Genomic DNA, 113,935 nt, shown 5'->3' on the forward strand with positions numbered 1-113,935 from the left:
GAGAGGAGAGGAGAGGAGAGGAGAGGAGAGGAGAGGAGAGGAGAGGAGAGGAGAGGAGAGGAGAGGAGAGGAGAGGAGAGGAGAGGAGAGGAGAGGAGAGGAGAGGAGAGGAGAGGAGAGGAGAGGAGAGGAGAGGAGAGGAGAGGAGAGGAGAGGAGAGGAGAGGAGAGGAGAGGAGAGGAGAGGAGAGGAGAGGAGAGGAGAGGAGAGGAGAGGAGAGGAGAGGAGAGGAGAGGAGAGGAGAGGAGAGGAGAGGAGAGGAGAGGAGAGGAGAGGAGAGGAGAGGAGAGGAGAGGAGAGGAGAGGAGAGGAGAGGAGAGAGGCTGCATCAGAGGGCTGCAGGACAGGGGCTGCCACAGATGTGCCATCACTGGGAGCTGAACTCTTCTCCCTGACTTTTTCCAAAAGCAAATCCTGCCCATGATGGATGTCCAGCAGACATGCTTCTCCACAGAGAAGAAATTCCCAGTCCTGACAGGGGGAATGTTCACAGGAACCTGGGGACAGTCCGGTTAGATATGTCAGATTTTGCTTTCCAAACACTTGGGTTTACTTCCTTCTTTTTCCCTCCTATCAAACATCTCCAGACATTAGCATGAATCTCATATTTTTGACATGGCACTAAATTGGCAAAGACCCTTGAACTCCCATTGCTGAGCTGTACTGTGTTGTTCAAAACCACAGAGAGATAGGGTCATGCTAAGACCTCCAAGCCCATCCCCTTTGGTCTCACAGTGAGTACTAAAAACAAAACTGACCCTATATCCCAAAACCTCTCCCATGCATTTTTTGTGTGTGTATGTGATTAAGTTTATTTTGCTCAATTCCTGAAGAGATGCCGAGGCCTTCTCAGTTATCTGTTTGGCTGTTCTCCCATGGAAAAGCCCCCCTGACCCTCCACATCAGCTTTGCATGACAGCAAAGATGGAGGCTTTGGGCACAACCGCTTATTTCCCATGACCACGGACTATGTGAGCTGGAACATAAACTGAAGACATCTCTGGGATGAATTTTCTCTGTATGTTTTCTCCCTTTACTTTAGGCATGAAGAGAGTAGCGCTCCTCAAGCAACTTCAAAACCAAGGGAGGCTCTACTCTCATCTCTGTATCCGGCCCTCCACCCTGGTGCAAGGGCTGTGCTTGCACTTTTCTTCCTGTTATTGTGCACACACTGACAAGTGTCTTGGCTACCTCCTCCTCCTCACTGAACTGAGATCGTGTTTTCTGGGGGCTTTTCCCTGTCCTCTGCTTTAGCCCAATGTGAAAAGTGGCAGAGAGTAAAAAAATCCCCGAATCCCGGCATTCTCCAGGTGCAGGGTTAAGGGTGTGAATGAGCTTCTTGGGGATGGTGAGGCTAAAGGGAGGGTTCAAGGTGCTGGACATGACCAGCAGGAATAAAAGTGGTTGATGTTGGGCAGGCAGACAAGCCCTGTCCCCGTCCCGGTGAGTCCCTCTCTCCCAGCCATCACAGAGATCATTCTCCCCCTCCAAAAGCTTCCCCTGTGACAGGGAAGATCTTGGTGTCATTCAGCTCATCACTGGCGTCCCTGCAAACCCTCCAAACTAAGGATGAAACAATACACGTCAGGCCTAAGAAATTAAAATATGTCTTTCAAACCACAGCACGTCAGTCTGTTTGGATATCACTGTGCCAATTAATTATCCTTATTAATCAAAGATGATGGCAAACTTCATTTGGTCTACTCTGCTGTTTAGAGGTATATATATTAACATTTTCTCACACTTATGGTTTCTTTGGGTTTCCTCTGATCATCTTCTGGTTTCCAAGCCTTTAAGGTACATCCACATGACTCTGTTTTTCTCTGCAAGCACCAGGACACAAAGATGATGCAGAATAAAAATTGAATCTTTGTGGTGCATGTCAGCTCTGATGCTTTAGCAAACTGTTCTGGTTCACAAAACAGCTGCACTTCTGATGAACTGAAAATTTCACTGCTTGAGAATTTTGTGCAAAAACATTCACCAAGCTCTACTGGAATATTTTTTTCCAACTGTATATGAATTCTTGGTACAAATGCAGCTTCAGGAGCTGCAGCTATAAGAAAAACACTGGATACTATGAAGACTTGCTGGACAATCCTGAGCATTCAAGAATTCAAAGGACCAAATATATAGACAGGTAGGAAAAATGGGACTGTCTGACTAGGTCTCCACACTCAAAACTAGTCACATCACTGTGATCCAAGGGCAAGCTGTAAGACATCAGATGGTGATCTGCAAAACTGCTGCAAAACCCCTATACGCCACAAGAGACAGCAGATAAAAATCTGTGGGTCTCTATAATCTAGTGACTATTAAATATTGATCAAAATATTTGTAATTCTAACAGTGAAAATATGCTCTGGCAAAACTCAGACGTTGCTCACCTCAACACAGAGGTCTCTCCTTTGTGAGGAGGGTGCCGTGCAAGGAGGGGTGTGGGTTTTGCTGGAAGGGTTGGGAGGGGTGTGGGTTTTGCTGGAAGGGTTGGGTTGTCACACCAAAAGAAAGCTGTGCACCCACCCGGCCCCGGGGCTGGGGGTTTGGCCGGGGACACCCTGCAGCTGGCTGATCTCCACCCTTCCACCACGGGATGAAACAGCAGAACATTATTATGGACAGAAACGCAGCCCCGACCGCTCTGGTGTGAAGAGAGCACAAGCCCAGCAGCCTGGCTTGCTTACTTAGGGCTCTTCTCTGCAACTTCTTTGCACTGAGCCTGGACAGTTTGTTTAACCAAAAATGTTTGTCTTTGAATAGCTTTGTTTCATCTGTACATTTCATCTGACAGCTCATGGTGAGCAGGACCAGAAGAGCCACCTAAGCCTTGGAGGTGCTACCAGGAGGCAAAACGCCATGAGATTGCCCACTCCTGCTTGGTCCCCCCCAGCCTCACTCCCAGTTGTCACTGCGCTGGTAGGAACTTCCCACTTTCAATTCTTTGGGCAAGTTTACTTGAAATTAGTCATCAGCGCAAAAAGCTCTGCGGGGGACCGACAGACAGATGGCGGAAAGACAAATAGGCGGCTGGCACAACTGCAGCACATTGTTGCCTTAGGAAGCCAGGCAAAAATAATGGGATGTGAGTTATCCGAAGGCTTTCCAGAAGGGGCTCAATGCAGCCAGCACTGAGCGGGGAGAGATAAACCACGGCCCCGAGCATCTCTCCCACCAGTGGTGTTCAAGGAGAGCCGATGAAGACAAGAGGACAGGAGGACAAGGGCCAGACAGCCAGATACATTAGGAAAGAAGAAAGGCTCTGAAAAACAAAAAGAAATTGCAGCCCCACTTGAGAAAAGCTACGGATTTCCAGAGCAGAGCATGGGCCGGGGCAAACTCAGACACAGAGAAAAGAGATTTTCTCTGGCCTCTTCGTCCTGCAAGCTGTGAAGGCAGAGTGGCAGAGAGAGAGAGGATCACTGCAGAGGACCCGACCCCAGCATTAAATCCCTCTCTAACGTGAGAAGTAGACTGGAGCTCCCTAGCAAGCCACATGTGTTGTCATAAATATTTCCACTTAGCGGCCAACATAAAAATGAACAGGAGTCCTTGATCCAGGCCCAGCAAGGACAGATTTCTATTTCCCTCAGAGTGAAACAGAGCAAAAATTAAAATCAGAAAATGTTTTGACTCCCTTTGAAACATTTTGACTTCCCCTGAAGAAACTCCCATGGATGCCTGGACATTATTTAGTATTGAAACAGCTTTTATGCCTTTGTAGTTTGAATTCTCACATACAGGTGCTGTCTCAAAACAAAAGGGGGAAGGTTTTGCTTTGGAGGTTTTGAACTAAACTTTTTCCTTTTTTCTTTTTCTCTTTTGTCAACTACCAAGTGAAACATTTTGTTTAAAAAATGCCTAAACAAAATATTTTGACATTTTCAGAATGTTCTCCTGTTCCCTTTAGCCAAAACATGTTGCTATATTCAAAGCAAATTCACAGATCCCATCAGCCCTTCCAAAACACCCTGGTTTTGCTGAATTTCATGCTAATGGAGCGATGCTCATGCAGCCACACAGGTTGAGCGAGGAGCAGGGAGGATGGGGGAAATCGAGATGGGGTTTGAGGAACTGAGGAGGGAAAAGTGAGGGGGGCAGTGGCTTGTGGGGTGCCAGGAGGATGGTGAGGAGAAGGTGGGGAGAACCTGGGAGAGGGCGAGGGGCCCCTGGCAGGGATGGAGAGGGGCCGGAGAACCGAGCAGCTTCACGAGTACAGATGGTGGGGCTCACGAGGTAGCACAGAGGGAGCATCACAGATGCTGACGGGCAGAGAAGCCTGCCCAAAACGGGGCCAGACACAGCGTTTGTGCCCACCACCTGCAGCACAGCTGCTGGGTGAAAGAGGAGGACCCTTCCCTACTGCCTACCGTGTCAGGCAGACACTTGGATGTGCGTCCTGGGCTGTGAGCCCCTTTCTCCTGACACATCAAAACTACTAGTGGCAAGCTCTGCTCGCAGCTTTCCCCTGTGGAGAAGATGGGACAAAAACAAAATAACCACATCTGAGAGGCTCTAGTTATGCTGCTTACCGGCAGCCGTGCCCTGCTGCCGCACGCTACGCCGGCACAGAAACTGTGTCAGCAGCAGCGAGCCGCGCTGGGAAGGGAACGTGGCCGCCAGCATTGCGGGAAGCTGCACCCCACCTCTCCATCCTGGAGCTTGTCCAGGGTCCCTGCCCACCCCACGCGGCGAGCCGGAGGGATGGGGCTCCGTGCATTCGCCCGGCTGCATGCCTCCGCCTCTCCGGGCTGACCAGGACTATGGGGGGTGTAACTGGGGCTGGATGGAAGTTTTCTGCAGATGTCCTCTCCGCTGCTCAGGGCTAGCGGTGGTCCCGCGGGCTGTGAGCTGTGGGGCTGCTGGTGTGGGGCTCTGGCCAACCCTGCAAGCCAGGCGAGGAGGAAAACCTGCAGCCTGAATTCAAGAGAGAGGCAGCTGCAGAGCATTTACCCTTTTGGGTCCCATCCAAACCTGTTTCCATGGCAAAGGAGCAAGCACGGTACATACTATCGGCATAATCAGCGATGGCGTGACGTCTCATTTTGCCTATATTTCCTGTTATTTTACCGGAGTTACATGTGGATTCACAGGTGATTCATGGGGTTCGTGACCTTCTCAGACACATTATTGGGGACACTGTGGGCGGCTGCTATAATTAGTGACTAATTTCTTGAATTCAATAGCACAAGCAACATACCACCCTGCAAAACCAGGTCCTGCCCAGCCATGCGCACACCACAATGGCAGGTTGGCCAGAGGAAATGCTGCACCTCTGACATTCCCCCAAGTGTCTCTGCTTTGCAGCATGGCTGTGAAGACATGATCAGGGAGTGCTGTGGGGCTGTAGAACCCCTTAAGGGCCCATGTCCAGACTCATGACAGCCTTTCCAACCTCTACTCCCATCATAGCTGGAGCTGTCCTGTCCCAACACACATCATGCAAAAATGACGCCTTACACATGGCCAGCATACCCCACAAAAAAACATCCCCTGGAGCCCTGTGACAGAGAAACCCCCCTGTCTGTAACAGCAGAAAAAAAGAGGATGATGAGGGGAAGGCAAAAAAAGGAGTTTGGGGGAGGTTGCTGAGGGTTGGGGTTTGTTTGATGTTTCCAGCATCACCAGTGGAAGATGATTTGGAAGCCCAGGATTTGGGCCTGACCTCATCCAGGATGGCTAACGAAAATGACCCAGGCTGAGAATAGCAACGAAAAGATTTGGAGAAATCTGGTGAAATGTCTCAGGATGAAGAAAATTATTATCTCTTGAAGCATGGGAAAAAAATCCCTTTGACCAAGCCAGGTGAAGGCTCTGCAGAAAGCTCTTAGCCTTCCTCTGGTACTGATCATGAGCCAAGACTCAACCAGGTGGGTCATCCTCAGAAGCTTTAAAGGGACCCAGATTTCCAAAAAATGCAGAGCAGGTCTCTGTCTCTATTCTCCACTGCCTCTCTGGGGCTATCTGGCATCATTGGTGCCTTCCACATAACCTAACAGAGTGTGGAGTCTTCTGGGTAGGAGTCAACAGCTCTCCATCTTGACTGTGCCATTACAAGACCATTTTCCCCAGCAGAAGTTCTGGCCCAATGTTTTTTTCTCGCATCAACATCACAAAGCTGCACAGATGGAGGATTTCAAGGAGAAACTATTTAGATAAGAGATTATCAGGTATACTTCGATGTCAGCTGAGTTTATGGGCTTAATGTAAAATGATGAATCACCCATCCAAATACATATTATTTTCCTGGAGGAAGTCCTGTGAAATGTATTTCCCAATGAAGGGCCTTGTAAATAATTTGTAACAAATAATCCACAGTATTGCCAACCCGACATGTTCTAAAATCTGGAGTCATGTGTCAGGAGATTGGCCTTAAACTCATGAGATCTTTCCTTTCTAGCAGTTTTAGGAGCTGGACCTTTCTCTACTTTTTGACCCTTTCTTGTTCAGTCACCCATTTTTCAAGCTTTCCTCTCCAATCCCCACTCTTGGCTGTGTGTTTTAAAAGGAAGCTGGTGTTCCCCCAAGATCTCGTGACTCCCGTACCTAAACCTCTCAAACACGAGCAGCACATTGCTTATTCCCTTCTCCTGTTCTCACGGTGCTGGAGAACATGCTTTGCCAAAACCATCTGCAATCCAAACCCAGACACCAAATCCCCGCCGCCACCAGTGCCCAGTGGGGAGATGCTTGTTGGGTTTGATATCTCCCTCCTTAATGGGGAACTGAGCATGGATGCCCATGCACTCTGGCATCCCTCTGTCGCTGGCTTTCTCCAGTCAGCAGTGGATCTGTTGGGGGTTATCCAAGACAGCCTGTGTTGCCCCTTTGACTTATCTCAACTTTCGAGGCTCTATGAGGTGATTTTGGCAACGACTTTCATTCTCCACTCCAAGGAACAGACACAGAGAGGCTCACATCCCAAGTGTGGCTGGCGCCAGGACAGCAGTTTCCTTGCTGGGGGTCTTGTACATCCCCTGCCTGGGGATAGTCCTGACTCTCTGCTGCTCTCCCCCAAGCTTGGTGATCCCCTCTCTTTGTGCTTCCCCCACTTTCATTTCTGGGCAGCCCTTCTCGGTGTTCTTTTTCTCTGTCCTTCACAGCAGAGGCATCTTCACTCCCACCTGGGAGATGACCATGAACAAATCCTGCTGTCCAGAAAATTAGAGACCAGACTGACAGCTGCCAAAAGTGCCTTCCACTGGAGCAGATCCTTTGGCCACCTCCACGGCCAGACCATGCTTTTGGGGCATCAACATCTATCTCTCCTTGAAACAACATTGGTGGAGGAGACGCTTGTCAGCAGCTCTCTCTGGAGCAAGATGAGCTGAAGCAACAGTTGTGACAGGAGGTGTCGTGGGAAGTGGCTCACAGCAGGACCAGGGCTCCTCCTGACCCACCTCAGGGCCTGAGGGCTCCGGAGCTTTCTGAAATGCCAGAGATCACGGGTGCTGCGATGGCAAATTTTCACCCTTTCAGTGGATGTTACCAGGGAATAATTCGTGCCGAGCAAAGGCTGCAGCAGTTTTCTACCCCTATCTGATCATCTCCTGCGATAGGCGCTCAGCCCTATCTGATCCAGCAGTTATTGAAAACTCAGCTGAGTGTGACTGGGATCATTTTTCAGGGTTTTCATGTTTCTCTTTAACCACGGTGAAAATTAAATAGCCAACTGTATAACAGGAGAAAGCTCTGCACTTTCACTATGACACTTTCTGGTAATGAGATATTTATTAATGTTCATTTCTCCTTAAAGGAAACAAACCAAACCCAATCCCTTATCTCTCTCTCGGTTTTTAAGTTATGAGTAACACAGGAAGCTATTAGGCCATGAGACAGCAAATACACCCTGCTTGGAAGCCTGTGGGTGTAGGAGATACAGTGATAAAACCAAGATAGATCAAATCACTCCCATTTACCTAGAGCCTTCTGCAACTCTTGAAATGATGTAGGGATCTAAAGATGCTTTGTCTTTTTTATGAGAAAAGCAGCTGTGATTTAGCAGTTTAATCACTTTTGTCACAAAGAAATGCAAAACAAAGCCCATCACCAGGATATTTTTTTTGTCAAAGTTGTGTTTTGTTTCCCATCAGTAAGGAATGATTTTAACTTCTAACAGCAGGCTGAGAGAGGCACGTACTAAATAAAGCCATTGCTCATACAGTGGCCAGGCTTAAATCAGCTCTCTGAAATTGCTGTCCCACTAAGGGCTTAGTAATGGTGTTCATGGCCAAAACCCACTGACTTTGGGTGCTCAGCAGGTCTTCATAGACTGCTGGCTGACTTGAGGGTGATTTGGGATTAGCCACCAAATGAAGAGAGGCTGTAGCACCTGGCAGGATTTGGCTCACAGGTTTTTTTCCCTATGATAACTTCTGAATGACCTTGTTCAACCTGCAGGACTCGAGCCCTGGCTGCTGTAACACTCACACTCGCAACCGGCGCAGACGCCCTGTGCTCTGGCAAGTCTGAATTCACTCCCACGCTACGGACTTGCAAACTCCTCACTGCTCTGCTCACAGGCACCGGGTGTGATGAGATGAGTTTCTTAAGAAGAAAATGCAGTGAAGTAATTATTTCCTTTGTCATTATAATCAAGCCCATGTGATTTATTAGCAGGGCTGGAAACTTTACAAACCTCTTCCTTGGCAGAGGGTCTCACCAAATCATGCTGGCACTGCTCCCACCCCAGCCACAGTTTTCCAGCTGCCCAGCTCCAGCCCCAGCATCTCGGAAGCTTTGGGATCTCTGTGTCAGACTCCTTCCCCTGCCCTCTTCCTTGCTGCAGCCCAGCCCTCCTGCTCAGTACTTGGGAAAGGGCCATGGAGCACCCAGGGGAACCCACCTCCCAGCCTTGGCAAGTGTAGCTGGGAGATGAAAAACTATTACTGGCCCTGTTACTGAGTGTAAGCTAAAGGAGATTTCTCCAAAGGTGTAATACAGACAAATTGGAGCACATGTGCATAGGAAAAGCAAAACATCCCCATAGCAAAATGTCTGTCTCTCCCCAGGCTCCAAAGCCTTGCTAAGACTTCTCAAAGAAAGGGCCACTAGTTCATTACGATTTTGTAATGCATCTTTTTCTCCTATGCCTTAAAAATGGTGGTTAATGGATCTAAAGCTCAAACATTGCTGCCAGCTGAGACAAGAGGTGTTATACAAGATCTGGAAGCTTTGTTTCCTCATTAGCCCTTTTTAAAACCCTTTACTTACTTCATGTTTGCTGGCTTTGATGTAGGACTGCGTTTCCCAGTGACAGGCTGTGGCAGTGCAGTAATAGGTCTTGCTGTGCTGGTTGCTGGACACATGTCCAGCAAGATTCAAAACAAAGACTGGAAGGAGAAAAGTCTCCCTGGGACTTTTGAGAAAAAGTCACCCTCTGCCACTTCTCCTTAGTGAGAGATGGGGGTTTCTCACCTGGCTACTGGCTGGGTTCATCAGCAGTTCCAAAATCACTCATGCAGAGGCACTGCATGATCCTTCTTATGGCTTATACACCATCATCCCAGTCAGCCTTTGCCAGGAGACATGCAGGTACAGCGTCCCCATGTCCCACACTGGTTGCACATCTCTCCCTGCCCCTGAGGTGGGAAGGGGAGGCTGCTAAACAACACAGGCAAGAGCCAGGGAGCTCTCCCTGTAATCGGGCTGTGGCTATCAGTGGAAACCCATGGAAACCCATAGAAATTCCCACCCTTTGGTACCAATGTGGCAGAACGAACATCTCAGCCCCTCGGCAGTCACACCCTGTGCCTACTGAGGGGTACAGTACCAGTATAAGGCTCGTTCATGGGCTGGCAGTGTCCATGGCCAAGGGGACCCCTGCCCTGCCCTCTGCCTACCACAAGCCATAGAGCCTCCTGTCCCAGCCCCTGTGTCTCATGGTGGGCAGAGCCGGGCAGATGCTTGGGCATGCCCAACCACCCCAACTTGCCTTTTGCTCTAGAAAGCAGTGAGGGGCTCCTGCCAGCCCTTCCAGGTGTGCCTCCAGGTGTTAACCCAAAACACCCCTGTGCTCGCAGGAGCAGAGCCCTCACAGGCCATAGCAGAGACTGGAAATGAGCTCCAAGGGCGGGTTTCTGCAGCTATGAAGAACTTATGGACACCTGTCAGCTCAAGTCCATGTGGACAAAGAGGCTTTCTATTTTAGTAAGACCAGGCCAGGTGGAGCCAAGTAAAAGTTTCCTAATTACTCTATTTTGGAAAGTGCAGATTTGTCAAAACTGGAATTTTTCCCCGCAATATCCTAGGTTTTCTGAAATTTGGGTTGAAAAAGGTTTCTCTGGTCTGTGAAGAACAACTGGACAAAATCAGAAATGAAACAAAATCACCAGTGCTTAGGGGCTCTCAGTAAGGAGGCTGATGACCCAGTTTGAGCTGGCTGTTCCAGTAAATGGGCGTTTACCCCCTCTAGTTATTCAAATGGAGAGCAGTGAGCGGAGAGACTGGGAGATCCTCACCGCAGTGTGCGTTGGTCAGAACCGAGTCTCCCAGGGGATGTGGAAAAAGACCATACAAGGAGCATCTGCTCCCAGGTGGGTCTGGAAGGAGGCAGGAGGCAGCATGGGTGCGAAGGCAAGAGCTGGCCTGGCTACTGGCCGTGCCAAGGGCTGGAAGGGGCAAGTCTCGCTTCTTGTGAGAAATGTCAGAAAGTCATGTTTCCACCGCAGCCGATAGTGGGAACGTGTTTGCAATCACACCCGGTACTGCAGAGAGTAACCGCTCCTCACCTGCCTCTTGCGGCGTGCGGCACGGAGCACAAGCACCTCTGATCTCTATCGCCGCGACGCTTCGTTTCCCAAGGCCGCGCTGCGATGACAGCAGTTATGAGATGAGCTGGCCGGTTCACCTCCACGGCACCCGCGGCGGCTCAGGTGGCAGCACGGCAAGAGAGCCACGGGGCACTCCTGGGGCAAGCCAGGTGGTGCAGGTGACACCAGCCGCCCCCCCAAAGTCATGGTTCCAACCCCCGCGGGGTGGCCAGCCCCAGAGGACACGGCAAGCCCCCGGGCTGGGCTGCTGTGCCGCTCGGCCGGTGCTCCCAGCCCGCAGTGCTGCTCCACAGCCGGCCCGGAGAGCCCCAACTGGGGTGCAGGCAGTGCAGGCAGCACGGGCACCCACGTCAGCGATGCTCGGCTGTCGGCCCAACCACAGCTAAACTTTCCCAAAATCTCGAGAAGAGCCAAGTGCCGCACATGGCACTGCCTGGAGAAGGATGTGACGTACCCTGAATTTCCACTGCTTTGGCCGAGGGCCAGCGGCTCCCAGGAGATTTGCTTTGTTTCCTAAAATCTCAGCCTGAAGCCACGCAGTTCAGCTAAAAACCTCAGCTGTCAGTAAGACAAATGTTATGCTTCTAACACTGAGGGTAGCAAGAGGAAGTTTTAAAAGGTCTTTGACCCTTTAAGTCTCTGAAACAAGGAGGCAAACAGGTGGAGCTCGTAAGTTTTAAGACCTCATAATTTTGCAGCCCATATCCTGATTGCAGAGTCCTGCTCAGTCCTCAAACCTAACACAGGGATCATTTATCATCTGCTGTAGGAAACCGTGAGGACTCTTGCAGAAGACAGTTTGAGCTTCCCTTGACTGTAGGTTAAAAGACCCATCCCTAATCTGCAAAAGAAATCTCTCAGAATGTTTTCCATTGGATTTTTTTTCTATTTTCAGAGAGCAAGGGGAAGTTTCAGAATTTCAGAAAGGTCATATTTTCCCCTTCCAGCTCTGAAAACAGCTCTTTCACCTGTATACATATATACAAATTCAGAAAGTATGTGTTGGTATAATGTATTACCCACAAAGATTTGTTAGATTAAAATCTAGATAAGCTTAGTCATCTGAATTTTAACTACATTTTACTTGATTCACTATATTTTTTGAGTGAATGATACAAGAAGATGTTCTCCAAAACACCTTTAAAACATCCAACCATGGTTCAGTAAAGTCCTAAGTCATTTCTAATGTTAAGCTTCACAGAGTTTTGTTACAGCACAAAAAAAACAAGGGGAAAAGACAGGAAATAAGCCTCAACAACTAGGTCTCACAATGAGCAAAATTCAACTCAGATCCATTGGCAGAATCCTTTCAAACCTGGTCCCAAAATTGCAGTGTATTTTTGTGGTAGGGTGGTACCTCATTGTCAGTATTTTCTTGTTGGTGCTCATCCAATTTTTAAGAAATCACAGCTGATTTGGCACAAGCCACGGCACTAATATGTTTGACACTGAAAAGCAGATGTGACACAGGCTGAAATGGGGACTCACGAAGGCAACAACGCATCAGTTATAAATGCACTGCACCCTCAAAATGCTGAAGGAAGGGTCCAAGGGAAGGTCCTGTGCACTCACTAACCGTGGCATCCGCCACCCACTCTGAGCTGCAGATAACCATGCCATGACGGACAAGTGGCTGGGGTGTCCCTTTGTACCGCTGCTGGTTTCTTCTTTGTACACGAGTAAACAAAACGGTTGGGCTCACCAAGGACAAGAAGCTCAGAGGCCCGTGGTGGTTTTGCCCCCTGCTCAGTCGCTCCCAGCGTGGACGTCCACCTCTGGAGCTCAGATCTACTGCCATGCTGACATCAAGGGGAACCTGCTTCTCTCTTGGCTGAGCGGGAAGGTCACTGCAGGGAGTTTTGCACTGCTGGCCTGTCATCTTCCCACCTGGAACCCTGTCCTTTCACAGTCCATTGCCACCATGTCACCTCACTGCCTCAAATGAGCTTCACAGCTGGAGTGGTGAAGAATGCCTCAATACATGCATTTTGTCTGACATGAAAGCAGATCCAGAACTTGTCTTTGAGACTATCAGGTTCTAAAAAACATTAACAGAGGAGAAATAAGTATCATCTTCAAATTAGAGAGGAACGAGCCCTCCAGCCCACTGACATCTGAGGATTCAGACAGCAGCAGTAGAACTGCCATGAAAACACTCCTCTTGGGACACAGGTGCTATGTGACCACTCATAATAATTGTTAACAAAAAAGGTACACAGCTTTCTTTAAAAATAATTTCCATGTTGGCAGCTTTGTCAGCTGCCTGACTTCTCAGAAGCACTGTGGTCATTCATCTGCCTACAGCTGACAGCAGAACAGGCCCTTCCCTGGGAGGAGACCAGAGCATCACAAAGGCCCAGCCAAAGCAGTGTCCCTCCCAGGGGCTCCCATTGTCCCAGGGCCCCAGAAGCTACCTTGGGGGGCTGACAGCAGAGGGACACGGGGAGCAATGGGGCTGTTGTCTAAGAACAGTTTGGAAGCAAGGTGTTTTCGCCGGTGCTGCTAGAGGGACTCCAGAGAGAAGCTCCATGGCCTTTCCTGATGGAAAGGTGCAGCAGAACAGATGAGAAGCCGAGGAATGAAAGAAGACGTGAAGCTTTGGGAACCCAGAGGGATGGGTTACTGGGGACCCAGCTGGACAGCCCCATCACTGAAGAAATCCTTCGAAACAGTTCTGGTTGACCGCGGAGGGAGCAGGTGGTTAGCCACCAAACCCTGCTCTGAAAAGTCACTGCCAGTGAAAACATGCTTGATTTTTATCAATAATCCCAAACTAACAACTGAAAACCGAAAGTTCTGTTTTTAAAGCAAAGTTTTCATTCTTTCAGTTCTCTGCAAACCACCAAATGTTTGCCAGAGATGTTTCAACACAAATCTCTTCACCAGCACCTGACTTTCTGGCTGGGACCTCTGTTCAGGCTGTCGCAGAAGTGGCCAGCTCTGGACTGGTTCTCCCCATAGAAAGCTGTCCTTGTCCATGGCTTTGCCAGGCAGTGAAAGGGGACATCAGAATGTCCCTATGGTGCTGCTGGGAGATGCAGAGCCGAGGTCTTAGGGGAGTCCTTCAGGTGACAGCTTGTGGATGTGGAAGCAGTGCCAAGATGCTGCAGGATGCTGGGATGGGGGATGCTACCCCCTTTCAGCTTGCTCCCCCTCCACAGTTCACCACCACCCCCCTGGGGCTCTCCCTTAGTCACTGGGGGTGTATGGGAGCACCCCCCAGCTGGCACAGCACAGTGCTGCCCCACACCAAGCCCAGGGGAACAGGCAGCTGCAGCCCTCCCTTACTGAAGACTTTCGAGCAAGTTTTGGGCACTGGGTGTCTTCCCTCCTTAAGGACCCATTACATGAATCTGCCAGTCTCCAAGAATCTCAGCTTGCTTGTAAACACATTGTAATTCCTAAGCCTTCAGGGTTGCACAGAAAAGCCAAGAGCTGCAATGTGAACAGGACCAGAAGCACTAAGGAAACCCACCCTGTACATGTCCCTCTCCCTTTCCTGTCTGGGGCAGGAACAATGGAATAGGCATGGCTTGATGGGGGGAATCCCTGGATGGAGAATGGAGTCTGAAGTCTGACAGGAAGGTGATCTGCCACCATAATGTCCTGCTGCAGCCATGAGTGCACCAAGGGAGACCCCAGGCTGCTGCATACAGCAGCTGGGAGGCAAAGAGGGTGTCCTGCTGCAAGACCCATAGCCATCTGGCCTTTGTAGTCCCCTGGTGAGTGGGATGGGGAGAAGAGAGGAAGGAGATCCCCTCCATCTCCTTCCACACTGCAGGAAGGGAAAATGTCTCTGTGGGAATGAGCATCAGGAAGGACAGGGTTAGGAGCCCACATCTTACCTGCCGAGTGAGGCTGCAAGCGTGGTGACAAGGCCACCAGATCAGCCTACAAAAGATCTGGCCAAATCCCACCATGAATGACAGCTATATATTCACACAGATGACAGCCCTCATCAAGAGCAGTTTTCCATACCATGGCCAGCAAACCCTCCACATCTCCTACAGACTGCCACTGGAATAATGAAGTTGAGAATAACTCAGGGAGCTTTGTGTTTTGTTTTCACATCCCACATGCTCAGCTTCCAAGGCATGGGCCATCCCTGCAAACGGGCCAGCGTGTTGATGGGTACAGTCCCCACGCCTCACCACTCTGCGGGCTCTGCTCTGACCCTCACCCGTGCTGGAGGGGGTTCCTCCAATGCACTTCTCACCCGCTCTCCAGGAGGGTCCAGTCCAGCCTGTCAGCATGAAGAGGTTTCCTTCCAGATGTGCTAATGAACTCACCTCTTCTTCAGAGGCCTCCATCTAGCAGGAAGGAGAGAGCTTTTAATGAAATCAACTTGCTGCTTGAATCCTTCTCATCAAACATGGATGAGACACTGAAAAGGCCATTATGATAGTAGATCCCCAGGAAAAGAGGCCAGAACCTCACAAGGAGGAGTTACTCAATTCAGTGTGGGGTTAAAGAAAGAGGGACATAAGTTTTGAAGGCACTGAGTACCAACAGCATGGACAAAAAAAGCAGGTATTTATTCCAGAAAACCCAGTTGGGACTTTCCTTCCAGGCAGCTGATGGGATCCCTGAAAGATGGAGAGGTAACAACCTGAGCTGTGTTTGGGCTGCCTTTAGTTGCCCAGATCATCACTCCTCTTGCAGGGAGGAGCGAGGTGTGGCCAGCACATGGGTCTCACACAAATCGTGCCAGGACCAGGGACCAGTGCTCTTTGGGTAGCTCTGGCTCCTGTGCAGAGCTCCTGTGAGCCAGCCCTGCAGAGCAGGCATCCCCATGGGAGATGTCACCGAAACCAGTGACCAAACCCTACAGATCCCAGCAGGGTCAGAGCTTCCCTCTGCTCCGACTTCCCACTGCAAACCATCCCCTTCCCAAGCACCACAGGGTGGTCGCTTCTGTTAATGACCATTTACAGCAATTGATTGTGTTGTTTTCATGGTAATTTCAGTGTCACAAATTTGGCAATTATCAAATATCAAAGTAATTTTCATAGAGAACAATGTCTTTCAGGGCTCACCTAATTATTACCCCAAGTAGATTGAAACAACAGTACCTGGGAAGGTCTTACTATTTACTCCTGTCGAAAAATAAGTCTAGGGACAGAAGGTAGCCATCAGGGTCATCACCTGACTGCCTTAATATATGTCATATATATGACACACACTATGTAATGACAATAAAGTAGTTTTAGGTTGAAAGCAAAAATAAAAAAGCAAAAAGGAGATGAATGCTGGAGAGGATTAACTCCTCAAGATCTGTTCCAGCATATCTCTGTGCAGCTCAGGCTGCACTGCAGGAAGGTGTCAGCCAGGAGCAGGCTGTCTTCTCTGCTCCTTGGGCTCCTGTGCAAGCTCGAGCCTGAGCCTGAACCGTCCCAACGTGGCTGCTGGTGGTGTGCCTCCTTCCCCCCCATCCCCCCTCAAAAGCTCTGGATGAAATTCCCTTTTCCCAAAGGGAAAGCAGCTCCAAACCCACCTCCCCCTGATCCCACACCCCCTTTGGCAGTGGTTACCAGCGCAGTTACATGCTCCTACACAGTCCTTGTCTCCTGCTATGAGAAGCAAACTCACCTCTGTTCCGACCTTTGCCTAACAGCAGGAAATCCTTGCTCAGTGACAAGTTTCAGTGAATTTGTTTTACACAGTGATAAACTAGGGAATAAAATGTCTCTGCCATCTCTCTGTGTTTCCAAACAACCACAGGAGGGTTTTCTCATTGCTTCTCTCCAGCTGTAAACTCAGCCCTTCTTACCACATGAGACATCCAAATGTGAAAGGTGGGGAGTTCTCCCTGACATACAAGTTTTCTGAACTTTGAGGTCAAAATCTTGGCTGCTCTGGAGCTGATAACCAAACTTCCCACCCCATTCCCACCATGCGTAAGGCTGAATAACCCTTCTTATCCCTTCAGGGTTTTTTTCTGTCTTTGCAAGCCCACCATGAATAATAAAAGATGCAAAAGGCAGTCCCTCTGCAGACACTCCTGACTCTCCTGGCGTAAGCGGCTGACAGCAGACAGACCCACACCTCTGCCCTGCCTGCACCCAAAGGCTACGTACCTGCTCCTTGGCCCTTGGGGACATGATGAATTTATGTAAAACGGAAATGAAACGCTGCCTGTCCCCTGTTCCCCATCTGTATTCTACAGATACCAATCATCTGAACACCTCTAAACTTTCCTGGTAAAAAAATATCAAAGTCACAGTCCCTACGGGAAAGTCCTAGCTCAGATAAAGAAAATGAAACTTCATTCACCCAAGTGTGGCAGCTTTGGATTTTACTGATGTCATGTAATGTGGGTGCCATAAATCCCCATACTAAAAACCAAGACACATTGATGCTAACTAAAATAAAAATTTTTGCTTTCTCACTTGCCAAAATCCCAACAGCAAGCCAGTCTTGTATAAAATATTCAAACACTATATAAAGCCACAATTCTCTGTGAACAACATGCAAACAGTTTCTGCATGACCCTGTTTGGAAGAGACCTGTTGGGGACAAGAGCCCTCACTGCATTAATTCTCTGGTTGCTGCTTACTTACAGTTTCTGAAACTATGTTAGTTAAGTTAGCAAGAGAAAAATCAAGAAGATGTTTAAAGAGAACCAGTTGAAGCCAGGGAAGCTGCACAGTGGAGTGATGCCACATCAGCTCTCCCTTTCTCATCTTTTGCTGTCATTTCTGCTTGCTGAGTGACACCTCGGTGGGTCTTACTCTGTTCATACTCCCTGCCTGGGACAGCAGGGCTGTGCAGCAGTGGGACACTTCACCAGTCACAGTTAGGCAGCTACGAGCCCAGCTCTTTCATTTTTAAATCACAGCATGGCTTAAAACCATGGCACCAAAAGGAAGGCTAGAAACCAGGTAGTCCATCAGTTTTCTGTGTCTTATATTTGGCTGTATTTCTTTTCTCTTTTATTATGTTAGTCAGGTGCTAAACAAATAAAATCAATTCTGAACTTATAAAAAGCAATTGGAAATGTCTAGTCTTTTATAGTGAAATCTCGACTGAAGCAGCCCACAGCACTTGGAGAAAAATCAATCATCGTTTCCATCCTGCTATGCATGCTACTAAAATTAAGAATTGATGTTCAGCTGCAAAGGAAAATTATTTCAAGAGAACCATCTTAGCAACAGTTTTCAGTGTTCATAAAACTCCTGTTTATGGTTCTTCTCATAACAGACAAACTCCTACATTCCACCATAAATTATAAATATTAATGGACGATCCTGATTTACATAGTTTCCATCTTAATGGGCATCGAAATTGCAAGCAGGGCAACAGCACCACTTATGGTAATAGCAAGTAGTAAACAAGTCCTCAGCCTAAAGATGTCATAAACCGAAGTGTTAAATGCCCCAATAATTACAGACTCTCCCACATCCAAATGAAACTTCGTATTATTCTGCCAGTGGCCTTTTCATAAAGACAGAAAGCCTGACAAGCTGGAGTGAGGCATCTGAAGAAGCACTTAACTCTGATGCGGCCTAAATATTTTAGTACCATGCTCTGTCCATTTGGAAGCACCACTCCTCACATCTTCTTTGATTTATGGCATCAAAGCCGATGTCGCTTGTATGATATTATGTGCACACCACATTAATATTCCTCTGGTATATGCTACGGCCACACTGAAAACCACCATTTCCCCCAGATAATGTCCATCCCACCAGCTGCAGTTGTATTTATTCATAAACACGCAGGGGATTGCCACACCACCCTGGCAGCCGCTGTTTACCCCACGCGCAGGGGCCGTGCAGCACCGGCAGCCCGGGCTGCCCCACACCCTGAGCCGCGACACAGCCCTCTCCCCGCTGGCATCGCGAGCTGCTCCCACCCGGCTCTCCACAGCCAGTTTTCTCAGCCCCTCCGTGGTGTGGCAAAAACAGAGTCACCTTGCTTCAGCAGGGCTTGCCACAAACCTGCAGCTGTTTCAGGAGGCAGAGCAGCAAAGGCTTGGGAGGAGACAGCCCCGGCTGCCTCCCAAATCCGCCCTAGGGTGCTAAGCTGCCTAAAGCGCTCTCAGAAACAGTAAGGAGGGTGATGAGTACTGCATCGAAAGTGGCTTTTTCACAACCAGCTCAGTTTCCATCCTGCTGGCTCTCCCAGCCACTGCTCTCTTGCCCGTCAGTCCCCGGAGCAGCGATGCAGTCCCATTTGCACCATCCTCTGCTCATCCCTTGCTTTGGTCTTTGCTATTCACAGCCTTTGCAGGTCGAGAGACAGAAAGCTCTTTTGCGATGGACAGCTCAACTCTGTTATAGTTAGCTACATTTTTTTTCCATTAAAACGTTTTACAAATGCCTAGTGGTGTGCAGTGATTAATTACCACAGTTCAATTAGTGCCCATGATGTCGCCCCCACGGAGTCCGTCTCCTCCATGGCCATGGTGGCAATGTGCTCCCACCTTCCCAGCTCTCCTTCTGATGCCAGTGGAGAGACACTGTACAGCTCTGCCTCTTGTCTTGTCCTGTTTTTCTTTCAACTCACATACTGTGTCTGTTTCAAAAATACTTCAGTCAACTTTTAGAATTCAATAACTGACTTTGATAGAGAAATTACTGTTCCAGTATATGGTAAATGACAGTGGTCTAGAACACTGTTAAATTTAAGTCTGGAAAATGAGCTTTAATAAAATGCGCTCCAGTAATGTACTGTGACAGCTTTTAGTGAAATCAGCTCCAATAGTTTGATTCTCCCAGGAACACAGCGAGATATACTCCAGCAGCCTTGAGCCATGGAATAAGAAAGCAGACAGCTTTATGATAAATGGCCCCAGAAACCTAAATTACAGCTGCAGCAAATGAACAATATGTCGAAATTACTTGGTGGCTTTTTGTTGCCTCCACCAAGCGGCGTGCAGCGGGGCCGGTACACGAGTGTGCACTGACACCTAGTGGGACAGCCCTGGGCGAGGAGCCTTGGGGTAAAGTGGGTTTATTTAATCAAATATTAACATCATCCAGGCCTTCCTGATGCTAAACACCAGCATGATGAGAAGCGCTGGGTTATTTGTGCCCCGTCCTCTCCTGTGAGCAAGCTGGGCTAGTTTTGGTTTCTACACGCTGCACCTTTGCCTGGTGAAGGACTGGTTTAGCACTTTTGTTTCTGGTCTCTGTGCCAGGGTCCCACCCTGCTCCTCCTCACCCACGGGCACATATGGGGGAGAATGGGAAGGATTTACTGTGGATCAACCGAAGTCGAAAGATGCAAGTATAGAGAGAGCTCTGCCGATTGCTCTGCTATTAAAATGCAACCTGCTGGTTAAACAGCAAGGTGCTAAAACCCGTGTAATCACACTGGGAGCGTGAGCTCAGAAATCTTCCCCGATGTGAGCCTCAGTACCGATCCCCCCCGGGGACGTGATCCTCTCGCGGGGAACAGGGCTGCCACAGCCCAGCCGCCATGGGGCCCGCCCTGCTCCTGCGTGGGGGCACACGCAGGGTTTGAAGCCCACTGCCCACGCAGGCCTTTCCGGCACGGGTCCCGGCACATCGCACAAAACTCCCCGGAAGCTGGATCTGAATTAGAGGGAGAAAGAGCATGGGGACGGCTAGCCGGGAGGTAGGCTCACAGGCCAGGGATCACCCAGGCGCTTCACAAACACTCTGGGCCATTCCCAACCAGTCAGGAATCGCACCGAAGCGGTGCCAGGCATCATCTCCGCGCTTCCCGGGCAGCCGGCATCAACGCTGGTAGCGCGTTATTGCGATAAAAACGCCGCAGCGTTTGTTATATTTATTTCCAGGTCTGAGCGTTACACTTCCAGTGCCTCCAGCTCCCCCAGTGCCTCCGACCCGCCCAGGAGGCTCATTTCCGCCCTGCGGCGGGGAGCCACGGTGAAGTCACGCAGGCAGCTGCCCCGAGGTAACCGCGGGGACTCCCACTAGTGGCGAGGGGCACGGCCCCCACGGCCCCCACGGCCCCGGGCCTGCCGGGACACGCTCCGCGTCCCGGAAGCAGAGGCGCAGCGCGGAGCGCTTCCCGCCGGCGTGCGCATGCGCCACCCGGCCCTGCCGCGCCCATTGGCTGGCTGGCTGGCCGGCGGGCGGGGGCGGGACGGGGTGGGGGCGGCCATGTTGCGCTGGCTCGGCTCCCTGCTCTGCGTCTGGGCGCTGCGGCTGCCCGCGCCGGCGGCCGGTCCCGGCGGGGCCGCCCTGGGGCTGGATGTGGCTTCTTACCGGTTAGTGTGGGGACGGGGATCGGGGATGGGGATCGGGGATGGGGATCGGGGATCGGGATCGGGGATCGGGATCGGGGCCGAGGCTGAGGCTGAGCGAGCTGTGCTTGTGCCTCAGGGAGCGGGTGCGCGCCATGTTCTACCACGCCTACGAGCACTACCTGGAGAGCGCTTTCCCCTACGATGAGCTGCGGCCGCTGACGTGCGACGGACAGGACACCTGGGGCAGGTAGGGGCCGTCCCCGGGACGGGGCATCGCCCCGACCCTCCCCATCTCACCCCCCGCCGCGGGGCCGGGCCCGGGCCCCCGCTCCGCCCGGCCTCACCTCGCTTCTCCCCTCGCACAGCTTCTCCCTCACGCTGATCGACGCCCTGGACACCCTGCTAGTGAGTACGAGCTGCCCCGCTCCCCCGGGGCTCGGCCCCTGCGCGCCCGCCGCGGCGGCCCCGGCCTTCACCCCGCTCAAGGCCGCTGTCAGCCTCCTTCACACCTGGTTGTTACGCGGTAGCGATGGAAGATCAGTTACAAATTGACCGAGAAGCTTTTGCATTCCACTTCACTCTAGCCCTGGGAGGCAGGTAGCCAGAACTCCCCACCCCTGACTCCTTCTAACTCTGGAATAGAGACCTGAAGTGTGTGAAGAAGATACTTTGAAATGAGATGGAATTGCCAATTGCTTTGTTAGTATTATTTGTAATTAATGATTTCATAAAACAGTAAAACAAAATGAGAATAAGCCCCTAACATCGAATTGCACCTTTCTTTTCCCATGAACTCCAAGCCTTGTTCTCTGTTGTCCTCTTCCCCCTGCAGATCTTGGGAAATGTTTCTGAGTTCCAGAGAGTCATTGGTGTGCTGCAGGAAGGGGTGGATTTTGATATTGATGTCAATGCATCTGTCTTTGAAACTAACATTCGAGGTAAGGTGGGTTTTTTCTGTGGTGTTTATGCTGGACTGTCCCTCCTGTACCAGTCTCTGAACTGTACACAGAGGTGCTGGGAAGTAGCGGTCAGAATTAATTTGTAAGGTAGTGTAACAGGACACATAAACAAATGGAAAAATCCCAAACAAATGTCACTTCCTTTTTGTCTTTGCACATCACCTTTTTGCTTCCTGCCTCAACGCAAACAGAAGTAGACGTGGCAGTTTCAGTATTCTGGTGCCAGGTTTTGAGCTTTGGAATAAACATCTCTTCCACTGAAACAATAAAAACTACATACTTTTTTTTTTTTACATACTGTTTTGGAATAGATATATTAATTTCTTGCTTAAGCAGCGTAAACTGAAACTTGTCTTTTTTTTTTCTTGACAATTGCAAAAGCCTTTGGAGTCTTGTACCTGGTTAAATGCTTAACTGCTTCAGTGCCATCCAACTAAAAGACAGTCAGGGAACGAGACTGTTAATTGTGCTTTTTTTGTTTCTCCTGTCAAATATTGCTCAGCCAATTTTTGCAGCAGTGTAATTTCTCTGTGTTTGTGCTTGCTATGTGACAGTAGACAAGACTGAAAAGAGCTAATAACTCCCTGCCTCTCAGTCACGCTGAAATTCTTGACTCTGGCCTAGACACTTTTCTCAAAGGAATTTAAGAAGGTACACTGTGTTACTTTACACAAATACAGTATTAAGCTGTTTGGAAGAAATGAAACAGAATTACTGTCTTAGAGGTTCATATTCATTATACTGTTAGCTCTCAGTCCGCAGGGCAGTGCAGGTATAGTAGGGCAGGTAGGCTCTGATGTTTCTAAAATAGTGGAAGAAATATATCTGCTACCCATTGCAAACAGGCAGGAAGAAACAAACCACTCTTGTGGCAAATTGAATTAGTATGTTAAGGATGATCCATCTCACTTTTTTTCCTCATAAACTGCCTCTGCCTCAAGGTAAATACAACTGGTATCAGATTTCATTCCTCCCCACATTCTGTAATGGGTTTCTTACCGTTCACCTTCCAGTGGTGGGTGGTCTCCTCTCCGCTCACTTGCTGTCGAAGAAGGCTGGTGTTGAAGTAGAAGTGGGCTGGCCATGCTCTGGACCTCTCCTGAGGATGGCGGAGGAGGCAGCTCGCAAACTCCTGCCAGGTGAGAACTTGTCTGATGTCTGTCACTGTGCCGTAGTTCATGAGGTAGCTGGTGTGTTTGAAGGTGGCACTGCTTGATGTGTAAACTCATGAAACAGTCCTGTGTTCCCTGAGCTCGAAGCAAGTTTAGCTGGTGGGGAAAACATCGTGAAGTGCATGTTACCAGTTGTATATATGCATGCCAAATGTTGTACGCTCTTAACACATCGGTTTGTTGAAGGGGAGTATATTTAATATAAATAATAAATAAAGGCTGTGAAACAGCTTGTAAAGACAGGAAGATGCAGCCTTACCAGCTCCTTCATGGGCTGCTGCTAGGATGTGTGCCCTGATAGCATGACACTGTTCCCTTGTGTGGCGTGCACCCTGGGCTACTGCTGAGTAGTCATGAGCTCAGTGTTTGCACCTTACTACCCAGTGTGTTTTAAGTCTATTTTGGCTACCTCACTTGTGCTGTAAAAAAAGTAGGGGTGCAGTCTGCTGCTCTGGACAAGGTGGAGATCTGCAGTGTCTTCCCATGACTGCCTATTGCTTGGGGTACCCTCTCTGCCCCTCCCAGGGTCATGTTCTGCTTCTTGTTTCATTCTTTGCAGTTACTGCAATTGCTTCAGTCCCACTTCTTGCCTGTGTGCAGTGGAATGTGAGACACGTTTGCTTGACAGTCTGTCAGATGTAACAGTGAACTCGGATGTGAACCAAAAATACTATGTTTCAGCTTTTGAGACCCCAACTGGGATGCCATATGGAACAGTGAACTTGCTTCATGGAGTAAACCCTGGGGAGACCCCAGTGACCTGTACGGCTGGAATCGGTACATTTATAGTGGAATTTGCCACTCTAAGCCACCTTACTGGTGACCCAGTGTTCGAAGATGTTGCCAGGAAGGCTTTGAAGGCACTGTGGAAAAATCGCTCAGATATTGGGCTGGTGAGTGAGCAATGGACTTTGAATTTGCCGGCCTGCTTTTTGTATAGTTTTGTGGATGCAATTCTAAGCATAAAAAAGCATAAACAGAGATGAGATAGAACTGGATAAATAATGACAGTGCTAATAAGTGGGCTGAAGTTGTGTGTTTGACATTGTTCCTGAACACCTGCAGCATCCAAATCTCTGCTCTGTTGGAGCAATCCAGCATCATGCCATTGTTCTGTTCAGTAACAGATGTGGTTGGGAGACAAATGCCTTCGAGTGGGTATTGCAGTTTTTGTAACAGCAGCTGTGACAGATTAAATAAAAGGTCTGTCTTGATGCCTGGTGGGACAATGGCCTACAGAAGAGAATAAGAGTATGGCAAGTGCACCAGGATATTGCCAGTCTCTACTGCTCTGGTGTTTTAGGAATATCTGGAACTAGAAGCGTTATCTTCGTGTTTGCTATCTCCTGGTCAGTCTCTTCAGTTAATTTCTATAGCTGCTTTTTGAACCTATGTGAACTCCTAGTGTTGCATACTTGAAGTGGAACAGATTTACTCATATTCTGTTATGAAGAAGTGTTTCCTTTTGTTTGCTTTGGGATCTGTTTATTTTGGTTTATACCCCTAATCCTTATTCAAGAAACTGCACAGCTGGGATTTTTTTCATCATTGCTAAGCAAGTCATGATTGTGTGTTTTATTTTCAATCAGCTGGGTCTGCTTCTAGGCTGTAGAGTCTCGGGTTTAAAGAAGCTATGTAAATACTAGTGTGGCAACTCTCATGCCTTTGACTTCCTTGGTCTCCATCTCTGTATCTGTACCTCTTCATCGTTATCTAATCTTTTGTAAGATCAGAGTTAGGACCATACACATCATGTTGGTTACTGTGCATTTTTACAGTAGCATAACGGTGTTTTGTTTTGGCCAGTGCAACATTTATATTGGAAGCATAAAATTCCAGAGTTGTATTTTCTACAGTTTGTACTTCTGATATTGATAAATGTGTCTTGTTACAGAGTAAATGCTAGTTGGAATGGAAATTGTGAATCTCTGAAATAGATGGTCTGAAAAAAGGTCAAGGTTTTCGTGTGTTGTGGGGATATCTTAAATGATAATTTAGTAGGTTAGCTTTATTTCCACTTTAACGCCCTCTTTACTCTTCCCTTGCTTCTTCCAGGTTGGTAACCACATTGATGTGATAACTGCCAAGTGGGTGGCCCAGGATGCTGGCATTGGGGCAGGAGTGGACTCCTACTTTGAATACCTTGTGAAAGGAGCCATTCTGCTGCAGGACAAGGAGCTGATGTCCATGTTTCTAGGTGAGCAGTTTTTCTTGGATAGGGTCCCAGGAATGCCTCTGACTGCAACTGTAAAAACTGCATGTGGGACTGTGGGAGATGGTGATGAAGAATCTGACAGGGTACATTCAAGACTGATCCTGAAGCATTTGTTGTAACGCTTCGGAACAATCTGTGATAACAAAGAGTTACCAAAGTGAGCATCTTAAGAAATCATCCATTTGACATGGTGCAAGTGAAAGGGACTTCTCTCATTCCTAAAAAATGATTTTTTTGTTGTTGGATTACCTACTCATCTGTGTTTCTTTATAGAATATAACAAAGCTATCAAAAATTACACAAAGTTTGATGACTGGTACCTCTGGGTTCAGATGTACAAAGGAACAGTGTCCATGCCTGTTTTTCAGTCCCTGGAAGCCTACTGGCCAGGCCTACAGGTAAGAGCTTATGGTGATTTTGTTCTTCTGTCTTGGGTTGGTCTTTAGTATAAAAGTTATGAATAGAACCCTCATCTGTGCTGGTTAAAAGTTTGTTTTGATCTCTGGTGAAATCTTCAGTAGTCTGAGCCAGTAGAAGAGCAGGTGTTGACTTTAAGTATGGTTTATTAAAAAAAGTCTCAGATTAAGCATGATGGGAGGGCAGTTTTGGTGTAGCAAACTCCACTGACAGTGTTCTCAGAATCCAGCTGGGAACCTTAGGAAAAAGAAAACCAGGCCTCTTTTTTTTTTTTTTTTTTTTTCCCCACCTCCTAAATGCTTTATTTGTTTGAATGCGTTTCCATTGAGAGGTTTGCTTTGGTACTTATGTTTGATCTGGGACTGTATCTGCACTGAAATAGACTGGATGCTGTGACTGACTAAAAGAAATGTTGACTGAAGAAAAACAACCTTCTGTTAACTAAAAATCAAAGAGACTTCATATTATTTCAGGTGTGTGGAATGTGATCCAATAGAAAAGCAGTATCTGTCTCTTCTTCAGTCTTACCTTTTCTTAAGGCATCACGCCCAAGTATTAATTACACCATTCAGACCTGCTGAACAACCCATTTCTGTTGCTATTTCTTGCTTTAACTATAGGAGTATTATTGCATCAGTGCCTGTGCTGTTTCTTCTTCACCCAGGTGTTGCTTTGTTAATTGTTTCTTCTCCCTCAGAGCCTAATTGGGGATGTAGATAATGCTATGAGAACCTTCCTCAACTATTACACTGTCTGGAAGCAGTTTGGTGGGCTGCCTGAGTTCTACAACATTCCCCAAGGCTACACGGTGGACAAGAGGGAAGGATATCCACTCAGGCCTGGTAAGCAGAAATAAAATAAAAAGGAGCATGGAGTCCTGCTTTTGCTCTGGTGGTGTGATCAAATGTTAGCAACATGTGCCCTCCAAAGTTCCTCCCCAGTTTTGCTTTAACTTAGTTCCTGTGTGCATTTTACCAGTGATTTCCATAGTCAAAGCTACAGGTTTTTCTTTCTGCCATTCTCAAAGGCAGGGCTACCTTTTAAAGGAAGCAAACTATAGTGTTACTATATAAAGGGGGCCTGGTAATGAATTGGGTTCACAGTGTAGGATTTGATATCTCGAAGTGTTAGACTGTCTGACGTGGGATGTTTTAAAGTCATGGAAAATGTTAATGTGACTGCCTGTGTCCTTTAACTTTAGGAAGTGAAAGTGGGTATGAATGGACCACTCTAGTTACGTTGTGTTCCAGAAATTAACCAGTGCCAGTTGAGTTCCCAAAATAAATTAATTCCCCTGTTTCAGAGGCTCATGGTATTGTTTAAAAACTGTGTTTTGAGGGTTGAATTTCTTGTTTGTAATCCTTTCTAGAAGCATATTTCTTTTCTTCCTTTGACAACTGAGCTTTAATCCTTTTCTCTTGTTTAGGGAGGGGGGAGCATTATTCACTCTTACGTGAGTTGATGCAACCTGCTTAGAGTTAATTTATTTGTAGCACATCCTTACTAAAAGCAAGTGTCTGTGCTTTGAGCTAGAGGAAATGCAAGGCGAGTTAGGCTATTTACCTGATCATCCTAAAGTAGTATTTTTAAATTAGTTCAAGGAATATCTTGTCTTCCCTGTGTACATGGTTTGGTAATCTTTATGCTTGGAAATGTTTGTGGGTTTTTTTCAGAACTGATTGAGAGTGCAATGTATCTGTACCGTGCTACAAGAGATCCCACGCTCTTAGAACTGGGAAGAGATGCAGTGGAGTCAATAGAGAAAATCAGCAAAGTGGACTGTGGATTTGCAACTGTAAGTGCTAAATGGCTACAAAAATCAGCTTTTAGAAGACGTTCTCATGGATGATGTCTTGCTGTTGAGTCAAGTGATCACTTTGGTTGAAACATGACTTCTTTTTCAAACAAACCCTTCCCATTTCTCTGTGAAGCTGATCCGGTAACCATTGATCACGTTTCTGGTAGTAACTTCCCCCACAGCCTGAACAGTGGGACAAATTCTGTCATTGGCTGTGGCACCAGAGCCCAAAACATGGGAAAGCATCAGAAGCTTCTCCTGCCTCCAGTATCTTGGTAGGTACTCAGTGTTCCAGCTCTGCAGGAAGGCTCATATGCAGGCGCTCTGCCTGACAGTTGTGTGATTCTGCTTTCCCACTATGTCATGAAAATCTGATCAAGCACAAGAGAACTGCAGTGAATGATTTCTGCAAAATAATCTAGTAGAAGTCTTCAAACATGCTATCAACCTCTGATTTATAAAAAACTCCTTATAAATATTGGGAATTAGGCCTTGTTATTTGGGAAGGAGGGAAAGTAGCCTTATGATTTTTTTCAGTGGGGGAAATTATGGGAAACTTACTCTTCTCCTCCTTACCCAGGTAAGAAGTGTGTTTCCCCTGATTGTTAGTTTCCTGTTCCTTATTGCTAGACTACTAATTCAAAACATTGTTAACGTATTTGCATACAACACTTTAAAATACAGGTTGAATTGGTGCCATACCATGCTGTTTAACCAAGATTAATTGCAAGCTGGTTTTACTTTGCTCCCTAAGTTCATAATTTACTAAATTCAATATAACTGTAACCCACTGTATTTCTCTTGTAGATCAAAGACTTGAGAGATCACAGGCTGGATAATCGCATGGAATCCTTCTTTTTAGCTGAAACTGTAAAATACTTGTACCTGCTGTTTGACCCAGACAACTTCATTCACAATGATGGATCAGTCTTTGATGTGGTGATTACACCATACGGGGAATGCGTCCTGAATGCTGGAGGATACATCTTCAACACTGAAGCTCATCCTATAGACCCTGCTGCACTACACTGCTGTAGGAAGCGTAAGGAGGAGCAGTGGGAGGTGGAAGACTTGATGCAGGAATTTTATTCACTGAAGAAAAACAAGAAATTTACTTTAAAAAGAGCTGACCATGGTAAAGGGGAAAGTGCAAAAGACCCTGAAAATGCCTCTTCAGAGAAAGGGGGAGAAAAGAGAAACTCTGAGAAGATCTCACACTCCCTCCTGAGTTGCCCCAGTCAGTCTTTTAACTCTAAGCTTGCAGTACTGGGACAGGTCTTCCTAGATAACACCTGATTCTATTTTCATCATCACTTCAAGTTATTGAACTTGATTCAGACTCTGGGTATATATTTTTATAGTTTCATAATGAAAGTGTTGTACCTCACAATGTGAATTGTATTATGAAGTGAAACAGCTTCCCATTAAATTCTGCTACTGCTTGTTCTTAAAATGTGATTCAGGTTATCTATCAGCTGTTAATGCTGTAAAGTTGCTAATCTCAAACTCAAACAAACCATGTTGCCTGAATAGCACACAGGTGTTCAGAAAGGGAAAAAAAAGTCTGCAGCTTAGAGGTACATTGTTTATTTCACTGTGAGTTTATTTTGAAGTTTTACAGGCTTACGCAGAGTCCACAGCTGGCTTTGCTCTATAAAAATGAGCCTCGGCAGGGAAAAGCTGGGATTGCTAGCTGTAGCTTCACTTCTGAGCCCGTAAGTCTCCTCTGGGACATGCTTCACCATTTCTTTTGGCCTCTTTATGAACATGCGGTTTGCCTGAGAGATTGATGACCCATCAAGAAAATCTCTTGATTTTTGAGGTGGCGGCTCAGATTTGTAGAGCTCACATGTCTGCTGGGCATGAAGGATGGCATGGGGGGAGGAGAGCACTTCCAACACAGAAAAGTGCTCAGTTCCTCAGAATCAATGGGGGTCAGTACCACCTGCGTGAAACCAGTTTAGGAAGCATCCAGGTAATGTCATCTGCAAACTGAGGTGGAGTGTGAACTAGCAAAGGTTTGATTTACTCTGCAGTGGAGATTGCTTTCTTCTTACAGAATTTAGCATGCTTTTTGTATGAAATTTTCCCATTTCCTTCCTCTTAAACTTCCCTTTGGGGCCTTACTTGCATAACTCTGCATCAGCCACCTTAGTTGGTGAAGTTGGCCTCAGGGCAGACCAGCTGAGCTGTATGTATAGCTGCATAAGGGTAGGATGGAAGGGGACTTGGTTCAAGCTGAAATGCAACTCTCCCTTGGTGCAGGAGGCAGCTGAACAGACGTCCATAAGCTGTTCTCTGCAGCAGGCAGTGAGAGAGCTTCTTGTGACCCTCTAATGGAAAACAGGCCACATTCCTGTCATTTTCTTAACAGGAGAAAGGCGTGAAACCTCGGTATTCAGCTGACTTGACAAATCCAAACCTTTAAATGTGTTATTAGTGTCTTTTATGACAAGTGTGCGCAATGATTAGAAGGAGATCAATAAGTAGGGTTACAAAGAGTTTTTCTAAAAGTGGGGGAAGGCAGAGAAGTGATGGACTTCCTTCAAGCCTGCTGGAAAGTGAGGAGTCTGGAGCAAGCACAAAAAATCTATAGTCATTTGTGTGGGTTGGTGATACGGGATAAATAAATCCATGTGGCCAGTGAAATAATTAAATACTACTGGGTCAATGCCCAGTCTTTGCTGGTGTGGGGTTGCTTTGAAAAACTATTGGCTTTGTCTCGATCTGTACTAGCACTATAAAGTCACATAAAACCTGCAGTCCTATCCTTCAGGATGGAAATCCTGTTGCAGTTGTGACAGTAAGAGATACTTGCGGCTTTGGACAGACAGACATACTGGAAGGACTGATAACCTGTACAGGCCCTTCTAGTTCTGTACTTCTCCTTCCCTTTTAGCAGGCGGGACAGCTGTGCAGCTGTTGCAGGGTAAGTACCAAGAGTGGAACACCCTAAAACTGAGGCATTGTTAGGCAAAGATGGAGCTCTTGTTAATGTCTACTTGTTGAAACCATAAGGTTATCTTTTCCAGCTGCTCATATCTTGTATGCTATTCATTGTTTAATTTGTAGAACAACAAAACGCAGGCCTTCTCCAGTGGCTCCCTCAGTGCTCGGTCCTGATTCTCTCTCAGCACTGCCCCACCCATGAAGTAGAGAAAAATTAAGGATTTACAGGACAGGCTGCAGATTACCAACACACTAGATCTCTGCTAAGCACGGCATTTTGGTAACCTCACCTAAGAGGCTGCAGTAGCAGAACCAATGAGTAGTAGCCTCACAAGGTATGATCTTTCCTCAGCACAGCTGGACCTGAAAGAACTCATCTGTCGACAGCTTCTGTTCTATTCTGAACAATTAGATGGATCTTGTTTAATGCTACGGGATGGATGAGTCAGAATAATGTAAAACAGACTTGATTTTAGTTTGCTTAAGTATTTGAGAGCAATTGCCATCTTACTAAGACTTTCTTTTAACAAAAAGAACTCTGATATGATTTCTTAGCACCCTTTGTAAGCCCTTCCTTTAAATGGAAAACTGCATGACTAGGCCTAGCTGCTGGAGGGCAGAGACCATGCCTGATCCTTAGTGACATATGTACATGTTGTGCTATTTTATAGGCAACGTGATGAAGGATGTGTTTGGGAATCTCTCTGAGGGACGGTGGGATGAAATCATCAGTGGCTGGCTGTCCCATGAGAGTTCAGATTCCATTCCCTGTATGCATAATGTAAGAGGTTCTGCTGTTAGTGAGAACCTGATGAATTCAAAATTACTATCACAAGTCAGCTGGGGGAAAAAACAAACAAACAAACAAACAAACTAAAACTTGTGGTCTCCTGCTGCCTCTCTTCCCAGGGGCCTCACAATGAAAGACATCTGTGGGAAGAGGTGGCAGGTCTCTTAGCATATTCCAGCTGGAGGGAGAGCTCCAATCAAGCAATATGGTAAGTGCTTGGTCATGTTAATAGAATGTAGAGCAGTTTTGTGAGGAATCCAAAATGAGATGTGTGTGAAACACAGATGGGTTGTGGCAATTTTGGATGGCTTCCAAACAAGGCAGGTCAGCTCTCAAAAGGTCCCACCTACTCATACTCATCATACTCCTGGCATCTGCCAAAGGCTGGAAGGAAACTGTGGATTTGGGTTGAGTTGTGAATGATAGTACAGAAACCAAATTTAGTATCTGCTGTTGAGGCCATTCCTGTAATTGTTGGGTTTGTCGTTTAGGTTTTGGGGTTTGGTTTTGTGGTTGTTTTTTTTTTTTTTTTTTTTTTTTCCCTCCACTCTAAGCATCCTGCAAGGCCCAAAATGTAAAGCCAGATTTTGAGGTATTTAAAAAATAATTATTTGGATTTGGAGAGACTGTGGATTGATGAAAAGATCAGACAGATACCTTATAAAAGATGAGTTTAATGAAGTTAACAAAGGAGAAAATAGGAGGAAAAAGAGTCAGATCTTTACATGAATTGCTGGCAAATGGCAAAAAACATATCAAAAAGCAAGGGAGTGGAAATGTTACTGTCATGGTTTGAGCTCAGAGGGCAACTGAGCACCACACAGCTGTTCAATCACCCCTTCCCCCTCAGGAATGGGAAGGAGAAAATTAAGTACAAGCTCTGGAATCAAGGTAAGGACAGGGAGGGATGACTCATCCATTATGGTCATAAGGAAAAGACTCGTTAGGGGAAGAAAAAAGAACATCACTTTAATTTGGACACTAACAGCAACAACACTTATCAGACAGGGTAGGAGAAGCATCACCACATCTTAAAAATACTTCCCCCCCACCCCTCCTTCCCAGGCTCAGGTTTCTTCCCGATATCTCTACCTCCTCCTGCCAGCAGTGCGGGGGGCAGGGCATGGGGGGTGCAGTCAGTGCTGCTGCTTCTTCCATCTTCAGGGTGGAAGGAGGGGAACTCCTTGCATTCTTCCTCTATTCCACATGCATCCCCTCTCACAGGAGACAGTCTGTGAACTTTCTCCAGCGTGAGTCCTCACCACGGGCTGCAGCCATTCCCATGCTGCCCTAGTGTGGGTCCTCCCAGCTGTCACAGTCCTCCCAGTGTCCAACTACAACAGCGGGGGCTGCTTCTCCCCTCAAAGTCTCGGCCTCCTTTAAGTGCAGACGCCTGTCCCGGTGTGGGCTCCTCCACAGGCTGCAGGTCAGCCTCTGTTCCACCAGTTACCTTTGTGGTGAGGGTGGCAGCCCTGCCATCTCACCATGGGACACAGGGGGGTCTCTGCTCCAGCGCACCTCTCCCCCTTCCTTTTCCATCCTTCCACTGACATGGGTGTTTGTATACATGTCTGTTTTGTAACTCCTCCTCTCAAGACCCAACCCCTTCCCAGGTTTCAGCCACCATCACTAATTGGCTCAGCCCTGGTCAGAGGTGGAGCTGACTTGGAGCAGGGGGAGCTTCAAGAAGCTTCTCACAGGGGTCACCACTGTAGCCCCCTCCCCTGCTACCAAAGCCCCGCCACACACGCAAACCCAGCACAACTAGGAAAGGGGACTGAGAGCGGCCTTTTGCATTTGAGGCAGTGTGAGTGGGCAAGCGAAAAGATTGCCATGTTTGCATTGCTTCAAATGCAGTGCTTAGTGGCTTTCTGTGAACAGCAATTTATCTAAACAGCAAGTCATCCATTAAGAGATCTTGGGTTTTACAAATAAAACTGTGGTCATCATCAGGCCCACACATTATTCAGTGGTGAGAAGTGATGTAAGACGTGATGCTGTAAAACTTCCAAATATTTCACCTCGATGCCAACACAACACTGGTTAGGCAGTGCTGTTAAGCATCATATTAATCCCTAGTGTCTTTATTGCATTTTATTGTTCCTTGTACAACGAAGGGAAGTTGAAATGGAATATAAATTAAGGCCCGCATTTAAAGCAGTCGTGATTTCAGGCACCCACATTGTATGCTGTGTTCTTTGCTGTCTCACTGGGAATGGGAGCCAGGCTGCTCGGTGGGATGGAGTGGTGTGTTTGGGACCATCGTTGCCCCTCGGCTCCCTCCAACCTGCTGCCTGCACATTAGTTAAAAACTCGCTCCCAAGCGTCCATCTTCCCAACCCTGTGTCTCCTTTGACTTGGTAGTTTGTTGGTTTGGTTTGGGGTTTGGTTCTGTTTTGGATTTTTTTTTTTGTTTGTTTTTTTGTTTTTTTGTTTTTTTTTTTTAAATAAAACAAAACAAAAAAAAAACCTAGCAGGCATTTAGACTATTTCACTTCGGTGTGGAGAGTAGCACCCAACTCAGCAGTTGGCGTGAGCCCAGATTTCTTCCCATCTTCCAGGGGCAGAGCAGCTTTGCTGTAAAGGTCTGTCTTGTGGCTCTTCAGGTGGTCACTGGTCTCTATTTTGTCATTTCCTTCCATTCCAACAGCTCGCTGGGTGCAGTGCTATGAATGTTAGTTCTGCCTGCGTGTCTGAATTGCTCACCTCAGATGGTAATAGTAAATTCATACTAAAAAAAGGACATGTAGGTATTTTAATGGAAATAAACTTGGGCATGGAGGCGAGGCAGCTCCAGCTAGGGCTCTGCTGCCTCAGCAGCCCCCTCAATGGGCGAAAGCCCGTGGCGACGGCAGTGCTGCTGAGTGCGTGGACGCACCGTTCCGCCCCACCCACCCACGCAGCGTGGGGGTGACCCTGGGCCCCTGCGCCCTGCGGCGGCTCTGCGCATGCGCACATTCTCACCCCGCCCACCTGTTGGGACTACATTTCCCTGCGGCCCCCGCGGGCCGGCGGCGGCGCAGTGCGCGCGGAGCCCGAACGGGGGCGCTGCGGAGCGGCCCTCGCGCCGCTCCGTACAAAGCGGCGGGGGGAGGGGGCGCTTCCTGTTTGTCTCGGGCCGAGCGGAGGAGCGGCCATGGCGGCGGCGGCGGCGGCGGCGGGGGGGCCCGGGCCCGGCGGGGGCGGCCGGCGAGGAGCGGCCACCAACATCCTGGCGCAGCTCCGGCACGGGCAGCTCAGCGGCTGCGGCCTGACGCGGGGGGCGCAGGTACGGGGTGAAGGGGGGAGGCCGCTCCGGCGGGACCTCGGGCCGGGGGTGAGGGGCCGGAGCCCGGCGGGGGCTCCCTGGACACTGCGGGGAGGGCGCGGCGCGCCCGGGGGCTCCCGCGGGGAAGGGCAGAGCTGTGACTGCGCTGGTGGAGGCCTGCCGCTCCTCCTGCCCCGAGCCCACCCCCCCGGCCTCGGGTAGGGCCTGCGAACCCGCCTCGGGGCCCGGCCCGCCAGGCCCCGCGCCGCCGCGGGTGGGGAGCGGGGGTTTGCCGGCCTTGGTGCCCCCGCGGCGGGGCTGAGCGCCGGCCCGGGGCCCCGAGGCCGGGGAGAGCCCGGCTGGCCTGGCGGGGCCTGTCGCCGGGTCGGTTTGGAGGCAGCGTTTGGCGAAGTGGCCTCTGTGTGTCCGGGCTCCAGCGCTCTTGGGGGCTGCCCGACCTCCTCCGCCGGCCGCGGCCCTGCTACCGAGGGGTGCCTCTGCAGCCTCACGCGGTGGGAAAGAAGAAGGATGCCTCGGTGCCTCCCTGCTCCTTTTCGCTCCTTTCCATCCTCGGTCTCCGTGTAGAAAGGCTGTGGAGCAGGACAGGCGTTTGCCACACTGTAAAAGAGCCGTCCTCCTCTGTTGCTTTGGTTCGTGATAGAGGTTGTGGCTTTCTCCTGCAAAGAAAGGAAGCTTTGCTTGGAACCATAACAATGCAGCGTCAAAATTTAACGTATTTGATGGACAAAGGCAACCTCATGATATTAGGGCTCAGGAGATCTTTTAGCTCTGAAATGGGGTAGGCTTTATGCCGGTGGTTTTCCGTGAAACTATTCCAGGTCTATTTCAAATTTGTCATTTTTCCTAGTTGATGATACTGGGAAAGACTGTGAAATTAAATTGTTAACCTAGGCGTGTGCCTATTGTGTGCTTACACTGTTTTTTTCAAGAAACTGCTGACAGGTAATGGAATATTCATTTATTTTTATGAAGAATAATTGGCATTTATTTTACAGATTGAATGTGAAGTGGTGCAAAGACTTGGAAAATGAAGCATGGGATAAAAAAAATTTGCATTTGGGTGGTGATTTATTGAGCCTAAAGTATCTTAAGAGTTGAAACTGAATAAAAAACAGGATTTCTTTAAGTGGTTTTCACTAGTGCAGACAACAGTATTTTCCTTGATTAAGGATTCTGAGCAATTATTAAGAGAAGACTTGTTCTTCGTAAACGTTCGTGCCTCATTCTGTAGCTGAGATGGGTAAAAGAGCAGGAGGTGATTTTTAACAGCTCTTTTCTCCTTATTGTACTGCTTGCTCAGATACTAGTTTGGTTACTACTTAAGAAAAAGCAAATCATTTGCATGAATTTAAACCTGATATTGTCTCTTTTGAAGGAAGTTATTTCTGTGGGATTGTTTTAGGAGTGTATTTCATACCGCACTAGACAAAGTGGCATATTGTTTCACTAACTTGCCTGTCCACCTCTTTGCTTTTGCTTGTTCCCCCACGACCATAGCGATTTAAGTCAGATAAACCTGTTAACAGCATTGCTCGCCAGCTTGATCTGTTTGGATGGTATCTTCACTCTGGGCTTTGTCTTGCCTGCAAAATGCAGTGGTACTGTGTTTTCATTTGGGGCTTTTATGAACTGTTGGAAATAACTGCTGAAGCAAATGACCACGCTTTTACTGTAATCGAGGAAACTTCTGCTACTTGCATCCTCCTTCTTGTAATGCTCAAGTTTGAGGTGTTTTTTTTTTTTTTGTTGCTGGGGTTCTCTTTGATTTGTTTTGCCTTATAAATTTCGGTATCGCAGTGCTGCCCTGAAAGACTTAAAGTTTAGATGCTTAGAGCTCCCAGTACTTCATAAATGCTGTAGGAATAAATTTTTAAATCACTTAGGCTAATTGGGGGGAACCAACTCCCTGAATTTTGAATTTTGTAAATTGTCTCTACTTTTTACCTTGAAGCAGTTTTTTGTTTGTAGATGATCTAAGTAAAAAATACTTTGAAGTAACTTTCAAAGAAGTATGAGGCAGTTTTGGGTGCTTTTCTTTAAGTTCTATTTTTTTATCAAAATATTTACAGTTTTCCTTTGGTTGACTCCTTAGTGGCAGTGTGGTAGCCCTTGCTTAAGTTTCTCAACACATTTGCTCCTGAAAAGCCTGAGAGCAGACCAGGTTTCCAAGCTGCTGTGTTGGGGTCTAGAAGAACAAGTTGGGAGAACGTCCTTCGGGTTGTTTGTTCCTTTTCTTTGCAAGGAAGTTTTGGGTCATATGCTGCATAGACTGCACCACTTGTATCCTGTGAGGAAGAGAAACCCTTTTCAAGATCTCAATTCAGAGAGATTGGGAAATGCCGTTCCTTGCTGTGGTGCCTGCCATCTGAGCAGTGTTCTCCCGCAATGCTGTCACTGTATTTCAGCATCTGATCTCCAGGAGACAATTAGTCCCCTTCTGTGGGCAGCAGTGGCATTTATTCTTAAGACAAAGCTTTGCATACTGTTTTTAGGTGATCTTGATATCTAGTTTTGTATGAGGAAAACAGGGTCTTATCTTTGAATTGGTAAGGATAATTGTTGACAGGCTTACATCTGAAAGTTCATCAGTCTGATCTTATAGGGACATAAAAATGGTTTTGACAGCAACAGCCGCCTGAGTATCTGGCAGTTTTGAGGCCAGCTAAGGCTTTGAAATCGGGATCCTTGTGCGTTCTTGCTGTACTCACCTACCAGGAGCCACAGCTTCCTTACTGGTTGGTCTCTTTGCTTTATTGTTATTAATAATAAGATTGATGGATAAAGCAGATTTCAGTAGATATTGCTGTTATCTGTTCATATATCCATTTTAGCCATATTGCTAGCATCAGCTGCTGCCCTGGATGCAAGCCTCAATCATTAGTATCAGGTTTCATAACCTTGTATCAAGGTTTGCCTTAGCAGTGAGCACAGAGGAAGTGAAAGGGGCTTTTCAGATACTGGCAAACCAGAAGCAGACCAACTTTTCAGAAGTGACATGCATTTTCTAATAAGGAAGCATACTGCTTATGAGGTGGCTGGTCTGTGGTCCCTCTCCTGGCACAGCTGTGCTGTGTGCACACAGGCACTGTAAAAAAGTCCTGATGGGGTTATGCTGTGGTTCCTTGAAGGCAAAGAAACATTTTGGCTCAGCTGCTGAAGCTCAGATCCCCTTAGCAAGAGGGCACACACCTCATCTGCTGCAAGCCAACTGTGAAAAGCATGTCTATAACATAAAACCAGAAGATACTTAGGTGCAGCAATATGACTCCCTGTAGACAGAGCACTATAATAATGGACTAACCAGTGGTTTGTTGGCAAACTAGCATGCTTCTGGTGCAGTCCCAAGAGCAGATCGGCAGCACTGGTCTCTCACAGGATTGCCAAGGCTTAGCTGAAACAATCAGAATGGAAAAAAAGAGTCCATTTTTCCAGCTGTGTTTCTTGATCTGCTCTGCCTAGGAATATATGCTTCCCTTAGCAGGATAGTCCCTGTCCACTCTGAAAAAAACCTGTCTGTGGAAAGAAAACATTTTTTGCCTTGGACATCCAGATTTCCAGCTCCTATCATTGCAGGTTATCAGTAGTCTGTGGTAGTTTTATAACTCTGAGAAAATGTTTTGTTTTCTAATCGGTTTTGTTTCCTCCTTACAACACCACCAACAAAAAAACATTTACATGAATATAATCCACTCTAGTAGCCCTAATTGTATGGGTCTTAGCAGGCTTATACCTCTTCCGTAGAGGACAGCTAGCGAGTATTGGAAAGCCTGGACATGCTTTTTATATAACAGAGCACTGTCGTATGCTAGAAATACTCAAAAGTGGTAATGTTGGTCTTCAGTAGTTTTACCTTGTGTGACTGAAGATGAGTGGGAAGAAAACTGTTGTAGATGTGATATTCCTTGCCCCTCTGCTTTCTCCTAGATATCCCTACAGATTTTGCTTTCTTTCAAAATGAAATTAAAGAAGAAACTTAAGCAGTTCCAAGGAAAAAGTAATCACTGAGAAGTTAATGTCATTTTATGTGTTAGTTGATTTGTTTTTCTCTGAGAGTAAGATCATCAAAACAAACATTAGTAGCTGTTACTACTATCTGGTAGATTCTGTAGTGGTTTTGAAGAGCTGCTGGTGTTAAAGATCTGTGTTGGAATAGTTCTGCTCTCAAAAATGCTGTGGGTTTTGAGATCAGTGGGGCCTGTTCCTTGTGTTGGTAGACTAGCTCTTCTTCCAGTGACAGTGAGTAGAGCAGTAGTTTGGGAGCCATGGCGATGGTTGGACCTGGCTAGAGGCTGTGACAAGTTTTATCCTAGGACACCGTGTCCCTGGGTTCATGCCTGGCTTTTAGGTTGGCAGGAGAAAGGGTGATGGGCTCCATCCAGGTTTGTGGAGAATGGAGAAACAGTGGTTATGGGAGACTTGATCCGCACTTTGAAGAATCTTGGAGCTCGAGAGAGGCTGGAAATAGGTGCTTTTATGTGGGCTTCTCCCAGCTTAATATCGCTAGCAGGGGTTTCTTCTATTAATAAAATTTGGGGGCCTCTGACATGTTCTTGATCAGAGCTGTGTCTAACAGACCCAGCTGGTGACTGGCCACGTTGTTCACTGCCCCGCAGCTGCAGGGTAGCAGTTCACAGCTTCTCCCTTGGAACACTTTCCAGAATCACTGTATAGGCCAGATGTTGTGTTTCTGTAGTATACCCTTGTGCTAAAAAGAAAACTTGTGAGGGGTCATTTACCATTTTGTAGGTGTTTTTGTGAAAAATTGTGTGAGGAAAGAGACAGTTTAGCCAGACTGATGCATGTTTGGTAATGACGTAAAAGGAAAATATAATAAAGAGCTGGGGTGACAGGGCACTCCCCAAAATACTGAATAATCATTCCCCTGGCAGTCTGTCAGAGATAACTTCCTAAGTTATTACTGTTAAGAGGAAAAATAAATATTTAATTGCACAAATATTAGTTTCCTGGTTTTTAAAGGTATGGCCTAAAAGGTTTGAAGCGAAGGATACGGAAAGGCTTCGGGTTTTGTTTTTGTTTTTGTTTTTTTTAATATGTAGAGACCATGTGCCTGCATCTGTTTTCTTGAGATCCATAATCTTGTGCCTCTTCCTTCTAAACTTTCAGAACATTTGAATATATACTTCAGAAGTGGTCATGGAAAATACTGAGAATGGAAATTCTGCTTTTTTTTAAAGCACTTCCAATCTTACCTTAATGCATGATTGCAACAAAAAAATTGAATAAAGGAAAATTACAACTGATGTCACAGCTGTAATGTCTATCACAGTATGAATCATTTAATTCTGTAAAGGATGCTTGGGCACCTGAGTCACTATTTTTTGCTTTTTGAAAGATCACAGAAAGCACCCTCCTGTAGTGAGTGTTTAGCAAGACAGTGAAATGTTTAAAGCGTAAAATGTGAAATAGAGACACAATTTTATTAGAAAACTGCTACCTCTGCCCTGGAGAGCAAAGGGGAGGATTAGCTCATAGTATTTCTGTTATGTGCTTATGGGCCTTCAGTTCATCAGCAACTGGGGGAAGGAGTGGAGATCTGTCACTGACCACATCTTAGAAGAGTGGTGGAGGCAAGGTTAGGAAATTAAGGGGTTTACTTTGTAGGGCAATGAAAATAGTCACAATGCAGGAACACAAATGGAAAGGAAAATCCTCATTGGAAGGGGAAGGGATTTTGAAGCAATTATAACTAGGGGGGATCTCTGGCCAGTAACAAATGTTTTAGCAATGCTGGTAAGTCAGTTCTGACCATGAGCAGGGGCACAAAGCAGCGGGGAGGATCAGTGCTTCTGCTGGAGAGGCTGTGCCTGGAGGATTGTGGTCATGGGTAGGAACATCAATAGTAAACACTGCAGCAAAGCAGAGGGGGAGAAAGGAAAGGGGAACTAAACTGGTTGAGGGATGGATTTAGGAAAGTATCTACATGTAACAACATAGCGATGAAGATTTAGGTATTATTCATAGTTACTTATTATGCTAATGGATGCTGGGGCATTTTGAAACGATTTAAAACACAGGAGGATTAGAAAGAAATTTAAAAGAAATATTTAGATTTGTGTGTGGTGTCTTTGTTCAGCCTATTGTATACTTTGAAGAAAATATATGCACAGAAGTTATTTAAACTGTAGTAGGAAAGTATTGCTATGGTAGTTCTCAGTATTGGGAGTACTCTCCTGGGAAGTCCTGGGCTCCCGTCCTTTGGCAGACTTTAAAGAGAAAACCCCTCAGTGTGCTCTACCTTGTAGTCATGGTTGGGCTTGATGACACATCTTTTAACTCTGTACTTAAATCCACGCAAAAGCCTTTGCCCTTTCCTCAAAACCACACTGCCATGGCTTCAGCGGCTGGGGCTGGTTCTGTGGCTGATGGCCGGGCTGGTGAACAGCATTCAGTAAACCGCTGGTGTAAAACTGGCACCGTGCACTCCGCTTCAGACTATGACCTGCTTTGGGAGCTGTGTGCCTGGGCTTGAGCAAGTGTGTGCTACCTGGTTGCAGGGGCCTGCCTGGAATGTAACCGCTCCTGGAGAGCCCCAGCATGCTGTCCCCTGGGTTTGTCAGTTTGGGATTCAAAACCTGGATGTGTTACGGCAAACTTCTGAGAAATGACTGTGTGGAGTCTTAGTGTTTGTACCCGTTTGGTTTACTGTACCTGGGTAGTAGGGGAGTTTTGACGCTGGTTCTTTTGTTTTCCCAGTAATTGGTACTTACTCTGTCTTCTAATGCCAGTGAGGCGTGACGATTCATAACCCCCGCAACCAGGGGTTAGGTTGGCCCTTTCTTTTAATAGATGCCATTTCCAGCTGGGCTTCTGCAACCTCCCCTTCTTGCTAGATAGTATCCAACTTCTCAAGCTTTGTATGCAAGATATCAGATATTTTATCCAGAGCTCTTCAGTGAATGAAGAAAACTTCTGAGAAATCAGTGTTGGACTGGCCTAATACCACTTTGATAAGACCAAAAAAATTCTAGAGAGGGAAAGAGGCCCCAAAAGACCCGGTGCTAATTTTGATGACTATTCACTAATGTCTGCCCCAAAAGAGCAAGAAGGAAACCGACTTTGCTTATAAATGAAATATGTTGACTAGCTGCTATTACAGAAATCATGAGGTGCAGTTTTTAACCAAAGTGGCTGTAAAGACAGACAGTTCCATACAATCTAATTGAATTTTAATCCCTCCACAGAATCCAAAATCGTTGTGTTGGCAAATACCGCCCCGCCACAATGGAAATATTCAGAGCCAAGGTAGTCTCATAAATACAGAATAGGGACCACAAGCTACAGCTTGCAGTGAAACCAAAGACATGTATTAAATTGAGAGAAAGAAAAACTTTTTTTTTTTTCCTTTTTTTTTTGAAAGCAGTTAAAAGAAGATGAGATCAAGGAAACATTTGCTTCATTCTTTCAGAATTTCAGTTCTGAAAGTTTTCTGCAGATCAGCACAAGTGACTGCCTCTCAGAGTTCGGAACAGGGAGAGGAAGACACAGTACAGAAATGAGAATGGAGATGGATCCTGCCACAAGCCAAGAAGCATATGTGCAATTAACAGATGCGGTATTAAGCCCAGGATGAGGTTTTAACACGGATTAAAGACTTTTGGCCTTTTCTGAGAGCACATGGACACTGAATTCTGCACTGTGCTACTGGAACCTGAGATTGCAGCCCATGCACGTCATCTTTGCCTGTGGTATCTTACACATCAGCTGGAGTCGGAGAGTTGGATTCTTTCCCTGGTGTTTTGCTGCGTGTGCTTTGCACTTTACCCAGCAATTAATCTGGCTCCTCCTGCTGCTTTTGTGGGGTTGTGTATTCCTCCTACACCTGAGAGGGATAGTGTGAGAGTTCCTCTTGCTCTCTCTGTGCTCGGTGTTGCAAGGAGAAATGGAAATTTGTGACTTCAGAGGAGCTGACCCACTACTCATAGTCCAAATGATGAAAAGCCATTTTGACTTTCTGGTTTTGTCCTGCCATTTCTTGTGCGAGTGGCCACCTCAGAAGGAGCTCTGTGTCATTCTCCAGCAGTGGTGGTTGATCACTGTTATTCAGAAGTTAGAAAGCAGGGAAAAGTTAAAAACTGGAGAGAGTTTTATGTCCCACATTTCCTCATGCTGCTTCAATCACTCCTTGTAGCAAGAAAACATGATACATTAAGAGCCTTGAAGTTTTTAATTGTGTGCAAATTTGGGTATTTCATCAGGAAAGAACCCTAAGTATCTGGGAAGCTTAGAAGAAGAGTGAGGATCCATAGCAGCTAACATTGCCAGTCTGAGTTTTCATGTGCTTGCATCAGTTTTCTGGTCTTCCTGTATGCTGTCTAACAAGCAGAGAGAAGGGTTAAATTCTCAGTCAGAAATTGGACTATATTTACATATAATTGTCTAATCAGGATTTGAATGGCCCTTTGGAATTGTACACTGAGGTATATCTAGGAAGGATGTCTTGGCTGAAACAATAAGAAGCAAGATTTCCTGGCTGTTAACTATTAACGATGAACATTTAAGCAGGCTGGAGGGAAACAATGCGAGTAAACCACAGAATGGTTCAGGGAGTGACTTGTGCAGAACGAGAGCAGCTCAGGGGTTTGGGGCTGGGAGTAAGAGAAAAATCTACAAATGTCGCATTAAGATGCAGTCTTGCTGACTTGAGGATTGAGGGTTTTTTTATTTTATTTGGAGGTCATATAAAACTTTTGTAAAACCAGCCAGAAATCCTGCTGGCGGTAATTAGTCTTCTGCCTTACTTTTCTCTACAAGGATAAGTCCCTGTTTTAGGGTTGGTCTAGGTACCTCTGAAGTATCATTAAGGCAGGCGGTTAAATTTTGGTCAGCATTGACTGGATGGTGAACTTTAATGAAGAACTTCTCCTTTACAGCATCTGCTGGCAATAACCTGGAAGTCTTCAGACTTCAAACCATCTTGTGGATTCTAAGCAGGATATTTATTTGTCTTGTGCTGCTACTACCATATTTTTTCAGGTGTAAAATATAGTGGTGAATATTGAGGAAATTTTTATACTTTGGGGAGGAGGAGACTTAGAGACAGTTTGCACAAACATAGTAGCAAATGCTAAGGTGTTCTTTTTTTGTGATTGCAGCCTGCTTCCCAGAGGGTAATGCCAGTGGTGGTGGTCTGCTGATTTAGTTGTTAGTCTCCACTTATAACCAGCCCAAGACTACAGAGGAAATTTCACTGTATCTTGGATACCTTCTTCTGGAGCCTGCTTGTAAATCTCGGTGGTTTGAGTCATTGCTATGACCAATAAAGGCTTCAGGGATTTGGCTGAGGAAGTACTGATTGCTACCTGAATGTAAGAAATAATGAAGCCTTTCCATCTTCAGTGTTCTGTCTACCTTAGACTAGTGTAATTTTTGATAGTGTCAAGGGCACCCGTTTCCTCATTCAATGACCTGTCAATTGGAGTTCAACTAATGGAATTATTTAGAGACTGTGTTCCCTTTTTAAAATGTGTGATCAGTATAAAAATATGGAATGAGATTAAGTACCCTAAATTATAACATCTGCTTAAAATACTTTGACCACAGTTACCTGTCCAGGATAAATTGCTGCATGGAAAGAGGTACTGGATTTTGTAATGGTATGCTCTACAATAAACTTACTTTTCTGTTATATTCTGATACTGATATTTTTGGGAGATGATGTTTTCCTGGTTATGAAGCATTGGACATGTGGGAATTATATTATTCCATTGTTGCAGATCACAGAGGCCTTGTTAAAGGAAAGAGATAAACAAGCAAAATGGAATGGGATTCCCTTACTGTTGCAAAAGCTGTATGAACATAGCCACCCAAACAGCGATTTCTCCCAGTGCCAAAGCATCTTAAAGGTACTGACTACAAGGGTATTTCTGAAAGCTAGGGGTTATTTTGTTGTTGCTTTCTCTAAACTCTACTGTGACCATATTCTAACTAATTTTTTAAACTGTTTGCATGATAATATCTGTGAATTGGCTGGTAGATAAAAGCTGGAAATGCATGTAATTGATTAGTCAGTAGATCACGCAGATAGTTGGAGACAATTGTGTTTATACTGATGAACAGTCTTCTTTTTGAACCTTTTTTTTTTTTACTGCATGCAGGAAATTTCTCCCCTTCTTTCAATGGAAGCCATGGCATTTGTTACAGAAGATAGAAAAGCTGCTCAAGAGTCCACTTTCCCAAATACATACACATTTGACTTATTTGGAGGAGTCGATGTAAGTGTGTTCTTTTAACGATATCAAAAGATTTCTGCATGATAGTCAGTACCCCTGAGAAATCTGTAAATGAGGGTTTTGAGACCTTTGAAGTTTCTAAATTCAATTTATAGAATGACTATCAATTTGATAAGCATTAGAATTGTGCCTGTTTCTGTTAATCACAATGTGAAAAGGGTGTATTTTCCGAGGTATTACATCATCAAAAGTGAGGTGCTTTTTCTTTTATGAAATAGAAAACCTGGCTGTTTCTTCAGGCAGTCTGGTTTTAGCTGAAAAAAGGTGAGACCTCTAGGTTCTCAATGAAAAGTTTCAAATGATTTCTAGTTATGAGACTAAATACTACAGTTGGTACTAGAGCAATGAGAATATCACTTAGCGCTGAAGGATATGTGGCTGGTTTTTAAGCATATTAGGGCACACTCTTAACCAGGTTGTCTGTTTATTGCTGGCATGCAATGGAAGAGTGGAAATCTATGGAAAAGTTTTTAAACGTATCTACAAGGTTTCTGTAGATATTCTGGCAATTGATGTTTTTGTTTATTTGTTTTAATTCTATGTTATACAAATACCCAACATTGCTTAATTTTGTGGTGACAGACTCTGGGATCTTAGCTTTCGTTAGAAATGTATGATTTGTATTTTCCAGTGAACTAATTGACATTTTCTTCCTTTTTTTTTTTCTTTTTTTTTGGTCTAACTGAACAGTGTCTTTGCTATTTCTCTCTTGTTACACTTAGCATAGCTTTACTTAAGTAAAACTTGTACTTAGGTGATGTTGTTTTGGAATTAGCACTGGTATCCTGTCAGCTGAGGACAAAAGTCTTCAGCTACCCAGGCAGTTTAGAACATTGTATGAAGATGTTCTAGATTTCATAATAAGAATGAATAAGTGTGTGCGCTACGGGTTTTTTTGGTTGTTTTTGTTGGTTGGGTGTTTTTATTCAGTTTGATTTTTTTTTTCTTGGCCTGGAGATGGTAAATATCAGATACACTATAATTACCTGGTACTATGGCCAGAGATTTGGCTGATACAAGTGGGTTTAAGGTACTTAAAGGCAGTGGTAGAAGCCAGTGCTATGTGTTTTTGAAAATCTCACTTTAGTACTTGAAAGGGAAGTAGTCTAGTCTGATGGTTCTGTGCATGCCATGTGCTGATTTTGTGTTGCAGTATTTTGAGCTGTGAAGCATGAATAGCTTTGGAGGACACTAAATTTGCAGTGTACTCTGTATGCTATAATGTGTGACCGTATATGCCTTAAAATATTTTTTAATTCTGACAGCCTTTACGTCAAAGAAGAGCAAAAGCACATTTGTGTCTCCTCCTTTCATATGAATACATGTAAAATACTACCTGAGAGTACAAACACATGAACTGGTACACAAGCCTCATGGACTTTGGACCTTAGTGCAACCCCATTATTCCAAGAAATAAGATCTCATAACCCCCTTTCTGCTCCTCCTGCCTCTGGTGAGGAGAGATATACCCTCTTACCTATTTTCTTTCTGCCATTGGACTTTTGCGCTTCTTGCTGCATACTGTTGCAGTTTCAGTAGGATGGCTGAAGAAAGCCCTCACCAAGGAGTGTCTCACACCACTGCAGTCCAGTCCCTGGAGTGTATGTGAGGAGCATGCCAGTTCTGCAAGAATAAGGTGATAAATATATGATGGGTTATAGTATTGACCAGGAAAAATAAATAGTAGCTGGAAAGGTCCACTCTGTGGCAAGGCAGGAGCGATCGTAGCTGCGACCACTCTTAAAAGACAGGCTTGTTGCAGTAGGTGTTCTTTCCCAGGAGAAGAGCAGGTGGCCCACGTCCCAAGTGCATAGTGATATCTTTGGATGCTTAGCTCTGGTACTGAGCCTTGAGGTGTGCATTCTCCTCCTAAATTGTAAGCCAATAATGATGTTATATATAATGAGCATTACATTACTGCTGCAATTATTTTTCTCTACCATATTGACGCTACAGCTACTATTACAAATATTGCTGGAAAATGTATATTCCTCTTTAAAGTTGCCTATTTATTTATTTGTCAGTGCTTAAAATGTGGGCAGTGCCTTTAGTGTTATCAGATGTTTTCCTCTGTCTGGGTAGGTGGTTTATGAAAAGAAGGGTAAAGTTGGGACAAATAGAGCAAGTTTTAAAATGTAAGTATATTGTCAGTTGGCGTGACTTGACTGGGTGATGCCTGCATTGCTCTTAATTTTAAATTGAAATACAAAAGTGAACTGTAGAACTAGGGGCTTTTTGCAGTACTTCTCACAGAAGCCATCGGTTCCTTCTAGTAGCTAACTCTCATTTTAAAATAAACTGCTATTTTTTAAAATGTTTTAAAATAAACCAGTGGTATAGACTAGAACAACTAAAGATCAGTTCTACACCTATCAGAGCTGTAGTCCTAGTATTGGAAAGCTGACTGTTGCACTCCTTAAATAGAAATGAGACAACACATATCTGTAAATGTATATGTAAGTATATATACAAGGTGCATGTAAATATATATGTAAGTAGATATATAAGGTGCATGTACACAAGCAGTGGCTTGCTCTTTGCTGGTGAGATTAAAATCTGGAGCAACTAAATTCTATTATGTCTGGACCTGAAATGTATTTTGAAGCGCAGTAAGATTTAGGGAAGGCTTTTGAAAAATTTGCATCTCTGCAGATTATTGCTAAAGATTCATTATTTTTGGAGAAGTGTGATAGCCATCCTTGATGTTATCTGCATGCATGTGAAACTACATTCTTTGCAGACTCAAATTCTTTAAAACTTGCCAGTGGGAGATTGTTTTATACAGTGGTTATTATTTCTTCAAGGTGAATACAACTTTTTTTGTCAATGTAATTTTGATGCTAGTAGGGTTTTGACTGTAGAGCTTCCATTATTCATCTCTGTGACTTCTGCAGAGACAGGACTAAGTTTTGTTTTGTCACTGACAAATTAGTTGGTTATTTGTGTATCAATGATTATTCCCTTAATTCTTTATCTTGTTGTTACAGCTTTTAGTAGAAATTCTTATGAGACCAACTCTTATCACCCAGAAAAAGAAACAGAAAAGTAAGTGTGTTGTATCTTTTTTCCATTCTTGCCTTGTGTCCTTATTCAGACAGAAATCATTCTATTTTTCCTGTTACCCTCTTTCCATACCAGCAATTTCCTGTTCCTAAATGAATCATTGGTTTCTTTGTTCTCTGTAGTACTGATTCATGGTGGGATTTAGGATAGTCACCTGTTGCAAAGCACAGCTCAGGAGTATTCATGCGCTCAGCATAACATACTTCTCTCAGTGCACTAAATCTGCAATCACTGGAAACTTTTATCGTTACTGTAGCTATAGCTACAGTTAACAATTATTAATAATAAGCCACAAAACATTGTTTATGTAATAGGAGATATAGAGATTTTGAGACAATGAAAAGTGTGCTGTTTCCCTGACCTAGTCATAGTGATTAGTAATTGCCAAACTGCTATGAGGAGAGCTTGCCAATGGGGTGCAGTAGCTTCAGTGCAACGTTCCTGCTGGAGCAGCTTTGGTTTAGTGTTTTCATTTCTCCTGTTTGTGATTCTGCTGGTTCCCTGAACCCTTCTGAAGAAAGAAAATGTCATGGTACACTCCATGCCCATTAGCCAGGGAACTTCAAAGGTGAAGTAACTTGAACTTGAGCTAGAGGCAGCTGTTGTCAGTCTGTACTGAAAACATATTTTGAATATTCAAATGCTGGAGTAAATCAGATTGAAAGCTTTTCTATGAAATCCTGATGTTGCGCTGAGAAAACTGCATGATTGTCCTTTTTTTTGTTACCCATGCTTAATAATGGGAACTATAAGACATACATATGTCTTAGCAGTTTCTCATGTTGACAAAATTTGAATTGATCTATGTTATTTTTTCTAAAATACTGCTTACGCCCCTATCATTTTCTTTTGTGTGTGACTAGGAGGTGCACTAGATCACAAGTACACCTCTCTGTGGTCTTAGGCAGTGCTGATAGTAGTTTTGGAAGAGAGCATGTGAACAGGTCAGGTAGAGTGTTTCTTCCTCTGGTTTCTGTCCTCTAAGGCGTTTGCATATATGATCTGAGCTAGCAATTAATCTGAAATTCCCACCTGTTTTATAGCTATTCATGTCACTACATGGATGTTAGTGTTCCTTGGCAACTTTATAGCTTGTGAATGTCTGTTTTCTCCTTTGCAGTAAGTGATGACCTCATCAAGGACTGTTTAAGCATACTGTACAACACGTGTATATGTGTAAGTAAAACTGCTGTGGAAATAAGTTTCATCCGGTAGCTCCTTCATGTGCCAAGTGTCAGTTCAGTTCAGTTGACAGCAGATCAGTGTGAAGGAAGGTGCTAGGTTAAAGGCCTATTGAAATGCCTTGCCATTAAAATTCTGAAGCTAAAAGCGCATGCCTCAGATTATGCATGCCAGGAACATCCTAGGGATTGTTTACTTAATCACACACTTTATTATGTCATAACCTAGGGAACACTGTTTAACAAAAATTAAAAAAAAAAAGGCAGTTACTGACTTGGAGCTCTTCCAAAGACATCAACCTAATCTCGAGAGTTTGAGTCTTGATAGATCATGTTCTCACTACTAAGTATCTGTGTATACTTGGGAGGTAAAAGAGAAGGAACATTTGTTTTTTTTCTTGACTTACATGATTTTTTTCTCTTTAACTACAGGTAATGCAACTTTTGCAAACTGAATAGCATAATATGTTAAGAAACAAGTTGCAATTTATAGACTAGCTGCTGTTTTAATTCACTTCAGTATTACTGCTCTCTTGAATGAGAAATGTTTGGGATCACAGAAATGTGTGTGCAGTGTTAATTGGTCTTATGTGTAAATATTCAGGAAGTATCTAAGCTAGTCTAGTTCTGTAAGCACTGGTAGTGTCAGTCAGATATAACAGACAGCTTTGCAGGTGGTAAGGATGTAGTTTTAAGTTATATTTAATTCCAGAAAAGACTGGCCACGCTCTCAGCAGAGATCAGAGCATGAAAGCTGGCCTTAATGAACACAGTGATGAACCCAAAAGTCATTCTAAGGCATGAACTCAGGTTCATCACTGTGTTTATTAATGGCAGTGCTTGATCCTGGTTGCTCAGACTGCCTTGCTCAGAGCAGCGCCGGTAGTCTAGGAGGAATCTGGGGACTGCGTTTGCATACCGTAAAATGGAGCTGGTTACAATTTGTATGGGAAACCAGAGACAAGGCCTCTCTGATGTATTTCCAGGCATGCAGTGTTTACCTTTGATTCAGACAAGTAAACAACTGCCTGAGATGATGCCTCTCATCCTGGAGCCTGTAGTTTTTGCAAGTGTCACATTAACTTTAAACAAGAACTGGAGTTAGTTTTGGTCACCATAAACACAATGTTTCCTGGTTTCAGGAATAGCTCATTCGATAAGGCATCATGTGTAAAACTGTCCTGCATGTGCCTGTAACATGTGACTTCTCGAGGTTGGCTCTGACTCTGTGTCGGTGTGTGCGTTTGCTGCTTTCTAGACTGAAGGGGTCACAAGGCGACTGGCAGAAAGAAATGACTTTGTGTTGTTCCTGTTTACACTGATGACAAACAAAAAGACATTCCTACAAACTGCAACACTTATTGAAGATATCCTGGGAGTTAAAAAGGTTAGTTACTGTTCTCTTAATTTTATTTGTTTGGCTTTTCAGGCCAGTAGAGGAAAGATGGATGTTGCTTTGATGAGTTGCTGAAGATAGTTGTTTAAGCTAACATTCCCACTACTTGTAGCTTATTTGAAACCTGGCTGTTCACAGTGATCATTAACTTCGATTGCATTTCATACAGAAGCCAAATTATGCGTGTGGTATCATACTTGTAATGCTTTTGCATAGCTTGCAGAGGATGACGGAGGGTGAATACCTAGCTGTCATTAAAGTACAACCAGTATTTCAAATAAAGAAAATGAACCTCATTAAAATTAATTTTTTCATCCTTGCCTTCTGATTATGCTTCAGATATTTTAGTAGTCTTCCTGACATCTGGAAGGCTTATCGTGCTTCTCTCTCACCTTGGGGTTTGTCACCTCTCTGAGAAGTTGTAGGCTGGGGGAACCAGGGCACTTAGGTCTTCTTCACAAACTAGGTTTATGAACTTGCTTGCCAGCATCATTACAGCTTAGTGCCTTGATGTGATGCAAATAAAATATTAGAGGAGTAACCCTGTGAAGAAACTGAATGAAATGTGTCTATGTACATTTTGTGGAGAGGGTCAGGATTCTGTAACTTCTTATGGTTTTGTTAAAGTTGAGGATGATGTACTTCCTGAGGTGGGAAGCAAGCTTAGTTTATGTGAGCATAAATGCTTTTTGCTGAAAAATATTTTCAACATCTTTTTATTAAAAAGATTTTTTGATGAAAAAGATTGAGTAATCTAGGAGTCGGTTCTCATCTGTGAGCTTCAAAGAAAATACAGAAGTGGAAAACAAAATTGAAACTTTCTAATACCTACATGTAATTTGTGCGTTAAATTAAGTTGTGGTGTGATTTTGTTCGTGGTTTTTTTTTTTTTTTTAATCAAAAGATCCCCAGATTTTATATACTTAGTCTTTTAAAATATGGATAACTACACTTTTGGAACTCATAAACATAAGTGACACCAGTTGTAAATCACAGCTGTTTTCGGACTCTTTGCTTGTCACTGCCTGCTTGCTTCTGTCTTACTAACATTGAAGGAACATACAGATCTCCCCAGGGAAGAGCTGTCACTGAAGCCTTCTGGTATCTCCATGTTCAGTTACTGAATGTCACATGCAGCTTATTCAGTTGATGTTGCCTCCTCCAGGAAATGATACAACTGGATGATATTCCCAATCTTGCGAGCCTTGTGTCCAGTTTTGATCAGCAGCAGCTTGCGAACTTCTGCAGGATCCTTGCTGTCACCATTTCTGAACTTGACACAGGAAGTGATGATAAGCACACGCTCCTTGCCAAAAATGCCCAGCAGAAAAAAAACTTGGGTCCTTCTCGAGCTGAAATTAATCAAGGTAATTGTTACATTGGGGACAAACGCAGAAGAATTTTAACAGTGTGTTAAGTTTCCCTCTTAATGTCATATCTGTAGCGTATGCTTCTAGAGGCTATAAGCATTCTATCTTAGAAAATGGTTTTCTTCATTTACTTTGCTCAAGCAGTTTCCTGGAAACAATCTCTTCTGTTAATTAAAATTACTTTGTAGCTTTCCGTTTCATACAGTGTTGGTAATTAGGTGCATTAATTTCTGTCATTTCAGCCTTCACTGATGAACTGAATGGCTTAAAATAATTGGGTTTGTTTTCTATCCCTCGGTTACTTCCATGGCCTTCCCTTTAGCAGCACTGAGTAATTCCATGCCTTCCTTAAAATATGAGTTCCTGAACTAAAACTGCATGGAGCATGGTTGCTGTCAGAACAGTTCCTTCTTTTATCTGACGTCGTTCTGAGCAGGATGTCTGCCTTTATCAACAAGGAAAGTGTGTTTAATATTAAGCATCTTGCCCACCGATACCACACCAGCCTTAGAAATCTGTGGGTCTAATCTCAACTTTTAACTTCGAGCGTAGTGCAGGTTTCCTTATTTTGCTGAGTACTTCCCAGATGCAGAAGTCTTGCCTAGAAGGATGAGTATGAATTTGAGATTTAAATTAAAGTACCCTCAAGTGTAGAATCTGCTGTTTTCGACTCTTGCTATGCTGAAAAACTTTTGGGCTTCTGAAGCAGCTGTTTGCATCGGCCCATGCCAAACAGTTTTTGGAAGTGTAAAAAGGGGCTTTGAAGCTGGTTCTCCCATCTTCTAACATTTTGTGTTAGCCATGAACAATAAAAAAGCTCAGCTGTGGTGTTGTAACCACTGCCACTTCTACAGCATTCAGTGGGTGATGGATAGCATAATACAGGAGGCAGAAGCTGAGAAACATTAAAGGGGGGGGGTTATTGTCTTCTGCCCCGTGATCGACTGAGTTTGCTTGTAAAGAGCAGTGGACAAGTGTGTGTAGGTGTGGGTACAAAGTTTAATTTAAATTAGTTGAACTGAGTAAGCTTGGATCCTACAGAACTGAACTTAGTCAAGCAAATGTTTAACTAATCATCTTTTGTTTGCACAATTAGAGACTGTATCTAAGACTGGAAAACATATTCCTTTTTAAAAAATTTTATCAGGGAGCTTATTTTTTCACAGATGGTACCAGCAGGCAGAATCTCACAACTCTTTCATGTAGTGTTCATGGCCAAATTCTTTGTCATCTGCAAGTGTGTAGAGAAGTGAAGACTTAGCCATGTATCTGTAATAAACAGGTCCTGTAATTAAGTTATTCTGTGAAAGCTTTAAGACAAAGTGCAGCTCCTAGCACCTCCCCAAGCATTTTGCAGACCAGTCACTTCTGTCCTTGAACTGCTGTTTTGAAGGGTTCAGTTCCACAATTAAAACCCTCTAAACTGGGGCTGTTTTTCTCCACGATGAACCAGTTCAGGAAACTACTAATTAAAAAGCTAACAGCTTTCCACCCAGCTACTGAAGTGAGATAGTTCAGTTTGCTATGAGACAAACACCACGGGAGTTAAAATGAAGGAGGTAGCATCACACAGAGGAAAGGGGAGGTGGAGCTGCCCCTTCCAAGGGGCTGCTGCTTTATTTCTGCCAGCTTAGTTTTCAGTCAGATCAGTTCCCTGATATTGACTCACTGAGGACTAGAAAATAGCAGTGCCAGCAAAAGGGAATTGGCCGGAGACAAGCAGCTAGATTAGGGTAGAACTAATTTTTTTCCAGTGTTAGTCCTACACAAACCAGTTTAACACTGATTGAATTATTCTTAGGGTATGTACAATCTCTTCCAGTCCTTAATAGGAAAGTGCACTGACTCCTTCCATATTTGGATATTTTTAACCAAATGGAATTTATTTCTGTGTATTCTTCTATATTTTGGTACCTTGTGGTATAGAGGATTTAATGACTGTTGTGTTGGTGACCTTAAATTGTAATAAAATTATTTTTCTTTTTCAGCCACACTTTTAAATATTCCAGGCTTCATTGAGCGATTGTGCAAACTGGCAACACGGAAGGTCTCTGAAACAACAGGTACTTCCAGCTTCCTCCAGGAGTTGGAGGAATGGTACACCTGGCTGGACAATGCCCTAGTACTTGATGCGCTGATGAGAGTGGCAAATGAAGAGGCAGAGCAGAGCAGTACAGGTATCTGGCTTGCATTCCTTTAGTCACCATTTAGCTGATGCATATCTTGACCTTCTTGAGTGTTTTCCACTTCCACGTGTTTTTCCTTTCAACTGGCACTGATTCCCCTTTTCTTGCATGAAAGACCAACGTGTCAGCATTTAGGTCTGACTCCCATTCTATTCTCATGTAGCGCTGATTTTTTTTTTTAAATGAACTAAAGTTAACAAAATGAAATGTCCTACAGCAAGCTGTGCCCTTAGCACACCTAGATAACACTGTAAAGCTGTACATCCTCAGCACCAATCTCCCCCAGAGTGACAAAAACTACACGCATCTGAGGTAAGTGGCTATCAGCACGTTGCTCTAAAACTTGGGCTGATGGCTTTGGGTCCAAATACTTTATTCGAAGCAAGCTGTCCCTTTAAAAAGGAAAGGTAAAGCCAGCAAAATTAGGTAAGTTCATTGGAAAAAAATAATTTGTTCCAGGTGAATGTATGGAAGTGTTAATACAACCTTAGGAAAATACTTTGAAGCAAGTGCGTGGTTTGTTTCTTCACCCTTCAGTATTACAAAAATGCAGTCTATGTCTTGTAGAACCCGAAGTACTCCATAACGTAATGAGAATTATCCCAGAATTTTGATATCTAAGTACTTGCTTCTGTGCTTCTTTGGAAAACTTTCTTCCTTATCCAGCCTCTTTAGTTTTGTAGCAATTAATTATTAGAACTTCTGAAAAGTCACAAAAAATGAAATATGTGAATGTTCCAACAGCATCTCGCACATACCTTTATACACACCAACTTGGTGGAAACTGGAGAATGCTTGGTATTTTGGAACAGAATTCACAAAGCAGTTTTGCTGAGGTGAAACATGCCCAGTCACAGCTCTTGACCCACAACATCAGTTAGCAAGCAAACCTAGATGTACTTTCCCAGAATACTGCTTCAGTCTCCAGGGGCTTGTGGCTTAGGGACTTCTGAGTCAGAGGTGATGTCTATGCTTTTTAGCCTTTGATGGTTTCCTTCCTTTGTGTGTTTGCCTAGTTGCTGTTTCTTTGCATGGCTTCAAAAAGCATTCATGCTGTCCTGTGGCAGGGCAGCTCGTCACTTAGTTATGTATTGTGTAAAGAGCTAACTCCTTTCTGAACTGCAGCCTACATGTTTCACTATGTCCTTACTTGCTTTCTCTGTCGCTCATTATTTCTGTCATGTTTTCCACTTGCAATCATGGTGTGTTATAGCCTATTTCTGCCCTTAGCAGTATAATTCTAGATAGGGCTATGAAAATTATGTAACTGTGGCTTAAGTATACTCATACAGAGGTATGAAATGACAGTAGACTAATCATAAATGCTTCTGATAATCTCACCCTTACTTTTGTTACCTTTTCTGGTGCAGTAATCTATTAATTCATATAGGTGATCCTACTTATTTGAGGTAGATGATGCCATTTACCTTCTTATGGAAAAATTAAATAATTTTTTAAAATTTAATTTTATCTCCTCTAATGTTACAGCTATCTTTTCTGTAGCATTTAACTTAAATTGGTGATTTGTTGAATGTCACTACTTTTAGCTGAGAAGATTCAAGCAGGCGTGCTGGTCTTACAACTGCAGTGTTTCAGTGTAAAAGTAATAACTATAACAAATCCTTTCCTGTTGAAGCTGCGTCAGGCTCACATCTTTGCCATCTTGTTCAGAGTCTTCGGATGAAAGTGGATTGGCCAACACCTCAACACGAACACAGCTTCCACAGTCCATGAAGATCATGCATGAGATCATGTATAAGCTGGAGGTGTTGTATGTTCTCTGCGTGCTGCTCATGGGGAGACAGAGGAATCAGGTGAGCACTTGTAAATGATCACGCATGCAGAACCTGATGTCTCTTTAAACCTGAGCGCTCATTAATTAGGTCATGGACACAAACATGAAGGGCAAAGCTCAAGGCATAAAGCTGGGCAAATCCCATTGCTGCAGCGACGCACAAACAGGCAGTGTTTCACTGCTGAGAACCAGAACGAGCCACTGGGCCAAGCTGGTCACAAGTTGTGCTGAGCAGTGTTGGGGGGGGGGGGGGTCAGGCGCTGCAGAGCTGCTGAGCTCTGGATGCAGGAGGATGCCTCCTGGGTGAGGCACCCTGTCTCGGTGCGAGGAAGAGTGTGGGTGTACCTGGATGCTGCAGCCACAGCCAGACGTCCTCTCCCCTCCTGCTGTGCCCTGGTGACCTGCTTGGATGGAGTCTCTTCTGGCCTTCCCCTTCTTTGCCTGTTTCCACTTTTGGAAATCCTCTGGGGTGATGCACGAATAGGTGATTCTTGCAGTAGGTTCCCATGTCTCGGCTGAGCGTGAGCGTGTTGTTAAACTCTCAGCTGGGAGGATACACTTCAGTGCTGTCTGTACTAGGTGCTTCCTAGAAACCCTACTCATCTGTTCCTTCTGCATTTCTTGCTTTTGAAATGAAAAATAATTTGTTCCCTACCCCACATAGGCTTATGAAGAACCAGTCACTGCAACTTGGCTATAGTTTGATTTTAAATGGGTCAAAAGCATATTGTGAAGGGAAAAGAAAAGCAATCAGTCGGTGCAGTTTTGACAGGTTTCCAACACTGGCAGTCTGCTCAGCTCAGCAGAGCAGCTTGGAATAGCAGGGGCATTCGGATGCCCTAGAGACTGGAAGGATCAAATTGTTTTGAGTTGTTGAAGAGCTGTTGTATTAGGCAAGAGTAGCTCGGGGCGGGGAGGGGGGGCTGTTGCTTGAGCACATTTATCTTCACTATTTTGTTCTTTACTAGTAACCTCCCACTGTATAGGAGTCACAAATACTCACCACAGGCAGTCTCTTAAATATCTTAATCTGAATTTAAAATAGAAGTGCATTTGTAGTACAGTCCCAAACATAACCTGTTCACTCTGAACCTATGAGTAAACACTCAGCATTAAAAAATATTCTATATAATAATAATGAGAGGAAACTAGCAATTCTTGCAGAAACCACAATCACTACCATAAGAAACCAATAATCCCATTCTCATTCCTTTTAGAAGTATTGTTTCTGTTGGGCATAAAATACAATTTTTAAAAAACCCAAGACAGAACTGGAACTACCAGAACATGGATCTCTTAGGAAGACTGTGGGTTTTTTTCCATTGTATCAAGTCAGATAATTCAACCCTGCCTGATTTCACCACAAGAATGCAGTTTTATAGATACTGCAGAAACTACTTATAACTGGTACTAATCCTGCTGCTGCCTGTTCAGGGAGCTGGAGGTGCTGGCTCCCTTGCCTCCTTGGGTCAGTTCTAGTGTGTTACTGTCAAATGAGGCAAGGTAGAAAGTATGTTGCTGGAACAGCTAGCTTTGAAACTTGACTTTTTTTTATTCCCTGGGAAAACAACTCTTCATTCTTCCTTTGCTACTTCTGCCCCTATGCAAACAGGGGAATTGCCCAAGGATAAAACTGGCATGCACTTTGCTTCTTCAGGGCTGATTCAGGACTGGAATTGAATTCTTGAAAGATTTGAGCTACTTCATTCCCAAACAATTTTGTCTAGAGCCATGTCTTTTTGTAAAATCCACTGCCTTTGAAACACGTGATAGATCCTTCATTCCTTAATCTGGATAAAGTTTTCCCAGACTTGTGTGGCAGATGTAAATCCATTCCCCTTCCTGAGCAGCAGCCAGATTAAGAACTAGAGCTGAGCTGTTCTATGTGGAAAGCTCCGATAAGCAGGGAGCAGTGCAATAGCACTCTCGCTGACAAGCATTGCAGCTGCTTGTTGGTGTGTCTTTTTCTGTGAGGGAATAAAAGCATGGGATCTGTGATACCAGTCTTCCAGTCTGAGCAGCCAAAAGCCTTACTGGTTTTATATTGGAATAATTTTGCATAGAATTTCTAAAGAGCATCACAAACCTGCTTCAGTCCACTATGATAATCGACATAATGGTCTGGCATTTGCTTGAAGCATGATGGAGCTTCCTAGCAAACTCAACCTGTTGCCGAATGTTTCCTCTTAATCCTTGGTTTAAACTCAACTGCTGGCTAACTTGCATAAATTGACAACTGCTCTAGCAGCGACTGGGCTCCTACCTGCTGCTATGTTGGGGATGATCACACCCCTGGGGACAAGTGGTGTTTCACTGCAGATTTGTGTCTTTGCTTCCATCTCATTATGGTCACACCCTAAATTACCCTCCTTACATATTTTTCTAGGCTGTCTTGCATGTCTGTGTTGTGAAAGGCAATCAGCTGATTTACTTGCTCCTGCTATAGGGAGCCAAACTGCATGCAGCAGAAGCTCATAATAATTCTAATAGTGAGAAAGCAATAGAGCAATTTGTGTGAAGCTGGGCAGCAACAGGAAAAAGTCAAAGGAGTTTGAAGGATGAATATAGAGCAGGGATTGTTTTGGCATCCCCAGACTGAGTAATTGTAATGAGTTTGGGGTCTGGGAGAAAGTGTGATCCAAAGACAATGACTGTGACTCAGGAGCTGTGTCATGCAGCCGTCTGTCAGGTGAGAATTTAGAGTTAAGCAAACTAAAAGTAAACTGAACACATTTGAAATTAGGTGTGAGTCATTTGGAATAAGAAGCTTGTGCTCTGTGTGGAAAGGAGCAGATTCACGGGTTAAAATGGTGAGCATAGAGAGCTCCTCTTTTAGCGAGGGGCTGAGGCTCTTGCAGGCAGCTCACACGCTTTGTTTCATCCTGTTGTGCTTGTGCTGTGCTGGCCACTGAGGGATGGAGGGACAACAGGGAGTCCTTTGTTCGGAGAGATTCCTCAGCGCTGTTTTTGTTGGAGGCTTGTGACTAGATCAAAGTGTCCAAGAGCATTTTAAAGTAAGGGAGCACTGAAGGACTCCAAGCTTTGCAATCTATTGCGGTAGTATGGGTGAGCTGCGTGCTTCCTCGGGTGTGATACTTGGAGGTGGCCAGCAGTGGAAATGCGATTTCCATATAGATGGGAAAGTTGGTGGCTAAAGCCAAGAGGACTGCAAAAGGCCATCAGCTCTGCTGTGAACAAGAATAAGAATGAAAACCTGTAAAATGGCATCGGCTTCAGATATTTTTGATTAATTTATGTATTTGAGGAAATAGAACAAAATTGAGTGATCTGCTTGAAATACTACTAGTTATGATTCTGCATCTCAAGGACGACCTAGGATATGGTTTAGATGATTTGTTTTTAAGGAACATGTCCATTACTGCTTTGGGCACTTAAATTTTACAACACGTTGGGCTTCCCAATCATGTGTGGCTTTCATTTGCACCATATATCAAGGGATACTGCATGTCAGAAGCCTACAGCTGATAGAGAGTCCCACTTTGTGTTTCTCCTATTCCTCATCTTCCAAATTGCGTAAATCAAAAGTAGCAAAGCTTGGACTGAAGGTATTTAACAGCTGTTCACACCAGAATTATTAGCTTCTTTACATGAGTAACTCTATAGTCCGTATCAAACATGTCATGATGTACCGCATCCTAGATTGGCAGGCAGACTGATAAATAAACATGAGTAATTTGGCATTTTCTTCTCTTCTGAGCATTCTCTAAAGAAGTTCAACTCCTCCTTAACCTGAAGGAGCAGTGCTTGAACTGCAGTGTGGTTGTACTAGGCTCTGCTTTGCTCAGAACTCCTGCCTAGGTCGATCGAACAAAACCAGTATTGAGAGTCCCCTGAAGATAACACAAACTGTCTCAGCTTCAGCTGTGTGAAGTAGAAAGGCAAAGGACGCTCAGTGGATGACTGGCAGCAGGATACTCACAGCTTAGTTTTGGGATACATTGAAGTTACGTATAAATGTATTTTCAATATGCTGTAAGGGATCTCCTGGTGCCCAGAGCTGCTTCCAGAGGCACAGTGGTTAACTGAAGCACTGGCTAACAGCTTTCTCCCAAAATGTCTGTTTTTTATCTGTGTCCACCAAATGGAAACTTACTCTAATGATATGCCATGGTTAGTGTGCGTGTTAACACAAACACATGCTGTTTGATAAACAAATTCACTCGTTCTGTTGTCAGACGATGATGTAATTGTGCCCATCTGTTTACCAGACTATGTTATATCCATATTTGAGGCTGCAGCAAATGAGTGTGTACTTCTCTTGTTTTCCAGGTTCATAAAATGATAGCAGAGTTCAAACTGATTCCTGGCCTCAATAACTTATTTGACAAATTGATCTGGAGAAAGCACTCGGCATCAGCTCTTGTTCTGCACGGACACAATCAAAATTGTGATTGCAGCCCAGTGAGTAACTTTCTAAATTCTGTATTGGATTTTTATCCTATCGTATAATTCTGAGGAATTGTGTTGAGTAACTGGGTGGTTGTATAATAAAATAATTGAGATGTGGTAGCATTCAGTTTTTTGTGAATTATTTTTTTCACTTCAGTCTTTATCTTTGGCTCATGCTAGCAACTTAGCCTCTCCCCTCTCTCCTAGTGTGGCAACTGGGAAGGGGGTCACTTCTGTGGTTCCTGGTTTCTTCCTACCAAAAGTAGAAGAAAACCAAAACTTAAGGAAGTGATAGCTAGTGGGTCTAACAAGGAGAGGCACAGAATTAAAAACAAATCAGTCAGATTTGGGGGAGGTGGGGGTTGGGTTTTTTTTGTTGGTTTCTTCTTTCTTTTTTTTTTTTTTTTTTTTTTTTTTCCCCCCCCCCAAACCTAGATGTTCTAAATCAATCAATACAATGATGAGGTTTTTTGCCTTTGCAGTAAGAAGAATTTATTAAGTTATCTGCATAGGCTTGGAGGCAGTCTCCATTTCTGTTCCATTTTGGGAAGCCTGCAAAGTGCAGCCTTCTCCATTTGTGCAAGTCACTTCCTCTGCTGTCCAAATGGGTTTGATTTGGATAGGTTTCCAGTTCATCTGTTTCGTATCAGCTTGGTAACCAATGATATCCAGAAATACTGAAGCAAAATTTTTTGACCTTTCTTGTCTCTTTTTAGGACATTACTTTAAAGATACAGTTCTTGAGACTTCTTCAGAGCTTTAGTGATCACCACGAGTGAGTATGAAAAGCTGTGGTAGATTGTGGCTCGGCAGTTTTGTTTGCCTGCTTGCAGTCACAGCAGGTGACCCAGGCATGGTGCAGGCTCCATGGGAATGGAACATTGCACTGTCCTAAAACTCAATTCAGATGTTCCTGTGCCTTTCAGCTCCTGCTATGAAAAGGCTAAGGATATGCTCTCCAGTGGGCATGTCTTAGTATGTCTGTTGATGATTAAAAATAGCCGATTTTGCTTCATGTTGAAACGGACTGAAACATTTATATGATGAGTTAATACTTCCTGGCTGAAGAAATAAGGAGGCAGCTTTCATGATGCTGTTTATCTGCCTTTTCCCTGAGAGTTGATAGTGAGCCAGTGTGCTCACAGGAGCGTATGTAGCCTGTGGGGACATGTTCAGGTTTAATTCAGAATGGAACAAGCATGAAATGAAGGCGAGTAGAAGATCAGGGTGAAGGACAGCGTACCTCTGAAAAGGTTAATCGGTGCTCTCTTGCCTTTTTAAAAAGCCTGGGAAGACATGATTGCTGTCTAAATGCCAGCAATGGAGAAGACCTGATTAAACTGGATGGGAAAATGTTAGGGGAACAATTACCTGTCAGGTAGCCATCGGGAAGCTAGGTTGGAGGCAGGAAGAAAGCTTCTGTTTGCCTTCAGAAGGCGTATTTGCAAAGCTTGGGCCTGCTGGAGTAGTTGAGGAGTGATGCAGTTTGCTTGTTTGGTTTTTCTTTTGATGCTGTACTGCTGATACAGAGGTACTTGTTGCTCTCTTCTGGCTTGTAGAATCATATCTTACACTGTCAGTGTCCTGTTGCTCCAATTCAGTCCTGCAGAGATGGTGTCCTATTACTTACAAACATTGCCTGTGAAGCATATTGCACTTCTTACCTAGAGCCCGGGTGGTATTTTTGTGTAGGTTTTATCTAGTACTGTTAGGTATGCATATTGGAAGTATCAGCCTTTTTGCTTGTGGAGTATTAGCTTTAAGAATGGGGAGGTGCTGGACATACTGTAAACATAAGGGGAAGGCTGACATGTTGCAAATTCTCCATGCAAGATGTCGTTTGCCCAGGAATCACACCAGGTTTTCCAATAAAATCTCTTTAGATGATGTTCCTACTTAAGTGGCTACTACAAAGATCTCAGGCTTGTTTAAACAGAAAACAGCTTTCAGCTGTAACAATTGAGCAAGTGGAATGCGTGGAATCAGGTTAAGGCTTTTAAACAAATAGTTACATGAACTTTCTATGAAATAACAGATAAGCTGAGTTAGCTGAGGACAAGATGAGAGCAAGTGCTCATATACTAATATTAACTTGAGTAAAATTGTGCGTAAACCAAACTTCAGGAACTGTTTATTGCATGGAGAGAGAGGCTGTATTTTCATTACAGAAACCTGTTGATCTAGATCAAAAGAAGCTTCACAAGGCAGCCTCAGTGGGCACTAGTCTGGAAGATAGTGTTTGAAGCAAGAAGGCATCCCCATCACCTTTCTGGTCTAATAATTTATCTTCTGTGTAGTTGCTATGTTTTGATGAATAGTCTGCCTTTGCACACCCTCACACTCATCACGGCATCCCTTAGGTTTCCTGAAAATAAATCTTTGCTGTCTAATTCTGAGCATTTTGAAGTAGAAGGGCTCTAAGGGAGCATGCTGGCACTGGGCAGGGAGTCTGTCAAAGGGAGCCTCTGGACTACATTTCTACTTTGTCAGACATGTTCTGCATTTAATTTACTTTACAGATAAATTAATTTATTTTCATTATTGAAAGTTCAGTATTTGTTAAAGAATTTCATGCTAATTCCTTGGGTTTATATGCATTCCTGTTCTGTTCTCTACATTTCCTGAAGTTTTTAAGTGTTTCCAGAGTAAACAGTTTGCTCAGAGTAATAAAATACTGGGATGATTGAGTACTTTTTTGCAGTTTCTGCTTTCTAACTAAGATTTATTACTGATAAAGAACATGGTCACTGTAAGGCAAAGAAAAACTGTAGGAAGCTGTGAAAAAGTTTGCTATTTAAGTCTTCTAAAATTCAGCAAAATGTTGCTAAAATTTTAGAAAACGAATGTTATCTGGAAGCAAATATTTACAAAACAAACCATAAGATCCAGAACAGGTCAGCAAAGAACCACCACCTCAGAGCTGATCAGTGTTGAAACTTGGTGGGGTAAATTCTGGAGGAGGCTTACAAAGCAGCAGCCAGCTGGCCTACCTTGGGAGTGTGCTGTGGTGGAGGGGAGTGGAGCGTGAACGGCTGTGAAGAGCTGGGGAGGTGAAAGCTGGTTGCCTAGTCCTGCAGCCCTCGTGGCACGTTTGCCTCTTGAATTCATTATTTTTCTCCCTTACTTCCCAAATGTCTTGCTTTAGGAACAAGTATCTCCTTTTAAACAGCCAAGAACTTAACGAGCTGAGTGCAATCTCCCATAAAGCCAACATCCCTGAGGTTGATGCAGTTGTCAACACAGACAGGTGAGTGGGGACGGAGGGTTTAGGTCAGCAGCTTCGAGCGTTTTGCAAGCACTTGCATTGAAAAAATTGATGTCACCTGTTCTGTTTGAGGTCCCTTTGTCCACCACACTTGCTTTAATTTCAGTGACATATTTCAGGGGGAAGTGTCCAGGTTTGTACCATATTCGTAGTCATTACCAAATCTAAAGTGTGTTTATGCTCGGAGTAAGGTGCTTTACAAAACAAGATTTCATTGTGATGCGCCAGGTCTGCCTATTTGTCTGGCCTTTCTCACTACAGGCATTGCAGACAGACCTGGAGAGTAAATGGGAATCCCTCTAATACATGAATTGCTGCTGGTGACGAATCTTAGTTTTGGGATTCAGGAGCAGTCTGTGCACACATAATGTCCATTTCCAGTCTGCATAAACAGATCTAAGTGTGTCTGCTCAGAGTCTTTATTTTAAGAGCAGCTAATAACTAGAATAAGCTAAATTAGATTAACGTGTTAAACCACTTACAGAATCTCTAGTGTCACATTTGAGTCTCTGTTAGACTGACTATTTTGATTTAATAAACTCTTTAATACACAATTCTGATGTACATACCTCACAAGGTGAAACATTGTTTTCAGATTTTAGTTGTCAGAATAATCTTGGAGTATCAGCAGGGACTTGGTCTGCACAGAGTAGATTTACCTTGCTTCAACAGGGAATTCTCTAAGAGGATTTCTGGATTATAATTATTACCATAATACTGTGCCTAATTGGGAAGAAATGGCGTCTCTATTACTCAGATCCTTCTAAGCACAGGTACCTTTCTGGCTTTGTTTGAAAAGGAGTAAGTGTTTAAGGGGGAAAAATTCACCTTGTTAGGAGCACACTGGAAGGAAGCAGACCAAGGGTATAAGCAGCTTTTTCCATCTCTCTCTCTCGTGTTAGTAAGAACAGACTGTCATGCTGCAAGAAAAGCACTTCCTGCAGGGGCTTTGTGAGCTGGCTATTGACTGCCCAGAAAAGGTGCTCATACAGTCCTTGGCCATTAATGGGGGTGCATCTGCTAGATATGTGTGCTGGGGTGTTTTGGGGGAGGAGGGCACCACTTCAAGCTCTTTACCTCTGCAGGACGGTTGGGTAGCCCGACAGGCAGCATTGCTCAGTTTCTGGCCTAAACTTGTTTTCTTTTGCACCCTTAGCATTTTGTTTCCATGTTGCTTTTCTTGATAACAAGACATTGCTTCTGCATGAGCTTACTGTAGGTAGATAGTCCCCTGAAGATGCTATTTAATACAAGTAGTACTGCAGTTCACAGCCTCTATACTTTTACTAGTACCTACGGAATAAGGCGACCCCATGTAGCACCTAGGTTTCCATACACTGCTCTGCCTCCTAAACGGAATGTGAAGTTTCCTTTACATTTGAGCAAGAAAAGGTCTGTGTTTCATTCCTAAACTCAAATGTGGTATATGTTTTTTATTCTAATCTCTTAATTCCTATGAGCTGTGAATTGGTTTTTCTGAAATCATTAAAATTTTGAGAGAAAACTAGTAATTTTTCTTTAGGGCTGAAGTCGTGTTGCACATATTGCAGATGGTTACCAAAGGCAGTGAGGAGAACTCTTCCTCTGGTAGAATTAGTAATGAGAGTTAATGAATATTTGTACTGTATATGTAATACTGGGATTTTGATCATTAAAAGCTCTAGAGAAGAGACTAGATGCAGTGTTCTACAAGGTACAGTGCTTGCCAGCCCTTCTACTCATGCTGTAATTTCTTCACATGCTCCAGGAGTCTTGTCTGTGATGGGAAAAGAGGTTTGTTGACCAGACTGCTTCAGGTCATGAAGAAGGAACCAGCTGAATCCTCCTTCAGGTGGGTTCACTTTGCACTGTAACATGCCGGTTTGAGCTGACTGGGAGGTTAGTTTGTTTTCATACAGCTTAGAGCAGTTGCAAATGCTTGAAAATCATAAACTGTGAAAAGATCTGGCTTTGTTGCACTTGGCTACCATGGCAGTGCAGGTGAGGAAGAATGCCAGAGCTTGCACTGGGCCTTGTACCCCGTACAGTCAATGATTTTCCCCAGGATGAACAGGTCTGAGTCCCGCTTCAGACTGGAATGAAACAGATTAGGGAATTTGATGTAGATTATGGCTGGGATAAAATACCCCCCTTGCTTCAAAATTAAAACCTTATTCCTTCTATTTCTCAGGTTTTGGCAAGCAAGGGCAGTTGAGAGTTTTCTGCGAGGCACCACCTCCTATGCAGACCAGATGTTCCTGCTAAAGAGAGGACTCCTGGAGGTAATGAAGTATATGTTAAGCTTCCTCTGTAATGGATCTCCAAAGCAATCAAGAAGGATATTTCTGTAATGAATTCAAAAGGGGGTAAAAATGTCATGTTAGAGATTCAGTGGGAATAGAGCAGGTTTTGAAAAGTATTTGTGAATTCTGCATGTGGCAACCAGGTGTGGGATGGCCAGTCACATAGCCTGCATCGCTGGGAAGTTAATTTAGCGGAAGACTCCTGTGAATTGTTGTCTATAGTTCTGTCCTTTAAGAACTAACCCTGCAGATAAATGTTTTAAATTGTGATTAAATCAAAGTCTATGCTGTAATGCTGGCTCAGGCTAAACTGTGGCAATAACATGTTTTCCTCCCATGCCAGCATATTCTCTACTGCATTGTTGATAGTGAGTGCAAATCACGAGATGTGCTTCAGAGTTACTTTGACCTTTTGGGAGAACTGATGAAATTTAATATTGATGCATTCAAGAGATTCAACAAGTACATCAACACAGATGAGAAGGTAAATATTTGTAAAAGCTGTCCCCAGTGGGTCAAATTACGTGCTCTTATAACCAAATGTAACACTAAAACTCAGATGCATTCGCTGATTTTTGGTGTGGTTGTTGAGCGTGGTGCACTGTGAACACTAAGGAGAGAGCTTCCAAAGTCTCTTCACAAGTACGTATGTTGCTGGGTACACTTGTGTTTTCAGAGGTGCTCCCAGCTGTTCTGAGGCAGCAAGTGCTGAGCTGCACAGAAAACATTGTCCTGTTACATGATCAGGCAGGTCTAAGGTCAGGGCTCAAAGATGGTAGAACATTTCCTGGGAAGTCACTGGGTTTGGGGTTAAGCTGATAGTTGTGGACATTGAGACAGGCTCCAAAAAGTCTCTTACTGGAGCTTGGGGGAGGGTTCTTCATGGAGCTGACTTAAAATATTCATTAATATTTGATACTACAAAAAGACATATCTCATCTTTGTTATTTGAACTTGCATTGTAAGAAGTCATGGCTGGTGTAATTACCCATAAAACTGAGTAGCATATGTAGATCAAGAATGGGCAGCTCTCTGTGCAAAGTGGTTTCATGCTCTTGTGCACTTTCTGCATATAATATCAGCTGCTGGGTAGGTTTTGAGTTACCTCATGCTCTTGCTTGTATTACTGTAATGTTGCTTTGGTTGCTGTTAGGTCTGGCAGATGTTGGAGAATAGAAGCAGAGGTGTATTTAAAAGAAAGATGTATTTGATTTCAGGTTGTTTTCTGGTAAATGAGCTCTCACTTTCTGGAGAATCTGTCTTTATATGTTGCATGTGCTTCCTATTTGTTGATACAGAACTTTTTTAAATTCTCACTTTGTCTGAATCCCTCACTGTATTCCACCCTAGCCCTGTCTGCTTGTACAAAGTGTAGGAAAGCACAGAGCTGGAGGAACTACAGAGGCCAGCAGCCATGCTGTCTCATCTCCTCCTTTCAAAAACAAATAGTGTATGAAATCTTGGTCTCATTGAAGTGACACAAATTCAAAGGAGAATTTAGTGGCGCCAGGACTTTGACACTTTGCTGTTCTGTAGTGTTTTTAAGGTACTTGCTAGAGGGATGCTTTGGTCAGCCCACAGTGCCAGCACTGCCTTGGGCTGGATGAGACAGGCCCAGGAGTGTCTGTCTCCTCTTATTCTTGATAGAGATAACAAAAAGGTAATGACCCTGAGGATTTTGGCATTCAGAACCTAACTTTTTTTTTCTGAAGTGAAGAGGGGATTGTCCATGTCTGTGAAGCCTTGTGTTGAAATGCATGTTTTGGGTGCCTGTGCTCAGAATTCAAGGTGGTTTCTCCAATAACACTGAAGAACTATACACTTTGAGTGTCAAAAATCTGGAGAACACTTACAGTTGCTCTACTCGCCAGACCCTGTCTGTAGCTCTTTCTGCCTGGGTGCACTGACCTGTTCCCTTGTGCCAACAGGGTGATGGGTTTAGTACTTCTCTTGGCTAAATGCATTCTGAAAAGATTATGCAGTGCTTTTCTGTCAGACATCATCCAGGAGTGTTCATGTAGGATGAATTTTTTTGTTTGTTTTTTTGATGCAACACTAAAAAGTATTTCCCCTTAGTTCCAGATATTTTTAAATCAGATCAACAGTTCATTGGTTGACTCAAACATGCTTGTTCGCTGCATTACGCTGTCCCTGGACCGATTTGAGAATCAGTCTGATGCTAAAGGTAAGTAATAAGAAACGGGATGTGTGTGTTTAGGAGTGATGATGGTTATTTGAAGTCCGGGCTTTGAAAATTTTGGTTTTAGACAGAGGTATGCCACCCTGCAGGTTTGTTGCTACAGTCTGAGCACCAGTTCTTACTGCCGTATTGCTTGTGTCGGAACTTTAAGCACCTGATGATTGTCTTTTTCTTCTTGCTGCAGTTGCAGAAGTCCTGTCAGAGTGCCGCCTGTTATCATATATGTCCCAGATGTCCATGAGAATGTCCTTTCTTTTCCGTCTCATTAATATTATTCATGTACAGACACTTACACAGGTAAAGAGCTGACAGTACCTTTGCAGTTACCTTGCTGATACTGTGTAGTGAACTGGGCTGGGAGCAGGGAGGAACCTGGCTTCCACTGAGACCTGTGTTCCTTCTTTCTTGATACATGTAGGAGCACCCCCTCTGGATGCTTGCCATGAGCATGTATTGTAAGGACACGTGTACAACTGGTACCTCTATTTTGTTTGTTGTTAGCTTTTTGTTTTGTTTGATCTACTGTGTCATTTTTCCTTTTAGGAAAACGTCAGTTGTTTGAACACAAGTTTAGTTATCTTAATGCTGGCCCGAAGGAAAGAAAAGCTCCCTTTTTATCTGCGCACTTTGCAACAGATGGAATATACAGAAAAATACCCAGGCTTCATCCTGAACAACTTCCACAGTCTCCTGCGTTTCTGGCAACAGCATTACCTCAACAAGGATAAAGACAGCACCTGCTTAGAAAATGTATGTGAACCTCTTTACCGTAGCAAGAATCAGTCAGAGCAATATATCTGTCTACCTAGCAAAAATGGGAAGTGAGAGGTGGTGAAGGGAAAGAAGGGAGCAAGTTGTGCCCTCCGGTGTAACTTTCTGTAGTGTGTTTCACACCATCTTACCCAGTCAGATCCTTCTGCAAGCAGTCAGACTACTAGTTGCTGGGTAGGCGCTGGGTTTCCCTGCAGACAGGACCTTGGCTCTGGCACACAGCAGTGAGACTTGCCAGTGCTGAGAGGGTTTGAGAGGCAGGGCTGGCGAGGCAGGACAGAATCTAGCTCCCAGAGTAGTTATCACCTCTTAATTAGACTGTCTCCTCTCTTCCTGGCGGGGCAAACTGCAGGAAAAGTATCTAGTGTAGCTGCTAGAGGACAAGGCAGCTGCCCTGTGGAGAGCAGCCTGCAAGTTTCCTCTCCAGAGCTGGTTTGTCTCAGGCGCTCTGAAGAGGAAGAAATGACCTGTGATGAGGAGGAGACTCCCGTGTATGTGCCCTGGAAAGCTGAAGTGAGATTGCACAGGGTTTCCTCCTTGACTTTTCAGTGATAGGATGGCAGCTCTTAACAGATTTTTAATGTGTTCACGGAAAAGCTCTTCTGCTCTGGTGTGCACGTACACCACAGCACGCAGCCCCGTGGCTGTGACACGAGTGCAGTGCAGGCTGCCTCCTGTAGACGAGGGACCCGAAGAGGAGCAGCATTAGGGCTTTGGATGTCATCAAATAAGGAGCTTCAGCTCCCCAGGGAGGGGGAGGGCGCCAGCGTGGCAGGGAGGAGCTGCTCCGAGCGAGCGGTGCAGCCTTGTGACGCTTCTCTCGGGCTCACTTAGCGCCCGGCGCTGCGCGGGTCAGCGCTGGGCTGAGCCTGCTGGAGCTGGGGAGCAGCAGGGTGGTGAGGAGGGGCTGCAACACCCAGGCGCCGTGTCGCAGCGTTCGTGCCATCGTTTGACCCGGCCCCGGCGTGTCGGGCTGCGGAGGGGACGTGCTGCCGAGGCCAAAACTCTGCTGTCACTGCAGTTCAGGGTCGCGCCGCGCGTGCACGCTGCGGTACTCCTTGTGTCTTGGGCCACTGGTGGGGTGGAAATAAATTAGTTGCCCAGCGTGTAAAGGCTTTGGGTAGTACCCAATGTGTAGGGCTTCTGGAGGGGCCTTTTGGCCTTAAGGGAATGTTGCAGGAGGGGTGCGAGCAGGGCGGGTGTGCTCTCTTGGAGTCTTCCCTAGGAGTGGGAGAGGCTTGATGGGCAGCACCGCAGTGTCCCGGTTTGTGTTGGGACTGCACAGCAAAGTAGTTTGGGCTCGTGTGTGTGCGCGTGTGCTGGTCACAGGCAGCCCTGCCCACTGGCCCAGGCGGGCTTGCTGGGGCGGTGGGCACCCTGTGCTCTCAGCCACGGGTCCCGGGAGTCCCTGCGGTGCTGGCTGTAGGGGGTGGAGGTGGTTCAGCACCCGTGCGCCGGGGCGGATGGGCTGAGGAGTGAATCAGGTGTTAAACGGTGCAGCTGGGGAAGTCAGGCTGAGTGGGGAGCGACTTTCAGTTCTCCCTGCTGAGTGCCTTTGGGATGTGTCTTCTGCTGCACGTTGGTGCCTGTGGACCACGCTAACCAGCGTCTTCATCTCTTCCCGCAGAGCTCATGTATTAGTTTTACCTACTGGAAAGAGACTGTATCTATACTGCTCAGTCCAGACCGGACATCCCCCTGTGCCATAGTTAGCTACATCGATGAGGCATATATGGACATTGACAGAGACTTTTCTGAAGAGTAATTCTTCGCTCTGGCTTCTGATGGACAGCGCTTGGAGGGTACCTCGCAGCCCGTGGATTTTCAGGGATACGCTGTGTAGTGTGTGTGTGTGTGTGTGTGCGTGTGCGGCTTGGAACCGTGGAGCGTTACTGCATTGTTGAAACCCCAGCCCCCTCCTGGTCCCCATCTCCGAGCTCTAACGGATGAGACTTTGAAAGCTCTCTGGGTAACACATTCAGGGATGTATCTTCCAGTTGTTCTGGGATAAAAATAATAACCTGCAAAACCAGCCTCTTTATTTTTATTTTCCCCCTCTCTCCCAGTTTCAGCGTGGCTGGTCAGAGGGTTTTTTTGCTGACAGATGAGGAGATACCCTGTATGTGCCAATAGAGTTGTGGCTCCCTCATGGCTACCAAAATTAGCGAGTCAAAAAGCACAGAAATTGTCCTCCAAATGTGAGGTCCAAGGAGCCAGTCTGACTGGGACCCCGACACACCAGCCACAGGCAGAGCCACGGCGATGACCCCCTTCAGGTGTAACTCTTCTGTTGGGGTTTGGAATCAGGGGTTTAGGGTTGGTTAGAGTGTGAGCGTGTGCGTGCGTGCGTGCGTGTGCTTTTAATTCCTGAGAGCCCTAGCTCCAGTCACCTCTTTACCATCTACTTTTGGATCATTTGGTACTAAATCTGTGCGTTAAGAGAGAACCTCTGTTCCTGCTGTCTTTCCTGCAGATCCTTCCCATCTGAAGGCGTTTTACAATGCTGCGGAGAACAGAGACATTTCAGCAGTGGTGGAATTGCAACAGGGGTTGGCTTTTTCACAGAGCACTAGCATTAAAATGTACTAATTTTTTACACTTGCGGCTTGTCCCTTCTTGGGTAACTAATCTGGTTTTAAAATCCTTTTCAGGACCATTGCTCTCGATGCTAACCTGCTATGCCTGGAAGTCTTATGTCAGTCTCTGCTTTCAGTCTTTAGTATCAACACACACATTAATCTTGAAGTGCAATATTTACTGGAGATGTCAGTTTTTTTCCTGGATCAGTTTAATCAGAATGTGTTAAACGCTGGGAATAAACACTCCTGGTTGAAAGTAACTTTGTAGGATATGTTGGGAAAGGGGGAATTGGGTTTTGGCAGCCCTGATGGCCAAACCTGCACCCGCCCTGCCTGCTCACCAATGTTAATTGTGTTGCTCAAAGACAGTCAGATTCCCAGGAATGAAATACAGTCTGAAGTCCTGAGCCACTGCTTTTAAGTAAAAAAAAAAAAAAAAAAAACACCTGCGTCTTGCCACCCCAGCTGAAAGAAACCAGTTTTCTTTGAAACATGCATCTTTTTTTTTTTTTCCTCATAACTTATTTGATGCAATGACTTCAGCTCTGGAAAGGGACCCGTGAGCATGGATGTCCCAGAGCTGTAGCATTTTGTCTCTAATCGTTGCCAGCAGAATGAAACCCACTCTGAGGCTCCCTGTGCTGGGCCTGGATGAGTGACCGAGGCTTCCAGCCCCCGGGGCAGCACTTGCTCTCTGAAAGTCACCCCCCTCTCCTCTCACTCTTTGCTGTCCTGCCGGGCACTTGCGGGTCAGCACTTTGCTTGCAGGGTGGCCAGAGCTGCCGAGCCTGTGCATGAACCTGGAGCCTCACAGGAGCTCCTGGGGCTCCTTCTGTCCCCTGGGGCACAGAGTCCCCTGGGCAGACTCGGCCCTGCCCCAGTGAGGTTGTCCCGGTCGCACCCCTCGCGGCAGGGAGCTCCTTGCTACGGCAGCTGCAACTCTCTGTTCTTCATCAGGTCACCCCCACCCTGCCCCCTCCCTCCCCTGAGCTAGTTTCTTTCTCATCTGTACTTTTTTGTTCTTGGGTATTTGTGTTTTTGGTGTATCTTTGCTTCTTCTTAACTGTAATAGATGTACACTTAAAATAAATGCTTCAAATTAAAAGGCTTTTAAGTTAAGGGATGCCTTTTCCATAGTCTAGTTAATTGGTGCATCCACTGATTGCTGCTATAAACTTGCAGAGTCTCATTTACATCTCTGTATTTCTGTACCATACAGGTAGGGGCCAAGCCGTGCCCGTCCTTGGCTCGGGGCCTGGGGGAGGCTGAGCTGAAGCCTCGCCAGCCAGCCTGCCTTCTGGCTCCTGGGCCTCGGGAGCACAGGAACCTTTGGGCCCTCGCCTGCTCGAGGCCGCGGGGCTTTGCTGCTGCCTCGGGGAAGGGCCCAGGCAGGCGACCCCCCAGCCAGCGCCCGGGGAAGGCTCTGCCTGCTGGGGCCAGGCAGGACGGGGGGGAGAGGGTCACAGCCACCGGTTAGGTGGGGGCCATGGTCCCCGGGGCTCGTCTGTCCGTGCCAGCTGCCTCGCGAATCAATTTGAGAGGGACCGGGCAGCTCTGTCCTTCATCCTTGTTTTGTCGTATTTATGGAGAGGCCGGGGAGGAAGGGTCCTGCACGGTGCTGGGGAGAGCTCGCTGGCTCCAGCGGAGGTTGGAGCAGGCTGGGTGCTGGGACAGGGGTGGGACCCTGTCACTAACAAATCCTTCCGGAAGCCTGCACTATCCCCACGGATTGCTGACGTTCGTGCTGCCCAGATTAATGCCAATTTACTAACTGCAAATAAACATATTAAATGGAAACTATTAAAGAAATCTATTTTAAAGAAATGAGTGGAGATGTCTTTCTTTGCAGTCCCTTTGCCAAAGACCTAACACCCCTCTGCCTTGCAGGACAGGAGTTGGGGGGTTTTTTATGTTCTCCTGAGGTGTAATGGTTTCTGTTAGGCCTGTTCTGCCCTCCACCCTTAGCCCCCCCTCATCCTACCTCACCCCGCAGCTGAGAGGGGGACAAAGCGTGGTGGGAAGGGGTGAGGAAAGGGCTTCCCAAAATATTCCTGGAGCAAACAGGGAGAGGGGAGGCGTGTGCCTCTCTCCTGCCTGGCTGTGACCGATGTCCCCAGAGACCCCAGCCTGCCCCCCACATCTCCAGCAGCAGAGGCCAAGGCCCTGGTTACCCTGGGACAGACACAACGGAGCAAGTCCTGGCAGATCTGTGTTTATTCGCACGGTGCAAAGCTGGCAGTGGCTGTTGCAGCCATTACCTCTCCCGCTTCGAGCAGGCAGCTGGGGACCAGGCAGGGCAGGCAGCCGAGCTCCTACTACTCGTGCTGGCAAAAAAAAAAGAAGCAGAAGGGCTTAGGTGAGAGCCCGGGTCTGGGGGCAGGAGCACTCTGCCACCCTTTAAGTCCTGGCTTGAGTGGCAGGTGAGGACAGCGGGGCCAGGGCAGCGCCGGGCAGGATGAGGCCATGGGTAGGACTGCTCCTCAGGCTCCAGGGGTGGCAGGAGCCCCCAGCCCGGCTTCTCCCTCCCTGTGGTGGCGTGGCCTTACCTTGGAGGTGATGACCTCCCTGGTGCGGGCGCGCAGCTTGTTGACCTGCGTCTCGGCGATGTCGGCGCGCTCCTCGGCATCATCCAGCTCGTGCTGCACCTTGCGGTACTTCACCAGGTTGGAGTTGGCCTGCTGCTCCTGGATGGGGTGAGGGGAGAGGTGGGGCATAGCCGGGACACCAGGCTGACCTCGGGGCCCCTTGCAGCCCCCCCCTCCCCGGGAAGCCCAGGAGGAGAGCTGCAGTGGGGACAGGCACTTACCGCCTCCTCAAACTGGCGTTTGTAGCTCTTGACCTTGCTCTGCAGCTTGTCGATCAGGTCCTGCATCCGTGTCAGGTTCTTCCGGTCTTCCTCAGCCTGCAAGTGCCCTGGCCCCATTAGCAGGACCCCAGCAGACCCCCCAGCTCAGGCTCTGGCTGCCCAGGAGTCCCACTGGGGCCAGAGAGCACCGACCCAGCCCAGCCACCACCCCCCTGACCCCCAGCACCTAGCTCAGGTGGTGCCAGCAAAGGGCCAAGACCCAGACACAGAGCAGGTGGTGGACGGTGGGACAGGGAGAAGCCCATCCTGGCCTTGTTTGTCCCAGCACAGCACCCAGAACAAGCCAGGGCTGTGCTGGGCTGGAGTGGGGTGTTGGGTAACACAAGGCTCGCAGCAGAGGGAGAGCTGGGCCAAGGCCTGCTGGGCTGGAGCCGCTCCCGGTGCTGCTGTACCTGGTAGCTCAGCTCCTTGATCCTCCGCTCGTACTTGCGGATGCCCTTCTGGGCTTCAGCCATCTTCTTCTGCTCTATATCCAGCTCTCCCTCCAGCTCCCGCACCTACGGGCGAATAGAGGCCAGCTCAGCACCCCCTTCCCCGGTCAGATCACCTCCCTTAAACCAGAGCAGGCACAGCCAAAGCTAAGCCACCCCAAGCAAAGGCCTGGAGCCAGGCCCAGGCTTGCAGGTCCTCAGGGACCGCCCCTCCCTCCCCCAGCCTGGCCCCAAAGGGCCGGGACAGCAGAGCCCGGTGCCACAGGGGCTGGGGCAGTGCCAGGAGCCCGCTCCTAGGTGGCACAGCTGGGCACCTGCCCCTGCCACCTCACCCTGGCCTCCAGCTTCTGGATCTGCTTCTTGCCCCCCTTGAGAGCAATCTGCTCTGCTTCGTCCAGGCGCATCTGCAGGTCCTTGATGGTCTGTTCCATGTTCTTCTTCATCCGCTCCAGGTGCGCGCTCGTGTCTTGCTCCTTCTTCAGCTCCTCGGCCATCATGGCAGCCTGCGAGGTCAAGAGCACAGAGGCATCACCACAAGACCAGGCATCCCTGCCAGCCCCAGGGGCTCAGTGGAGAAGCCCTGAGACCCTCCCCTCTCCTCCCGCCCCCCGGGGTGCTGGGCACCCTCGCCAAACCAGCCAGCGCCATCCCCACTGCGCCCTTACGTCTGTGATAGCCTTCTTCGCCTTCTCCTCAGCGTTCCGGCACTCCTGCACCGCGTCCTCCACCTCGCTGCTCAGCTGCGAGATGTCGGTCTCCAGCTTCTTCTTTTGGTTGATCAGGCCCGTGTTCTGCCGACAGAGCAGGGCAGTGCCACAGGGACCGGCCGTTCACTGCGGCCAGCGGCCCCGCTGCCAGACAGGCTCCTGCTGCTCCAGTGCCAGCAGAGACCCGGGCTCCAGTGGTCCCTCACCTGGGAGTGGAGCAGGTTGACCCTCTCGGTGGCCTCCAGCAGCTCCTGCTCCGCCAGCTTCCTGCTCCTCTCTGCCTGCTCCAGTGCTGCCCGCAGCTCCTCCACCTCTGCCAGCAGCAGGTTGTTGCGGCGCTCCAGGGCAGCTGCCTGCTCCTTCAGGTCGTCGTTGTGGCGTTGAGTGTCATCCAACTCGATTTGCAGGTCCTGCCGGGCAGCGTGGGGTCAGCGGGGACCGGAGGGAGCCAGGGCTGGCAGCAGGGACGGCACCGAGCCCACCCCGCCCACGGCTGTCCAACCTTCATCTGGGCCTGGAGCTGGCGGACCAGTTTCTGGAACTCGGCGGCCTGGCGGTTGGCGTGGCTCAGCTGGATCTCCATCTCGTTCAGGTCTCCCTCCATCTTCTTCCTCAGCCGGACGGCCTCGTTCTTGGCCCGGGCCTCTGCATCCAGCGTGGCCTGCATGGAGTCCATGGCACGCTGGTGGTTGCGCCTGCGGGAGGGATGCTGCATCAGCCCCGGCCGCCCGTGGACACCCAGGCTGGGGCAGCCCTGGCAGGGCCGTAGCACCAGCTCTGCCCCTGCCACCATGGCCCAGCCCGGCCCCTCTCCACACGCACCTCAGGTTCTCAAACTCCTCATCCTTCTCCGCCAGCTTCCTGTCCACATCAGCCTTGATCTGGTTCAGCTCCAGCTGGATGCGCAGTGTCTTGCTCTCCTCATGCTCCAGGGCCCCCTAGAGACGGCGGCAGCCATGAGAAGGTGGCCCCCGGGGTGAGGGGATCTCCCCAGCCACCCACCCCAGCCTGGCCTTGCCCCCCAGCCCAGAGCTACGGGCAGCAGGGCAGGTGGGGCCACCCCCAGTGCCTTGCTGCGGTTGCACAACCGCTGAGAGTGGGGTGCCCAGGGGTGGCAGCCTGGCTCAGGACTGTCACCCCACCAGCACGGGTGGCAGCCAGAGCTAGAGAGCCGGCCACTACCTCTTGAGGGCAGCGGGCACATGCAACCGTCAGTGGGAAACAATGACCCACCTCAGCCTCCTCCAGAGCTGCCTGGATATCACTCTTCTCACTCTCCAGGGCTTTCTTCAGCTTCTCCAGCTCATGGATGGTTTTGCCACTCAGACTGATCTGGTCAGTCAGGTCAGCAATTTCCTCTGGCAGGGACAGCAGGGTGTTTGGTGAGGAATGAGTTTGCGGGGCCAGCCCTGCGCTGGTGATTTCTCCATTCCCCCCTGCCCAGGCTCAGCTGACATCCCCCCAGCCCCTTGGAGAGCAGCTGAGGTTGTGCCCGGGGACATTTCTGCACCCTGCCGGGCTCCCCTGCAGTCTGGGTGGAGGAGAGGGTATGGGGGAGGCATTATGGACCCACGGAGACCTGCTTGTCCAAGAGCAACACCCCCAAGCCAGTGTCACACCCCAGCCATGGCACTCTCGGCAGCAAAACACGCACCGTTTGCAACCAAGAGGCAAGTGACGCTGCCCGTCTGCCCAGAGTGTCCCCAGCAAGAGGGCAGGGCAGATGCTGGCTTCCTGCCTGGGCTGCTGCATCCCCCCAGGGAGGAAACGGCTGAGCAGTAAGGCCTGCTCCCTGCCTACAAGGGACCCCTGTCCCACCCCACGGCTGAGGACAGGGGAGCCACAGGCTGCCCGTGAGAGCAGGACCCTGCGCAGAGAGTCCAAGGGGAGAGCCTGAGCCCAGCCCTACCCTGCAGGTTCTTGTTCTCCCTCTTGAGGGTTTCCAGGTTGTCCAGGGACTCTTCGTAGGCATTCTTGAGCTTGAAGAGCTCTGTGCTCAGGCTGCGCGACTCCTTCTGCGATGCCTCCAGCTCCGCCTGGGTCTCCTCATACTTCTGCTTCCACTCGGCCAGGATCCTGTCAAAGTTGCGCTGCTTCTTGTCCAGGGCAGCGCAGGCCGAGTTGGCACGCTCCAGGTCCACCGAGAGGTCCTCGATCTCTGTCTGCAGCCGGTGCTTGGTCTTCTCCAGCGAGGAACATTTGGCATGGGCAGCCTCCACTGCCTCCTCCGCCTCCTGCAGCCGGATGGCCAGTTTCTTCCTGCCGATGGCAGCAAGGGGTGAGCGCTCCCAGCCCAAGCATCAACCCACCCCACTGTTCTAAGGAGAGGAGGCCACAGCCTGCCCAAACAGCCTCAAGTCCAAGCAGGAGGGTGCAGTCGGACCCTGGGGTCTGGGAAAACCTCACCCTTGAACAGAAACCTGCCATCTGCAGCAGACTCCTGCCATGAGACTCACTTGGCTTCCTCCAGCTCCTCTGTCCTCTGGATGGCATCCGTCTCGTATTTGGTTCTCCACTGGGCCACTTCTGCATTGGCCTTGGACAAGTTCCTCTGGAGCTCACTCTTGGCCTCCACCTCCTCCTCATACTGCTCCCGCAGCAGGTCACAGTCGTGGCGGGAGGCTTGCAGGGCATGGGCCAGAGCGTTCTTGCTCTGAGGAAGGGAGAGCTCATGAGAGGAGCAGCTGGCCACAGGCTCCAGAGCACTGGGCCACGGTGGCAGGACTGGGGGCAGTGGGAGGGAACTTCTGTTTCTCCCAGGCTAAGAGCTGCCCTTGGGGCTCCTGGGTGCATGGTATGTCCCACCGCCCCCAGCCCAAGAATCTGGACCACTGCCACAGCGGGACACACATCCCACTCCCTGAGATCTATGTCATGCAGAGGACAGCCATGCACTAGAAGCCTCACCTTGGTCTCTTCCTCCAGCTGCCTCTTGAGCTCCTCGATGGTCTGTGTGAATGAGGTCTTGCCACGGCTCAGCTGGTTGATGAAGGACTCTTTCTCCTCCAGAAGCCGACTGAGCTCCCCTGGGTTCAAACAGGGACAAAACAGCTCCTTTGGGGTGGAAAGGCTGCAATGTGCATTAGCCTGCACCCCTCAGAGCCTGCACCCTTCAGCTGCATGGAGCACTCCAGCAGTTCCAGCTGCATCCCCATCCAGGCAAGCTGGGGCCTATGGGCAGAGGTTCATGCCAGCAGCTAAAGGCAAAGTAGGCCAGCTAGAAACCCCTCCTTCTGCTGCCGGGGGTCACAGTGCATGTCCCAGCACAACTACCATCACCACGGAGGTCCTTTTCCTTGCCAAGATATACGGCACCTCCGCAAGGCCTGAGCGGAGGCATAACACAGACATCCCACTCCACTTCAGATGGAGCTCCTATTATAATTTTTTTTTTTTGTCTGTGGGAGGAGGACAGTCTGCCTGGCTGAACCACGGCTCCCCCACTCAGATGCCCCAGTGCAAGACCAGTCGCAGGGCAGCCCCGTGTGCCCTGGCTGCTGCCCCCACCTACCGTTCTCGGTCTGCAGCCTGCCCCGCTGCGTGCTCACGTCGTTCAGTTGTCGCTGCAGCTCGTCCACTTTGGACTTGGCCTCGCTCAGCTGGTCCTCGTAGGTGCGGCACAGCTTCTCAGCGTTGGCCTGCGTGCACCAAGCAAAGCCTGTGTGAGAGCCAGCTCTGCCCCGAGAGCACCGCGATCGCAGGAGGGGCTCAGCGACTGCATCACCCCGAGGCCTCGCTGCCCTGCTCAGCTGATCCCCTGTGCAGCAGGAGCTGCCAGAGCTCTCGTGGCTCTGCTAAGATAACAGTGGCTCTCTGCAGTCAGTCTCCTAGGAAATGTCTTCCCAGATCCTCCAGACTTGACTAGGACAAGCAGACCCTCCTGCAAGCAGTGTCCTAGTGATAGAGGGATAAGCCATACCTTGTGAAAAAGAGGGAATTTGCCACGGCAAAGAGCTACCTAGGACAACATCCCATGGGCATGGCTGTGCTGAACACACTGCAACCAATTGCACTGACGTTCACAGAGGAGCTGAACCTGCCCCGTCCAGAACCAGTGCCCACCTTGTTCTTGGTGAGATATTCAATGTTGGATGACAGGTCATCCACCTCCATCTTCATCTCGCTCTTTTCCTTCTCCAGCTTCTGCTTGACGCGCTGCAGGTTGTCAATCTGCTCGCTCAGCTCGGCCACACTGTCTGCGTGCTTCTTCCGCAGGGCGGCCGCCGTGGACTCGTGCTGCAGGGTCGCCTCCTCCAGGTCCCGCCGCAGCTTCAGGAACTCTGCTTCCCGCTTCTTGTTCATCTCCAGCTGCAAGGCCGTCGCCCCGCCAGCCTCCTCCAGCCGCTCGCTCAGCTCCTCCAGCTCCCTGGACACTTCTGCCCGCTGCTTCTCCACCTTGGCCCTGGCAGCACGCTCGGCCTCCAGCTCCTCCTCCAGCTCCTCGATGCGGGCCTGGCAGAGATAGAATAAGGTGGTAACCTGGTGAAACTCCGGCATCTTTGCTCCCCACAATGCAGCAGTGTCTCCTCTGATTCCGGGGAGCAACAAGCCACCGGCCTGGAGCAAATACTTGTGCTCTTTTGGGATTCTCTGGGGCGGGCATGCCTGGTGCTCCTTGGAAGCCTGGTTTGCAGAGCTCCTGCTCTCCTCTGTACCCTGCCATCAGGACCCAAGCTGATACTAGCCTTGCTTCATTGGGAAGCCTTCACACAAACAGCCTGAACCTGGGGCCCTGTCTCTGCTAGGGAGAAGCCCAACATACCAGATTTGGATCTTCAGGATCAGGGCACTGGATTTAACGTTTTAGACTAGACAGAGAATTACACCCTGGAGGCTGTTCCTCATGCTGGTGCTAGCGTTCACCTCATTAGTTCCTTCTTTAATTTTCGGTCCACCACAATTTGGCAGAGGGCTTTGTTTCTGCTAACAATGCCAGCTTTTTTCATCACTCTTCTGCCAGGGAGATGCCCCTATGGTTCAGAGAGAGACTGACCCAAGCAGATTCCCCAACACATTACATCTGATGGAAATTTAGGACTCCTGGGCTGTGACAACAGTTCTTCCCACCCTACCTGGAGCTCCTTGATCTTCTTCTGCAGCTGGGCCTCAATCACTTGCCCATCTTCAATCCTTGAATTCAGTTGACTCATTTCAAAGTCTTTCCTGTACAGAAAGAAGGCAGAGCCTCTGGTCAGACACACACTGTCCTGCCAAGTTCCTCTGGACCCTGAAGCCAGAGGAAGATTGTTCCCTGCACCGTAACACCCAGGTCCAGAGGACAAACAAACCCACAGAGGAAAGGGACCAGCAGGGATAAGAAGCAGCGCGTGGACTGCTCTGATGGAGGGTTGGAGTGGCCAAACTGGCAGAGAGCCTGGCTCTGGGTTTATCCCTATGAGGTCCCTAGGTGGTGTTCCCTGGTTCCCCAGTGAGAATGGGACATGAGTGATGAAACCTGTACTTGTAGCTGAGGTCCCAGCTCTGCCAGGCAAGTCTCTCCTCTCCAAGCCCATGTACAGCAGAAGGTCTATAGCGCCCTGATCTATTAGGCTGTGCAGCTGCCAAGCTCCTCAGCACCCCTGCATAGTGCCCAGGAAAACTAAGCCCTTGTTTTGCCTGGACTGATCATGCCCGCCGTGCTCAAAGCCACATCCCAGCAGAGGCCACACGTCCACCTGATTTAGAGGTGAGTGCTGGCCTGGCAGAGCAAGCACACAGCCCAGGCACATACCACACACTCACTTTTTGAGTTTCTCCTCCAACTGCTGTTTGTCATTCTCCAGATCCATTATGGACTCTTGTGTCAACTTCAGGTCTCCTTCAAGCTTCCGCTTTGCTCTTTCCAGGTCCATGCGGACTTTCTTTTCTTGCTCAAGAGAACTCTCCAGCTGGAGAATGAAGGGAGACAGGATAGGGAGGGAAAGGACCCTCAGTAGTCCCAACCTGCCCCGTGCCCACTGCTGTGGGAACTTCACCCAGCCCTGAGAGACAGAGCTGTTTCCTAGTTGGTCTCCAGTCCCATTCCCCCCGCCCAAGACTGTTCTCCATGAGGTACTCTAGACCACCCCTTGGTTCAGGGGCAGTTTGTCAACGGGCTTATTCATCAACTGTCCATATTAAATGGGGATCTGATAACGATCCCACCCTCCAGATCCCACTCAGGGACAGCCTTTGGGCTCTCCTGGAGGCGTGACTCAAACCTCCCTCACTTCACTGTCAGTAGCTCATGACTCACATCATCCACTTGCTGCTCCAGTTTGACCTTGGCTTTGGTCAGTGTGTTGACCTTGTCTTCCTCAGCCTGCAGGTCATCCAGGGCCTGCTGATGGGCCTCTTGCAGTGCTTTCTTCTCTTTCGTCAGCTTGGCAATGATCTCATCCAGAGCAGCCATCTCTTCAATCAGGTTTTTCACCTAAATCAGTGAGGTCAAAAATTGAGCGTATCATCTCAGAGAGAGGGGATGCAAAGATAATACAGCAGCCTGACCCATGAAAGGCCGGAATCCACGATCAACAGCAGCTTGGCACCACAGCATCAGCCAGCCCGTCTCCCCCTGGCCAGGCTGGTTCCAGCAGGTGGTTTGTCGTGCCCCAAATCACTTGCCATTGCACAGAACCCTTTGCCCATACCTCTCCTGTGCGATATGGCAGGACACCAGAGGGTTTTGCCCTCTCCCACACCACTCTGCACTCTGCCCTGCCCCAGCTCCCACACTCCAGCAGCCTGGTCCCTGATGTTTCTCTTTGGTGTCCCTACAAGTACTGAGGCCCCAGGGCAATGAGGCTGTACTCTGCAGGGAGGGTCAGTTACCTTGTTCTCTGTGGCATGCTTCTCCTTCTCCACCTTGGCCAGCGTGATCTCTAGGTCATCAATGTCCTTCTTCAGCTCTGCACACTCATCCTCCAGCTTGCGTTTCTTGGCTGTGAGTTCCGAGTTCATCTCCTCCTCATCCTCCAGACGCTCTGTCAGCTCCTTCACCTTGGCCTCCAGCTGGATCTTAGACTTGATCAGCAGGTCACAGCGTTCCTCTGCATCTGCCAGGTTGTCTTGCTCCTGGGACAGACACAGGAGAACCAGTGCTCATCCACTGCCCCAAGAGCACACCAGCAGCCATGCTGTCCTGGCCCCAAGCTGAAGCTCTCCTTGTGAAAGGAGCAGAGCAAGCCCAAGGTGCTCAAGTGTGCAAAAAAAGACAGCTCCAGCCACTGCCCATTTTGAAGGTCCATGGGACAACCACTAACACTAACCGGGGCAAAAGAGCTAACAGCAACTAAATATTTCCAGAGGAAGGAAACACTGGGCTGACACTTCCTGGCACAGAAATGGCACAGATTAGACACAGCTTAGCGAGCAAAAATTGCCATCCGTCCCACCCCCTTGTGAAATCACCCTTTCCAGAGCCAGGGGGGCACAAATCCCTACACCAGCCCTGAGATGGCAAGTCTGTGACGTTGCTTCAGGTTTGCACCAAGTCTAACATTGCATTTCAGATTGTGGCAATGAGGGGGTCTCAGAACTGCGAGAAGCTGAAGGAGGGATCTAGCACGCTCTGCTCCTTCTGCTGGTGGACCCTGCACTACTTTTTCACTTTCAGAGAGAGGGTGAGGCACTCACTGCCTGCAGCTGGAGAGCCAAGTCATTCTTCTCCTGAATCATGGAGACCTGCTTCTCTTCCAGTTCCTTCCTCTTAGCCTCAGACTTCTCCAGAGCCTCTTTTAGCTTCTGGAACTCCTCCTTTAGGTTGGCCATTTCCTTCTCAGTCTGAGCAGACTTGAGTAAAGGCTTGATCTTGAAGAACAGCTTCATCCAGGACCAGTTCTTGACAGCATTGAAAGCCCGGATGTTCCACTGGATGGTATAGAGGGCTTCCCTGGAGGGGAACAGCACAGCATAATCGTGGGTGTAAGATTCCCCACATCCCATCCTCACTGCAGCAGAGACCTGGCTTTTGCAGGCCTGTACATGCCTCTATTCTCCACCAGCCCGATAAATGGCAGTATGGTGAATGAATGGCACACTGTCTGCACGCTGTAATGGCCCTAGAGGGATGGGTGGTGTGGCCTCGCTTTCAGGTCTTATCACACTGCATCCCTCTGAATATTCCAGTGGAAACCAAAGGCTCCCCGCTACCTACAAACACTGACCCTCCCTACCAGGCCCATGCCAGACGTCTTACACGTCTGCCTCCAGCCCTTCAGGTCAGGGCCATACGCAACCACTGCCAGCCACAGGCAAGCCCCACAGGTCAAACCCACAGAAATGTGCAGAAGGAACAAGGAGACACTCAAAGTTCTGTCTCCTTCCCCCTGCCCCCAACTCTACCTCCTGCTGATGATCCTCTGATACTCAATGCGCATGAGGTGCCCACGGATTCTGGCCTGCAGCATGGTCAGGATCTTGGCCAGACGCTCATCTCTCATCTCTTCCAGCAAGCCCAGCAAACCAGCCTTGAAAAACACCTGCAGGCATGAGAGTGAGAACAGAGTCAACAGCAGAGAGGACAGAGGGCTCAGAGGTCTGTCGGGCAGACCTGGGCTACACGTGGCCCGGAGCAGGGACACACAGAGCAGTGAGGGCTACGTGCTGCAGGTTTCAGTGCTCTCCCTGCATGGGCACACACCCACGCTCTGCTCCGGTTGGAGGTGCACCCACACAAGGGACAGGCACAACTGGGCACCAGATCTCACTGCCCTGAGCACAACGCATTCCCCAGGGTGGGGCTAGCTGCTGTGCTGGGTGGTATGAGGTCAGGCAGCAGTGACCTTCTGCTCAGACCTGTTTCTTTTCAGTTGGCATCTTCCTCTGCCCTCCTCAATCCCTTCAAGAGCCACACACCTGCAGAGCGCAGGGTTTCAGCAGGGCTGTGGTCAGGCAGAGAGCAAGCTGGGCACAGGGAGAAAACTGGGATTGCAGAGAGACAGGAGGGGCAGTGTTTCCCTCCCAAGGACCAGCTGTCTGGTCTCACCTTGGTATGACCAAACTTGTACTGCGAGTGGTCCAGTTCCAGGGAACTCAGCAGCTTTTCTGTGGCCTTTCTGCTGTCCACAAACTTGTCATCTGGAATGGCTGCTGGATTCAGGATACGGTAGCTGCGGGGACAAAACAGAGGCAGGACATGCAAGATAACCCCAGCACAGCATTGGTGGTTCCATCATCATCCCTGTACCCCAGTCACACCAGTTTCCCCTGGAAGCATGTCACTGCAGCACAGGCTGGAGCCATGTATGAACCAGGAGCTCCAGGGCACAGTATGGGCTGTTCCATAGAGCAGACAACCAGGAAACCAAGCAGGGTAGAAAGGGCCAGCCTGGGGAATGGTAAAGATCCCAAGGGCAGAGAGAAATATGAACCGAGATTGGAGGACCTGAGCCTTGCCACCACCTGCTTGCACCAGCCCTGCATTCAGCACCTCAAACATCACCAGTCCTGCTGTCTCATCATGCCTGGCGCCAAACTATCCATGTCTGGCATCACAGAGCCAGCAGCAGAGCTATCCCGAACTGTGCATGCACTGGGCACGTTGTGGTGGTTCAGGCCAGCCCTGCACAAGCTGGCAAGCAGGTCAGATCCAGGGAAGTCTGTCTCCCCTCACAATATGTGATGGCTGCTGAGCAAGGGAGAAGAGGGATTTACCGCTGCTTGAAGTCTGCGTAGAGGATCCTGTTGGGGAATCCCTTACGGCAGATGCGGATACCTTCAAGGACACCGTTACACCGCAGCTGATGCAGCACCAGGAAAGCATCCATGGCTCCTACGGGTGAGAACAGAGATGGAGCAGACATTCAGCCCAAGAGGACAGGGGGAATGGAGCTGTAGCATGGGTCTGAACTCTGGAAACAGCCCATGGTTTTGAACACGGGTATTAATCTGTCCTGTAGGCCTATGCTGAGCACCTGTGCTGCAGCCTGGGCCTTGGATGGTAGATGTCAGCCTGAAAGACTCATCTATATCTGCTGTTATACCCAAGTGCAAGGCAGCCCAACCATCAACACACAGCCAAAATGGGAGCCTAGCAAAACTCATTCTCCTCAGTAGAGGAGACTGGCACAGGTCACAGGGGTTTCCACACTGGGGTGGGGCCAGGTCTCAGTGGCAGCAGAACTCCTGCAAGAAAAGTGTTGGGGAGAAGGTGGGTGCAAGTGTCGCTGCCAGCTTCCACGTGTGGATGTCACCCAAGGGAACGTGCAGGATGCTGTCTCAGTCCATGCATACCTGGGGTCTTTGTCTCATTGGGAATGATGCAGCGGACAAAGTGGGGCTGAGTGGAGCGCAGGTTGGTCATCAGCTTGTTGAGATTCTCCTGTAGGGCAGACAGGGGGGGGATGAGGCATGAAGGGACAGCTCTGCTCCCCTACAGCACTTCTCTCCAGCCCCTTCCCACCACAAGCAGGGAGCATGCAGACACTGAAAGCCCCTTACCACTCTTCATGAGAAAGGGGGAATTTCCTCCTGCTTGGCTTCTCTCTGTGCTATCCTGCCAACGGGCTATCCCCAGCCCCATAGCAGGACCATGGATGCAATGGCAGAGGAGACTGGGCTGGCAGATTTGCCAAATGGCACCTGCAGGTTTTGCTATGCCAGAGAGGAGCCAGGTGCTTCCCAAGTATTTGTAGGTAAAGTTTTGCTGCAGGGAAGAGCCAGGAGCACAGGACTGAGCATATTCCTGGTATACAGCTCTGCTGGTGCCCATCAGCCCTGTGCTCAGCAGCCTGCAAATCTAGTGCTGGCATCCATACTGGCTGCAGTCCTCATCTCATCAGGTTTTCCCTGCACCTCCAGTTCTGCCCACACCCTCTGGCTGTGACAGAGGGCCCTGCTGATCCAGCCTAGGTCTCCTTTTCTCTCCAAGGCACTGCTCAAGCCAAGACATGGCCCTGCCTTTTCTTGTGGGAAAGGCATCTGCACCCTTGATCTTTCCAGGCTGCCTTCTGCTCACGCAGACTCAGCCTGTCCAGGACCCACTCAGGGAAGGGAATGCTTGCCCACAGCTCCACGCAGACACCTTTCCCCAAGCCCTGTGACTTGTCCAGCAGGAAAAAAGTCACACATCTCCCTGAACGGGGGCTCCGACACAAGCACTGTCCTCTTTAGCACCCTGTCACCACAAGGCTGTCATGGCAGGACACAGCTTTGGGCTCACACACCCCTCTGGGCTGTTTTCCAGTTGCTTAAGCTCTGGGGTGGACAAATAACTCCTGTGGTGAGCATGGGAATGAGGGTGTGTGTTATCCTGAGCTGTAAAATAGCTCAGATCACCTCCCTGGAGAGGACAACAGAGAGCTGCCTGCTCAGAGACCTGCAAGATCCTCCTCCATTTTCTTCTGCCCAAAGGCTGTCCTTCCCGCCGACAAGAATGAGGAGAGAAGTAGCACAGACTTAAAGTGATGTTCATGTAATACATTATCTAAACATCACTACAAGTCTTAACTGCCGCTCTCTCAAAGGCGAAGGAGCTGCCGAGCAGCGCAAGCATCACGTGGGCAGAAGCAGCACAAGCCCCAGCTCAAGGGAACCACTGCTCTCCCAGCCTGGAGCCTCGTGTCCTTCCCTAGCAGCACGGGGCTGGGACTCTGGGCGAGGGTGTTAAGAGCTTTTGCCTAGTGGTGGCCTTTCAGGCCCCAGGAGCTCATGTGAAAGATACCCCCGAGTCTTGGCAGGGAAGTGGGACACTGAGCATGCTTCCCTCATGGCCTTGGATGAGGGGCTGGCTCTTACCTTGTGTAGCTGCGACACTGTTTGGAAAGAAGCTGCCTTTTTACGTTTCTCCTTGGTCCCTGGCTTGTGAGATTCCTCTGTTGGGTTGAAATATTGATTAATTACATCAGCAAAGCGTCTGCTTGGCTTGAAGGACTCAAGAGCACCCCCAAACACCCCTGAAATGCCCACAGCACCTGCTCTCTGTAAAGCAGAGATGGTAGTGCCCTGCTGCAGAGCAAAGCCACAGACCATCAAAAACATCTCCCACAGCACCCAAATCTGGGTGTTGCCCCTCAGTTCTTGGGAACAGGAGATCCCTTCGCACATCCCAAGCCATAGGACCACCAGGACAGCTCTTACAGCACCACACAAGCTTAGCCTGGTCCTAACCCCCCACCTAAAGACCCTAGGCCAGCACTTCATGTCCAGAGTACCCACCCATCCAGGTCAGAGAGGTTTTTGGGGTTAACGTGGGCCTTCCCTTTGCTCAGGCTGTTAGGTGCAGCAGGGCATGGGGGTGAGGAGGCGTTATTGCAGAGGGAGGGACTGAAGTCAAAAAAGGGGTAAGGTTGTTCCTCACCTGAAGTAGAGCTTACGTAGTTCTCATAGAGGGAGGCCAGAAGCTTGTTTTGGGATTTTTGGAAGACAGACACCACTGTCTCATTCAGGGGGTCCTTGTTCTTGTCCAGCCACCCAATGATGTTGTATGGCACCTGTCACCAGAAGAGAGGTAAAGGTAAGGACAGCCCTGCAAGGGGGAAGGTGTGAATCCTGTTGGAGAGCTGACAAGGGACGTACCACACCAGCATAGTGCACCAGCTCAAAGTGGGCCTCGTATTTCCGCTTTTTATCTGGCCGGGGCTTCTGGAAGTTGGGCGACTTCCCAATGTGGTTGTCATAGAGCTTGGCTTTGAATGACATGTCAGAAGCTTTTGGGAACATGCACTCCTCTTCGAGGATGGACAGGATTCCCATTGGCTGTAGGAAGAAGGTGGTATAAAGAGGTCTGAGCTCAGTGTTGCCATCTCCCTTCCCAGAACGGGGGATTCTCTGTGCCACTAAACAAGGCGAGGCAAGGCTTGACTTGGGAGACTTTGTCCTCATTCAGGCAAATGGTGCAAGGCATTGACCGTGGGTCAAGCTATCACTCATGTATTCCAGGCTGCATCTGACCTCTGGTCAGAATGGGACTGGCCAGGCCTCCAAGAAGCTGAGGCTTTCCCAGGTCTGCAAGAAGTGGGGGCTTGCCCAGGTCCATCGGACTGTTGGGAAGAGGAGATCTTCACCAGTATCCTGACAGGTTTGCTCCCTTCAAAAAACTAGGTGAGTTTCCTCCATGCAGTGGTGGAAATCTTTTATAAAAGCTGATCTGAATCAGCAAGTACTCAAGGAAGAGGCACTGAGACAAATGGGTAGGAAAAAATGGGCAGAGATCACTATTCTCTGGAGGAAAAGGCTACACCAGGTTTTGTCGCTCACTGGTGGGTAGGAACAGATTTTCTGTGTTTTCATAAAGTCAAAACTTGTGACAAAAAGGACTCAGTGTGATGGAGGCTCTGAGCTCTAAGTGTGGGGAAAACAAAGTTGGGCTTTTGCAACTGAGTGAGGAGGGAATAATTTAACTTCTGGTAGCAGAGCACCTCTCACTGTTCCAGTCTTTGCAAACAAGCCACCTACCAGAAGTACCGTTCCTGTGCCCTGAGTCATGCTTTACCTTCTCAATTAGGTCAATGCAAGCCTGCAGATCCAGGCCAAAGTCAATGAAGACCCATTCAATGCCTTCCTTCTTGTATTCTTCTTGCTCCAGGACAAACATGTGGTGGTTGAAGAACTGTTGCAGCTTCTCATTGGTGAAGTTGATGCACAGCTGCTCAAAGCTGTTGTACTGCAAGAATAAAACAAACCCAAGTCAGAAGGAAGAGCTTCAGATGTGAAGGGATTCACTCTTCTGCTTTGTCTGGCTGTGAAGAGTGATCTCTCCTAGGCTCAGCTGAATTGCTACCAGAGCAGGTAACCAGGAATCGTTGGAGATGCGCCCACAGCAATATTAGAACAGTCCTTGTGAGCTGCCTGTTTGCTTCAGATAAATTAATTCAGACAAGAGCTCTTTTCCTTCCCAAGGCCAGCAGTTTCTTGGAGGAGATAGAGCTGTCAGTCAGACACTAGAAGACTGATCTGTCTAGATACAGCATTCCCCTGAACCCTTTGCAGGGGGCCTGCAGAACTCACGTCAAAGATCTCGAAGCCTGCAATGTCCAGTACGCCGATGAAGAACTGTCTGGCCAGCTTGGTGTCTAGGGTCTTGTTGATCCGAGTCACCAGCCACTTGAACATGCGATCATAGGTGGCTTTAGCCAGGGCTCCCACAGCATAGACAACCTGCCAAAGCAAATCACAGAGCAGGCAATGAGCGCTTATGCTTCTCCCTGCTTTTGTAGGAGCTAGAGGCTGAAGAAGAGAGCTCCTCTTGGCACACAAAGGTCACACAGCCAGATCCAGAGAGTTCATGGTTACAGTATATGCTCCAAGATTAGTTTTCACATGCTCACAAGCGTGTTCTTGTGTCCCTGGCCTAGTCTTAGCCTCCAAGGTCTTAGGATACAGATTCAGTCTAAAGTGATATTTTCAGAAACCTTGTGCGTGGAAGGAGTCTACAGCTCACTTTGGATAAGACATCAGCTCCTAAGGCCCTCTTAAACTTTACTTGAGGACTGGCTTACATTCTTCAGGCCAGGTTTGGGTTCCTAACTGTGATGCGGCTGGAATCTGGCAAGGTACATTTCTGGTGTATTTAAGTCTCCCACAAGATCAGTTTAGATGAGTTTTAGATGAGTATTTAGATGAGTTTTCTGCTTTCCAGAGCTGAACACTTCATGGGAATGTGTCCATTTCTGAAGTAGATCCATAGAAACTGGACCTCTCCTGGCTGCAATCCAACCCACATTTCAAAGGTGCTGAATTGAACCTCCAGCCTTAGTTAATATCCAAAGTTATCTGACAGCTCTGCTACCAACTTTCCCAGCTGCCAGTAACTGTGGATACATCTTCTCATGCTGCTCTGGAGTCTCCTCCTAGATGCAAGAGAGTAAACTGAAGCACCAGTCACCCTGTGCAGAGAACATTACGCAACGGTCCTGCCTGCAGAGGAGTCACACACCCGCAGGAGCAGGGAGCCCATGTCCCGGAACACTCACCTGTTCCACGTTCTGACCTTTGGTCACGTATTCATTGCCCACTTTCACACGAGGATGGAGCAACCCCTTGATGAGGTCAGCTGAGCTGATTCCCATGAGGTAGGCAGCTTTGTCAGCACCTGTAAAACAGTACAAAGGTATGAGGAGCCAGCAAAGAAGTCCTGGGAAGAAAAAAACATAAAAAAATTACCAGCTCTTCTGCTGACCAATGTTAACTATACTAATTTTAACACCTGCTCCAGAGTCCCCTCCAGCGCCTAGTGTGATTTTCCACCTTGGATATTGTACGATGCTGTTAAAGTCTGGACCTCCTGCCTGAGAAGTTGCTGTTTGGAGGAGACGGCCATAACAGACCTGCTGCACCTTATCAGGTGCCTATCAGTTTTTTGAGCCTTCTTGGTCCGGGGATCTCTATGCATTTTCCAGTGGAAGCTTGGATTTCCATGCAGTGAATTTGAACTGACCAGAAAAAAGGTGATTTCCTTGCTTGTCTTTCACAGACTCCTAATAGCAGATTGTAGCTAAGAAAATCACCTCTATAGGGAAATCACTGCTAGATCAAAATCTTTAATTACTAGGTAGCAGCAGAATCCTGTGGCAACATTCCCCAGGCAACAGGAACTCTTCCTTCCTAATGTTAGCATGACAAGGTCTGATCCAGATAGACATTTCTGTTGGATCCCTGCCTCAGCTGATGTATAGTTACTGCTTAAACCTTCCAGTTAAGTGACAGGACTCCCCCTTCTCATCCTACCACATGCTGGGAAGTCACCCTCTCCTTGAAGCTCGCTCCATTATGTCTAGAAGCCAGGCATAGTGCAGCAGTCCAAAAGCAATAGAAAATATTTGAGCTCTGACTCGTCTGAATTTTCAGGTTTGCTCTGCAGCCTGACTATTCTCTTAGATCTATGATTTGCGCTGGATTTTCCTCAGCAACAAACAAGAAACAATATTACACAGTGACTGTATCCTACTCTAACTGCTCTTCAGGAGGCTGTGACTTGAGCAGGTCCTTGCAGTCTGATCATGGCCTGGCTCACATTCTATGGAAGGCTGTCTAATGAAGTGCAAGAGGAGAGGTGATGAAGGGCAGAAGACTGAACAAGACGAAGCACAGCCAGGGTGTGACAGCCCATGATGCTGCTGAGGCAAGTCTGATGCAGATGAGACCACCCAGTACTTGCAGAAAAGGCTGGCCTCAATATGCCTGCTCAAGGCAAGTCCCTTTGTGCACCTACAGCAGGTCCTAAAACAGGGCGGTTCCTTGGGATCATGGTCACTGACCTTCACAGACCAGGCCAGGGACATTATCACAGTCTGCCCTTGGAGGAATTTTCATGCCCCACCCAGGTTTGGCAGATGAGGCAACATGGAGCCAAACTCACTTTCAGTGCCATCAGCCTCTGCCTGCTCCTCTCGCTGCTTTTGCTTGAACTTCATGTTCCCGAAGTGCATGATCGCGCCCACTATTTTATAGGAGCCATATTTCTCATCATTGCTGAAGCCCAAGATGTCCATAGCATGCTGAGGAGAGAAAAATCAGTATAGATAGAATAAAATCACCACTCTGAGATGAGGGTTTGTCCTCCCACTGTCTCCTAAGGCGCTCTTCCTATTCTGGGGGTCTGGGCAGGGTGCTCTATTCGGTGAGCTCCTAGCCAAGGAATCCTGTTTGTGGGATTTTGAATGTGAGTGCAGCTCCCACAAGACCTATCGGAAAGCAAAAGGACTAGACTAGCATCCACAAGCGGAAGGTTTTCCACGCTGAGGTCTCATCTTCTCATGAGAGCCATGGGAAATGCTCATGTGTTACAGGCCCTTCCCAATGCAGGGAATTACTTTTCCTTCTGTGTCTGGGGGAGGCTGGTGACGGGGATCAGAGTCACTCTGCTCTTTCTTATAGGCTCACAGCATGTGTAGAGCCAATAAACCAGAGGAAACTCACAGCTACTTTAGAGAGGGACACATAAAAGCCAGGACATGTCCCCATGTCTGCCCAGAAGGAGACTGTGCCCCCTCCCAGGCCCCTGCCTCGGGCTGTGCAGTGTGGAGGAAGTACACGTACATCTGTTGCCATGAGCTCCTCGCCATCATCCAGGTTGTCCACAGTTGTCACACCCTGAGAGCAGAAGTGGTAGTCGTAGGGGTTGAGGGAGAGCAGCAGCATATCTGTTGGGGGAAGACATGCAGAGATTGAGGCCAGTCTGACAAAGACAAAGATGGAGCGGAGGGGCAACCCTGGTCACAGATGAAGAGGTAAGGCTTCCCCAGCCTCAACTAGATGACACCAGCTGGTGGGAGGAACAGCCTCTTCAAGCCCAGGCAGGTCCACACATGGATCCATCTCTTCTGTGATGTGCCTCCTGCTTGCTATCTTGGGATATGGCTCGGCTGCAGACTGATTTAAAAGTGGCCATCCATGTCCTTGTGACCACCAGATAAGATTACTGCTCTGCACAGCTCTCCAGACCTGCCTAATAAGGTATTGTTCTCCAGCCAGCAACAAGATCAAGAGCCCGCAGCCAAGAAGCTGACCACCCCAGGGGACTGTGCCAGCCATCTTTCTGCAGTGTGGAAAGGTTTCCTATGCACCCTGTGTGACCTGGCACCTGGAGGGCAGGGCTACTCAGGGCACAGGGCTGCTTCAGTGCAAATTTGGATCAGCTGGGACTATCCTGGGGAACACATCTAGGATACATCTACAGCAGGGCCGCTGCTGCAAGTGAGCTGTGCAGCTGTTTTCTAGCTCACCTGAAACAGGCCATCTCATTAGAGTGGAGCTCAGGGTAGGCTGCAAAACACTTCACCCTACACCAAAATGAGTAAATATCCAGCCTGCACATGCTGAGGTCAGTGCTGTACCCACCAAGAGACAACGCTATGCATAGGCAGCTTTATGCTTATGTGTGCACTCCTGCCCTGCAGATAGATCCCGAGTGACCACTTCTCTGCTCCTAGACAGTTGCAGAAAGGGCTTTAGTCTGGCTTCTCAGTCTGTGAGGATAAAGAATGCTGGACTAGATGACCTCTTGAAATCCCTTCCATCCTGAATTACCTGCCAATCCTATGATCCTGCACAGCTAGCAAAGCATTCAAGGACAGTATCTGCATGGGGAGCTGGGTTTGCTCATTCCCTGTGGACCCCAAAGCTGACAACAGAGCTCTTTGTGGCTATTTTCAGGCCATCACACTATAAAGGCTATGCTGCAGCTTCAGCTGCCTTACCTTGCAGCTCTGGTTTCTTCCCAGAGAGGATCTGGTAATAGATGTGGTAGCTTCGCTCTTTGGGTTGCTGGAAAATCACTCTTGATTTTTCCAGAAGATCTAGAATCAAATAAGGCAGAGGAGTTAAGGGAGGGCTTGTTCTTTCCTGAAGCTGACCCAGCACAGGCACAAATAGTGGGGTGGAATCCCTCCCTGCTGCAGCTGGCATGTGTTTACTCACAGATGTCAATGTCTGCCGAGGCCAGCTTCCCTGAGGGGCCAAAATGGATCCGGATGAACTTGCCCTGAAAACATGCACAGGAGGTAAGTGCTGGGCATGGCTACACAGGTACAATTCTGAACAGCTCCTAGAAGCCTCAGACAACTACAAGACACTGGTTACTTCCCACTTGGCTGATGCCAGGCAAGTTACTGGGCTCTGTGAGGGGTAGGTGGGTGAAGTTCTCTGGTTTCTAATATACAGAGGGTCAGACAGCGTTGCCTAAGGCTTTAAACACTATGCAGGCAGACATTTCACTCACAGCAAATAAATCCCTCTCCTCAGACCTGTTCTTAAAGCTATGCACTTTTGGGGGGCAGCATGACACTGAGCTCTGTGGTGTGCTGAGGAATCTCACCCAGGAGCATCTCCTTTCCCTCCAAGGCACAAGAACAGTCATCAAAGCCACCTGTGGCTGGTGGGCTCTGCATCCCACAGCAGACCCAGGCTGGGTTTAGCAAAAAAGATGCTGGTCCTTGGAAGAGGCCCTCTGTCCCAGTTCCAGCACTCCAGGCTGTGCTTGCTGGCCCTCTCAACTTTGGTCCTGTAAAGGACTTCTCTTCAGCCACAGGCTGTGACACCAGGGCAATTAATTCTGACCAGCGCCCCATTTACTGCACTGCTGTAACCAGAAGAAGCTTGACCTCAGCAGCCCAATCCCACTAGGAAGCAGAGCTAGCTTCCTGCCTTTGCCTCACACCATACAAAAGCACAGTACCATAGGCAATGCATTCAGCTTACATAAACATGGCATATTAGCTCAGACACTTACAAAACGTGAGGAGTTGTCATTTCTTATGGTTTTAGCATTGCCAAAAGCCTCCATAGCTGGGTTAGCCTCAATGATTTGATCTTCAAGGGTGCCCTGGAAAACAAAACCAAAGGATGTGTCAGGTCCCACCCAGCCAGAGATCTGTTACCAACAACACAAGGAAATAGAGTGGGGCTCCTTGCACCATCTGCCTCCTAGGCTCGTTAGCTGTCCTTAAGAGCCTGCTGCTCCTGAGGCACCTCCTTGTCTCGTGAGGTAATGCAGCTCAGTTTAGGGGTCAGCAGGGTTAGGTTTTGCAGTAATGCTCTCTGTGGGCTTCTGCTTGGCTAAATTGGTCCCACTGTAGGTCCAGACTACTGTCCCCTCTGCACACAGCAGTCCTTAGCCCCTCTTTTAAGCTGCTACAATATGTAAATCAAGAACAAGCACACATTGTCACCACAACAGTCTGAAACATTTCAGACTCTTTGACTCTGTCAGGCATATCCACTTCCACCAAGCCAAAGTTTTGGATAGTTCAAATCACAGCACATTGCAAACAAAGTAATCCAGAAAATAGGCTTGATCTACAACTCCCTACACCAACAGCATGCACAGCGGGGTCACAGTGTGATGGGAACACATCACAGGTCCCAGCTGGTGTGATCTGCTGAACTCACTGGAGGTCTCCTGCGCAAGTCCCAAGATTAATCTTCCTCTAACCTTGTTTTCTCATTCACGTCTCACGTGCACAGTTCAAAATAAAGAGACAGCCTCCACCTAACGCAGGCAAAGCAGGACAAGAATTCAAGCAGAGAAGCAAGAGATTCGTGCCAAGCCACACAGAGGACAGTGGGGTTTGACAACAGTAGTAGAGTTTGGTGGCACAGGAACCTGCAAGATTCTTCATGAGAGCTTTTACCCATGTTCTGACACATTACAGACCGTAGGACTTTCCTTAGGTGGGAAACACCAGCTCTGGGCCCTTCCCACCAAGAGCTGTGCTGTGTTTTCAATGTTAGGCCCACGACTGCTCCCCACCTCTGCAGCTCCAGGCATGTGAAGGGCAAAAGAGACAGGGAGCAGCTGTGAATCACAGCTTTATGTTGTCATTTGGATACCCTTTAAACTGTTACCTTTAAGTTCAGCTTGATCCAAAACTGTCTGGCCTGTACGATTCAGTGGGGGCTGCCCCATGGCCTGCCCCAGGACCCACAGATTCAGCCCCCAAGATATCTCAATCTGAGTAAGTTTGCCCAAGTGGTCTGAGGCTCATGTATTAACGAGCATCCCCCAACCAAGAGTGTGCATCAGCTTAAGGCTGTCCCTTAGTGCTCAGAGAAACCGAGGGCCAAGGACATACAACTGAGCTGCTGACATGGCTGAGCCCTTGGGGTGCTGGGAGCACCAGGAACTGAACCTTTGCGGGATTTCTGAAGGCACTCAGTTGTTTCCTTGGAGTTAAGCAAGCACCTCGGAAATGCACCCAGAGAAGGACATCAGCTGCCTGCAATGTGGTGGGCCGAGCCAGTTCAGGTCTTTGCAGAGGGTGACACATCCAGGCACCGGTCTGCATGTGGAGCACAGTGCTGCCTGTGGCAAAGAGGCTCTTTCCCTGCCCCTCAGCACCATCACCCTCAGCTGGGCTTCCAGCCGGGGGGCAACACTAACCTCTCAGGGAGCAGAGGCTTCACCTTATCTTTGGAGGAGCCCACCCCACCCACAGGCAAACACTGTGCTAGTTAGAAAGGAGCGTTTGAAGAGTAATGATCCCTTGAAGGAGAGGTTGGAGTCAGAAAGGTAGAAAGACACTAAGAGATGAAACACCAAAGCTTCAAACTATGGGAAAGTGGGAGATACAAAGCCAAGCGGAGAACCAAATGCTGCCCAGGTGCTGGGGCAGCCCTTGCTTCCAGGCCCAAGGCAGAGGCCCCACACAGGCATTCCTCATCACTCTGCCATGCCCTGTGGTGCAACAGCATCCTGTCCTCCGCATTAAAGATTAGGAGTCTACAACACTTACCCCAGTTTTAGTGGCAAGAGCTGCCTAGAGAAAAGAAAGAAAATTGTCTTTAGAAATCCAGAAAAGCCAGGCAAGAACCACAAGAAGCATGGTCAGAAAAGCAGGGCATGACCATTTAGTGCCAAAAAACGTCCATGAAAAAATGGGAGGATTAAACTTTAGAAGAGATGCCAAAAAGTGGTTAAATAGATTAGCTCGAGAAAATAAAGAAATGCGTCAAAAAGCAAGAACAGTTAAATCCAAACCCAAAGAATAGTAAAGAAAATAATGCTGAAGTATTGCTTGTATGATACCTAAAGCAGCCAGTTTGCTTCTGCAAGGGAAAAGCAGTCTGGAGCCTCAGCATATCCAAGAAGAAATAAGCAATTGCAAGGGCAGCTCAAAAATAACCAGCACCAAAGAAATGCAAGAATCAAAACAAGAGCAAGAAAAGCACAAGGTAGAAAAGGGTCAAAATGAACAAGAGGAGAAAAAAAGGAGAAAAGGATGAAAAGCAAGGCTTAAAAGAGGCAAGGTGGGAAATGGCAAGTTTACTCCATTCTTTTAATGCTCCTTAAGAAGAAGATCTGTGGGATGTTGAAGGAGGAAGAGAAGATAAAGAAGGCATCTAAAGCACCTCTTCCAGGCTGCACAGATTGAGCAGCCACATAAAAAACAATCCATTTCCCCTTGAGCAGAATAATTTCAAGCCTTGCTTGTTCAAAAGTCAGGGAAAAGCCAAGTCCTGGGTGGGTCAGACCAAAACACGCTTCCAAATGCAAAAAGTTGGGGGAAGTAAAAAAAAAAAAAAAAAAGTAAAAAGAAGTAGAAAGGGGGAGGGGGGAAAAAAGAAGAAAAATAAAGAAAGGAAGAAAACAACAAGAACTTGTTTCAAAAGAGGGTCTTACTAATTTCTTGCCCGGTGTGTCGCCCAAGGCTGCGACAATGGCAAAGTACTGAATGACCCGCTTGGTGTTTACAGTCTTACCAGCACCAGATTCTCCGCTTAGAGTAACAGAAATACACAGATCAAGGACATGAGGCAAAGAACAGGCAAAACTTCAAACAGAGACCCTGCCGACCTGCCACCCCGCTCATCATGCCAGGAGGGAAAGCAAAGTACTGGGGGGACGGGGAGGTCAGCAGTATCAATCCCCTCCAGCCTGGGGGTGCACGTGCTTGTCTTGGGGACTTGTCTTTGGAACAAAACCCAGCTCCATCCTCGCCGTGTCCTCCGGCTGCAAGCCCGGGCTCTGCCGGCCTCCTTGAACGTGTCGCGGGGGTTCAGCTGCCCTCCGCAGATATGGTGGGAGGCTGGACAGCCCTGGCCCCGGGGCTTCAGCTGTCTGGGATCAGCCGGGACCCAGCCTTGCCTGCTCCCTCAGGGGAGTTTCAGCACTCCCCGCTTTGTTGGGGGGTCTCGGAGATGGCAGCAGCACCGCACCGGGGTGACTCCTGCCGGGGCGAGCGCAGGGGCCGGCGTGCCCGGCGCGGGGTGCGGGCGGCTGGCGGGCCCCACTGAGCTCATCCCTATAGTTAGCCGCTCTCCCATTGTAATCCCAGATCACAAAGAGCCGGGGGGGAGCCGGGGAGCAGAGCCGCCACCAGACACGCGCCAAGCATCTCTCCGCAGCCCCTGCCTTTCCTAATTAGGCTATGGCCAAGGCTAAAAATGTCCGTGGCCCCTGGCAGCGGCGTAGGGTCCTTTAGAGTCCTTTATATAGCCCTTATCTATATGTCACTTGAAATCAACCTGGCCTACACCCTCCCACGTCACCCTCCTCCCCCGCCGCCGCCCCTCCAGCCGCTGCCGCCATCTCCCTCTGGCCTTGGCCTCCATCTCTCCTTCCCCCTCGCTCCTCGGAGGGTGCCGGTGGCCGGGGTGCCCCACGGCAGCTCCCGCAGCTGTCGGGGTGCGGGGGAGCCCGCCGGGCCCGCGCGGGGCTCTGTCAGCTGGCATGGTGGCAGCGGCCGGCCAGGAAGGGACGGGGGGGGCTGACAGCTGCCAGGGTGGGGGGGGGGACATGGCCGGGGGGGGCCCTCCTGGGTCACGGGGTGCCTGCCCAGGGCTCCCCGGGAGCGCAGGGTGCGGGGCCTCGGCTGCTCGCACCGGGGCCAGGCAGGGCAAGGGCATGGAGGGGCACTTACGTGATGAGCATGGACTGGTTTTCGCGGTCTGGAAGAGAAGGAGCAGGCATTAGGCCAGTGCCACCCACCTCACCCCCTGCCCCGGGAGCCCAGACCCCCCCCCCCCCCCCCCCCAAGATGGGGGTCCCCAAGGCGAGGGCTTACTGCGCAGCATGTCGTTGTAGGCGTTGTCGGCGATGGAGTAGATGTGCGGGGGTGCCTCGGAGCGCCGCTTGCCCTTGTAGGCTGCCACCACGGGCGCCGTGTAGACGGGCAGCCACTTGTAGGGGTTGATGGTGACACAGAAGAGCCCCGAGTAGGTCTGCAGGAGGAAAGGGGGAGGATGAGCAACGGGGGTGCCCTGACACCCCTTTGCCTCCCCACCCCATGGGTGACCCCTCCGCCCGCTGCAGCTTACGTAGATCATCCAGTGGGAGTAGCGGCGCTTCAGGTTGTAGAGCACAGAGGCCTCGTTGAGGTGTGTCAGCATGGCCATGTCCTCAATCATGTCAAACTTGGGGGGGTTCATGGGCTGCAGCTCATCCTCCTTCACCACCCGCGTCTGCCGGAGGAGTCGGGGGGACACATCAGACGGACCCCAGCCCCCACCAAACACCCTCTCCCCCCAAAACCTGCCAGGTGGACGGACACACTGACAGTCTGATGCTGGAGACAACCCTGCATCTGTGCCTGCTGCCCTCCCGACGGGGATGCCCTCCATTTTGGGGTGACAGGGTTAGGGGAGCCCCACCAGCACCCCAGACACAAAGCCTAAGCAAGCCCCAGACCCATTTGCTCCCCAGAGAGTCAGGCTGTAGCCAAGCCCAACAGAGGGGGTTCAAGCTGGGGTGCACCAAGATGTCACCCCACAACGTGCTCGACACCCCTGTCCTGCGCTCTTCTTCACAGCCTAAAACCCTGCAGTGGCACAGTCTTTTGCTCAAGACATCCCTGGTTATTTGGGCAAACAGCTGAAGCCTGTACCCCATCACTTATAACTAGATTTATTTAATCCCGCAAAGCCAAGTGCTAGGAAACTATCACATTACGTATCTGGCCTGAATGGAAGAAGCTGGATTTAGCAAATGGTCTTGTTAATAAAGGTTAAATGAAACTTTTCCAAGGGGTTTGTTTGGGGTTTTTTTACAGGTGCAAATGAAATGCATGGTGCTAGAAGGTGTTAGGTGTTAAAAGCGGGAGGGTAGATAGAAGGATACGTGTGAGGTTATGACTCTTGAAACTGTTTCTGCGGGAAATGCTGATCCAAGGAAAGCAGATATAGTTTCAGATTTTGTAAATCCATGACAAATTCTTAAAAAACATGGTTTCAAGAGGGAACAGCAAAAAACATTTAGAAACTGCTTTGTTTGCAGAAGCTGAAGAGCTTCTAAATATCAGAATAAACTTTTTAAATTTATAACCTCTCCCCAATAAATTTTATTTTGGAGAGGGCAAATTTCTTCACTTTATTTCCCAGTTTCGGGCAAAAAAATTTTCAAAGCCATGCTGACTAGCTGAGAAATAGAAATAATAAAGTCTACCATTTACTGCCTGGTCAGCTCCTTGTTGTTTTTTCCTAGCTTTACACCAGTGCGCCTCTCTGCACTGCGATAAAGTTGCAGGGCCATGCAATTCCCGTAGCCGAGAAAGGAATATTAATTAAGCTCATCTGAAGCTATTTTTATTGGATATTATCTTGACAAATATCAGGTGATCCTTGCTTGCTTTGCCTCCCTCCCACTGCTGGGAAGCTAGAGCTTCACCACTAGGCATAGCTGGTCCTACCCCTTTGTCCAGCGCCTGTCCCCCCAACAGCACTGCTTACTTCACTGCAAATCCCAGCTAAAATGAGCAGGAATTGGCCAACTGGCCCCTTACCTCTCGTTTCAACCTCCGAGATGAGCCGGGCAGCAGTTCAGCATTGCAAAGGGCTGTGCTGGGGCAGGCGCTGCCTTCGGGCAGCCCTTTCTCCCGCAGCCGGGAGCCGTGCTGGGCCAGCCCGGCTGTCCCCCTTCGGTCTGACTCGCACGGTAAACCGTGTTTGAAAGCAAACACTCGATGGGGGGATGCTGAACCGCTGCCACTCTTGGCAAGTAACTGGCCTACGTGTCCTGACACACTGCGGTGTGTGTCCCCTCAGGGTATGACTGATGGCCAAGCGTAGAAGGGTTATCAGCAAGAGCTCAGCTAGTTTCAGACGTGATCTTGTCACACGTATCCCCCCTCTGCACACACTTGCTCTCCCTTGGAAAAGGAAAGGTATTTTGCTTACATCCTTGTTTTTGGTTTCCACAGTGGCTTTGCCACCAGAGACATCTTTGATTTCCACTTCAATATAAGCTTCTTTCTCATCTGGGATCCAAGCACGCTTCTTTCCTAGAGGAGAGAGGAGAGGAGAGGAGAGGAGAGGAGAGGAGAGGAGAGGAGAGGAGAGGAGAGGAGAGGAGAGGAGAGGAGAGGAGAGGAGAGGAGAGGAGAGGAGAGGAGAGGAGAGGAGAGGAGAGGAGAGGAGAGGAGAGGAGAGGAGAGGAGAGGAGAGGAGAGGAGAGGAGAGGAGAGGAGAGGAGAGGAGAGGAGAGGAGAGGAGAGGAGAGGAGAGGAGAGGAGAGGAGAGGAGAGGAGAGGAGAGGAGAGGAGAGACAAAACAGGTTGAAATGTAGGAAACCATTTGAAATTATCAACTGAAAGCCACATGAACACAGTCTGGTAACATGGAATGATGGTGATAATTCCTTCCTATGGTCTTGGTCATAGGAGCTGTGATTTCCTTGTCTTCATGTTTGGCAGCTGTTTAATTTGCCAAAGTCAACATTTAGCCTGACAGAAGTCTGGTGCTTCATGTGTGCTTGCACTCAGACTGTCATGAAAAAAGATGGTGAGAGGAAGCAAAAACTCTCCTTATTTGCCAAACTGAGAGGAGCAAGTTGGGCCCTGGAGCCCAAGTACAGTGAGCCATGGTACAGTGGGGTGGCTGGGACAGAGAAGACACCTCCAAACCAAAATGGAGCTGGACAAGGCTTTGACACCAGTCCCTCAGCCCATCTATCTCCCTTAGGGTCAGGGAAGATGAAGGGCCACCTTCGCCCACACCTCAGCAAACAAGAGGAAAGTCAAAACCCTGCTTTTCCTAGTTCTGAGATCTTCCTGTCTTCCAGGGTGGTGGGAGCAATTCTGCAGTGCCTGAAATACCATGAGGAACAGCACAGGGAAAAGGACAGGGATGGTCTCCAAAGAGAGCCATGACCAAGGGGCTGGCCTGGGGCACCCACATAGGGCTGTGCCAAGAGCTGCCTTGGGGTCTTACCATCAAACGGCATTGTCTGAAGCTTCAGCTGCTCTGTGTAGCTTTTCCGGAGGTATTCAGCAGCCTCCCCAAACACGCTCATGTCCAGCATAGACATCTTGCCCAGCTGGAGGAAGACTTGGCAGCAGTGAAGGAAGAGTGAAAGACACCTGAACGCTGGAAGGAGGAAAGGGACAAGGAGTCAGTGCATGGGGAAAGCACCCGTCCCTGGGCTGCTAACCAAGAGCAACACGGTCACCAAATGCGCTTTAAATTTTAGAGAGTGAGAGAAGACAGCGACAACAATACTAGCTAATAATAACTATAATAACAAGACAATTACTCAACACTTTCCCTTCTGCTGCTATCAGCCCCGCACTGCAAATCCCATCTGGGTGAGCCGGCATCACTTTGGTGTCAAAATCCACATTCGCATTTTAGGCATCACCAGAGATCGTCAATGACACCCTGTTTCTTGATAAGCTCGGCTTAAACCTATTCCAGCTTTACAGACCTGTTGGAGCCCTGGTACCCTGCACAAAACCTCTGAAAATACCCAATTCTGTCTTGCAGAGCAGTAATGCAGGAAAATAAAAACACGACTGGAGGTATTATCCCTGGGAAGACCCCTTCTAGAAGACCGCTGTGACAGCTGCTTGGAAAAGCGCTTTTATGATAGTCCTTTCTAATATCCATCTAACACAGTATCACACAGCAGAGCTCCGAAACACTACAGCTATCACGAACGTAGCCACAGCTGGTAGCCAGCAGCTTGGCAAAGAGTGCAGACCTTAGCAAAAATGCTCTCAATCCAGGTCTGTCCCCCCCTCCCCTGAACCGCCAGAGTCAGCCCCTGTCCTCTGGGAACATCCACCCTGCAGAGGTGAAGCGGGTTAGTAGCAGAGGACAAGCGTGCACACAGACATGCTCTTTATTACTAACCTTGGTGATAGGACTGAGTGGCTGTGTGCGTGCAGCAAAGCCCCTTTTTATTGTGTCTGTCAAGGTCAGAGTGGGAAAAGATATGTCAGAAATTCCCATGTGTCATGTCCACACAGCTCCATTGGTGCTGCTGTCCCACTGCCCGGAGAGACACAAAAGGCAAACTTCGCTTTTATCTCTCTGCAAATGCAGCCTGGTTATTTTTATTCCTGTATTGTCAGGCGAGTACAAAGGCAGAGTGAGAGACTCCAGCTCAGGGAGGCAGCGCAGCTCTCCAAGCCTGCCCACGCTGCCTGCTCCGGCGGGCAGTGGAGGAACGAGAGCTTCGCCGTTCCCTCCTGCACCTGAGCAATCGGTCCTCCCGCTTCTTCCCCGCACCCTGCCAGGAGAGCTGCTGCCTGGCGGGGTGCGTGCGGCCGCTGGCTTTCCGAGCTGGAGCATCCCAACCTCTCTCTCAGCTCTGGTTCAGCCTCTCCCCAGACAGACTGCCCGGGAGCAGGGAACCAGGGAAGGACCTCGGGGCTTGGTCTCTGCTACCCCATTGTTTTCTTCTCAGAGGGCTTGGCTTGTTTCCCAAGGCAATCCAGCCGCTGTCCGTTTAACACCAACCACCACAAACACCAGAATTTACTTTTCAGGTTATATGCCTGAAACTCAACAGTTTTGTCAGAGGGGCCTGATACTCCCCTGAGCTGTAGTGGCCCAAGGGCAGCCCCCCAGGGCAGGCATGCTGCTGGGCAGAGGGGCTTGAGCCCCCCACTCTGCCTCGCTGCCATGGATGGGCTCTGCCTTTGGCAAGCTCTGACCAGCAGTGACCCTCCGGGTCCTGCTCCCAGAGCTCGCTCACTTTGACGTGGGAGTTCGATTCACGGCTAGGCCAGATTCAAAATCTCTCAGCAGAGAGGTTGCTGGCTTTCCTCCACACCATTTCACCCAGCCAGCACCCAAAGACACTGTGTACAAGGTGATGATTGCAGCCTGGAGCACAACTCCATCCCGGCAGCACCAGCACGGGCTGCCCGAGGTGGGAACGGGACCCGGCAGGGGCCAGCTGCACCCACAGCCATGACACAGGGATTTCTGTGCCAGGCTCAAGGAAAAGCCATTTTAGTTGCTGGCATCAAACTGCAGTGAGGTTTCTATCCTCTGAGCTGGCTGCGCTGCTGCCTGCCCAAAGGACCCTCACGCCTGCTCCCCAAGCACTTCACTCTGCCTTTACTTTGGTGTGGATTTAAAAGCAAAGCAGGGCTGGATGCCTTTTTGCACGCCACCTCCCTCCTGTCTGCACCAGGCCAGGAGATGCCACTGTCAAGGGCAGGACCAGCATACACCTTCCCCGGCAGCCCAGTGACTGGAGCCGGGATGCACACACCCTGCCAGGGTGGGCTACAGCCACTCAGCCCCCCCGGGGAACATGGCTAGTCCTCTCTGCAGCACTGCCCTGCAACTTCCCGGGCACAAAGCCACCTCACGCCCCTCCAGGAGAACTCGTGGGCTGCTTGGATTCAACACGGTCTTGTGTGAAATGAGCTGCAGCCACCTCCGGAGCTGGAAATCAGCCTAACTAGAGCTGGTGACCTGGGACCCCACATGCACGTGTAGGGAGGGGCAGCATCTGGCCCCCCGAGACAGTCTGAATGGCTGCACCCCCCATCCTCGGCCAGGGCGGGGGCCAAGCCACCTCTTGGGTCCCCGGTCGTGTGGTCATGTCCTGGGGACATAGAAATTAGAAATAAACCCACTAAGTTGATACTGAACAAACAGGGCCCATGGATCCAGAGTTTTGCTATTCCGGATTCAGCATCCCCCACACCCACACCCAATTTGGGGTTGTTGTAACCCCCTGGGAGTTGGGGAAACTGAAGCACGGGGTGATTAAGGATTAGCTGTACAGTGTTGTGCCCAGGCTGGATGTGACATGGCCTCTGCCATGGCCAGAATAGCAGCACCGGGAGCTGCTTAGGGCATGTGGCTTCAGCCTGGGCACACGGCCCACGTTGCAGAGTAATTTTTTGCAGCCCCAGGACCTGCCCTGAACCTAAGCCAGGCACTGGAGGGGGTTTCTGCTGAAACCCCAGCAGCGGTCAGTCCTTCCACCCAGCACACAGGCATGGTTCGCTGCTACACCTTGCAAGTCTGGGTTCCCAGCACCGTCTCCTCCACACTCTCCCAACAGGCAGGTCCTCTGCCCTCCCACTCCATTTTGGAGTGAAGTATGGGAGATTCATGGGCTGGAGGAGGATTCCAGGCCTGTCCCCTGTGGCTTGTGCCCTGGCAGAGAGGATGGCTGGGCTCAGGGACTGGTTGATGTTTTCTTCATTGGTTGTGAGGTGTAATGTAAGGGCTTTAAATGGTGTCAGTCTTCTCCATGAATTAAAATGCTCCCACAGAGGGGAACCTGTAGCATAAACAAGATGACTTTGAGCACATCAGGATAAAACAGGGTGCAAGCCCCTATCTTCATGTCCCATGTGGGCACTCTCTCACCAGGCCGGTGTTCAGCTCCTCACTGGGATTCGGCAGCATCTGGTGTGGAGCTGGACTCCGCAGATCTGTCTACTGCAGCTCCCCTGGGGACACCATCACAGAGACACCAGTCCTGAGATCCCTCTTGATCATGAAGTGACAGAGGTGCTCGACCATGCTGAGACGGCAGAGTTTCAGTGTCCTGAAGAGCCACGGGCACCGGTGGACAGCAGATCCCTCTGACGTTACCCTGGTGGTCTTTTGCCTCTTTGTCCTGGGCTCGGAGTCAGGTTTCCACCCACACCCTGGAGGGACCCGAGGCCTTTGATGGGTCCGGTGCCAAGTACCTTTGCCACGAGTGCCCCATCAGTGGGACGAGCTCTCAGCACAGCCCTACCAGCTGGCCCAGCCTCGCACATTCTTCTCAGGGCATGTACTCACCCCGCACTTTCCTCACCCCCTCCCTTGCCTTATCTTTAAAGCAATTTTATTTTCGGAGATTCCTTCTGCAGTTCCTTCTGCTCACCCTAGTTTCTCTCCCTCTTTGAAGAGGTTCCAGCAGGGTCCATCAAAGGCCGAGCAGATCTGTAGAAGGGGAAATGTGGAATGGTCGCTCCAGCAGCTGCTGAAGCGCACTTCCGCTGGGTTCGGGCTGGCATTTGTGATGTGGTTTTCAGGGTGGTAGGAAGCTCATCTTCGTATTGCTGAGAGGGCCTGAGCTGTGCCCTGCCCAGACAGGTGTGACAGGGCATCCTCGGTGGGGCAGTGGCCACAGAGGGCTCCTGTGGACCTCCCACGAAACCCCATGGGCACAAGGAGCCCATGGATTTAGCCTGAGCAGAGGGGAGCTTGCTTTAGATGGCTATTGCCCAAAACGAACAGTCTTTGCCCGAATGTCCCACAACCATCCTCAGCAGTGGCTGCATCTCCCCTGACCACTGAGGCACCCCCATTCTTCCCTCTGTAGCTCTGTGCTTGATGTTGGTGCCCCACGATATGATGGAAAAGGATGGGGCTCCTCAACCATACCCCTAAGGGCTGGACAAGCCTCTCCCCACAGGACAGGACACCATCAGCACCAGACTGCAGAGCTGCCCCTTCAGTGAGAATTTTGTGGTCAGATCAGCTCCTACCCAGCCCTGGAGAGCCAGGAGGGTGACAGGGGCTCATCTGTCCTCTCTGGAGAAATCCCTCGGCTGCTCCCCGACCCGCAGGAGGAATGTTTCCCATTAGCAGGCTCTGATAAGTGGCAGGAAGGAGAATTACTCTACGTGTCGGGCAGTTTGCTAGAGGTTTCCACACTTAACATATCACTGCTATCAGCTCCCTGAAATGCACTGGAAGGGAGTGCGAAGGCAGCTGATTAGATAAAGACAATCTGCAGAGGGGCTATTTCAGGCATATTTCCATCGAGCGAGAATGTCTGCTTACAGCGAGACAGGCAGAGGTGACAGGCCAGCACTGCCTCTCCAACAGTGTCCCTCTGGCTCAGCCTGGCCAAAGCTGCCAAAGCAAACCGCTAAATCCCCACAGCCCTGTCCCACCAGGGCAAGAGAGACAGCAGCCACCACCCCAGCACAGCTTTCTGTGCACCCCTTGACGTCAGGAGGAGATGCGTGCAGCAGCGATGCTGCTGCAGGGACCCCAAAGGGCAGAAGTTCCTGTGGGGCTTGGGATGGGGATTTCACTAGATCCCCTCATCTCACAGCTCCCTGGGAACTTCCCAGCACACGTGCCCTGCTACCTGGATGTCCCACCCCGGGGACAGTGCTGGTCCCCCTGTCCTGAGCTGTCTGTCCTTTGGCTGGCAGTGAAGTGCTGCCTCTGTGACCTTTCATGAATGTGCATGAAGCTGCTGCTGCCACAAGTACCTTGGTACAGTGGTACACCCCTCACCATGGCATGAGGCTTGGCAGCAAGGGCACGGTGGTGGCCAATCCTCCAGGCACCGTGCTTACACTGCATGTGGGACATCTCCAAAACGAGTATCGGGATTGAGAAAGAATGTGGAAGAGACATGCTGTGAGAAATTAGTGTCCAGAGGTCACACATGGGCATGGAGACAATGAGATCACCCGGAGACTGGGAAAATTGGAGAGGTTTTGTTTGTTCACCTTGAATTTACCAGCTTTGTGGTTTGAGGGGTTTTCTTCTGGGGATTGCCACTGTAAAGCATTTGTTTAGGAATGAAGGTTGTACTGAACGTTGCAAAAATTACAGGAACATGTGAGCCTTCAGTGAAGATGCCTGAGGTTTTGGCAATGTACTTCAAAACAAGGAGAGAAAAGACGATCTTGCCCTGTTCATTTGAATACTTAATAGCACCTTAATTGCAGCTGGCCTGCCGGGACAGACCCTGGCATACAGCCGCCATTGGAAATCATGACCAAGAGCTGCCTTAGAGCTTGCAAGGGAGGTGCAGAGACTGATCAGAACAAGAGCCAGGATGTGGTTCTGCCAGTCCATGTGCAGGATCTGCCCCTGTAGTGCCATAGCTGTGCTGGGGCATCAGTTTTCATCTCCTTTGAGCTCTGGGCGCAGGAGGTCCCCTGCACACACACACACACAAGCCCACACAACCAGCAGCTCGCAGAGCATCGGTCCCTGGGATGATCCCATCACAGCCCCCTGCTTTCTCCAATCCTCATGCACCTTCTCCTTCGCTCCACGGCACACTAGACTAAGGTGGTGTTGAGGACATAAACCCTGGGCTGGGATCTGCTTGGCTTTAGCAGTTGTTTCCTTGGCTTGATGAAGGACATGTCTTTGCTCTCCTGGCCCATTGACCCAGCATCCTGCTCACTGCGGGCTCAGACACTGCTCAGCTTGTCCTCCCCATTGTGCTTGGTCATCAAGCCTCACAGACTGAGCTCAGTCTGTCTCATGGCAAGGGACAATTCTTTGAGCTGGAGTGGCAACAGACGTAGAAGTTCTCCACGGGATCTGGTAGGCTTGGGCTTTTCTCAGGACTGGCTGTCACCTAGGAGGGAGCAACGTTCCTGCATGTCCTCATATCATGACAGGAGACCTTCTTACTTCACTATGGCCCATCAGACAAGATGGGCTTTTCTTTCTCCAAACTGCAACAAATATCTGATTCCAGGTTTCCAGCCTCTTGTTTGGATATACCCTGGTGGGATTCCATCTTGCAGACAGCAGCTTTCCCCTACAAGATGTCCCCTGTCCCTAAGCAAGGCTCTGTCCTGTGGCATCTGGGCTCAAGGGTTACCTTGAACATCCCAGCACAGCAGCTGAGCTGGGCACACACACGCAGCCCGTGTTACCGCCTGTTTGTTGGCCAGTGGGTGAAATAAACCTCTCTAAAATGTCCCCCAGGAAGCAAGTCCTGGTGTTGGTGGGACTCCAGCCCCGGGGGACCAGCTGCTGGGGCTGTGCCTGAGGGGACCTGCTCCCCCCCCAGCAAAATGGGAGCAGCACCCATGGCTGGTCCCCACCGCGGTGCTACTGAAGCTTGGGCACAGCTCAGGGAAGCAAAGGTGCAGCCAAATGCAGGTTCAGCATGGCAGATTCGTTTTTCCACCAGCCGGTCCTGCTGCCTCTCTCGCAGCCTGGCTCAGTGCTATTTATACCTCGCTCCACGGCCACTTCACGGCACAGAAAGGCCTGGTGGAAAAGCTAAGGAAGTGAAATTACTTTGGGGAAGAAATGACACTACCCGTTTATAAATAACTTGGGTTTCATTGATCTTTTAGATGCTCACTTGGCAGAGAGTCCAATGTCATCGCTCCAGCAATGCAGACAATACTTGGGCATTGTTTTATTCTCAGTTACAGGGAAAAGGACAGCACCAGCTGCCTTTCTATCTTTAGCCCATGAGAGCACCCTTCAATTGTTCTGCACTTCAAACAATAGGCACACGTGTGGGGGGTTTAAGATTGCTGGCCTTACCAGAGCATTTCGCACTGAAATGCAGCCTTAGAGACAATAGATTTCTTTCATGCCCTGGCTGAAGCTGGTATTTATACGACAGAGAAGCCAGGGTGCAAGAGCTCTGTCTTGTTTTTCTTGTGCATGACAGCCCAGCATGAGGTTTGGCTCCCCAGGGAGCCCTCTGAACTCTCTTCCACAAAAATAGCCCTATTGTTCTCTCTTTATTTGGCTGGTGATGAACATCACATCATCCCCTCCACTTGCAGGGTCAAGTTAATGGCTTCGGTACTCTATTGCAAAAATGAGTTTCTGCATTATTGCACCAATATCCTAAGATACAAGAGTTGGTCAAAAGCTCAGACTTGACTAAGTGGGTTTCTCTGCAGCTGGAAGAGCAAAGGAGCATTGGGGGATTTACATTTTTTGCCCCCATTATTGAGCACCAGGGAAAGCGAGCGTGCCCACGTGCGGTTGATGAGCGATTCTTTGAAGGCACGGACGGGCAGCCAGGCACCCAGCTCTGCAATCGGCCCGTCAGCTGCAGTGTATCAAATGCCCGTGCATAACTCCGCAGCGTCGTGGGCAACGATCAGCTCGTGGCTCTGCCAGTGCCCTGGGTGCCCGGCTGCTTCTGCCCTGCATGGCTGGGGGACCTGGGCTGTGCCCTGGGCATCCCCGGCGCGGGACGTGGCTGAGCAGGGGATGTACCTGCCACAAAGCTCCCATTCACACCTCAGCTTCTGATGAGTGAGAAAAGCGAGGTCACGACAGAACTATTTATTCTCCCCCATTGTGGCCGATGTTGTATTGAGTTTCAATTGTCTGAGCCCTGGGCAGCCTTTGAAATGGGCCGTGACACCCCAAAGCCATAAAGCCCATCTCTGGAGGCTCTTTAGCAGCCAGAGGAGAGGTTTACAAGTTTAAAGTGCTTTTCTTTAAACTTTGTGGGACTCTATTTTTAGCAAATAAAGATAATGTCCCAGTTGCTGTTGTTCATCTTTTGTTGCACGTAACATGCCAAATACTTACCATGTCTGCCATATTTTTTTATCATTTAACCTTCTCTGAGCTGCATTGCGGCTCTCTTACGCTGTAGCAGAAATTATGGGCTATCTGCATGTACAAATCCTCCCCGGGCTACTGGATTACTTTTAAAAGATCTCATTCTCCAGATTGAATTCAGAAAAGAGAAAGAAAAGGTAAGTCACAGCTCTCTATAAAAAGACTTTTCTCAGTCTGGGCAGGGTGCATTCATTCTGGGAACTCCCAAGGACAGGGCAGCACTTTTTTTTCCAACTTTCTGGATTAAATTGGACCGTTTTTTTTTTGCACTTTTGCTTGGAAACTCAAGCTTTTTATGCCCTTTCACAGACGTCAAGAGCAAACAGAGAGGAGGAGGGACTCAGGACCCTACTGGGACCGAGGACTGAGAGGAGAAATGCTTCTGTTTGAGTAAACTCTGTCCTGCATAGTCATTAAAACTCTTGGACTTTGTTCTTCGCTTCCATCCCTTGACCAACACCTGGGAGAACAGCCCTTGCCCCGTGGGGGGAGGGTCTAAGCAGGCTCCCAGTACAGGGCAGTTTTCCAGCAAGACAAGACTGGATCACCAGACCCCTGGATTCACAGCCTGGATCTATAGGTATTGAGGTGTGAATCCAAAGTCACTGATCAAAGGGATGACAGAGAGGAAAAAGCCAATAGGACTTCCGAGTCCAGAAAAGAGACAAGGTGGGTGTGTTAGAGAGCTGTAATCACAGAGCTTTATTTCAGAGCTAGATCTCTAAAAACAGAGCTAAGAGGCTTGCAATGAGCTGGACAACTCCTGGCGCTGGTAATAGGATAAAGAGCCGGTCATCTCTCGGCTGGGCCTGGCCACCAGTGATGATCCATCTGTGGAGGGCAACAGCAGGAGAAATCCCTCCAGCATGGGTAGGCACATCCCGGGGCGGGGGGCTGCCTCTGCACCGCCTCCGAGTGCGTCCCACTGCGGGGTGCCCCTGCCTGGAGCATCCCCTTGCTGCCCCCGGGGCTGGAGGTGTGCACGAGGGCGTGAGCAGCACATGTGTGAGCACAGCACACCTGTGTGAGCCTGGCACCCTCCTCAGCTGTCATGGTCTAGGTTAATATATATGTATGGATGTATATATGTACAGCCTTAATCCACCCACAGCCTCTCCACAGGTTAGATGGGTCGGGGACTCTCCTGCACGGCCAGGCTCCGGGGTGACGGGCTTGCTGCAGGGCTTGGCCTTGGTGCAGCTCCACACTTGGTGCCACCTCTGCTGCTGGATAACAGTAGCTTTAGGGAAGATGGGAAACTGAGGCAAGAGACTTTATCCTTGCAAAAAATCATGAAGTCAGTGGCCAAGAGAGTAAAGGATCTCTTCCTCACAGGCAGTCCAGCAACACGTCTTACAGCCCTGAGACACCAAAGAGAGGGGGAGGTCTCCTTACTGGGAAGTTTTCAAGGCTTGGCTAAGTAAAGCCACAGCCACTCTGATCTCATGCTAGGGACAGTCCCACTGTCAGCCGGAGGCTGGGTTAGAGACCAGCCCCTTCCCTCTCATTCCCTGATGTGAGGAAATGTCTGAGCTAATCCCCAGTGGTAGAGCAGAGAGAAAAATTAGTATCCGTGGGCAGCACACTGGAGTCAATGAAATAATTCACAGTTTCCCAGTTTTGTGATTGCAGATTCCAAGCATCATATGTGGATTTACTCATTCCGCTCCCAAAGCTGCATTAGTGAAAAATTAAGTCCAAATAAAAATGCAGATCTGAGGCTAGTGTTCAGCTGTTGTTCTGCTGGCTACACCTAAGCATCACACAACCCCCTCTTCACCAGCAATTGATGATTTCAAACATTCATAATGCAGGTTGCAAACCAAGTCCAAGCCCACTGCTTTTGTTGGAGCATCACAGTTATATCATAAATACGCTGTGAAAATGCTTAAGTAATTATACTACTCTAGCAGGTACACAAATGATTGCCTTGTGATGACAGTAAATTTTTTTTCTAGTTATGCTGTTGTGCTGATGGTACTTTACCAGCAAATGTGTTAAGGTTATTTAATTTTATTACACTTATTGTAAGGGCAAAGCAAGTTTGAATTGACAGTTCCCTTACATGTTTAAACAAAAAAGTAGGAAAGACCTGGTTTGGTTTGGACTCATTCACACACAAACAAATTTTATCTCTTCCTTATACAGATATGTTCGTGCAGAAATAACCCTCTTGATTCATCACATTGCCATTTTGAGCCCTATTGCTGGGAAATTAATGTCCTGCAAGTATATGAAACTGTTCTGAAATCTGAGATTTACCAGATGTACTCAACTGAAGAGGCACAGAACAGCCCCGAGCCTTGGATCTGTCCGAAATGAGAGCAGAGAGCAACCCTATCTCCCAATGAATTGAGACAAAGTGAATGCAAATACACATCTAAAGTGGGAGAAAAATATCAGCTTGCATTACGCCGCGGGGCGTCCTGGAGACGGCTGAGGACTCGGGAGTGCCTCCCTACAGTGGCACGGCACATGGCTGGAGACGTCTCCATGGGGACACCCAGCTGCACTCAACAGCCTCTCTGGGAACAACGGGGGGGACACCTGCGGTGGGGGCTGCCAATGCACTGGGCTGCATGGAGGTACCCACGGCCACCCCCTTTTCCAGGTCCTGTTGGTGCCGTGCAGCAAAGGGATGTGGGCAATGATAACGTTTGAGAAATGGCAAACATGAGGATGTTTCCAATATCGGTTTGGTTTGTATTCTTTCATTTCCAAAGCCAGGCTTGCAGTTCCTCTGCCTTCCCCTGCCTGCAAAGGGCGAATTTCAGCTCCTGTGAAGGCAACGGAAGAGGCAGCTCCAGTAGAAGAGAAAGTGCCAACGAGTTACCATGAAGGTGTTTTCCATTGCTTTTGGCTCACAGCAGCCTCAGAAACAACACTGGGGCCTCGCAGTAGCTACTCTGGGCACGGTTCACAGTGTACAGCAAACCAAGGCCCAGGTCACAAGTTCTCCATGGTGAAAACACCAAGACACTCTAGGAAAGGAAAGGCAGAGCAGGGGCAAGCTTGCTCCTCAAGACTGCCTTTCAGGCTCAGCGGACCCCTCCAAGTTGAGATGATTTCAAATTCATTGTATAGCATGAAACGGAGCTGGGGTGTCGCCTTGGCTCTCCTCCCTCGGAGGAAGCTCTCCTTCCTGTGGGAAAGGCAGAGGTTTGCAAGATCTCCCTTTGTTCATCTGCAGGGATGCTGGTGGTGACCCTGAGGTGGGGCTCAAGCGCCCACGGGCTCCCTGGAGGGGCAGAGTCCCCAATGGCGGTGGCCCCTCCAGAGGCCGGGGCTGTCCATTGCCCGGGCTCCTGCCATTTGGAGCCACAGAGGGATGGGACTTGTCCAAATCTCACTGTGGCCCAGGTGCTTTCATTTCCCAAGCCAGGCTGGCAGCTCCTCTGTCCACCCCGGCCGGCGGCCATGCTGCTCGGCCTGCCCCCTGCCGCGCGCTGCCCCCGAGGCTCAACACGTCCTCTGGCACCGCTCCACTGGCCGAGGTCTGTCGACAGCAAACGTCTGCGGTTTTACCGAACACGGCAGCTTTCTCCCAGTTTTCATCAGACGGCCCCCGCCGCATGCGGCTGTACGCAGGCCCGCGCTGGGGCGCCCCCTCTGCAGGCAGAAGGAAAACGGGCGGATCGGTGTTTTTTCCCCCCGGGTGGGGTCTGGCCGGGGCAGGACACGGGCTCTGCAGCGCGGGGGCTTTCCCCGCCGGGGTGACAGTGGCTTGGGGGGCTCTGCATTTCCCTCCCCGCAGGGGAGCGCCGGGC

General features: G+C 48.4%; 3 protein-coding genes and 1 long non-coding RNA gene across 8 annotated transcripts; 2 read left to right on the forward strand and 2 right to left on the reverse strand.

Moving 5' to 3' along the window:
* The first annotated feature begins 20,854 nt into the window (after positions 1-20,854).
* On the forward strand, positions 20,855-28,963 carry LOC104365915 (ER degradation-enhancing alpha-mannosidase-like protein 2). Its single transcript, XM_042801197.1, has 11 exons — positions 20,855-20,970; positions 21,086-21,196; positions 21,315-21,354; positions 21,782-21,887; positions 22,922-23,047; positions 23,762-23,973; positions 25,136-25,277; positions 25,569-25,693; positions 26,410-26,554; positions 27,386-27,507; positions 28,318-28,963. Exons 1-11 carry the CDS (start codon positions 20,864-20,866, stop codon positions 28,804-28,806), a joined length of 1,725 nt encoding a protein of 574 aa, XP_042657131.1. The 5' UTR covers positions 20,855-20,863; the 3' UTR covers positions 28,807-28,963.
* A 5,396-nt stretch (positions 28,964-34,359) lies between these two features.
* On the forward strand, positions 34,360-73,089 carry LOC104369189 (transient receptor potential cation channel subfamily C member 4 associated protein). 5 transcript variants are annotated; one of them, XM_042800859.1, is made up of 20 exons: positions 34,377-34,517; positions 44,252-44,380; positions 44,633-44,749; positions 47,755-47,812; positions 48,951-49,006; positions 50,270-50,398; positions 51,573-51,774; positions 53,766-53,954; positions 55,635-55,777; positions 60,049-60,180; positions 60,885-60,943; positions 63,314-63,415; positions 65,181-65,264; positions 65,604-65,694; positions 66,059-66,199; positions 67,792-67,900; positions 68,100-68,212; positions 68,459-68,665; positions 70,314-70,488; positions 71,160-73,089. In XM_042800859.1, the coding sequence occupies exons 1-19, from the start codon at positions 34,386-34,388 to the stop codon at positions 70,449-70,451; spliced, it is 2,331 nt and encodes a 776-aa protein (XP_042656793.1). In that variant the 5' UTR covers positions 34,377-34,385; the 3' UTR covers positions 70,452-70,488; positions 71,160-73,089. The 5 variants fall into 5 exon arrangements, with proteins under 5 accessions (XP_042656791.1, XP_042656793.1, XP_042656794.1 ...); XM_042800857.1 differs by having other exon boundaries at positions 34,360-34,517; positions 70,314-73,089; XM_042800860.1 differs by lacking the exon at positions 34,377-34,517 and adding an exon at positions 43,584-44,113 and having other exon boundaries at positions 70,314-73,089.
* Positions 37,875-45,578, reverse strand: LOC122154149. The gene is made up of 3 exons (XR_006166067.1): positions 45,546-45,578; positions 44,077-44,082; positions 37,875-37,885 (listed from the first exon to the last, which is right to left on the reverse strand). It is a non-coding gene; the product is annotated as an uncharacterized LOC122154149 (long non-coding RNA).
* A 372-nt stretch (positions 73,090-73,461) lies between the features above and the next one.
* Positions 73,462-101,925, reverse strand: MYH7B (myosin heavy chain 7B). The gene is made up of 42 exons (XM_042800896.1): positions 101,829-101,925; positions 100,797-100,900; positions 98,943-99,086; positions 98,690-98,846; positions 98,546-98,573; positions 97,306-97,402; positions 96,419-96,442; positions 94,417-94,509; positions 93,606-93,669; positions 93,386-93,484; positions 92,226-92,329; positions 91,546-91,684; positions 90,161-90,279; positions 89,196-89,345; positions 88,681-88,851; positions 87,765-87,944; positions 87,547-87,679; positions 86,985-87,061; positions 85,482-85,569; positions 84,903-85,020; positions 84,235-84,358; positions 83,592-83,728; positions 82,884-83,139; positions 82,080-82,322; positions 81,505-81,681; positions 81,012-81,157; positions 80,342-80,432; positions 79,332-79,721; positions 78,781-78,907; positions 78,177-78,295; positions 77,726-77,922; positions 77,179-77,528; positions 76,503-76,627; positions 76,092-76,207; positions 75,772-75,964; positions 75,476-75,679; positions 75,228-75,353; positions 74,895-75,065; positions 74,524-74,628; positions 74,072-74,167; positions 73,812-73,949; positions 73,462-73,589 (listed from the first exon to the last, which is right to left on the reverse strand). Exons 1-42 carry the CDS (start codon positions 101,923-101,925, stop codon positions 73,581-73,583), a joined length of 5,826 nt encoding a protein of 1,941 aa, XP_042656830.1. The 3' UTR covers positions 73,462-73,580.
* Positions 101,926-113,935: the final 12,010 nt, after the last annotated feature.

Source organism: Tyto alba, unplaced genomic scaffold, assembly GCF_018691265.1.
Source record: "Tyto alba isolate M040663 unplaced genomic scaffold, T.alba_DEE_v4.0 Super-Scaffold_33, whole genome shotgun sequence".
NCBI classification, from domain to species: domain Eukaryota; kingdom Metazoa; phylum Chordata; class Aves; order Strigiformes; family Tytonidae; genus Tyto; species Tyto alba.

Coding starts and splice junctions, on each gene's coding strand:
- LOC104369189 (XM_042800857.1), top strand. CDS start 34,386: ATGGCGGCGGCGGCGGCGGCGGCGGGGGGGCCCGGGCCCGGCGGGGGC. Junction 47,813..48,950: donor CCAGAAAAAGAAACAGAAAA/GTAAGTGTGTTG, acceptor TCTCCTTTGCAG/TAAGTGATGACCTCATCAAG. Junction 50,399..51,572: donor ATATCCTGGGAGTTAAAAAG/GTTAGTTACTGT, acceptor TGCCTCCTCCAG/GAAATGATACAACTGGATGA.
- LOC104365915 (XM_042801197.1), top strand. CDS start 20,864: ATGTTGCGCTGGCTCGGCTCCCTGCTCTGCGTCTGGGCGCTGCGGCTG. Junction 21,197..21,314: donor GGACAGGACACCTGGGGCAG/GTAGGGGCCGTC, acceptor CCCCTCGCACAG/CTTCTCCCTCACGCTGATCG. Junction 23,974..25,135: donor ATCGCTCAGATATTGGGCTG/GTGAGTGAGCAA, acceptor TGCTTCTTCCAG/GTTGGTAACCACATTGATGT.
- MYH7B (XM_042800896.1), bottom strand. CDS start 101,925: ATGTCTATGCTGGACATGAGCGTGTTTGGGGAGGCTGCTGAATACCTC. Junction 81,158..81,504: donor TGGAGCAGCAAGTGGATGAT/GTGAGTCATGAG, acceptor TTCATTCTCCAG/CTGGAGAGTTCTCTTGAGCA. Junction 74,168..74,523: donor TCAAGGAGCTGAGCTACCAG/GTACAGCAGCAC, acceptor GGGCACTTGCAG/GCTGAGGAAGACCGGAAGAA.